Genomic DNA, 141,670 nt, shown 5'->3' on the forward strand with positions numbered 1-141,670 from the left:
ATTCTAATTGCAGCAAATAAATTTGTGTCACAAGACTTTTATCTTCACGACTTCTTCAATGCTTCAATTAAGTTGTCTTCAGATTATACTGCTGGAGTTGTTGTTGCTTTCCATGTGAATAATCTTCCCAAAATTCTTAATTTCTTTTTATTTATAAAATAATAATAATAAAAACAATTCATTTTCTCTTCCCAGCAATCAAAATCAATTTTTTCCTTTGGCTTTGTAGGTCTATTGCTTAAAAGTTCACATTTTTCAGCAAGATTTCTCTTTCTCTGATTGATTTATAGACTTATCTATAATACCCAATGGATTATCCTGTAATTTTTTTTGTTTTTCTTGACAAAGTTTTAAACTTTTGTGCAAATGTAAAATTGTAACATATTTGAGAAAAACCATGATGATATAGACTTTGAGTTAAATTTATGGATATTTTAATTATCAATTCAATATAAAATTAACTTCAATACAGAAATTATATACTTAAAACCAATGTTTTTAAAACCGACCAGGGGTGAAACCCGATAAAGTAACCGGGTCTCGGGTCGACCGGTTTAACTAGTTGGTTCAACTGGTGATATCATTATGCTGACATCAGCATGATGACCCCCCAAAAAAAAAATTTCAAAGACTAAAAAAAGGCTAGCTTTCTCTACACACTTTCGCATGTCAGCATGATGACACCCAAAAAGAATTTCTCGAAAAATCACAAACAAAAAAAAAAGTAAAAAGAAAAATGTATCCTAAGCTTTCTCTACACACTTCCACAACACCCCAAGAAACAAAGAAAGAGAGCCAGAGAGATGACAAGACTCTCACAATAACACCATTTCTCTCTTCATCGCCCAAGTAAGTCTTTTTCTTCTCCTTTTTCATGCTTTCTTATCTGGGTATTTGCTCTTTTTCTTGTTCTTGTGTTTTTTTTTTTTTTTTTGATGTGTGTTGTTTGTTTGACTTGAACAATCATCTTCTATGGGAGAGAGAATCACTCCTGAAAGTAACTGTCATCGAAGATGAGATAAAATGAAGATAACGAAGATGAAACAAAGCTGCCGTTGAAGTGGAAATGAAAAAATTAAGAGATAGAAACGAAAAATCGATGAAGAAATTTAGAAATAGACTAATGGAAGAGGGCAAATATGGGTTAGGGCTTGAAAGAATGAAAAACTGAGGAAAAATGTAAAAAAATAAAATCACATTTAGGAGGGGGTTAGAGTTGACCCGGTTTTTTTCCAAAACCGATTGGACTAGCGGGTTGCTACAGCATCTCCGGTCAACCGTGGGTCATACCAGGTGAATTATATAATCCGGGTTTTATGCTAATCTGGCCCGGCTTAGTGGCCGGGTCTCGGTTGAACCGGCCGGATCGGGCCGGGTTTTAAAACATTACTTAAAACATAAAAAACCTAATAATAATGTAAAAAATATATATAACAAACATACATGTGTAACGCGCGAGCTTTCCATTTGGTTACTTATATAATTCCGGGACTTCTTGAATCTTGATCCCATCTTTTTTCAAAAAATATATCACTATTGTTGGTTTGGTTTATGTTAATCCATGTAAAATGTAAATGGTACAAAATCAATTTCATACGATAAATTAACGTTCACAATATTCTTTCCATTTAAGAAGAAAAAAAAAAATCCTCAAAATTTTAGAATGAAACTCAAATTGTATAAGCTCTTGAATTTTAAAATTATAAGATGCATACCCAAAAAAAAAAAAAATTACTTCGTAGGAAAATAAAGAAAAAGGGAAAATTTTGAATTTCTTTTCATAATTATCATCCAAGGGGTACAGTTTTTCTAAAATAAATTAGGAGATTATTTTTCTTCATGACCAGTAGTTTAATTACAAACTTTTACAATGAATTATATTCTGATAATAATAGTGCTATCCTTCTTAAAGAGAAAAAGAAAAAATCTCAAAATTTCCCCTTTCATTTTCTATATGATGTTGAAGTTTTAAGATATCTTCTGGGATGAGTGACTTATAAAATAAATGAGAGAATTAATTTCTTTTAATGTTATGTAACATTTATTTTTTACAATTTTATCCTTTAAGCGAGTTTGTGGTGTTTGTTTTAGTATTCTGAGTAGTAATTTTGAAAGGTTATCGATAAGTAGAGTTGGGTGATTATTACGAGGTAGAATTTATAAAAATAAAAAAAAAAAAAATCCCTTGGTTTGCTAATTTAACTAAACACTCCAATATATAAATTTGTTATAAAATGACAAAAACACCCCCACCCACCCACAGTTGTCAGATTCCGGTCACCACCATCGAATCTAGTCAGAATTTAGCATTACGGTGCATGACTGGTTGGATCTGGCCATTCGTGGGCCGATCTAGCCTCTTCCGGCCAGATTTGGCCGTCAGCCACGACCAAAGATATGGCCATCATTGATCGTCAACGATGACCAACTTAACAACGACCATCTTTTGGCCGTCAGATCTAGCCTTTTCTGGTCATATCCCCTCAGAATCTGGTCGGAAAAGGCCAAATCGATGCATTATCGGCGAGTAGTGCACCGTTGTCATAGATTTCGGCCATCACCGATGGTGGTTGTCGGAATCTGGCAACTATGGGTGGGTGGGGGTATTTTTGTTAATTTATAATTTTTTGTTGGGGGTGTTTTTGTTAATTAACAAATCTAAAGGATTTAAAAAATTTCTTAATTTAGGATATGATTTTGAAAATAGGAAAACAAACAAGCATTTGTATTTGGAATAAGGATAGGATAGTGGTGAAATAATGAAACAAAACCAGCTGAGTTTACAGGGTATTAACAATCTTACAAAAGTAAACTCTTTGCCTAAGCCCACAATATTGAACTTGAGTTGGGCTGACCCGATTAAAGCTCTATTTACGCCCTTAAGCATCTATTTTAGAAAACTCAGTAGAGTGGTGTTTTTCAATTATCCAATAACAGGTTCTTGTAATGTAAAGCCCAAATGATTATTAAAAATTAAATGCTTCAAGAATAGGCATTTTAATATGATTAGCATGAGTATAATATTACTTTAGATCACTTAATTTATTTATTACAAGTCAATCATCAAATTAAATTATAATATGATTCTTATACAATTTATATCATAGATTTAGTATTTATAGGACTATTAAATCACCTGTTATAATTTTATTTTTTATATGACACACAATGACAATTAGATTGACCAAAATTTTGTATTAATATCAATTATTATACTTGCTAGGGTTTATTTGTCCTGCAGTTTCTGGGCAATTCTGTGACACTCTCATTTTAACTTTTATGTTATGTTCTTTTTACAGGACCCTAAGAAAAATTGCATAAATCAGCAAATGCATTTTACACTAAACGATTCTACACGATTATTCTCAAACTGTTAAATGTCATTTCATTTGGAGGAAAACAGAATTGCAGTTTTGTTTGGACCGTCCAAGTATTAATTTCAGGCCCAAAAACAGAGCTATAAGGGTTATATCCTGAAGGTCTTTGATAGCCAAACGTAGAACCAATGAGCCCATAATTTAAATATAATCCTTAAAATAAAATCATTTTAATATTGTTATTTTAAAAGTCATTTTTAATTAAGTGGGGAATTACTTGGTTAGTCAGGTAATGACAAACATGGTGGTTGTGATTTGTAAATATAAAAATCATGGGATGTCAGTTCAGTTCTGTGTCTGCATGTGCTTCTTTTCTAACGCTTATCACCAACCAAACTGTTTATTATTATAAAACTATAAACCACGTGGCAACTTTGCTTAGACTGGTTGACTATTTTGAAAATTCGCTTACTGTTAGGTTTCCTGGTTGAATTTTGTAGAAAAAAAATTCAGGCATCACATGCATATAAATATTTTTCATGTTTTCTACCCTAAATTTCTCCTCCTTTTTTCAGCAAAAATTAGTATGACTTTTTCATTGCTTACCGACTAAATAAAAAAATAATTCATATATTTCTAGAAAATTCTAGAATTCTTTTACTGGTTTTTATAAATAAATTGTTCAAATAAATTCATGAACTAATCCAAAGATTAATGATCAGCACAACCAAGAGTAAATAAAGTTTTGTCATTTGGTCAAATCAAACCACATTTAATATATTCTCTTGATCTCTTCTGTTAAATATATTTTAACCAATGTTCTGAAAACTGGACCTGATCGGTTGGATCGGAACCGACAACCTCTCCGGTCCGGTTCAGATTTTAGGGGATTTTTGTTATATTTTAAACCTATAGGGGTTAATTGTAATTTTCTAAGGGTGTTTTAAATATCTCAAAGGGAAATGCTAGAGGTACAAAGATTCTTATAAAGAATTTTTGTACAAAGTGATGTGGCAATTGCCACACCACTAGTTTCACATCAATCTTCTCTTTCTTTTCACAAACTAGTGGTGTGGCAGTTATCACATCACTTTGTACAAAGACTCTTTGTACATTAGCATTTCTCTATTTCAAAACCTTTAGGGACTAATTGATAAATTTTTGGGTTTTTTTGAAATATATTAATTTTTAGGGACTACTTAAAATTGTTTAGGAGTATTTTTGTAACATACTAAAATTTAAAGGACTAATTTGGAAATTTTAAAATCTTATTTATTGCTGTCACTGATCCAAGCAATCGATTAAACCGGTCAAATCGTGAACAAGGCCCTTGATTGGGTCAAGACCCGATCCAGTTTTCTAAACATTGATGTTAACTGTACGAGTGTAAAAAATCATATTTTATAGATGCCCCTTGCAGTATTTTATAAATACTATTTAACCAAAAAAAAAAAAAAAAAAGGCAATGGCCATAACCCATAAGACTCTAATATATTCTATTGTATACAGACTTTATAATACGTATCTGTTAGAGGTCGATATTTAAAATTCAAAGTAATTTGAACTTTGATATACACTAATGTTTTAAACATGCATTTATATTTTACTTGTAAATTTCAACAGTTGAAGCTGTTTTCCAAAGCAGTTTGACTAGGGAAAATTCTTCAATGGTTCTAGACGTCGTACAAAAAACTAATCCAAAATGAAGAAGTCCATGCATGCATGGTTAGAAAAAAGCATTTTATACAAACCTTTAGTCATTATATAAGGCAAAACAGCTAGCCAACTTTGATGCATATCCTCTTGATTAGTCTCCTTGAAAATATTAATTAATTGCTAATTGATTTACCATAATGTTATTTTGATAATTCTACAACGAATCGTCCAAATTGCATGGCCAACTTTATTTGTTTTACATTCAAATGCAATAGCAAAGACTTGAAATTACCACAAAAAAATAAACAGTCACGGCCATGGATGGCGGCTGATTTAGATTAGACCATGGCGGCGCCCGCCGCAAGATAAAACAAAAACTCAACAAATGTAGATTGACTATAAGGATGATAATTTAAAGTTTTTGCTCCCTCTGGAACGCTCTGGTCTTATTTATGGATTCATACTTACATTTTTTTTTTTTTTTTCTTTGTAAGTAAACTTTTCTTTTGGGTTAGTACCCACAAAAAATAGCCTATACAAGGTTATGTAAATACACAAAAAGCTCTTCCTATTTGTTTTACATTCAAATGCAAAAGCCCAGACTTGAAATTACCACAAAAAAAAGAAAAAAAAGAAAAAAAAAAAAGCAGTTACAGCCATGGATGTCGGCTGATTTTGTTTAGACCATGGTTGCGGCCGCCGCAAGATAAAACAAAAACTCAACAAATGAAGATTGACTATAGCCTTAGCTATGACGGTGATAATTCAAAGTTTTTGCTCCCTCTGAAAGTTCGGGTCATATTTAGAGCATCTTTAATAATGCTCTTTATTTTTTAGAGTATCTTTTATATAAATAAAAAGTATTTTGATTAATTTTTAAATATAAAAAACATAATTTTTATTCAAATCTAATAGACTCTTTAAATTTAATAAAGATATTTTTTATTTTTAAGAAAAAAACTTAATGGGAGAGATGATTAATAAATAAAATACATAAGAACTTATAGTTTATTAATTAAAATTATGATAGAAAGTGAAATTGGACTCTCTAAATGTAAAAAGTTAAACTCACTCTCTAATTTATATTTTAAAGATAAAGAGTTTGTTGAATTTTTGTTTTTATGAATAAACTCTTTATAATAAATAATTTGGGTCATATAAAAAGTCATTTAGAGACGCTCTTATAGATTCACTTACAAATTTGTTTTTTTTTTTTTTTTTTTTTCCCTTTTGTAGGTACCCACAAAAAATAGTTACAAGATTATATAAATATACAAAAAGCTTTTTTTATCTCAGGACATACCAGGGGCTAGGAACAAAACCAAGAGAGTTAAAAGACAATGTCTAAATAGACGACAAAATTACAACAACCACCTCCCCTCGAACCACAAAAGGCAAAGACTCCACACGCAAAGCCAAAAGCCCAAGGGATGGAACAATTTTTTTTTTTTTTTTTTTAAATTATTTGACTTGCATATTAAAGAACATGATTAACGAATCATTAGTTTCTAATATTTTTCAGTTGATCTATTTACTGAAACTTAGACCTCAAACATATCGATCCCAGTTATGGACCCAAAACAATATAATAAAAGTATGCCATAAAAAACTGAAAATTACGTAATCAACTATCTTTTAATCTGCTTATAGTCATCCTTTCACATACATATCTTGTTTTATTTCAGTAAAAACAGGATTCCATCAATCAGAATTCAATGAGTTTCATTAGTTAATGCACAAACTCATGACTTTGTGCTTTGTTCATCATATAAATATAAAAGCAGAACCCACTTCGTCAACTTTAGAGACCCTGTCACATAAATGGGGCTGCCAACGACTGCCAATTAAAGCTTGGAAAAGCAATATATATATATTGTTTCCGATGACTGATCCCGTTGGTTGCAGTGAGAAAACAAGAATTAAACATCAGAAGACCGCGTTACAATAAATTTTTATTTAATTTATGAGCAAATGGTTTTGTACGATTCCGCGGCAAATTCTAACAAAAAGCATTAAAATTAATGGTGCAGCCTGAGATTAAAAGAGCATTAAAGAGTGTTTCCAACTTTTCGTTTTCTTTACTTTTCAAAAACAATGTCTTGCTTTCTCATTGAAAAGAAACCTCTAAAATAAGTTTTCGTGATTTAAATTCGACAGACAAAAACATTTATGAGAAATCAAATCACATTCCTTCAACAATGACTCCATTGTCATTTGGTCAACAATGGTGAAAAAGAGAGATTTCAGACTGAAATTAACGGGAATCAGATCTATTAAATTCCTTGAATCTACAGTAGAAAAGTTTTATTTAATTTTGACACTTTTTACAGCGTCTTATCGTAGTTGCGATTTAGGTTAGATATTTTTCAAACTGCACTATATAGACAATAATTAAGGGAACAATTAAGATTACTTGTTAATTAATTAAGCTAGAAATAATGAGTAATTGTCTTGTTCATTCATTTATACTTATCTAATCATGGGTTTCCATCATCTAGTCCTATCTTGATACTATATTAATCTAGAAATTAAATTAAATTATTTAGGTTAGGTAAGTGGTAACCTCTTATTTTAAGTTTAACCTAACGCCCTAATGGCCAATAGTACGTTCTTCAAATCTATTACTACTGAGATTAGCACCTATTGCTAATCTTGACTAACGGATTGTACTGTACTAAGATGTACAGCTTCATCATTTATAAGAAGATCACAAAACTTGTACATATGAATGATACATATCTTTTTTTTTTTTTTATCGAAAATGTCCGAAATAGTTTGTACGCATCTCAACTAATCCTTCGGGTCCTGAAGTGAACAGTTGAGTAAATCCCCTCAATGATCACCTCTATTAGTGTCTGGGAGGATTCGAATTCGGAAACTCATGTTGAACCCCTTTGCTCTTTTATCATTAGATCATCTAGCGGTGGTTAATGATACATATATTTGGCTTCTGTAGCCATCGATATAATTTTCAATTCCTATGATTAATCATTTAGGAAAAGAAATTAATGTGGGGGATGACTATCATAATATAGGCTGTTCCATGCATGTTATGTGTTGTAATTATTTGGCAGAATGTGGAACTTATGGTATATATATTTTAATTAATTAATTAATTTAGACAAAGCTTGTGATATATATCTTGTTCAGAGAAAAAAGGTCATGAGAACCTGTAATCAAGTTTAATGTATATGTTTAAATTATAACTCTATAAAAAGGCCAAAAAAAAAAAAAAAATATGAAAAAAATACAAGTAATAAATCTAAAATAATAGCGTATGGACTTGTACCAAACATGAAAAACGTATATAAAACGATCAAATCACATCAGTAATACTAGTGAAATTATTACAGTGATCACTTATTTTTTTAATAATTAAATTTGGTCAATCAAGTACTATATCGTATTAGAATTTTGCAGATTATGGTTGGCCTTTTGGTTCAATAAGTTAGGTATATTTTCCACAAGAGAGTTGTACTCTTTATAAGTCAAAAGTGTTTCAAATAGTAAATAAATTAATATTTTTATATTATTTTTACTGTTTGATCATTGAAATTATGCACTATTCAAGCACAAACAATTAAGTTTCAAATTCTTTTATTGAAAAAATTGCTATTCTTCAAAATAATAATAAAGGAAAAACCTTGATATAACGAGGAAGCCAATCTGAAAACAAAATGTCCCAATAATACGTGCATTTATGGCCCCATTTAATCTCATATTTTGATCAAAATTATCACCTTCCATATAATTTAGTTTGTCTTCCTCTCTTTAAATCCATGTAGAGGAATATGAACACATACACTGAGACGGCATGCATCATTTTATCAAAACTGTCATCATTTCATCACCTCCTCCACCAAAAGGAGTCAACCATTTTAAATCACTTCTGAAAGCTCCACTCTGCTTCCTAGTCTTGTAACCAATGGCAATAATGTTCTTACTGCCACGTCTATTTCACATGCACCTCTCCTTTAATTCTAACATTTTTCTACACATTTACTATTTCCTTTTTTTTTTTTAAAGTCATTATACTATGCCACCTAATCCGCCAATATCTTGGGGGAAAACAAAGGGATATTTATACAATACTATCTCGTGTCTCATGTACAAAATAAGTGGAAGAAGGCATATATATATATAGTATGGTTTATTTATTCCTTTTTCCATGGACTACTGCATTTTATACTATGGTTTCTCCATGTGAAGACGTATGCTTTACCTCATTTGATGTTAGATCATAGATAATGTAGAAGCATTTATTATTTGATTAATTCCTTTAATAATAATTACCAGAAATAGTTAAGTTATTATGTAGAAGAATATGTATATATTTGGTATCATTATCAACGCCAAACTTCAAATCAAGTTATTAATATTGACTTAAGAAATAATATAATAATGGGGTTTGGTTAATATGATTCCTTATAGGTAGAAATTTGAGTCAAAAAGAACACAATTTATGTTCCCCTTTCCAAGCATAGAAAATCATGGCTTTGTTTGTTGGGTGAGCGATGGAGATTTTGTCTCTTAATATAAACTTTCAAGTCACGTGCCTTGCAGATGACTTGAATTTTATTACCCTCCTCAAAAAAAAAAACGGAAAACGCGTTCAAGATAAGGGGGGAGACATTTGTCATCATCACTTCCAGAGAAGGTTTTATAAAAGATCAACATGAACACGTGCAATGTTTATGCCGTAAATTATCTCAATTTATATTCCACGTAGAATTTAGCTTTTCAAGTGTGGGTCACTTAATTAATCAACTCTTTTTTCTCTGTAGAAATGACAAAAGATTGATGACTGATTAGTACGACTTATGTAATCAAGGTAAAAAGTTAATCCACGATTGCATAAAAACCAATATAATATATTAATAGAGAAATTAAAAATAAAACTATGATAATTAATTAATCCAAGATTATATTTGTCAGAATAAAACTAGGCGATCGTGTGTTAATCTAGCCGTTTTTAATCAGATTTATTCAAACTGTTTTCGACCAAATATATTACTGATAGCGGTGGCAAGATCTATTGTGATCTTAGATAATTTGGTTGAAGTAAAATGATATTACTAGATAACCCAATATAGTAATGTAAGTAATATAAGATGATATTACTGATGAGCTAATCCTCTGATTAAGAAATTAAATACTAAAATTAGTTACGGGTGCATTAATCAAGTATTGCTCAATTACTGCGAGGTGACACATTGATTAAGTAGGCACTGTTAATTAAAGATTGAGAAAGGAAGAGATGGTCAAAAGTCCAATTGACAAGGATCAATTGCAAGTAATGATAGTAGGTGACCAAAAAGTAGTTTCAGATTCAATAATAATTAACCTTACAAATGGACTTTAATAATTAAAAATAGAAACCGCTTTCTCTCCAAACAACAGCATATTTTCTTGGAGGAAAATGACCAATAACATTAATCTACTTCGCCCTAGGCCTAGCTTTAAACAAAGAGATTAACTAGATCCTATTTTACAATATATATTATTTTTCCTCCAAATTCTCTCCACACATATTACATAATATAATTTCATATATTCCCTACAGATTAAGTCAAATTTATTAATATATATCTAGCTAGCTAGTTTTCCTTCAACTTCATCTCCTTCTCAAATGAGTTAGGAGAATTTTTCATGGAAGGATTGATAATCTAAATACAGTATATAACAAATAATAATAATAATATTGGTTCATGTCCAGAGAGGCTCCCACAGTGCTGCTAAGTTTTCGTCAAGGAAGCATGGATTGCCCTGGGAGCTTTCCGGGCTTGTAATGAAGTTGTCGACCGATTGTGGAGAATTGGGCTGTGGTTCGGATTTCGCCATTTCCACGCAGAGTAAAGCTACAAGATTCGTTTGTTGGCATTGCATGTTGACAAGTTCAGCTTGTGCTTTAGCCAGTTGAGCCTGGAGCTCACTAACTTGTTTCTGAAGCTGACAAATCGCCCCCGCACACCCGTAAACAGGGTCCCGAATTCTCGCACTGGCTTCATAAACCATGCTGCTGACGGCATCGGCCCTTTGAGACTCTGGAAGTTCCTGAAAAATATCAAGAAAATCTCATTAAGGAATTTGACTGAAGAAAATATGAAAAAGACAGGATAAAAGAATCCTAATGAACCCAAACTAGCAAGAGAAGATCAGTTTGATCACATGACGATGATCAGTAGGCTCCACGTTTATCCTCATATCTAAAATTGACAGTAGTAGCAGAAGATATTCAATAATCTTGACAAAGTAGGGGTTTTGTTTGATTGTGGACTTTCAGGAACATGATATGTTTCCACTGTGTGAACACTTAACGTTTCTGAATTCCGAAATCTATCATACTTATTCAAAATTCAACTGAAATGAAAGCAAAACAAAACAAAGCATGCTAGAACTAGCAACGAGCGGTCTGAGATGCCTATGCATTTAAACTGGTCTTTTTCTTTTCTTAATTAGCCAGCAACCCACGGCACCTCTCTCATTTCACATCCCCCATGCCCATATCTTGGATAATAATTCTGATAAGTTTTCTGATTCCAGCACTATCGATCTTTGTAGTCCACTTGATCAGTGAGTGCTATACAACCCGACCCCACGTTTATCTAACACTTTGCATGTTATTGCTCCCTAGTCTTTTCAGAATCAACTTGACCTTTCAATTTTTTATCAGTTGGGTTTCTCATAGATTTATACTTTAATTTAAGACTCCACTATATAGTTTTTTCAACGATTAGATAAAAGACAATGACACTTGTTTAATTTTTTAAGATGAAAAAGTTAGTTTGTGATAAGAAAGAATAACTAATACGAGATATATATGTTTATTAATGAACATATTTGAACTAGTCAAAACTTGAGAACAGGAAGCTAATACTTGTTGAGATTATTTTGTGAATCTCATGTAATTAATTAAGTACCTGCAGAAACTTGATGATATTGCTGGCGCCAAAAACTCGATGAGCAATGGTAAACTTTGTGGGTTCAGTAGGGGGGAAATAAGGTGCTAAAACACATTTATCAGCACATCTTCGTCTAAGAATTTTGCATGCAGCACAAGGGCTAATAACCACAGGTGGGTTGTTTTGAGAAGGAGTAGGAGGAGAAGGTGCAGGTGAAGATGATGAAGGAGAAGATGAACCAGCACTAGAGTTTGTTGCAGTCTCAATACCCTCCATGCTTTCTCTTCTTTTTTTTTCTTTAATTAAGATTAGATGTAGAGAGAGAGAAAAGAGAAAGCGAGAGAGAGAGAGAGCGCGAAAGAGTAGAGTTGGGTGGTGTTTTAAGAAAGGGGGAAGCAGTATATATAGAGAAAAGAGAAGAAAAGGGGAACGTCAGAAAGATAAAAAGTAACGTCATCAAGAGTTGAAAATGGTTATGGTTAAGGTTGCGTGGCTGCTGGAGTGTTCAATATTTTCTTTAGTTCCGTTAGGTTTTGCTTTTTTGGATTTTATCGTGAGAAAAATCTTCTACTTTGAAATGCATTTATTTTTTTGGCCGTATATTTTATTTTTCTTCTACTTTGAAACTGTCCAATAATATAACCACATGTATCTTAATATAACCACATGTATCTTAACGTATTATCATTCGAGGTAATTTTGAAAATTAATCGTATTTATTAGATCATTTGCTATGTCGTTCAAGTGATGAGGTGAACTTGTCTCGTATCAATTTAAAAATAATTAAAATAATAAATTATCATAATGTTTAGGAAAAAAAAAATTAATTGAATTTGGATTAGTAAGATAAAAATGTTAATTAGAAGATAATTAAGTTTTAATGGTAGATTAATACTAGTCAAAATAATCATCACTGGGTGTCCTGATGATGAAAAAGCAAAATGAACCTTCATGAACTCTAGAATTTAAGTCCCCCTAGGCTCTATTTTAAAATTCAAACCGGACCAGCCAGTTCGACAGAGACTCAATAGCCTCTCCGGTCTAGGTTACCATTTTCTACTATTCACAAAATCCCTAGGGTTTTGTAGAGTAGAGGCCGGTGCTTCAAGGGGTGGTGTCAGATTGAATTCTGGACATTAAAATCAGTTGAAATTTGGTCGAAAAATTCTAACCAACGTTAGTCTTATATAGGCAAACAGCTAGCCAACTTTGATGCATACCTCTTGATTAGTCTCCTTGAAAATATTAATTAATTGCTAATTGATTTACCATAATGCTATTTTGAAATTCTACAACGAATCGTCCAATTGCATGGCCAACTTTATTTGTTTTAACATTCAAATGCATAGCAAAGACTTGAAATTACACAAAAAAATAAACAGTTACGGCCATGGTTGTCGGCTGATTTAGATTAGACCATGGCGCCCGCCGCAAGATAAAACAAAAACTAACAAAATGTAGATTGACTATAAGATGATGATTCAAAGTTTTTGCTCCCTCTGGAACGTTCTGGTCTTATTTATGGATTCATACTTACATTTTTTTTTTTTTTCTTTGTAGTAACTTTTCTTTGGGTTAGTACCCACAAAAATAGCCTATACAAGGTTATGTAAATACACAAAAGCTCTCCTATTTGTTTTACATTCAAATGAATAGCCAGACTTGAAATTACCACAAAAAAATAAACAGTTACAGCCAGGATGTCGCGCTGATTTGATTTAGACCATGGTTGCGCCGCCGCAAGTAAAACAAAAACTCAACAAATGAAGAGTTGACTATACGGGTGTGTAATTCAAAGTTTTTGCTCCCTCTGAACGTTCTGGCCTATTTATGGTTCATACTCCATTTTTTTTTTCTTTGTAAGTAAACCTTTTCTTCTGGGTTAGACCCACAAAAAATGTATACAAGATTATGTAAATATAAAAAAAGCTTTTATCTCAGGAACTACCTCGTTTAGGAACAAAACCAAGAAATTAAAACATGTCAAATAGCGACAAAATCACAACCACACCTCCCCTCAAACCAAAAAGGCAATCACCCATCACGACCAAAGCCAAGTAACAACATTTTTTTTTTTTTTTTTTAATTATTTGACTTGCAGATTAAAGAACATGATTAACGAATCATTAGTTGCTAATTTTTCAGTTGATCTATTACTGAACTTAGACCTCAAACATATCGATCCCAGTTATGGACCCAACAGTATAATAAAAGATGCCATAAAAAACTGAAAATTACGTAATCAACTATCTTTTAATCTGCTTATGTCATCCTTTCACATACATATTTTGTTTTATTTCAGTTAAAACACGATTCCATCAGAATTCAATGAGTTTCATTAGTTAATGCACAAACTCATGACTTTTGCTTTGTTCATCATATAAATATAAAAGCAAACCCACTTCGTCAACTTTAGAGACCCTGTCCATAAATGGGGCTGCCACGCTGCCAATTAAGCTTGGAAAAGCAATATATATATTTTCTGATACGATCCCGTTGTTGCAGTGAGAAAACAAGAATTAAACATCAGAAAACCGCGTTACAATAATTTTTATTTAATTATAAGCAAATGGTTTTGTACATTCCGCGGCAAATCTAACAAAAGCTTAAAATTAATGGTGCAGCCTGAGATTAAAGAGCATTAAGATGTCCATTGTCATAAGGTGAGTAGATTAGAGCATTAAGAGTGTTCCAACTTTTCGTTTTCTTTACTTTTCAAAAACAATGTCTTGCTTTCTCTTGAAAAGAAACCTCTAAATAAGTTTTCTTGATTTAATTCGACAGACAAAAACATTTATGGAAATCAAATCACATTCCTTCAACAATGACTCCATTGTCATTTGGTCAACAATGGTGAAAAAGAGAGATTTCAGATTGAAATTAACGGAACAGATTCATTAAATTCCTCGATTCTGAAAAGTTTATTTATTTGACACTTTTCCAGCGTCTATCGTAGTTGGATTTAGGTAGATATTTTTCAAACTCACTATATAGACAATAATTAAGGGAACATTAAGATTACTTGTTAATTAATTAAGCTAAAATGATGTAATTGTCTTGTTCATTCATTTACTTATCTAATCATGGGTTTCCATCATCTAGTCCTATCTTGATACTATATTAATCTAGAAATTAATTAATTATTTAGGTTAGGTAAGTGGTAACCTCTTATTTTAAGTTTAACCTAACGCCCTAATGGCCAATAGTACGTTCTCAAATCTATTATTATTGAGATTAGCACCTTTGCTAATCTTGACTAACGGATTGTTACTAATTGTACCATTCTTATCACAAACTGTACATATGAATGATACATATCTTTTTTTTTTTTTTATCGAATGTCCGATAGTTTGACGCATCCTCAACTAATCTTCGGGCCTGAAGTAAAGTTGAGTAAATCCCCTCAATGTCACTCTATTAGTGTCTGGGAGGATTCGAATTCGAAACTCATGTTGAACCCCTTTCTCTTTTATCATTAGATCATCTAGCGTGGTTATGATACATATTGGCTTCGTAGCCATCGATATAATTTTCAATTCCTATGATTAATCATTTAGGAAAAGAAATTAATGTGGGGGATGACTATCATAATATAGGCTGTTCTATGCATGTTATGTGTTGAAATTTTTGGCAGAATGTGGACTTTGATATATATATTTAATTAATTAATTAATTTAGACAAAGCTTGTGATATATCTTGTTCAGAGAAAAAAAGTCATGAGAACCTGTAATCAAGTTTAATGTATATGTTTAAATTATAACTCTAAAAGCCAAAAAAAAAAAAAAGAAAAAATCAAGTAATAAATCAAATAATAGCGTATGGACTTGTACCAAACATGAAAAACGTATATAAAACGATCAAATCACATCAGTAATCTAGTGAAATTATTACAGTGATCACTTATTTTTTTAATAATTAATTTGGTCAATCAAGTACTATATCGTATTAGAATTTTGCAGATTATGGTTGGCCTTTGGTTCAATAGTTAGGTATATTTTCCACAAGAGAGTTGTCCTCTTTATAGTCAAAAGTGTTTCAAATAGTAAATAAATTAATATTTTTATATTATTTTTACTGTTTATCATTGAAATTATGCACTATTCAAGCACAAACAATTAAGTTTCAAATTCTTTTATGAAAATTGTATTCTTCAAATAATAATAAAGGAAAAACCTTGATATAACGAGGAAGCCAATCTGAACAAAATGTCCCAATAATACGTGCATTTATGGCCCCATTTAATCTCATATTTTGATCAAAATTATCACCTTCCATATAATTTAGTTGTCTTCCTCTCTTTAAATCCATGTAGAGGAATATGAACACATATCACACTGAGACGGCATGCATCATTTATCAAAACTGTCTCATTTCATCACCCCCTCCACCAAAAGGAGTCAACCATTTTAAATCACTTCTGAAAGCTCCACTCTGCTTCCTAGTCTTGTACCAATGGCAATAAGTGCTTACTGCCACCTCTATTTCACATGCACCTCTCCTTTAATTCTAACATTTTTCTACACATTCACTATTTCCTTTTTTTTTTTTAAAGTCTTACTCTATGCCACCTAATCCGCCAATATCTTGGGGGAAAACAAAGGGATATTTATACATATCCGTCTCATGTACAAATGTGGAAAGAAGGCATATAATATATATTATGGTTTATTTATTCCTTTTTCCATGAACTACTGCATTTATACTATGGTTTCTCCATGTGAAGACGTTGCTTTACCTCATTTGATGTTAGATCATAGATAATGTAGAACATTTATTATTGATAATTCCTTTAATAATATTACCAGAAATAGTTAAGTTTTATGTAGAAGAATATGTATATATTTGGTATCATATCAACGCCAAACTTCAAATCAAGTTATTAATAGGACTTAAGAAATAATATAATAATGGGGTTTGGTTAATATGATTCCTTATAGGTAGAAATTTGAGTCAAAAAGAACACCATTTATGTTCCCTTTCAAGCATAGAAAATCATGGCTTGTTTTTTGGTGAGCGATGGAGATTTTGTCTCTTAATATACTTTCAAGTCACGTGCCTTGCAATGACTTGAATTTTATTACCCTCTTCAAAAAAAAACGGAAAACGCGTTCAAGATAAGGGGGGAGACATTTGTCATCATCCCTTCCAGAAAGGTTTTATAAAATACAACATGAACACTTGCAATGTTTATGCCGTAAATTATCCATATATTCCACGTAGAATTTAGCTTTTCAAGTGTGGGTCACTTAATTAATAACTCTTTTTTTCTCTGTAAAGAAATGACAAAGATTGATGACTGATATTACGACTTATGTAATCAAGGTAAAAGTTGATCCACGATTGCATAAAAACAATAATATATTAATAGAGAAATTAAAATAAAACTATGATAATTAATTAATCCAAGATTATATGTTCAGAATAAAACTAGGCATCGTGTGTTAATCTAGCCGTTTTTAATCAGATTTATTCAAACTGTTTTCGACCAAATATATTACTGAACGGTGGCAATGATCTATTGTGATCTTAGATAATTTGGTTGAAGTAAAATGATATTACTAGATAACCCAATATAGTAATGTAAGTAATATAAGATGAATTCTGATGAGCTAATCCTCTCATTAAGAAATTAAATACTAAAATTAGTTAGGGTGCATTAATCAAGTATGCTCATTACTGCGAGGTGACACATTGATTAAGTAGCATGTTAATTAAAGATTGAGAAGGAAGAGATGGTCAAAAGTCCAATTGACAAGGATCAATTGCAAGTAGATAGTAGGTGACCAAAAGTAGTTTCAGATTCAATAATAATTAACCTTACAAATGGACTTTAATAATTAAAATAGAAACCGCTTTCTCTCCAACACCAGCATATTTTCTTGGAGGAAAATGACCAATAACATTAATCTACTTCGCCCTAGGCCTAGCTTTAAACAAAGAGATTAACTATCCTATTTTACAATATATATTATTTTTCCTCCAAATTCTCTCCACACATATTACATAATATAATTTCATATTTCCCTACAGATTAAGTCAAATTTATTAATATATATATCCAAAAACAGAGCTATAAAGGTTATATCCTGAAGGTCTTTGATAACCAAACGTAGAACCAATGAGCCCATAATTTAAATATAATCCTTAAGGTGCGTTTGGTTCAGAGAATGTTATATTACTTAGGAATATTGTATTACTGGAAAGATAGATTACTAGAGAATCTTTATAAAAATGTTTTTGGTCGGTTGAAATAAATTGGTAGGTATGTTATGATAATATGTTTGGTTGGGAGGATAAATGAGTGAGTATGTTATGTAGATTATTAAATTGCCCTCCTTTTTAAATAATAATATAATATTATTTTTATTATCATTTTATTCTATTATTTTTAAATTATTTCTTTTAACCCCCCTATATTTGAAATTTTACTAAAACACCCCAACCATATACAACTTTAATTTATAGCAAAATCACCCCCACTCACCCCAAGCCATAGCTGGCAGCCAGCCACCACCACCGACAGCCGCCATAATGGTGTACGACTGGTCGGATCTAACTGGTTGTGTACCGATAAGGCCTAATCCGACCAGATTTGACTGTGAATATGGCTGCTTCATGGCTAGATCTGGCTGTGAATACGACCATTTCACAGACAAAGATCTGGCCTTTTCACGGCCAGATCTGGTCGTTTTCGGCCATGGATCACAAATCCATGGCCAGAAACGTCCTTATTAGCACACGACCAACAAGATCCTGTCGGTCTTGTGCCGATATGATGACTTTCGTCGGCGGCCAGCGGTGGTCTTGGGTCGTTAGGGTATTTTGTTAACTTTTATATTTTTTGTGACGGGGTGTTTTAGCTAAATTCTCAAATGTAGAGGGTCTAGGTAATTGTTATTTGGTTGACATATGAGGATAAATGTGTCCGAAATGATAAAAGATTAAGGACAAAATAAGGTCAAAATTAAGATTACCTCGGTAATCTTATATTAACACCCCTTGGAAAGGTAATCTGATTACTCCTAATATTACCAATAGTAAACACTATTTACAATAAAAGATTACATAATCTTTTATTACTTGACAACCAAACGAGAAAATCTTGAAAATTAAATAAAGATTATAGGATTAATCTTATATCACCGTAAACCAAACTCTACCTTAAAATAAAATCATTTAATATTTAACACATGTTAATATTTAAAATAAAATTGTTATTTTAAAAGTCAGTTTTAATTAAGTGGGGAACTACTCGGTTAGTCAGGTAATGACAAACATGGTGGTTGTGATTTGTAAATATAAAAATCATGGGATGTCAGTTCAGTTCTGTGTCTGAATGTGCTTCTTTTCTAACACTTATCACCAACCAAACTGTTTATCATTATAAAACTATAAACCACATGGCAACTTTGCTTAGACTGGTTGACTATTTTGAAAATTCGCTTACTGTTAGGTTTCCTGGTTGAATTTTGTAGAAAAAATTTCGGGCATCACATGCATATAAATATTTTTCATGTTTTCTACCCTAAATTTCTCCTCCTTTTTTCAGCAAAAATTAGTATGACTTTTTCATTGCTTACCGACTAAATAAAAAAATAATTCATATATTTCGAGAATATTCTAGAATTCTTCTACTGGTTTTTATTAATAAATTGTTCAAATAAATTCAGGAACTAATCCAAAGAGTAATGATCAGTACAACCAAGAGTAAATAAAGTTTTGTCATTTGGTCAAATCAGACCACATTTAATATATTCTCTTGATCTCTTCTGTTAAATATATTTTAACCAATGTTTTGAAAACCAAACCTAACCATTCAGATCGAGAACCGACAACCTCTACGATCTGGTTTAGATTTAAGGGGTTTTTGTTATATTTTAAACTTGTTAAGGGTTATTGTAATTTTCTAGGGGTGTTTTATAATATTTCAAAACCTTTAGGGATTAATTATGATTTTTTGGGTATTTTTTGAAATATATTAATTTTTAGGGACTACTTTGCAATTGTTTAGGAGTATTTTTGTAACAGACTAAAATTTAAACGACTAATTTGCAAATTTTAAATTCTTATTTATTGCTGTCATTGATCCGACCAATCGATCGAACCAGTTAAATCGTGAACAGGGCCCTTGACTGGGTCAAGACCCGATCCAGTTTTCTAAACATCGATTTTAACTGTATGAGTGTAAAAAATCATATTTTATAGACGTCCCGTCAGTATTTTATAAATACTATTTAACCACAAAAAAAAAAAAAAAAAAAAGGCAATGGCCATAACCCATAAGACTCTAATATATTCTATTGTATACAGACTTTATAATACGTATCTGTTAGAGGTCGATATTTAAAATTCAAAGTAATTTGAACTTTGATATACACTAATGTTTTAAACATGCATTTATATTTTACTTGTAAATTTCAACAGTTGAAGCTGTTTTCCAAAGCAGTTTGACTAGGGAAAATTCTTCAATGGTTCTAGACGTCGTACAAAAAACTAATCCAAAATGAAGAAGTCCATGCATGCATGGTTAGAAAAAAGCATTTTATACAAACCGTTAGTCATTATATAAGGCAAAACAGCTAGCCAACTTTGATGCATATCCTCTTGATTAGTCTCCTTGAAAATATTAATTAATTGCTAATTGATTTACCATAATGCTATTTTGAAAATTCTACAACGAATCGTCCAAATTGCATGGCCAACTTTATTTGTTTTACATTCAAATGCAATAGCAAAGACTTGAAATTACCACAAAAAAATAAACAGTTACGGCCATGGTTGTCTGCTGATTTAGATTAGACCATATTGGCGCCCGCCGCAAGATAAAACAAAAACTCAACAAAAGGAGATTGACTATAACGATGATGATTCAAAGTTTTTGCTCCCTCTGGAACGTTCTGGTCTTATTTATGGATTCATACTTACATTTTTTTTTTTCTTTGTAAGTAAACTTTTCTTTTGGGTTAGTACCCACGAAAAATAGCCTATACAAGGTTATGTAAATACACAAAAAGCTCTACCTATTTGTTTTACATTCAAATGTAATAGCCCAGACTTGAAATTACCACAAAAAAATAAACAGTTACAGCCATGGATGTCGGCTGATTTTGATTTAGACCATGGTTGCGCCCGCCGCAAGATAAAACAAAAACTCAACAAATGAAGATTGACTATAACGGTGATAATTCAAAGTTTTTGCTCCCTCTGGAACGTTCTGGCCTTATTTATGGATTCATACTTACATTTTTTTTTCTTTGTAAGTAAACTTTTCTTCTGGGTTAGTACCCACAAAAAATAGCCTATACAAGATTATGTAAATATACAAAAAGCTCTTCTTATCTCAGGACATACCTCGGGTTAGGAACAAAACCAAAGAAAGTTAAAAACAATGTCCAAATAGGCGACAAAATCACAACCACCACCTCCCCTCAAACCAAAAAAGGCAAATACTCCACATGCAACGACAAAAGCCCAAGGGACCGAACCATTTTTTTTTTTTTTTTTAAATTATTTGACTTGCAGATTAAAGAACATGATTAACGAATCATTAGTTGCTAATATTTTTCAGTTGATCTATTTACTGAAACTTAGACCTCAAACATATCGATCCCAGTTATGGACCCAAAACAGTATAATAAAAGCATGCCATAAAAAACTGAAAATTACGTAATCAACTATCTTTTAATCTGCTTATAGTCATCCTTTCACATACATATTTTGTTTTATTTCATTAAAAACACGATTCCATCAATCAGAATTCAATGAGTTTCATTAGTTAATGCACAAACTCATGACTTTATGCTTTGTTCATCATATAAATATAAAAGCAAAACCCACTTCGTCAACTTTAGAGACCCTGTCTCATAAATGGGGCTGTCCACGGCTGCCAATTAAAGCTTGGAAAAGCAATATATATATTGTTTCTGATAACCGATCCCGTTGATTGCAGTGAGAAAACAAGAATTAAACATCAGAAGACCGCGTTACAATAAATTTTTATTTAATTTATAAGCAAATGGTTTTGTACAATTCCGCGGCAAAATCTAACAAAAAGCCTTAAAATTAATGGTGCAGCCTGAGATTAAAAGAGCATTAAAGAGTGTTTCCAACTTTTTTTGTTCTTTACCTTTCAAAATTAATGGTGCAGCCTGAGATTAAAAGAGCATTAAAGAGTGTTTCCAACTTTTCGTTTTCTTTACTTTTCAAAAACAATGTCTTGCTTCTCATTGAAAAGAAACCTCTAAATAAGTTTTCTGATTAAATTCGACAGACAAAAACATTTATGAGAAATCAAATACATTCCTTCAACAATGACTCCATTGTCATTTGGTCAACAATGGTGAAAAAGAGAGATTTCAGATGAAATTAACGGAATCAGATATTAAATTCCTGATTCTGAAAAGTTTATTTAATTTGACACTTTTTACAGCGTCATCGTAGTGTGATTTAGGGTAGATATTTTTCAAAATCACTATATAGACATAATTAAGGGAACAATTAAGATTACTTGTTAATTAATTAAGCTAGAAATATGAGTAATGTCTTGTTCATTCATTTATATATCTAATCATGGGTTTCCATCATCTAGTCCTATCTTGATACTTATTAATCTAGAAATTAAATTAAATTATTAGGTTAGGTAAGTGGTAACCTCTTATTTTAAGTTTAACCTAACGCCCTAATGGCCAATAGTACGTTCTTCAATCTATTATATGAGATTAGCACCTATTGCTAATCTTGACTAACGGATTGTACTATACTTAGACCAAAACTGTACATATGAATGATACATATCTTTTTTTTTTTTTATCGAAAATGTCCGAATAGTTTGTACGATCTCAACTAATCCTTGGGTCCTGAAGTAACAGTTGAGTAAATCCCTCAATGATCACCTATTAGTGTCTGGGAGGATTCGAATCGGAAACTCATGTTGACACCCTTTGCTTTTTATCATTAGATCATCTAGCGGTGGTTAATGATACATATATTTGCTTCCGTAGCCATCGATATAATTTTCAAATCCTATGATTAATCATTTAGGAAAAGAAATAATGTGGGGGATGACTATCTAATATAGGCTGTTCTATGCATGTTATGTGTTGAAATTTTGGCAGAATGTGGAACTTATGAGATATATTTTAAAATTAATTAATTTAGACAAAGCTTGTGATATATACTTGTTCAGAGAAAAAAGTCATGAGAACCGTAATCAAGTTTAATGTAATGTTTAAATTATAACTCTATAAAAAGGCCAAAAAAAAAAAAATGAAAAAAAAAAAATACAAGTAATAAATCTAAAATAATAGCGTATGGACTTGTACAAACAATGAAAAACGTATATAAACGATCAAACACATCAGTAATACTAGTGAAATTATTACAGTGATCACTTATTTTTTTAATAATTAAATTTGGTCAATCAAGTACTATATCGTATTAGAATTTTGCAGATTATGGTTGGCCTTTGGTTCAATAAGTTAGGTATATTTTCCACAAGAGAGTGTACTCTTTATAAGTCAAAAGTGTTTCAAATAGTAAATAAATTAATATTTTTTATTATTTTTACTGTTTGATCATTGAAATTATGCACTATTCAAGCACAAACAATTAAGTTTCAAATTCTTTTATTGAAAAAATTGTATTCTTCAAAAATAATAAAAAGGAAAAACCTTGATATAACGAGGAAGCCAATCTGAAAACAAAATGTCCCAATAATACGTGCATTTATGGCCCCATTTAATCTCATATTTTGATCAAAATTATCACCTTCCATATAATTTAGTTTGTCTCTCTCTTTAAATCCATGTAGAGGAATATGAAAACATACACACTGAGACGGCATGCATCATTTTATCAAAACTGTCTCATTTCATCACTCCTCCACCAAAAGGAGTCAACCATTTTAAATCACTTCTGAAAGCTCCACTTGCTCCTAGTCTTGTTACCAATGGCAATAATGTTCTACTCCACCTCTATTTCACATGCACCTCTCCTTTAATTCTAACATTTTTCTACACATTTACTATTTCCTTTTTTTTTTTTATAAGTCATTATACTATGCCACCTAATCCGCCAATACTTGGGGGAAAACAAAGGGATATTTATACATACTATCTCGTGTTCATGTACAAAATAAGTGGAAGAAGGCATATATATATATATATGGTTTATTTATTCCTTTTCCATGGACTATGCATTTTATACTATGGTTTCTCCGTGAAGACGTGCTTTACCTCATTTGATGTTGATCATAGATAATGTAGAACATTTATTATTTGATTAATTCTTTAATAATAATTACCAGAAATAGTTAAGTTTTTATGTAGAAGAATATGTATATATTTGGTATCATATCAACGCCAAACTTCAAATCAAGTTATTAATATTGACTTAAGAAATAATATAATAATGGGGTTTGGTTAATATGATTCCTTATAGGTAGAAATTTGAGTCAAAAAGAACACATTTATGTTCCCCTTTCAAGCATAGAAAATCATGGCTTGTTTGTTGGGTGAGCGATGGAGATTTTGTCTCTTATATATACTTTCAAGTCACGTGCCTTGCACAGACTTGAATTTTATTACCCTCTCAAAAAAAAACGGAAAACGCGTTAAGATAAGGGGGGAGACATTTGTCATCATCACTTCCAGAGAAGGTTTTATAAAAGATCAACATGAACACGTGCAATGTTTATGCCGTAAATTATCCAATTTATATTCCACGTAGAATTTAGCTTTTCAAGTGTGGGTCACTTAATTAATAACTTTTTTTCTCGTTGATAGAAATGACAAAAGATTGATGACTGATTAGTACGACTTATGTAATCAAGGTTAAAAGTTGATCCACGATTGCATAAAACCAATATAATATATTAATAGAGAAATTAAAAATAAAAACTATGATATTAATTAATCCAAGATATATTTGTCAGATAAAATAGGCGATCGGGTGTATCTAGCGTTTTAATCAATTATTCAAACTGTTTTCGACCAAATATATTACATAGCGGTGGCAAGATTCTATTGTGTCTTAGATAATTTGGTTGAAGGAAAATGATATTACTAGATAACCCATATAGTAATGTAAGTAAATAAGATGATATTACTGATGAGCTAATCCTCTGATTAAGAAATTAAATACTAAAATTAGTTAGGGTGCATTAATCAAGTATTGCTCAATTACTGCGAGGTGACATTGATTAGTAGCACTGTTAATAAAGATTGAGAAAGGAAGAGATGGTCAAAAGTCCAATTGACAAGGATCAATTGCAAGAATGATAGTAGGTGACCAAAAAGTAGTTTCAGATTCAATAATAATTAACCTTACAAATGGACTTTAATAATTAAAAATAGAAACCGCTTTCTCTCCAAACAACAGCATATTTTCTTGGAGGAAAATGACCAATAACATAATCTACTTCGCCCTAGGCCTAGCTTAAACAAAGAGATTAACTAGATCCTATTTTACAATATATATATTTTCCTCCAAATTCTCTCCACACATTTACATAATATAATTCTATATCCTACAGATTAAGTCAAATTTATTATATATATATATCTAGCTAGCTAGTTTTCCTTCAACTTCATCTCCTTCTCAAATGAGTTAGGAGAATTTTCATGGAAGGATTGAAATCTAAATACAGTATATAACAAAATAATAATAATATTGGTTCATGTCCAGAGAGGCTCCACAGTGCTCTAAGTTTTCGTAAGGAAGCAGGATGCCCTGGGAGCTTTCCGGCTTGTAATGAAGTTGTCGACCGATTGTGGAGAATTGGGCTGTGGTTCGGATTCGCCATTTCCACGCAGAGTAAAGCTACAAGATTCGTTTGTTGGCATTGCATGTTGACAAGGTCAGCTTGTGCTTTAGCCAGTTGGCCTGGAGCTCACTAACTTGTTTCTGAAGCTGACAAATCGCCCCCGCACACCCGTAAAAAGGGTCCCGAATTCTCGCACTGGCTTCATAAACCATGCTGCTGACGGCATCGGCCCTTTGAGACTCTGGAAGTTCCTGAAAAATATCAAGAAAATCTCATTAAGGAATTGACTGAAGAAAATATGAAAAAGACAGGATAAAGAACCTAATGAACCAAACTAGCAAGAGAAGATCAGATGATCACATGACGATGATCAGTAGGCTCCACGTTTATCTCATATCTTAATTACAGTAGTAGCAGAAGAATCAATAATCTTGACAAAGTAGGGGTTTTGTTTGATTGTGGACTTTCAGGAACATGATGTTTCCACTGTGTGAACACTTAACGTTTCTGAATTCGAAACTATACTTTTCAAAATTCAACTGAAATGAAAAAAAACAAAACAAAGCATGCTAGAACTGCAACGGGGTCTGAGATGCCTATGCATTTAAACTGGTCTTTTCTTCTTAATTACCGCACCCACGGCACCTCTCTCATTTCACATCCCATGCCCAATATGGATAATAATTCTGATAAGTTTTCTGATTCCAGCACTATCGATCTTTGTAGTCCACTTGATCAGTGAGTGCTATACAACCCGACCCACGTTTATCTAACACTTGCCTGTTATTGCTCCCTAGTCTTTTAGAATCAACTTGACCTTTCAATTTTTTATCAGTGGGTTTTCACAGATTTATACTTTAATTTAAGACTCCATATATAGTTTTTTCAACGATTAGATAAAAGACAATGACACTTGTTTAATTTTTTAAGATGAAAAAGTTAGTTTGTGATAAGAAAGAATAACTAATACGAGATATATATGTATTAATGAACATATTTGAACTAGTCAAAACTTGGTAACAGGAAGCTAATACTGTGTGAGATTATTTTGTGAATCTCATGTAATTAATTAAGTACCTGCAGAAACTTGATGATATGCTGGCGCCAAAAACTCGATGAGCAATGGTAAACTTTGTGGGTTCGTAGGGGGGAAATAAGGTGCTAAAACACATTTATCAGCACATCTTCGTCTAAGAATTTTGCATGCAGCACAAGGGCTAATAACCACAGGTGGGTTGTTTTGAGAAGGAGTAGGAGGAGAAGGTGAGGTGAAGATGATGAAGGAGAGAAGATGAACCAGCACTAGAGTTTGTTGCAGTCTCAATACCCTCCATGCTTTCTCTTCTTTTTTTTTCTTTAATTAAGATTAGATTAAGAGAGAGAAAGAGAGGAAGAGAGAGAGAGCGCGAAAGAGTAGAGTGGTGGTGTGTTTAAGAAAGGGGAAGCAGTATATATAGAGAAAGAGAAGAAAAGGGGAACGTCAGAAAGATGAAAAGTAACGTCATCAAGAGTTAAAATGGTTATGGTTAAGGTTGCGTGGTGCTGGAGTGTCAATTTTCTTTAGTTCGTTAGGTTTTGCTTTTTTGGATTTTATCGTGAGAAAAATCTCTACTTGAAATGCATTTATTTTTTGGCCGTAATTTTTATTTTTTCTACTTTGAAACTCTCCAAATATAACAACCATGTATCTTAACGTATTACATCGAGGTAATTTTGAAATTAATCGTATTTATAGATCATTTGCTATGTCGTTCAAGTGATGAGGTGAACTTGTCTCGTACAATTTAAAAATAATTAAAATAATAAATTATGTAATGTTTGGAAAAAAAAAAAATAATTGAATTGGATTAGTAAGATAAAAATGTTAATTAGAAGATAATTAAGTTTTATGGTAGATTAATACTAGTCAAAATAATCATCATGGGTGTCTGATGATAAAAAGCAAAATGAACTTCATGAACTCAGAATTAAGTTCCCTAGGCTCTATTTTAAAATTCAAAAGACCAGCCAGTTCGACGAGGACTCAAACCTTCCGGTCTAGGTTACCATTTTTACTATTCACAAAATCCCTAGGGTTTTGTAAGTAGAGGTCGATGCTTCAAGGGGTGGTGGCAGATGAATTGGACTTAAAATCAGTTGAAATTTGGCGAAAAATTCAAGCAATACGCGAGTCACTCCAAGAACGGGGGCTACAAATTGTTGGGGTTAAAAGGGTTTTGTAGAGCGGAGAACGTGGTTCAAGTGGTGGTGTCAGATTGAATTTTGCAGCCAAAATCAACCATAATTGGGTCGGAAAAATCAAAACCCAAAGATTTAGGGGTGTATTTGCTATATCTCAAACCTGTAGGAATGATGTTATTTTTTAGGGGTGTTTTGAAGGTTTCAAACTTTTTGATTACTGATCAAAATGTCGGTTTAACTAGTCGGACCAGTCAGCATGCGTATTTTCAGGGGTGTGTTTACAAGATTCAAATTTGGATCAACGTGAGACCGCCAGTTTAACCGGGGACCAGTCAACCGAGACTTGGTGGCCTTAGGGTTTTAATAGGTTGAGTTTTAAAACAATGCCCAGACACATAATAAGGTAGTCACTACGGCTCTCATCCAATCACATTCTAAAGTTCAGGAGATTAGTTGAAATGCTACAAGCTGGCTAAAACCTAATTAAAAAAAAAAAAAAAAAAAGTACTAGTCAAAATATATAAGAAAATAATATAGTTGAACATGGTGAGGAAATCCAAGTATATAACAAATAAGACACGTTGTTAAAGAGAAATATTAAGGTCGGATTCATAATTATTGAATGAAAAATTTGTTTTGGATGAAAAAATTCTTGTGGGGTGCGCTAACTTTTTCAAATGAGAAACTTCAATTATCATTCTTCTATTCTCTCTCTCCAACTTTCTTGGACTCAAGTCAGTGTGTAATTTCAACTTGAAACAAAAAGTCAAACTGTAATTAGCATATGCTTAGAAATGTTAATATATCTATCTATTCTCAAGCAGATTTGGTGTGAATAAGAGTTGTTGCTACCGTTGATTTGACATGTTGATATTAACTTAACTTCAAAAAACGCGTTACTTTATAATAAGAATTTTACAAAGTAGAAAAAAAAAAAAAAAAAAAAAAGTTAATTTATCAAAAGCGCTTTTATAAAAGCATTTGAGTAGTTAATACCCTTTTTAAAAAAGGGTATACAATCAAACTTCTTCTGTTCTAAAGCATCTTGTTAACTTGGTTTAAATAACAATGTGGTATATACAAATATTATTGTATAATTAATACATAATTATCACATCATTATTCCGTTTTCTTTATTTTTTTTTAATCTTATGATTTTTTCTTTTTATAATCGAGGTGTTACGTCAGTTTACGTGCATTTGACTAATCTCCCAAAAACTTAAAACTATCCTATTTGTAATTGAAGAGGAACTCAAATTCAAAACGTCTTGTGTAACATACTCAAGTCTCAATCTTATAAAGAATTTATTTAGTAAAATATGATAAATTAAAAATTTCTATGTTGTTTTTTAACTAAGAGAAGAAACTAATTTGATGATGAATAGAATGATAGGCCCCAAAATGGTATAAATAAATATAAATTTGGTAATTAATTGATTACTAAGTAGAAAAAGTTTCAACAATGTGGGGATGCTGGTCCACACACACTTAACAACCAACAGTACTAGCCTGTCCAAGAATGGCACGTGTTGCCAAATCAGTGAGAAAGTTATTCAAAATTTCGGTTTTACAATTGCAATTGCTGCCCTGCCACCACTACTAAGACAAACTTAAAGACAACGCTATGTTTCTACTCCCTTAACCACCACCTAAATCACCTGCCCACGTAATGAGAACGACGTCGCATCGCTACCGCACCCACGCCCCCCACAATCGGGCCAATTGTCACTAAAATTTGTTTTGTGGGTCAAGGTTGGTGAAGAGCCGGTTCCCTCGTTCTCCACATGACACCAAAATTTATAATTACTCTTAATTAATACTATTTCACATTATAAATCATAATAAATATTTAAATTAATTAGAAAATAAGTAAAAAAAAAAATTTGTGTTGTTCATGAAAAGGAAATGTCACTAGAATATTTTGTCTGATAGTGATTTAAAAAATGAATTAAGTTATAATCTAAAGTAACCAAATTTTCCAAGTGTTGGAAAAAACTAAACTCTAACTCCGCGGTGGAAGTAGTTGGACTTGAAAAATTCTTCCTTTTTATTTATTTTATTTAATTTATTTATAATCTTCCACCTCTCTAACTCCACTATAGTCTTATGCGTGTGGACCTTTTTGTCAAAGAAAAGATAAACATAAGCAAAGAGTAAGACAGCTCTACTTTTTGGGTTATTCCTTTTTATCATTTCATATTATTATTAAAATGTAAACACAGTTGTATCTTCAATTGGCGCCCAAATGTGACAACGACTCACCCAAGCTCGGCTGCTTCAAATATTTGTTTATATGAAATCAAGTAATATTGGTCAAACGATGGGATTAAATTTAATTACTGATCATATTTAATAAATAGTTAGACGTCATTTTTCTCGTAGAATTTTCTTATTCTTATATCATCATTATATATGTCATCATTCTCATAGTATATGCTTATTAAATCATATTACTGGATAGTCTAATAGTAAAAGAGTAAAAGAAGGTTTCATAAACTTCTGAGTTCGAGTCCCCCTAGACACTAATAGAGGTGGCAATTGGGCCTCTTATCCGGTCGGTCATTTTAAGGTTTTAAAAGATTAGTTGAGATACGTACAAATTGGTTCAAACACCCCCAGTGATAAAATAAAAAAAAATAAAAAAAAAAAAAGTAAAATTCGGCTTTGCTTCAAGTCATATGTACAACAATTAATTTCCTTAATTACTTATTATGGGTCCTAATTATCTTAGTTATGAGTCGTAATTACTTAATTTGGGTAGACTAAGAAACTTTTAGTAACCTTTGATACTATGATAAGAGTTTATTTCATTCACCCTAACTAATTACTTAATAAGTCAAAAACAAATACATTAATTATTGGAATCTCTCAAATGGGTTTTTTTTAATAGTTTAAACAATTGTTTGATCGTTTTGACTTCATTACTCAAAGGACGAATGAAATTAACTCGCACCTCAATATCATATTATTTAAAGAAAAACTCGTTCCGTTAATGAATTATATCAATATTTTTTGTGTAAGACTTTATCAAATAACAGTAATTCAACGACTTTCAAAAGTCGATAATATTATTGAATCAAAATCTAACTATCGGTAAAAGTCAATAACGTTATCAATCCAATATTATAGCGTAAATCTCTTTTAAACGTTGGAAAAGAAGAAGCAATAATAAGGGATTCATTTCATTCCCACAGTAGAGAGTTGAATTCTAGAATCTAGAGAATTCCATTGTAAATAAGAGAAACGTTTTTATTGTTTTTAATTTTTATAATCTGTTTTGGTCTTCGAGAGGGAGCCAATAAGACAAGAATGGACTATGCATTGGCAATTGCAAATTTGCAAATGCAGAGGATTTGGCAGTGAAACAAAAACCAGTCAAATTTCAAAACTATAAGTTTCCAGTTAATGTTAAATGATTTGAAGTAATGGTCCAACTTAATTAGGAGTTTATTTAGAAGATTCAGTGGTGCAATTAAGAAAAGTCATAATCATAATCAGACCTGTAATTAAGAGTACATAATTTATACGGCATCGGTACTTTTAACTTATTGAGTCATCAGTCAATCTTCCTTACCCTCTACCATCGCATTAACTCAACACTTATTATATCATTCATTGCCGCCTATATTACCAAAAACGTTTCGGAAACAAAAAAAAAAAAGCGTTTTTGTTCAACCGAAAATTAGACAAATAATCAAAAGTTGGACTTGTTGTATCATCATTGTAATATTTGACTGTATAGTAATTACGTAGGTATTTGAAATACGTATTCTCAACTGTATTTTAAATGTTTTCTTATACGAAAAACGTTTTCTACAAAACAAATTTAATTACTTCATGGATGACGCTAACCAATGGAATGATTTTTTTTTTTTTTTTTTTTTAAGTTGCCTAGTCATCAAGGTGGTGAACAAGAAGAAGAACCAGCCCATTGATAATTAATATAACAAGTTATGTGACAGAGACCATGACCAAAATTCTTGAAAATTGACCAAGAATTTTCAAATGCCATCCACATTTATGATATAAAACTATAAAGTTGTAAACCAAATAAATGTGCATGTGACATTACATAGTAAGCTGAAGAATCCAATTGACAAAGTAAAAGCAAAAAAAAAAAAACTCAGTGGAAGCTGAACTAAATTGTTGAAGAATTTAGAGGCAAAAAATGCAATAATAATGATAAAAAGGGTGTTACAACATATACCGAGTTGTCATTGCTCTATTATTGCCTACAGCTTCTAGTGTCTTCATTGAAAAACTTGGCATAATCTTCTGCAAAAATTTCTGAAAACCAAGTGACGACTGACGACTGCAGAATTTCATGTAACAAAGGCCCACGCGTTTTTGGCAGAAAACATTTTGTTTGATTCCAGAACCCAATTAGTTTCCCACTTAGACCGTTAGCAAAAAAACATACAGCTAAGAAGTATGAATTCTTAAACGCAAATAAAATTTCTCCATCGAAGACTACTTGAGTGGAAGATTGAACCCACACGTTTATGTACGAAAAATGGGAAGGGTAATATAGTCCTCTGTGACAGCGTTAATAGTCAAGAGCACTATGCTCTCGTCCTGTCTGTCAGTATAAGAATGAGAAAAGAGGAACATGTCATGTCTTAATCCAGACTGACGGACACGTCTGCTTATTAAATCTATAAAGTTTAGTGTATGTACTGATAAGAGTCAGCATTGGTTAGAATCCTTAATCCTTATCCAAACCCAGAGGGGAAAGTATCTGTATAATGGCAACATTTTAGAGGTTACAACTAATTGAGACTTTCGGCCCTAGTATCTCATTTTTATTTGGAATTAGTTAAGATATTAAGAGATTGAAAAATAATACAGTCATCGACGATAATGTATCAAATTTATATATCAAATAATGTGATAAAATTTTGATAATTGATTAATTTTAACTTAATATTAATCAATAATCAAGATTTTACTACGTCATTCGATATACAAATTCGATATATTATTATCAATGGCCGTAACATTACTTTAAAAGATATGTCATATTCTCTTAAATTCAATTTTGAGGACTCAGTTTTAAATCAACTTCAAATAAACTTTTTCTTAGTTACTTTTTATTGGTTATGAGCGCCAAACACCCTACCGTGAGTCTGTGACACAGGTCACGGGGTCGAATCACTTCAAACCCTAAACATAAAGCTAATGGTTTGTTAACATAATAGCATTTAGCTTGTGGTAAGCGCTTAATCTCTTGGGGTGGGCAGCTTGGGTATCCGCCCAAATTCAAAAGAATCAGAATTACAACTAGAACCCGAACCCTAAACATCAGTTCCAATTCCGAGTACCTGAGTTAATTAATTACCCTTTATTTTTTAAAAAATGACAAATAAACCCTCCAAAAATTACTAATACACCCCTAATAGTTTACAAAAATTACAATTCAATCTCGATTCTTATCAAGATCTCGATTCTTGTTCCTGATTCCTACGAGGTGGAACCAAAAAAAGAACCAAAACCGACTAGTTCTTGATTTCTAGAATCGAAACCTATCATTTGAAGGCCAATTCCTAGTAGTAATCGGAATCGAAACCTCGAGTACTCGTCGGTACTGGTTCCAACCGGTTCTTTTGCACACCCTTACTTAATGTCTTAATTCTAACACTTTGCTTGTCACTCATGTGCCCTGTTTATCGATAGATAAATTGGGTTCGAAAGTTGGTAAATGGAAACGGATGATAGCTACTAAGCTATATGCTTCGAAGCTACTGGAAAAAAAAAAAAGTCATAATAATTGTTCATAACTTAATGTGAAAAACGACTTCTTCAGTTTCCATATAGATTATGCTTTTAATAATTACATTGTGATAGCACAAGGTCAATGATTCTGCAATGTGATATTATTAATGACTCACTTGTCAATACTGGTCACAAGAAAGTCTACATTCCCAAGTTGAGTTAGGTTTAGCTTCACCACTTTCTATTAAATATAATTTTAGATGTTAAGTTAGAGCTTTCATAGTGGTAGAAGTCTTATGTGCTTTGTATAATTTTGTATTTGTTATTCATTTGATTTAATCTTTTATTCAAGCAATTAGGTCTTCAATATTGTTTATTAAATATATAGTCCTTATCAACAATCCAACTGAATCAAGACAATACTTTAAGCAAGAGGCCACAACCAAGGAGAAGCCAACTAATAAGCTACAAAGAACAGTACCTCACCAAACTCTGGGCAGCAAAATCTTTCTTCTTTTTTTTTTTCTGGAAAAAAAATGCCCTCTTTTTTCAACTAATGCAATTTTACCTGAAAGAAACAATGTGCATATAATTTTCAAGGAATTCGTTAGTATGCACAAGTTGAAGGTTATTGAGTACCCATCAAAATCTTAAGTGGTATTTCACATTTGATAGGTGTGCCTAAGATATATACTAAAATACAGCAATGTTAGACAGCAATATACTAATCTCTGATAACATTTAGCTTAAAATGCTTCACAGAGATTGTAAGAGAATTATTTGCTTGTCTGGAACTACGTTCCTCAGCTTAAACCCTGTTACAAAACAGTTCACCAAAACAGAATTTCCACGGATGGCAACAGTATCATAAGCATACTAGATATATACATTACATTCCTTGACACTCAAAATTCCCTAAATTACAAATGTCATAATTAGATTTTATCAGCTCACATTAATAGGTGCGGGGGACAACACAGCCGAAAATTGATAAAAGAACAAATAACTTAAGATGTCTCGAACAAACACATTCAAAAGACAACAAATAGAGAAATAAATACAAATGCTTACCAGAAATGCCTACTCAAGTCAGATCGAAGAAGAGGCTGACTGCAAGTTTGTACTAATCCCTGCTGTTACCTCAACATCAAAGAAGTCCTGAAGAGCAGTCATCTTGAGGGTATTTGACTTCAAGCTTTTTATTGCATCTGCATTGGCCAAAGCTCCAGAAACCGTAGTTATTACAGGAACCTTGTAAGCAAGAGCCATCCTCCTCAGGTTTAGGCCATCTATCTGATCAGGTTCATCACCAGAGCTTGTGATCACCATCATCTGTATTTGCCCATTAGCAACCATATCACCTGCATGCGGCCGCCCCTCATGTATCTTCAGCACTCGTTCCACAGCGATACCTTTTAATTCAAGGAAGTGTGCCGTCCCAGAAGTTGAAACAATCTTGAATCCTAGCTCCAAGAAGGCTTTTGCAATTTTCTCAAGATGGGGCTTTGTCAAGTCATTCAAGCTGATGAACACGGTTCCAGAAAGTGGTAGCTTCTGTCCGGCAGCAATTTGAGCCTTGGCAAATGCAATAGCATAGTAAGAATCAATGCCCATTACTTCACCGGTGCTTCTCATCTCCGGCCCTAACAAAACATCACAGCCTTGAAACTTCTCAAATGGCAGAACAGCTTCCTTAACTGAAACATGTTTGGGGATCACCTCTTCAGTGAAACCTAAGTCATGAAGTGACTTGCCAGACATAACAAGGGCCGCATATTTTGCTAATGGGTGCCCAATAGCTTTGGAAACAAATGGGACAGTCCGGGAAGCGCGAGGATTTGCCTCAAGTATGTAAACATCTCCTGATGTCGTAATGGCATACTGACAATTCATGAGCCCACACACATTTAATCTCTTTGCTAATTTCATAGTCCATGTCCTTATAATGTCCAAGCAAGAAGATGAAATAGTTTTAGTTGGAATCACGCAAGCAGAGTCACCAGAATGGACCCCAGCCTGCTCAATGTGCTCCATTATGCCACCAATCATCACGTTACCATGTGAATCAGCAAGTGCATCTACATCAATCTCGATGGCATCAGATAAATACTTGTCAATCAATACAGGACGCTCTGGGTCTACCTTAACAGCATTTTCCAAGTAAGTCACCAGCTTGTCATCAGTATATACAATCTCCATTGCACGGCCACCAAGCACATACGAAGGCCGGACAACAACCGGGTAACCGATGTCAGTCGCTATAGCAAGAGCATCAGCTTCACTCTTGGCAATGCCTCCTTTTGGCTGTTCAATTCTCAACTCATTAAGGATTTCATTGAATCTCTCTCTATCCTCAGCTGCATCTATGGAGTCAGGTGATGTACCCCAAATACGTACATGCCCAGCCCCACTGGCAGATTTAGGCCTGTTTTCATCTAAGTACTGCTGGATGGGCAGAGCCAGCTTCAGGGGTGTTTGACCTCCAAACTGCACAATGATGCCATCTGGCCTTTCCAAATCAATAATGTTAAAAACATCTTCATCTGTCAGGGGTTCAAAGTAGAGACGATCACTTGTATCATAATCTGTGGATACTGTCTCAGGGTTTGAATTCATCATGATTGTTTCATATCCTGCATCCTGTAAAGGGGTAAAAAAAAAAAAAAAAAAAAAAAAAAATCATAACGAAGCAGGATATGTTATAATAAAAAATAAAAGCGTGACAGCAACAATGCCAAATAGAAGCAGGTTTCAAGAAATATTCTCCACTAATATCAAAGATCACGTATTAGACTCGTTTTAACATTACATCATTCAATTAAAACAGTATACAATGTTGAGTTAGAACAAAAACCAAAAATTGGGTTAAGACGGAAATATCTCTGATTGCAGCCTTGGCACATTTACAATTAAAGTTAAGAAATGATTACGTTCATATAATCTATAATTTCCTCTTCCAGGGATTTAATAAAGGTTTATTCCTTCGCTAGGAGTACGAAATATTATAATCATATTCATCTAAGAAGCAAAACTGATTTCGTCAGCATTACCCATCATTCCCAGGTAAATGAGCACTTGAAAACAAAAACTATATTTTCCAGGTATATAAGTGGCACAGTTCTCCAGATTGCTGATCATTTTCAGCCTCTATAGATGTTAAACCAATTCACAAACCCTCAGAGATAAAAATCTATTAGGCATGCAATTAGGATACAGTAATCCTTGCAGGTTCAAATCTTTAAAACAAGCATGGCTACTTTTCTTTCTTCATTTTCGTTTTTAAATTTATATAACTATTAAAAGAGAAATAATAAAAAAGGTGGTGAATAGAAAGCACACAAACCTGAAGGGAGAAAGATGTATGGCAACAGCAGTAGTCAAATTCAATTCCCTGACCAATACGATTCGGTCCTCCACCTAAAATCAAAACCTTCTTCCTTTGTGTAGGGGCTGATTCACACTCAAAATCATAGGACGAGTACATATAAGGAGTATTAGCCTCAAACTCTGCAGCACAAGTATCTACACGCTTGTATGTTGGTGTAACTCCAAAAGAGAGCCGCTTTGCCCGAACTTCTTTCTCAGAAGAATTAGTTGCAAAGGCAATCTGCTTGTCACTGAAACCTCTTCGTTTAACTTCGTAAAAGTCATCCTTTGTAAGATTAGACAAGCTTCGAGTCAGAAGATATTGTTCCACATCTATCAGTTCTTTGAGCTGAGTGAGGAACCATTTGTCAATGTAGCTCAGCTCATGAACCTCATCTACTTTCATCCCCTTCTTCATTGCAGCATATACGGCATGAATGCGATCAGGGCTAGGGACTCGGAGGCTGTATTTCAGTTGGTCCCAATCCCAGTCAAGTTCCTTCAGCCGTGCACAACCCCAACCAGAGTAGCCACTCTCTAAGGACCGAACTGCTTTCTGGAAGGATTCCTGGAATGTGCGGCCTAAGGCCATGGCTTCTCCAACAGATTTCATTTGGGTTGTTAGTAATGGCTGAGAACCAGGGAATTTCTCAAAAGCAAAGCGAGGGATCTGCAAGATTTGAGTAGACAGGACTCAATAATGAGATGATATCTCCAAGTATCAAAAACATGGGTTGACGACACACATTAGTGGTAATTACAGAATGGTCAGCAGAAGTAAAAACTCCCAACAAATAGCCGTTTCAGTGACATCAGAATTATACATGGCTTCAAAAAGTATACTAGAATATAGAATAAGATTGAAGAAGGGCAATTACATTCAACAACTTAAAAAAGACGGGTTTTAGATGGAAAGATACAGGTTGATATTCAATTAAACTATCAGAGATGAACACTCCTCCACCCAAAGTTTATATAATTCTGCAAATGCTTGAGTAATAGCATGCCATGTTATAGCCCATTAATAAAAGTCCAAAGATAACAAAACCAAGAAAAAATGTTTTGAACTTACTACCAACACAAATTGAGTAACTTCACAACTAGGCTAATCTTTTTTAAAGCAAACAGTAACTAGAATGACATTAATTAAGGAACAATCAGCCAAATGAAAGCAACATTTTCTTACCTTTGTCACCACGTAATCAATAGAAGGTTCAAAACTAGCGGGCGTTTTCTTAGTAATATCATTGGGAATCTGGTCCAAAGAGTATCCAACTGACAACTTAGCAGCCATTTTTGCTATAGGAAAACCAGTAGCCTTAGATGCCAACGCAGAAGACCTCGACACCCTCGGGTTCATCTCAATAACCATAACCTCTCCATCAACCGGATTCACTGCAAACTGTACATTCGAACCTCCACACTCCACTCCAATCTCCCTAATTATAGCTATCGAATAGTCTCTCAGTCTCTGATACTCCTTATCCGTCAGAGTCTGAGCTGGCGCCACCGTAATTGAGTCCCCAGTGTGCACACCCATAGGATCAATATTTTCAATAGAACATATAATGACAACATTGTCAGCCAAATCACGCATTACTTCAAGCTCATATTCTTTCCATCCCAACAACGATTTCTCCACCAAAACTTGTGAAGTCAAACTTGCAGCTAACCCTGCCTTACATATAGACTCAAATTCCTCTTTATTATAAGCAATTCCGCCTCCCGTACCACCCAACGTGAAAGCCGGGCGAATAATCAATGGAAATTCGCCAATTTCATTAGCAATTGCAATACATTCATCCAGCGTTTTACCAATACCAGACGGTGGCGTATTGACGCCAATGTTTTTCATTGCTTGCTTGAACAAATCTCTGTCTTCAGCTTTTTTAATCGCCTCAAGTTTCGCTCCGATCAATTCGATGCCGTATTTTTCAAGCGCACCACTCTCGGCCAAAGCCACAGCGAGGTTTAACGCGGTCTGGCCGCCCATGGTGGGCAACAGAGCGTCGGGGCGCTCCTTTTCAAGAACTTGCTCAACCAACTCCGGAGTCATTGGAGTAATGTACGTCCGGTCAGCCAAATCGGGATCAGTCATAATAGTGGCCGGGTTTGAATTTATCAAAACGACTTCGTATCCTTCTTCCTTCAACGCCTTGCACGCTTGCGTACCGGAGTAGTCGAACTCACACGCTTGCCCAATCACGATGGGACCAGCACCAAGGATTAAAATTTTCTTAATATCAGTTCTCTTCCCGAGCTTTGGAGCTTTAACCGCCGTTCCGTTGTTCAAGTCGGCAGAGTTGGCTCGAATACGTGACTTTGAGTTGGAGTAGCGAGTGAGCTGAGCTGGCCATGAGCGAAGGCTTAAAGGAGAAGAGAATTTCTTGTTTTTGGTGGTTGTTTTGTTGTTAGAGTAGAAGAATAGCTGGAAATTGTTGTTTTTGGATAAAGGAAACGAAGGTTTGTGTGAAAAAAATGAAGCTGAAGACAGATTTTCACAGTGATTCAAGCAATAGCTCATTCTTGTTTTCTTGGATATAGGTTTGAATCGTACACAAAGAAAGGTGAGGCCTTTAATCGTACAGCAGAAGCAGCAGTGAAAGTGTTAACGGTTAGGAAGAAAGAATTAGGGTTTTTGAGAATCGAAGAGGGAGGTTCAGGTTCTTTGTCTGCTTGGATATTCGGATGGTTATTGATTGCTGACGAGGGAGATTTTGTCCACTTACAGTAATCACAAAGATTAGGGTTTTTGAATATTAGGGCCTCTGTCAGACTGTCACATCAGGCATGGAGCTCTTGCTCCGTCCGTGTTTTGGCAATGAGTTTCATTGGGCTCTTTCAAAAACCTTGGGCCTTTATTTTAAATATGTCGGATAACTTTGATTTTGGGTTAGTATTTTACGGCCTCATACATTAAAAATGTTGATGGGTTCTTACTATCGAGCTGTTTTGACTCGTATCTGGGCCCCTTTCTTAATCCATCTTTAAATACAACAGAAATTGATTAATTAGATAATATTAATTAAAGTATACTGCATATTAAATAAATAATATTAGTTAACATAACAATGCAGTCTAGTTAATAGATTCAATTTAATATATACATAAATGAAAATCAAATGAGTTTGATTTTGGGTTAGTATTTTACGGCCTCATATATTAAAAATGTTGATGGGTTTTTAATATTGAACTGTTTTATTTTTTTCGTTTTTTATGCCCGAGATGTTCAGATCAATTTACGTGCACTTCAATTAATCACATGGGATCCTGAAATTATCGACTAGGTCTCCCGTGACTACCTTTATTAGCAACCGATGAGAAATTCAAACTCGAAACCTAAGTAATACACCCAAGAGTTTTTATCGAAAACTATTTTCATCCATATTTGAGTCTCTTCTTAATTCATCTTTAAATACAATAGCAATTGATTAAAATATGCTGAAATATCTTTAGAGAATATTAATTAAAATATACCCATATTAAATAAATAACACACTCTCTCTCTCTCGTTTTATGTCCCCTATCTCCTCTCTTTTACTTTTTCTCGAGTCCCTTGTCTCCTCTCTTTCTCTAGCCCTCGTCTCCTCTATCTCTTTCTCTTTCAAACGCCATTTAACTCTTACATTTTTCTCTAGTTTCTGATATAGGACACTACTGGTCAGTAGAGGTTAAGAGTTGTTACTTTTGCTTACTATAGAGATGTTGTTGGTGCACTCATTGTTTATGACATGTTGAAACTGACTGATGTCAATTTGAAGACGCTTGCACCCGCAATTGAGTGGCTTTTTGCTAGACACGTTAGTGTTATAATCCAATACTTCATTTTCTTTTCCCCGTTGCTAAATGCGTTGGACTGTACGCATACAAACTTAAAATAATTAAGCCACCTCAAATGTAGTGTTTTTCTTCAATTGTCCATTTACACTTTGCTTCAACAGAAAATAACTTGCCTTGGTTCATTTGTGATGTTTTTCCAGCTCACATGCATATTAATTTCCTCAGCTATGTCATCAACTTCATTCGTAGCTTCTAATGTTGGAAGAACATTCAAATTGATTTCCCCAAACTCATATCTTCTACTATGACATTATTCAATCATGGTAAGTAGTGAAAAAACAGAGATGGAAGAGTAATATATTTTAACACTTTTACATAGACGGGAAACCAAAAATTTTCCAAGGAAGAGTAAATAAGAGATGGAGTAGAAAGAAAGAATTTGTTTACATTAAAAAAAAAAAAAAAAAAGTGCAATTTTCTAAAATGAAAGTGTTATGAAGCCAAACGACATCGTTCGCATTTAAGTTAAGTGAGTGAATCCTGAACGTCAGATCAAGACAGATCCTATGGCTCATACTTTCTAATATTCTTTGATATAAAAGAGGGCAAAAATCAGTGTATAGTCATCGGGGTTTTTTAGTCTGTAATTGTGAGGGTTCTATTGAGTTGAATGAGCAATTGATTTAGGGTTTTTTGCTGGGGTCTTTCTCGTTGTAATCTGGGCAAGATTGTGAGAGGTTGCGTTTCCTTCTTGAGGCTAGGTTAGTTCTTTGATTTCTTGCAGGTTATAGAGAGTTTTTGGGTGATTAGGCCTCGGTTAAAGTATTGCTCTGATTCGGCAGATTGAGTGTGTAATTCTTGGTGTAATTGTTGGATAATTCTAGTGTAGTGAGTCTCCATATTTCAGAGCTCAACGTGGATGTAATCTATCCGTTATTGGATAGGTGAACCACGGTAAATCTTGCCTTGTGTGTGTGTTTGATTTTTTCTTTAAATCTTGTTTGTGTTGGATTGAGTTGTGTATTGATTAGTTTAGACTCAGGTTATAACAGTGGTATCAGAGCTAAAGTCCTAAGGTGTATCTAGGTTTAGAGATCGATTAATTCATGACAAATTGGAGATTTAGGGTTTGTCAGAATTGGGGGTTTTTTGATTTAAAGTTTTCTAGATCATTAGGACTTCGAATCTTGTTGAGTCGTGAGTCAATTCGTGAGTCTAGGTCACAAACACAAGAGATCGATTAATTTGTGACAAATTGGAGATTTATGGTTCGTCAGAATTTGGGGTTTTTTTTCAATTTAAAGGTGTCTAGATCATCAGGACTTCAAATCTTGCTGAGTTTGGGTAAATTTGAGAGTTTGGTTCACAAACGCAAGTCAGAGAGTAAAATCTTGAAATTTTTGGCTAGGGTTACTAGTACAGTTACAGAGTTATGAGTGCTACTCGTATGGAGATCTCCCAATACGATGGGAAGATCGATTTCAACACATGAAAGAAGAAGATGAAGGCCCTCATTTCCCACAACAAAGTAAGGCTTGCTCTGGAGAAAGACACCACCAATTGGTCTGAAGAGAAACTGAAAAAGAAGTCTGAAGTTGACGAGGAGGCCTATAATCTGATCATAATGAACTTGTCTGATGCTGTTCTGCGGAAGGTAGACGACATGGAAACACCGCTCACACTTTGGGGTAAACTCGAATCCCTATATTCTTTACAGTCTGCACCTAATTTAGCATTTCTTAAAGGTGCTTTGTTCTCTTATAAGATGGATGTAACTAAGTCTGTAGAAGAAAATCTTGATGAATTTCTTAAGATGACATTAGTGTTGAAAGGTACAGATCAAGAGTTAGGAGACTCTAGTTTAGCAATGATACTATTGAATTCATTGCCTGATGAGTATTTAGTGGTGAAAAATGCTTTATAATACATTGGGACAGTTCCCAATGTTGACTTGATTATAGCTGGCCTGAAATCTAGAGAATTAGAGTTGAAAATCCAGAAAAGAAACATAAATAATTTGTTTGTCAAAGGTAGAACAGAGTCAGTACAATTAGGAAGGGATAATGGTAAAAACGTTCAACAACACATGAGCTCTAAACCTAAGAAGAAATGGAAGAATATTAAGACTAAGGGACAAACCAGAAAGTGCTTTCACTGTAATAAACCAGGTCATCTTAAGAAAAACTGTTATGACTGGATAAAGAAACAAAAACAACACAGTACAGAGAGTAATTTAGCCAGCACTAGTACTGATATTGAAATTTTAGAAGCTCTCACAATCTCAAACCAAGCTAGCAGTAAGGAATGGGTCCTAGATTCAGGATGCACCTTTCATATGAGCCCAAACATTCAATGGTTCCAAAACTTTAGGAAATGAGAGTTAGAAACTGTGTTCATGGGTAACAATCTCTCTTGTAAGGTTCAAGGTATAGGAAACATAACCATTACATTAAATAATGATAAAATCATAATGTTAACCAGAGTAAGGTACATACTTGACCTTAAACGAAACCTGATTTCGTTAGGAACATTAGATGAAGCTGGATGTAGTTACAAGGCAGAAAAAGGGTCCATAGTAGTTTATAAAAATAATGACATATTGCTTGAAGGAGTCAAACAAAATGGACTGTACATTCTGTGTGGCCAATATTTTGCATCTGCTGTTAATTCCGCTTTATTATCTACTAACCTTTCTGCTACAGAGAAATGGCACTTGAGACTTGGCCACATAGGCCAGAAAAGTATGACTGTTTTAAGCCAGCAAGGCTACTTTAGTAAGGAGTTAATATTTGAGTTGAGTTTTTGTGAAACTTGTGTATTGGGTAAGCAACAAAGAATGAGTTTCCAAAAGGGAACTCATTTAGCTGAAAAAAGTCTGGATTATTTGCATGCGGATCTTTGGGGTCTTGAAAGGGTTAGGACACATGGAGGGAACTGCTATTTCCTCTCCATTGTGGATGACTTTAGCAGCAAGGTATGTGTATACCTCCTTAAGTCCAAGGATGAAGCCTTAACTAAGTTTAAAGGCTGGAAAAACCTGGTTGAAAACCAAGTTAATATGAAGGTAAAAGCCCTTAGGATAGATAACGGGTTAGAATTCTGCAACCTGGAGTTTGACTCTTACTGTGTAGGAGAGGGAATTTTAAGGCATAGGATTGTTAGGGGAACCCCTCAGCAAAATGGGGTTGCTGAGAGAATGAACAGAACCCTACTAGAGAGGGTTAGATGCCTTTTATTCACTGCTTGTCTACCAAAAACTTTTTGGAGGGAAGTATTAGGTACAGCAGCCTACCTGATTAATAGAAGCCCTTCTAGCTCCATAGATTTTAAGTGCCTTGAAGAGAAGTGGTCTGGGAGGAGACCATCTCTTGAACACTTGAGAGTATTTGGATGTGATGCATATGCACACACCCGGGATGGTAAGCTAGAACCAAGATCTCTTAAGTGTGTTTTTCTAGGGTATCAAGAAGGAACCAAAGACTATAGGCTTTGGGAAAAGGCTACCCCAGGGGTTAGAGTAATTGTTAATCGAGATGTGATTTTCAATGAATCTGTTTTCCCTTGCAAATCTGGTACTAACAATGCAGGTAGCTCACAAGAAGATTCTGAAAATTCTGGACAGACTAGGATAACTCAGTTTGAGGTGGAGCGGAGCCTATAACTTACTCCAATCAACATATCCAAACAGATGAGACTGGTCCACTTGAAGACCAGCCACAGCAAACCCAAGAGCAAGAGGATGAAGAAGACCCTCCTGTAAATACTGAAATGGATCAACATAGTGATCTGGCCCAATATCAGTTAGCCAGAGATAGAGTCAGGAGGAAAATTAGACCTCCCATAAGGTACAGCTATGCTGACCTGATTTATACAACACTCCTGGTTGGTTAAAAGGTACACGGATTAGAACCTGACACTTATGCTGAGACAGTGAGATCAAGGGACAGCAAAGAATGGGTGGTTGCAATGGAAGAGGAGATGGAGACACTGCACTTGAACAACACCTGGACACTTGTCCCAAAGCCAAAAAATCAGAAGTTGGTAGAATGCAGGTGGCTTTACAAACTGAAAGAAGGGATAGATAAATCTGATCCACCAAGATTTAAAGCCAGGTTAGTGACTAAGGGCTACACTCAGAGGGTAGGTATTGATTTCATTGAAATTTTTTCACCAGTAGTTAAATTTAAAACTATTAGACTCATGCTAGCAATTGTTGTACAATATGACTTTGAGATAGAACAATTGGATGTTAAAACTGCTTTTTTGCATGGTGAGTTGGATGAAAAGATATTCATAAGTCAACCCATAGGATTTAAGGATAAAAAACTGTATGATTATGTATGCTTACTGAATAAATCTCTGTATGGACTTAAACAGTCTCCTAGGCAGTGTTATAAGAGGTTTGAGGCATTCATAGTAGGAAGTGGATTCACTAGAAACATGTATGACAATTGTTTCTATTTTGCATGTATCAATAACATGCTAATATATCTTCTGTTATATGTAGACGACATGTTACTAATTAGTAAGTCCATGTTTCAGATTAATGAACTAAAAGCCAAGTTAAATACTGAGTTTGACATGACGGACTTAGGTAGAGCAAATAGAATCCTAGGAATGATGATTGATAGAGATAGAAGTGCAAATACCCTTAAACTTCATCAATCCTCATACTTATAGAAACTGGTTTCCAAATTTGGCATGGCTGACTCCAAAGTGGTAACAATGCCCTTTGCAAACCATTTCATACTTAGTAAGTCACAATCCCCAAAAACAGAATCTGATATGTTAAAAATGGAAAATGTCCCTTATTAGAATGCCATAGGTTCTGTAATGTATTCCATGATAAGCACCAAACCAGATTTAGCATATGCAATATCACTGTTGAGTAGATTTATGTCAAATCCTGGAAATGAACATTGGAATGCTCTAAAGTGGCTACTTAGATATATATAAATTGCACTGTTCAGATTGGTTTGGTTTTCTGTAAAAGAAATGCATCACTTGATCTGGTTGGGTATGTAGATGCTGACTTTGCAGGTGACAGAGATTCCAGGAAGTCCACTACTGCATACTATTTCACATTAGGAGGCAACTGTGTTAGCTGGAAAGCACAGTTGCAACCACTGGTTGCACTTTCAACTACTGAAGCAGAGTACGTAGCAGTTTCAGATGCATTCAAGGAAGCAACATGGTTACAGGGAATTCTGAAAGAAGCAAATTTGTTGAATGACATAGCAATAGTTTACTCAGACAGTCAAAGTGTCATCCACCTTAGTAAGAACCCAGTGTACCACAAAAGAACTAAACATGTGGATGTCAGGCATCACTTCGTCAGAGACCTGATTGCAAATGGAAGAATTAATCTCCTAAAGGTACCTACTGAAGAGAATCCAGCAGACATGGGAACCAAAGTGGTGACCACAGCCAAGTTCAAGCACTGCTTGAACTTACTTCACATCAGTTAGATACTTTCTGGAGCTGAGAAGAAATATGGAAATGACTTACTGCACTGAAGGAGGTCCAGCAAGGAAAAGAGAGAAAAGAAAAAAAAAATGGGGAAGGCAGAATGTTGGCTTCAAGGTAGAGACTGAAAGTGTTATGAAGCCAAATGACGTCGTTCGCATTTAAGTTAAGTGAGTGAATCTTGAACGTCAGATCAAGACAGATCCTATGGCTCATAATAACTAAAAATCTAAAATATAAAAGAGGGCAAAAATCAGTGTATAGTCATTGGGGTTTTTTAGTCTGTAATTGTGAGGGTTCTATTGAGTTGAATGAGCAATTGATTTAGGGTTTTTTGCTGGGGTCTTTCTCGTTGTAATCTGGGCAAGATTGTGAGAGGTTGCGTTTCCTTCTTGAGGCTAGGTTAGTTCTCTGATTTCTTGCAGGTTATAGAGAGTTTTTGGGTGATTAGGCCTGGGTTAAAGTATTGCTCTGATTCGGCAGATTGGGTGTGTAATTCTTGGTGTAATTGCTGGATAATTCTAGTGTAGTGAGTCTCCATATTTCGGAGCTCAACGTGGATATAATCTATCCGTTATTGGATAGGTGAACCACGGTAAACCATGTCTTGTGTGTGTGTTTGATTTTTTCTTTGAATTTGGTTTGTGTTGGATTGAGTTGTGTATTGATTACTTTAGACTCAGGTTATAACATAAAATGACACATATTTTGTAACGGAAGGAGTATTAATTAACATAACAATGCAACCAAATAAATAAAAATCAAATGAAAATGAAAATCAAATGTGCTTTAATAGAGTATCAAATCATAGGAGTATTTTAACATTTTTCTTGGCACTAAAGAAAAATTTCAGGCCGACCAGAGCGGCAATAGTCGGCAGTCTAGCGCGTTACGTTATTGCTTGTATTATACGACATCGTTTCTAACGTAAAGAATCTAACAGGTCCACGTCCTTCTTCTAGAAAAGTCAATCGATGAACACGTTCACGATATAAACAACACTCTTATAAAGACTTCAACGTGTAATCTCTAAAGTCCTACGCATCGTTTTGACTGTCTTGTCATGTCATGTCATGATTCTGCCCATAACGCTACGCTAAATTGCGCTGTTCTTCCATTAATATTATTCCGAAATCCGAAGCTCTCATTCACTTCATTTCTCCATTTGGCAAACTTTAAGCTTTAATCTCTTCCATCTCATCTTCCGTCTCTTTCCTTTTTGCTCTCACTTGGCCTCGTTTTCAGCTCGCAACTCTTCGCTCTGCACAGCTCAGGAATTTGCTTGAAAAATGGTTCAAATTAAAGAATTGTATCCTCATTTGTCTATTGTGTTTGGATTCATAGATTATTTTCAAGTTTAAATTTACTATTCTTTTACTTTCAGGTCTGCTTTGAGCTTAAAATTTGTACCTCTAACTGATTTCTTTTCTTGAATTTTTCGTAGTTATTTTTAGTCTTCTGTTTGACTTAGTATATTTCCTTAACTTTTCAATGTGGGATTTGCTTGTGAAGTCGAATTGTGATGCCCATGTTGTTAGAAGAGGTAAAGCAAGTCGACTGAATTTAAAATGTTTGTGATTTGGTTATTGTCTAGATATTAGTTTATATTAACAGAGTTTTTGCATCGTGTTTGCTCCAATGGACTTTTGGGTTTCAGTATCACATAGCTCAGATGTACATGGTCATGAAGATGCAGCAGCAAAATTCAAATGGTGATGAAGGTGTTGAAGTCTTGGAGAACAGGCCCTTTGAAAATGATGTATATGGAAGAGGTCAATTCACATCTAAAATTTATCGCTTACAAAGGTAATGCACTAAAATAGTACTGATAATCAGTTTGTTTTTTGTAAATTTGAAGTGTTTTCTTGAGCCGGCTGCTGAGAATTTGAACTGTATTGACAGGACTGTTTGTATATGTGTTGTTAATTGGCTGAATTGATATGTGTATTGCAGTATGAACATAGTATAAGCTATTTGAGACTTCGTTTATAAGGTTTTTATATTGATCTTCCACGAAGTTAAAAGAGCACATACTACTGCCTGCTGTATCTTAAATGATGTAATTTTGGGTTGCAGCAAGGTTAATGGTTAACATGGCAGCTCGGAGTACTTTCTGCTTTAAGGAAATAAGAGATGTTATGTATTTGTAGATTAAAAATTCCAAATGCTTGTAGGACAAGAGCTGATTGTATGTGTCATTTGTAAGTGAAGGGTAATAATTAGTTAACTTAACTAGTATTTGAATTATTTGAAGTCGAAGTTATATTTTAATGCAGCGATGTTTGCATTTCACTTTGTTGTCTTCTTATTATATGCCAGTTCTTAGTCTCTGGGAGGTCATTGATATGTGTTATGAGGCTTTATGCTTGCAAGATTCTTGCGACTTGTGATTGGACCATTTTTTTTTTTTTTTTTTTTTGAGAGATCACTTGTATCATAATCTGTGGATACGTGTCTCAGGGTTTGAATTCATCATGATTGTTTCATATCCTGCATCCTGTAGGGTAAAAAAAAAAAAAAAAAAAAAAAAAATCATAAAGCAGCAGGATATGTTATAATAAAAATAAAAGCGTGACGCAACAATGCCAAATGAAGCAGGTTTCAAGAAATTTCTCACTAATATCAAGATCACGTATTAGACTCGTTTTAACATTACATCTTCAATTAAAACAGTATACAATGTTGAGTTAGAACAAAAACCAAAATTGGGTTAAGACGGAAATATCTCTGATTGCAGCCTTGGCACATTTACAATTAAAGTTAAGAAATGATTACTTCATATAATCTATAATTTCCTCTTCCAGGGATTTAATAAAGGTTTATTCCTTCGCTAGGAGTACGAAATATTATAATCTATTCATCTAAGAGCAAACTGATTTCGTCAGCATTACCCATCATTCCCGGTAAATGAGCACTTGAAACAAAAACTATATTTTCCAGTATATAAGTGGCACAGTTCTCCGATTGCTGATCATTTTCGCCTCTATAAAACCATTCACAACCCTCAGAGATAAAAATTTTAGGCATGCAATTAGGATACATAATCCTTGCAGGTTCAAATCTTTAAACAAGCATGGCTATTTCTTTCTTCATTTTCGTTTTTAATTTATATACTATTAAAAGAGAATAATAAAAAAGTGGTGAATAGAAAGCACACAAACCTGAGGGAGAAAGATGTATGGCAACAGCAGTAGTCAATTCAATTCCCTGACCAATACGATTCGTCCTCCACCTAAAATCAAAACCTTCTTCCTTGTGTAGGGGCTGATTCACACTCAAAATCATAGGACGATACATATAAGGAGTATTAGCCTCAAACTCTGCAGCACAAGTATCTACACGCTTGTATGTTGGTGTAACTCCAAAAGAGAGCCGCTTTGCCCGAACTCTTTCCAGAGAATTAGTTGCAAAGGCAATCTGCTTGTCACTGAAACCTCTTCGTTTAACTTCGTAAAATTCATCCTTTGAAGATAGACAAGCTTCGAGTCAGAAGATATTGTTCCACATCTATCAGTTCTTTGAGCTGAGTGAGGAACCATTTGTCAATGTAGCTCAGCTCATGAACCTCATCTACTTTCATCCCCTTCTTCATTGCAGCATATACGCATGAATGCGATCAGGGCTAGGACTCGAGGCTGTATTTCAGTTGGTCCCAATCCCGTCAAGTTCCTTCAGCCGTGCACAACCCCAACCAGAGTAGCCACTCTCTAAGGACCGAACTGCTTTCGGAAGGATTCCTGAATGTGCGGCCTAAGGCCATGGCTTCTCCAACAGATTTCATTTGGTTGTTAGTAATGGCTGAGAACCAGGAATTTCTCAAAAGCAAAGCGAGGGATCTGCAGATTTGAGTAGACAGGACTCAATAATGGATGATTATCTCCATTATCAAAAACATGGGTTGACGACACATTAGTGGTAATTACAGAATTGTCAGCAGAAGTAAAAACTCCCAACAAATAGCCGTTTCAGTGACATCAGAATTATACATGGCTCAAAAAGTATACTAGAATATAGAATAAGATTGAAGAAGGGCAATTACATTCAACAACTTAAAAAAGACGGGTTTTAGATGGAAAGATACAGGTTGATATTCAATTAAACTATCAGAGATGAACACTCCTCACCCAAAGTTATATAATTCTGCAAATGCTGAGTAATAGCAGCCATGTTAAGCCCATTAATAAAGTCCAAAGATAACAAAACCAAGAAAAAATGTTTTGAACTTACTACCAACACAAATTGAGTAACTTCACAACTAGGCTAATCTTTTTTAAAGCAAACAGTAACTAGAAATTATGAACATACGCCAAATGAAAGCAACATTTTCTTACCTTTGTCACCACTAATCAATAGAAGGTTCAAAACTAGCGGCGTTTTTTAGTAATATCATGGGAATCTGGTCCAAGAGAATCCAACTGACACTTAGCAGCCATTTTTGCTATAGGAAAACCAGTACCTTAGATGCCAACGCAGAAAACCTCGACACCCTCGGGTTCATCTCAATAACCATAACCTCTCCATCAACCGGATTCACTGCAAACGGTACATTCGAACCTCCACACTCCACTCCAATCTCCCTAATTATAGCTATCGAATAGTCTCTCAGCCTCTGATACTCCTTATCCCAGAGTCTGAGCTGGCGCCACCGTAATTGAGTCCCCATGTGCACACCCATAGGATCAATATTTTCAATAGAACATATAATGACAACATTGTCAGCCAAATCACGCATTACTTCAAGCTCATATTCTTTCCATCCCAACACGATTTCTCCACCAAAACTTGTGAAGTCAAACTTGCAGCTAACCCTGCCTTACTATAGACTCAATTCCTCTTTATTATAAGCAATTCCGCCTCCGTACCACCAAACGTGAAAGCCGGGCGAATAATCAATGGAAATTCGCCATTTCATTAGCAATTGCAATACATTCATCCAGCGTTTACCAATACCAGACGTGGCGTATTGACGCATGTTTTTCATTGCTGCTTGAACAAATCTCTGTCTTCACTTTTTAATCGCCTCAAGTTTCGCTCCGATCAATTCGATGCCGTATTTTCAAGCGCACCACTCTCGGCCAAGCCACGCGAGGTTTAACGCGGTCTGGCCGCCCATGGTGGGCAACAGAGCGTCGGGGCGCTCCTTTTCAAGAACTTGCTCAACCAACTCCGGAGTCATTGGATTAATGTACGTCCGTCAGCCAATCGGGCAGTCATAATAGTGGCCGGGTTTGAATTTATCAAAACGACTTCGTATCCTTCTTCCTCTCACGCCTTGCACGCTTGCGTACGGAGTAGTCGAACTCACACCTTGCCCAATCACGATGGGACCAGCACCAAGGATAAAATTTTCTTAATATCAGTTCTCTTCCCGAGCTTTGGAGCTTTAACCCGCCGTTCCGTTGTTCAGTCGCAGAGTTGGCTCGAATACGTGACTTTGAGTTGGAGTAGCGAGTGAGCTGAGCTGGCCATGAGCGAAGGCTTAAAGAGAAGAGAATTTCTTGTTTTTGGTGGTTGTTTTGTTGTTAGAGTAGAAGAATAGCTGGAAATTGTTGTTTTTGGATAAAGGAAACGAAGGTTTGTGTGAAAAAAATGAAGCTGAAGACATTTTTTCCGGTGATTCAAGCAATAGCTCATTCTTGTTTTCTTGGATATAGGTTTGAATCGTACACAAAGAGGTGAGCTTTAATCGTACAGCAGAAGCAGCAGTGAAAGTGTTAAGGTTGGAAGAAAGAATTGGGTTTTTGAGAATCGAAGAGGGGGTTCAGGTTCTTTGTCTGCTTGGATATTCGGATGGTTATTGATTGCTGACGAGGAGATTTTGTCCACTTACAGTACACACAAATAGGGTTTTTGAATATTAGGGCCTCTGTCAGACTGTCACATCAGGCATGGAGCTCTTCTCTGTCCGGTGTTTGGGCAATGATTTTCATTGGGCTTTTCAAAAACTTGGCCTTTATTTATATTTCGGATAACATTTTGGGTTAGTATTTTACGGCCTCATACTTAAAAATGTTGATGGGTTTCTTACTATCGACTGTTTTACTCATATCTGGGCCCCTTTCTTAATCATCTTTAAATACAACAGAAATTGATTAATTAGATAATATTATTAAAGTATACTGATATTAAATAATAATATTATAATAACAATGCAGTCTATATAGATTCAATTAATATATACATAAATAAAATCAAATGAGTTTGATTTTGGGTTAGTATTTTACGGCCTCATATATTAAAATGTTGATGGGCTTTTAATATTAAGCTGTTTTTTTTTTTTTTTTTTATGCCGAGTTTTTAGTCAATTTACGTGCACCTTCAATTAATCATGGATTGAATTATCGACTAGGTCTCCCGTGACTACCTTTATTAGCAACGATGAAAAATTCAAACTCGAAACTAATAATACACCCAAAGTTTTTATCGAAAACTATTTTCATCCATATCTGACTCTTCTAATATATTTAAATCAATAGAATTGATTAAATATCTGAAATATCTTTAGAAATATTAATTAAAATATACCCATATTAAATAAATAACACCCTCTCTCTCTCTTCAGTTTTATGTTTCCCCTATCTCCTCTCTTTTACTTTTTCTCTGAGTCCCTTTCTCCCTTCTTTCTCCTATCCCTCGTCTCCTCTCTCTTTCCTCTTTCAAACGCCTTTAACTCTACTTTTTCTCTAGTTTCTGATTATGACAATGGTCAAGAGAGGTTCAAAGTTGTTACTTTTGCTTACTATAGAGTGTTGTTGGTGCACTCTGTTTATGACATGTGAATGACTGATGTCAATTTGAAGACCTTGCACCCTAATTGAGTGGCTTTTTGCTAGACACTTTAGTTATAATCCATACTTCATTTTCTTCTCCCCGTTGCTAAATGCGTTGGATTAGCATAAAATAAAAAATTAAGCCACCTAAATGTAGTTTTTTTTCTTCAATTGTCCATACACTTTGCTTCAACAAGAAAATAACTTGCCTTGGTTCATTTGTGATGTTTTTCCAGCTCACATGCATATTATTTTCCTCAGCTATGTCTCAACTTCATTCGTAGCTTCTATGTTGGAAGAACATTCAAATTGATTTCCCCAAACTCATATCTTCTACTAGACATTATTCAATCATGGTAAGTAGTGAAAAAACAAGATGGGCAAGTATATTTTAACACTTTTACATAACGGGAAACCAAAAATTTCCAGGAAGAGTAAATAAGAGATGAGTAGAAGAAAGAATTTGTTTACATTAAAAAAAAAAAAAAAGTGCAATTTTCTAAAATGAAAGTGTTTGAAGCCAAACGACATCGTTCGCATTTAAGTTAGTGAGTGAATCCTGAACGTCAGATCAAGACAGATCCTATGTCTCATACTTCTAATATCTTTGATAAAAAGAGGGCAAAAATCAGTGTATAGTCATCGGGGTTTTTTAGTCTGTAATTGTGAGGGTTCTATGAGTTGAATAGCAATTGATTAGGGTTTTTGTGTGCGGGTCTTTCTCGTTGTAATCTGGCAATTGTGAGAGGTTGCGTTCCTTCTTGAGGCTAGTTGTTCTTGATTTCTTGCAGGTTAATAGAGTTTTTGGGTGATTAGCCTCGGTAAAGTATTGCTCTGATTCGCAGATTGAGTGTGTATTCTTGGTGTAATTGTGTATAATTTAGTGTAGTGAGTCTCCATATTTCAGAGCTCAACGTGGATGTAATCTATCCGTTATTGGATAGGTGAACCACGGTAAATCTTGCCTTGTGTGTGGTGTTTGATTTTTTCTTAAATCTTTGTGTTGGATTGAGTTGTGTATTGATTAGTTTAGACTCAGGTTAAACAGTGGTATCAGAGCTAAAGTCCTAAGGTGTATCTAGGTTTAAGATCGATTAATTCATGACAAATTGGAGATTTAGGGTTTTCAGAATTGGGGGTTTTTTGATTTAAAGTTTTCTAGATCATTAGGACTTCGATCTTGTTGAGTCGTAGTCAATTCGTGAGTCTAGTCACAAACACAGAGATCGATTATTTGTGACAAATTGGAGATTTATGGTTCGTCAGAATTTGGGTTTTTTTTTCAATTTAAAGGTGTCTAGATCATCAGGACTTCAAATCTTGCTGAGTTTGGGTAAATTTGAGAGTTTGGTTCACAAACGCAAGTCAGAGTAAAATCTTGAAATTTTTGGCTAGGGTTACTAGTACAGTTACAGAGTTATGAGTGCTACTCGTATGGAGATCTCCCAATACGATGGGAAGATCGATTCAACACATGAAAAGAAGATGAAGGCCCTCATTTCCCACAACAAATAGGCTTGCTCTGGGAAAGACACCACCAATTGGTCTGAAGAGAAACTGAAAAAAGTCTGAAGTTGACGAGGAGGCCTATAATCTGATCATAATGAACTTGTCTGATGCTGTTCTGCGGAAGGTAGACGACATGGAAACACCGCCACACTTTGGGGTAAACTCGAATCCCTATATTCTTTACAGTCTGCACCTAATTTAGCATTTCTTAAGGTGCTTTGTTCTCTTATAAGATGGATGTAACTAAGTCTGTGAAGAAAATCTTGATGAATTTCTTAAGATGACATTAGTGTTGAAGGTACAGATCAAGAGTTAGGAGACTCTAGTTTAGCAATGAACTATTGAATTCATTGCCTGATGAGTATTTTTGGTGAAAAATGCTTTATAATACATTGTACAGTTCCCAATGTTGACTTGATTATAGCTGGCCTGAAATCTAGAGAATTAGATTGAAAATCCAGAAAGAAACATAAATAATTTGTTTGTCAAAGGTAGAACAGAGTCAGTACAATTAGGAAGGGTAATGTGTAAAACGTTCAACAACACATGAGCCTAAACCTAAGAAGAAATGGAAATAATATTAAGACTAAGGGACAAACCAGAAAGTGCTTTCACTGTAATAAACCAGGTCATCTTAAAGAAAAACTGTTTGACTGGATAAGAAACAAAAACACAACATTACAGAGAGTAATTTAGCCAGCACTAGTACTGATATTGAAATTTTGAAGCTCTCACAATCTCAAACCAAGCTAGCAGTAAGGAAGGGTCCTAGATTCAGGATGCCCCTTTCATATGAGCCCAAACATTCAATGGTTCCAAAACTTTAGGAAATGGAGTTAGAAACTGTGTTCATGGGTAACAATCTCTCTTGTAAGGTTCAAGGTATAGAAACATAACCATTACATTAAATATGATAAAATCATAATGTTAACCAGAGTAGGTACTACTTGACCTAAACAAACCTGATTTCGTTAGGAACATTAGATGAAGCTGGATGTAGTTACAAGGCAGAAAAAGGTCCATAGTAGTTTATAAAATAATGACATATGCTTGAAGGAGTCAAACAAAATGGACTGTACATTCTGTGTGGCCAATATTTTGCATCTGCTGTTAATTCCGCTTTATTATCTACTAACCTTTCTGCTACAGAGAAATGGCACTTGAGACTTGGCCACATAGGCCAGAAAAGTATGACTGTTTTAAGCCAGCAAGGCTACTTTAGTAAGGAGTTAATATTGAGTTGAGTTTTGTGAAACTTGTGTTTTGGGTAAGCAACAAAGAATGAGTTTCCAAAAGGAACTCATTTAGCTGAAAAAAGTCTGGATTATTGCATGCGGATCTTTGGGGTCTTGAAAGGTTAGGACACATGGAGGGAACTGCTATTTCCTCTCCATTGTGGATGACTTTAGCGCAAGGTATGTGTATACCTCCTTAAGTCCAAGGATGAAGCCTTAACTAAGTTTAAGGCTGGAAAAACCTGGTTGAAAACCAAGTTATATTAAGGTAAAAGCCCTTAGGATAGATAACGGGTTAGAATTCTGCAACCTGGAGTTTGACTCTTACTGTGTAGGAGAGGGAATTTTAGGCATAGGATTGTTAGGGGAACCCCTCAGCAAAATGGGTTGCTGAGAGAATGAACAGAACCCTACTAGAGAGGGTTAGATGCCTTTTATTCACTGCTTGTCTACCAAAAACTTTTTGGAGGGAAGTATTAGGTAACAGCCTACCTGATTAATAAAGCCCTTCTAGCTCCATAGATTTTAAGTGCCTTGAAAGAAGTGGTCTGGGAGGAGACCATCTCTTGAACACTTGAGAGTATTTGGATGTGATGCATATGCACACACCCGGGATGGTAAGCTAGAACCAAGATCTCTTAAGTGTGTTTTTCTAGGTATCAAGAAGGAACCAAAGCATAGGCTTTGGAAAAGGCTACCCCAGGGGTTAGAGTAATTGTTAATCGAGATGTGATTTTCAATGACTGTTTTTTCCTTGCAAATCTGGTACTAACAATGCAGGTAGCTCACAAGAAGATTCTGAAAATTCTGGACAGACTAGGATAACTCATTTGAGGTGGAGCGGAGCCTAACTTACTCCAATCAACATATCCAAACAGATGAGACTGGTCCACTTGAAGACCACCACAGCAAACACCAAGAGCAAGAGGATGAGAAGACCCTCCTGTAAATCTGAAGTGGATCAACATAGTGATCTGGCCCAATATCAGTTAGCCAAGATAGAGTCAGAGGAAAATTAGACCTCCCATAAGGTACAGCTATGCTGACCTGATTTATACAACACTCCTGGTTGGTTAAAAGGTACACGGATTAGAACCTGACACTTATGCTGAACAGTGAGATCAAGGGACAGCAAGATGGGTGGTTGCAATGGAAGAGGAGATGAGACACTGCACTTGAACACACCTGGACACTTGTCCCAAAGCCAAAAATCAGAAGTTGGTAGAATGCAGGTGGCTTTACAAACTGAAAGAAGGGATAGATAAATCTGATCCACCAAGATTTAAAGCCAGGTTAGTGACTAGGGCTACACTCAGAGGGTAGGTATTGATTTCATTGAAATTTTTTCACCAGTAGTTAAATTTAAAACTATTAGACTCATGCTAGCAATTGTTGTACAATATGACTTTGAGATAGACAATTGGATGTTAAAACTGCTTTTTGCATGGTGAGTTGGATGAAAAGATATTCATAAGTCAACCCATAGGATTTAAGGATAAAAACTGTATGATTATTATGCTTACTGAATAAATCTCTGTATGGACTTAAACAGTCTCCTAGGCAGTGTTATAAGAGGTTTGAGGCATTCATATTAAGGGATTCACTAGAAACATGTATGACAATTGTTTCTATTTTGCATGTATCAATAACATGCTAATATATCTTCTGTTATATGTAGACGACATGTTACTAATTAGTAAGTCCATGTTTCAGATTAATGAACTAAAAGCCAAGTTAAATACTGAGTTTGACATGACGGACTTAGGTAGAGCAATAGAATCCTAGGAATGATGATTGATAGAGATAGAAGTGCAAATACCCTTAAACTTCATCAATCCTCATACTTATAGAACTGGTTTCCAATTTTGGCATGGCTGACTCCAAAGTGGTACACAATGCCTTTGCAAACCATTTCATACTTAGTAATCACAATCCCCAAAACAGAATCTGATATGTTAAAATGGAAAATGTCCCTTATTAGAATGCCATAGGTTCTGTAATGTATTCCATGATAAGCACCAAACCGATTTAGCATATGCAATATCACTGTTGAGTAGATTTATGTCAAATCCTGGAATGAACATGGGAATGCTCTAAAGTGGCTACTTAGATATATATAAATTGCACTGTTCAGATTGGTTTGGTTTTCTGTAAAGAATGCATCACTTGATCTGGTTGGGTATGTAGATGCTGACTTTGCAGTTGACAGAGATTCCAGGAAGTCCACTACTGCATACTATTTCACATTAGAGGCAACTGTGTTAGCTGGAAAGCCAGTTGCACCACTGGTTGCACTTTCAACTACTGAAGCAAGATACGTACAGTTTCAAATGCATTCAGGAAACAACATGGTTACAAGGAATTCTGAAAGAACAGATTTGTTGAATGGCACAACAATAGTTTACTCAGACAGTCAAGTGTCATCCACCTTAGTAGAACCCAGTGTACCACAAAGAACTAAACATGTGATGTCAGGCATCACTTCGTCAGAGACCTGTTTGCAAAGGAATTATCTCCTGAAGTACCTACTGAAGAGAATCCAGCAGACATGGGAACCAAATGTGTGACCACCCAATTCACGCCATAACTTAATGTGAAAAACGACTTCTTCAATTTCCATATAGATTATGCTTTTAATAATTACATTGTGATAGCACAAGGTCAATGATTCTGCAATGTGATATTATTAATGACTCACTTGTCAATCCTGGTCACAAGAAAGTCTACATTCCCAAGTTGAGTTAGGTTTGGCTGCACCACTTTCTACTAAGTATAATTTTAGATGTTAAGTTAAAGCTTTTATAGTGGTAGAAGTCTTATGTGCTTTGTATAATTTTGTATTTGTTATTCATTTGATTTAATCTTTTATTCAAGCAATTCGGCCTTCAATATTGTTTATTAAATATATAGTCCTTATCAACAATCCAACTGAATCAAGACAATACTTTAAGCAAGAGGCCACAACCAAGGAGAAGCCAACTAATAAGCTACAGAGAACAGTACCTCACCAAACTCTGGGCAGCAAAATCTTTCTTCTTTTTTTTTTTCTGGAAAAAAAATGCCCTCTTTTTTCAACTAATGCAATTTTACCTGAAAGAAACAACGTGCATATAATTTTCAAGGAATTCGTTAGTATGCACAAGTTGAAGGTTATTGAGTACCCATCAAAATCTTAAGTGGTATTTCACATTTGATAGGTGTGCCTAAGATATATACTAAAATACAGCAATGTTAGACAGCAATATACTAATCTCTGATAACATTTAGCTTAAAATGCTTCACAGAGATTGTAAGAGAATTATTTGCTTGTCTGGAACTACGTTCCTCAGCTTAAACCCTGTTACAAAACAGTTCACCAAAACAGAATTTCCACGGATGGCAACAGTATCATAAGCATACTAGATATATACATTACATTCCTTGACACTCAAAATTCCCTAAATTACAAATGTCATAATTAGATTTTATCAGCTCACATTAATAGGTGCGGGGGACAACACAGCCGAAAATTGATAAAAGAACAAATAACTTAAGATGTCTCGAACAAACACATTCAAAAGACAACAAATAGAGAAATAAATACAAATGCTTACCAGAAATGCCTACTCAAGTCAGATCGAAGAAGAGGCTGACTGCAAGTTTGTACTAATCCCTGCTGTTACCTCAACATCAAAGAAGTCCTGAAGAGCAGTCATCTTGAGGGTATTTGACTTCAAGCTTTTTATTGCATCTGCATTGGCCAAAGCTCCAGAAACCGTAGTTATTACAGGAACCTTGTAAGCAAGAGCCATCCTCCTCAGGTTTAGGCCATCTATCTGATCAGGTTCATCACCAGAGCTTGTGATCACCATCATCTGTATTTGCCCATTAGCAACCATATCACCTGCATGCGGCCGCCCCTCATGTATCTTCAGCACTCGTTCCACAGCGATACCTTTTAATTCAAGGAAGTGTGCCGTCCCAGAAGTTGAAACAATCTTGAATCCTAGCTCCAAGAAGGCTTTTGCAATTTTCTCAAGATGGGGCTTTGTCAAGTCATTCAAGCTGATGAACACGGTTCCAGAAAGTGGTAGCTTCTGTCCGGCAGCAATTTGAGCCTTGGCAAATGCAATAGCATAGTAAGAATCAATGCCCATTACTTCACCGGTGCTTCTCATCTCCGGCCCTAACAAAACATCACAGCCTTGAAACTTCTCAAATGGCAGAACAGCTTCCTTAACTGAAACATGTTTGGGGATCACCTCTTCAGTGAAACCTAAGTCATGAAGTGACTTGCCAGACATAACAAGGGCCGCATATTTTGCTAATGGGTGCCCAATAGCTTTGGAAACAAATGGGACAGTCCGGGAAGCGCGAGGATTTGCCTCAAGTATGTAAACATCTCCTGATGTCGTAATGGCATACTGACAATTCATGAGCCCACACACATTTAATCTCTTTGCTAATTTCATAGTCCATGTCCTTATAATGTCCAAGCAAGAAGATGAAATAGTTTTAGTTGGAATCACGCAAGCAGAGTCACCAGAATGGACCCCAGCCTGCTCAATGTGCTCCATTATGCCACCAATCATCACGTTACCATGTGAATCAGCAAGTGCATCTACATCAATCTCGATGGCATCAGATAAATACTTGTCAATCAATACAGGACGCTCTGGGTCTACCTTAACAGCATTTTCCAAGTAAGTCACCAGCTTGTCATCAGTATATACAATCTCCATTGCACGGCCACCAAGCACATACGAAGGCCGGACAACAACCGGGTAACCGATGTCAGTCGCTATAGCAAGAGCATCAGCTTCACTCTTGGCAATGCCTCCTTTTGGCTGTTCAATTCTCAACTCATTAAGGATTTCATTGAATCTCTCTCTATCCTCAGCTGCATCTATGGAGTCAGGTGATGTACCCCAAATACGTACATGCCCAGCCCCACTGGCAGATTTAGGCCTGTTTTCATCTAAGTACTGCTGGATGGGCAGAGCCAGCTTCAGGGGTGTTTGACCTCCAAACTGCACAATGATGCCATCTGGCCTTTCCAAATCAATAATGTTAAAAACATCTTCATCTGTCAGGGGTTCAAAGTAGAGACGATCACTTGTATCATAATCTGTGGATACTGTCTCAGGGTTTGAATTCATCATGATTGTTTCATATCCTGCATCCTGTAAAGGGGTAAAAAAAAAAAAAAAAAAAAAAAAAAATCATAACGAAGCAGGATATGTTATAATAAAAAATAAAAGCGTGACAGCAACAATGCCAAATAGAAGCAGGTTTCAAGAAATATTCTCCACTAATATCAAAGATCACGTATTAGACTCGTTTTAACATTACATCATTCAATTAAAACAGTATACAATGTTGAGTTAGAACAAAAACCAAAAATTGGGTTAAGACGGAAATATCTCTGATTGCAGCCTTGGCACATTTACAATTAAAGTTAAGAAATGATTACGTTCATATAATCTATAATTTCCTCTTCCAGGGATTTAATAAAGGTTTATTCCTTCGCTAGGAGTACGAAATATTATAATCATATTCATCTAAGAAGCAAAACTGATTTCGTCAGCATTACCCATCATTCCCAGGTAAATGAGCACTTGAAAACAAAAACTATATTTTCCAGGTATATAAGTGGCACAGTTCTCCAGATTGCTGATCATTTTCAGCCTCTATAGATGTTAAACCAATTCACAAACCCTCAGAGATAAAAATCTATTAGGCATGCAATTAGGATACAGTAATCCTTGCAGGTTCAAATCTTTAAAACAAGCATGGCTACTTTTCTTTCTTCATTTTCGTTTTTAAATTTATATAACTATTAAAAGAGAAATAATAAAAAAGGTGGTGAATAGAAAGCACACAAACCTGAAGGGAGAAAGATGTATGGCAACAGCAGTAGTCAAATTCAATTCCCTGACCAATACGATTCGGTCCTCCACCTAAAATCAAAACCTTCTTCCTTTGTGTAGGGGCTGATTCACACTCAAAATCATAGGACGAGTACATATAAGGAGTATTAGCCTCAAACTCTGCAGCACAAGTATCTACACGCTTGTATGTTGGTGTAACTCCAAAAGAGAGCCGCTTTGCCCGAACTTCTTTCTCAGAAGAATTAGTTGCAAAGGCAATCTGCTTGTCACTGAAACCTCTTCGTTTAACTTCGTAAAAGTCATCCTTTGTAAGATTAGACAAGCTTCGAGTCAGAAGATATTGTTCCACATCTATCAGTTCTTTGAGCTGAGTGAGGAACCATTTGTCAATGTAGCTCAGCTCATGAACCTCATCTACTTTCATCCCCTTCTTCATTGCAGCATATACGGCATGAATGCGATCAGGGCTAGGGACTCGGAGGCTGTATTTCAGTTGGTCCCAATCCCAGTCAAGTTCCTTCAGCCGTGCACAACCCCAACCAGAGTAGCCACTCTCTAAGGACCGAACTGCTTTCTGGAAGGATTCCTGGAATGTGCGGCCTAAGGCCATGGCTTCTCCAACAGATTTCATTTGGGTTGTTAGTAATGGCTGAGAACCAGGGAATTTCTCAAAAGCAAAGCGAGGGATCTGCAAGATTTGAGTAGACAGGACTCAATAATGAGATGATATCTCCAAGTATCAAAAACATGGGTTGACGACACACATTAGTGGTAATTACAGAATGGTCAGCAGAAGTAAAAACTCCCAACAAATAGCCGTTTCAGTGACATCAGAATTATACATGGCTTCAAAAAGTATACTAGAATATAGAATAAGATTGAAGAAGGGCAATTACATTCAACAACTTAAAAAAGACGGGTTTTAGATGGAAAGATACAGGTTGATATTCAATTAAACTATCAGAGATGAACACTCCTCCACCCAAAGTTTATATAATTCTGCAAATGCTTGAGTAATAGCATGCCATGTTATAGCCCATTAATAAAAGTCCAAAGATAACAAAACCAAGAAAAAATGTTTTGAACTTACTACCAACACAAATTGAGTAACTTCACAACTAGGCTAATCTTTTTTAAAGCAAACAGTAACTAGAATGACATTAATTAAGGAACAATCAGCCAAATGAAAGCAACATTTTCTTACCTTTGTCACCACGTAATCAATAGAAGGTTCAAAACTAGCGGGCGTTTTCTTAGTAATATCATTGGGAATCTGGTCCAAAGAGTATCCAACTGACAACTTAGCAGCCATTTTTGCTATAGGAAAACCAGTAGCCTTAGATGCCAACGCAGAAGACCTCGACACCCTCGGGTTCATCTCAATAACCATAACCTCTCCATCAACCGGATTCACTGCAAACTGTACATTCGAACCTCCACACTCCACTCCAATCTCCCTAATTATAGCTATCGAATAGTCTCTCAGTCTCTGATACTCCTTATCCGTCAGAGTCTGAGCTGGCGCCACCGTAATTGAGTCCCCAGTGTGCACACCCATAGGATCAATATTTTCAATAGAACATATAATGACAACATTGTCAGCCAAATCACGCATTACTTCAAGCTCATATTCTTTCCATCCCAACAACGATTTCTCCACCAAAACTTGTGAAGTCAAACTTGCAGCTAACCCTGCCTTACATATAGACTCAAATTCCTCTTTATTATAAGCAATTCCGCCTCCCGTACCACCCAACGTGAAAGCCGGGCGAATAATCAATGGAAATTCGCCAATTTCATTAGCAATTGCAATACATTCATCCAGCGTTTTACCAATACCAGACGGTGGCGTATTGACGCCAATGTTTTTCATTGCTTGCTTGAACAAATCTCTGTCTTCAGCTTTTTTAATCGCCTCAAGTTTCGCTCCGATCAATTCGATGCCGTATTTTTCAAGCGCACCACTCTCGGCCAAAGCCACAGCGAGGTTTAACGCGGTCTGGCCGCCCATGGTGGGCAACAGAGCGTCGGGGCGCTCCTTTTCAAGAACTTGCTCAACCAACTCCGGAGTCATTGGAGTAATGTACGTCCGGTCAGCCAAATCGGGATCAGTCATAATAGTGGCCGGGTTTGAATTTATCAAAACGACTTCGTATCCTTCTTCCTTCAACGCCTTGCACGCTTGCGTACCGGAGTAGTCGAACTCACACGCTTGCCCAATCACGATGGGACCAGCACCAAGGATTAAAATTTTCTTAATATCAGTTCTCTTCCCGAGCTTTGGAGCTTTAACCGCCGTTCCGTTGTTCAAGTCGGCAGAGTTGGCTCGAATACGTGACTTTGAGTTGGAGTAGCGAGTGAGCTGAGCTGGCCATGAGCGAAGGCTTAAAGGAGAAGAGAATTTCTTGTTTTTGGTGGTTGTTTTGTTGTTAGAGTAGAAGAATAGCTGGAAATTGTTGTTTTTGGATAAAGGAAACGAAGGTTTGTGTGAAAAAAATGAAGCTGAAGACAGATTTTCACAGTGATTCAAGCAATAGCTCATTCTTGTTTTCTTGGATATAGGTTTGAATCGTACACAAAGAAAGGTGAGGCCTTTAATCGTACAGCAGAAGCAGCAGTGAAAGTGTTAACGGTTAGGAAGAAAGAATTAGGGTTTTTGAGAATCGAAGAGGGAGGTTCAGGTTCTTTGTCTGCTTGGATATTCGGATGGTTATTGATTGCTGACGAGGGAGATTTTGTCCACTTACAGTAATCACAAAGATTAGGGTTTTTGAATATTAGGGCCTCTGTCAGACTGTCACATCAGGCATGGAGCTCTTGCTCCGTCCGTGTTTTGGCAATGAGTTTCATTGGGCTCTTTCAAAAACCTTGGGCCTTTATTTTAAATATGTCGGATAACTTTGATTTTGGGTTAGTATTTTACGGCCTCATACATTAAAAATGTTGATGGGTTCTTACTATCGAGCTGTTTTGACTCGTATCTGGGCCCCTTTCTTAATCCATCTTTAAATACAACAGAAATTGATTAATTAGATAATATTAATTAAAGTATACTGTATATTAAATAAATAATATTAGTTAACATAACAATGCAGTCTAATTAATAGATTCAATTTTATATATACATAAATAAAAATCAAATGAGTTTGATTTTGGGTTAGTATTTTACGGCCTCATATATTAAAAGTGTTGATGGGCTTTTAATATTAAGCTGTTTTTTTTTTTTTTTTTTTTTTTTTGGATATCCAGGGTGTTTGGATCAATTTACGTGCACCTCAATTAATCTTATGAGATTTTGAAATCATCGATTGGATCTCCTGTAGTTACCCTTATTCTACCTTTATTAGCAACTGATGAAAAATTCGAACTCAGACATAAATAATACACCCAAGAGTTCTTATCGAAAACTATTTTCATTCATATCTAAGCCTCTTCTTAATTCATATTTAAATACAATAGAAATTGATTAAAATACACTGAAATATCTTTAGACAATATTAATTAAAATATAACCATATTAAATAAATAACACTCTCTATTTTCAAATAAATGTCGTTTTAAACTTACTATTTTTTTCTAAAATAAATGTCATTTGACCAGAAAGTTGAGCAACACTCTCTCTCTTCCTCGTTTTATGGCCCCTATCTCGTCTCTTTTGTTTTTTCTCTAGTCCCTCGTCTCCTCTTTCTTTCTCTTTCTCTGAACCCTCGTCTCTCTCTCTCTCTCTCTTTCAAACGTCATTCTCTCTAGTTTCTGATTTAGGACAATGTTGGTCAAGAGAGGTTCAAAGTTGTTACTTTTGCTTACGATAGAGGTGTTGTTGGTGCACTCGTTGTTTATGACATGTCGAAATTGACTGATGTCAATTTGAAGACACTTGCACCCTAATTGAGTGGCTTTTTGCTAGACACGTTAGTGTTATAATCCAATGCTTCATTTTCTTCTCCCCGTTGCTAAATGCGTTGGATTATATGCATATTAAATAAAAAAAATTAAGCCACCTTAAATGTAGTGTTTTTCTTCAATTGTCCATCGACACTTTGCTTCAATACAAATTGAAAAATAACTTGCCTTTGTTTATTTGTAATGTTTTTTCAGTTCACACGCGTATTACATTGAAAAAAAATTAGTATATTAAAAAGTGTGTAATTTTCTAAAATGAGACATATTTTGTAACGGAAGGAGTATTAATTAACATAACAATGCAATAAAATTAATAAAAATCAAATGAAAATAAAAATCAAATGTGCTTTAATAGAGTATCAAATCATATTTTAACATTTCTCTTAGCACTGAAAGAAAAATTTTAGGGCCGACCAGAGCGGCAATAGTCGGCAGTCTAGCGCGTTACGTTATTACTTGTATTATACGACATCGTTTCTATCGTAAAGAATCCAACAGGTCCACGTCCTTCTTCTAGAAAAGTCAATCGATGAACACGTTCACGATATTGGACAACACTCTTATAAAGACTTAAACGTGTAATCTCTAACGTCCTACGCATCGTTTTGACTGTCTTGTCATGTCATGTCATGATTCTGCCCATAACGCTACGCTAAATTGCGCTGTTCTTCCATTAATATTATTCCGAAATCCGAAGCTCTCATTCACTTCATTTCTCCATTTGGCAAACTTTAAGCTTTAATCTCTTCCATCTCATCTTCTGTCTCTTTCCTTTTTGCTCTCACTTTGCCTCGTTTTCAGCTCGCAACTCTTCGCTCTGCACAGCTCAGGAATTTGCTTGAAAAATGGTTCAAATTAAAGAATTGTATCCTCATTTGTCTATTGTGTTTGGATTCATAGATTATTTTCAAGTTTAAATTTACTATTCTTTTACTTTCAGGTCTGCTTTGAGCTTAAAATTTGTACCTCTAACTGATTTCTTTTCTTGAATTTTTCGTAGTTATTTTTAGTCTTCTGTTTGACTTAGTATATTTCCTTAACTTTTCAATGTGGGATTTGCTTGTGAAGTCGAATTGTGATGCCCATGTTGTTAGAAGAGGTAAAGCAAGTCGACTGAATTTAAAATGTTTGTGATTTGGTTATTGTCTAGATATTAGTTTATATTAACAGAGTTTTTGCATCGTGTTTGCTCCAATGGACTTTTGGGTTTCAGTATCACATAGCTCAGATGTACATGGTCATGAAGATGCAGCAGCAAAATTCAAATGGTGATGAAGGTGTTGAAGTCTTGGAGAACAGGCCCTTTGAAAATGATGTATATGGAAGAGGTCAATTCACATCTAAAATTTATCGCTTACAAAGGTAATGCACTAAAATAGTACTGATAATCAGTTTGTTTTTTGTAAATTTGAAGTGTTTTCTTGAGCCGGCTGCTGAGAATTTGAACTGTATTGACAGGACTGTTTGTATATGTGTTGTTAATTGGCTGAATTGATATGTGTATTGCAGTATGAACATAGTATAAGCTATTTGAGACTTCGTTTATAAGGTTTTTATATTGATCTTCCACGAAGTTATAAGAGCACATACTACTGCCTGCTGTATCTTAAATGATGTAATTTTGGGTTGCAGCAAGCTTAATGGTTAACATGGCAGCTCGGAGTACTTTCTGCTTTAAGGAAATAAGAGATGTTATGTATTTTTAGATTAAAAATTCCAAATGATTGTAGGACAAGAGCTGATTGTATGTGTCATTTATAAGTGAAGGGTAATAATTAGTTAACTTAACTAGTATTTGAATTATTTGAAGTCGAAGTTATATTTTAATGCACTGATGTTTGCATTTCACTTTGTTGTCTTCTTATTATATGCCAGTTCTTAGTCTCTGGGAGGTCATTGATATGTGTTATGAGGCTTTATGCTTGCAAGATTCTTGCGACTTGTGATTGGACCATTTTTTTTTTTTTTTTTTTAATCGTATAAGTTTTGGAAGAATTTTTTTGCTGATTGTATACAATTAGATGATTACAATATATAAAACAATTCTTTGACTTTGAGAGTTTGAGTGCACATGGTTCAGTCAGCTCTGTTAAAATATTATAGACCATGGCAGCATTGCCCTAGTCTTACTGACTTTGTATAGTAGAGAGCTCGCTTCAACTGCAGTTTCTTTTTCTCCATTTATCTTCTGGCAGTTCTTTCTATTTTCAGTTACTTAGGATAGCATCTATTTTTATTGATTCCAGAGGCTAAACATATAACTTTTCGGTATGGCTCTTGCTACTGCAATATTCATTTATCATTGCTTTCCCTAATATCTTGGGAGCCATTTTACCATTTAGTTTTCCTTTATCTTCAGTGAGATGGATCATTGTTCATCTTGTGGACAGAATTTTTAAATTTTAGGCCTATTATTATTATTTATTTTTTTACTTCTTTTTGCAGCAAAGCACCTGCTTGGCTTACAACTTTTGCACCGGCAGATGCTCTTGTCATGCAAGAGGAAGCCTGGAATGCATACCCAAGATGCAAAACAGGTATCATATTCTCATACCGCTTTTCTGCATATTCTTTATGTTTCTTCTAGAAATTGTATTGATGTTTTCTTTTGTCTGCAATTGGACGCCATGTTCCACAGTTATAAAGGTAATAATCTCGTCATTTAGTAACAATCTTTATAGCTGATGGATGTAATCATCTCATCCTTCAGTCAACTGCATGTTCACTGATTTTTTATTTCTGCAGTGTCCATATTTTACCAAGTTCTGTCTCACCATTGAAACTGTTCATAAAGCTGACAGTGGGCAGTCAGAAAATGTAAGCTTCTTATAATTTTAATGTTGCTTTTGATCAAGTTTCACTGAAATCGATACTTCTATTGAGATATTAGTGATGTAATGGAATTGTTATAATTTATCAATAGTGAGAAGTTGCACCATGTCCTGTTGTCTCTTTCTTGTAAGTTTTTGGCGCATCTTAACTGTGAATCTAACAAACAGGTGCATAACTTAAGCAAGGAACAACTGGCAGCTAGGCAGGTAGAAGTTCTTGACATAGCTTCAACTGAAAGGGATTATTGGAGTTATGCTATTGGAACTAATAGTACAGACTTTTCTACATTTAAATCAAAGAGAACTGGACGTGGTCCGCTTTTGGAGGGCTGGCAGGTTTGTTTCTTTCTCACCAGTAATAGTAATTTTTCATGTTTGTAAATGCTGATACAATTTCTTTGAGAATCTCTTTTGCTTTCACTTAATGTGTTTTACTTCTTGTATGTAATTGTAGTTTATGAAATGATCTTAACATTTGCAGGATAGCTGCAATCCTGTTATGACAGCATATAAATTGGTGACTATTGATGCACCATACTGGGGATTTGGTTATCGACTTGAACAAGCTTTATTGGCGGTAATATCTCTTGGATTGATGCATTTTATCAATATTGCACTTCTATTACAGATTACATAATGAAGACAATTTCCTTAATGCTTCTGCTTGTGTTGCCTAACAAATATCATATCACTGGCCTAGGAAGAAAACAATTACACTTTTACATCAATGATCTTACAGGTCTGAGAATTCTTATAACTGAATTTACAATTTGTTAGTCAAACATCTGATGTTGATGCTCATTTTATAACTTGTGAGCATTATTGACTAATTTGTGAACAATGCCAACCAGAAGAAATTAATGTATCAAGAGGAGGAAAAGACAATGCTATAAATCCTTTTTTACCTCTGTTGGTGCGTTTAGGAAGTACAGTCTCGTTGTGTAGATATTAAAGAAATTTATTGCTTAGCCTTGTAATTTGAGTGTCCTGGTGGCAAGATATAGTTTTAATTCATATTACTATCAGAAGTAGTTTGTGTCAATGTTATTGTGATTCAATGACATATCTTTGGTCACCATTCTATTTAAAAGAAGGCCTTTCCAGTGCTCGCCTACCACCTTCTGGCACAGGGGGCTGATGCATAATGTGCAAGTGAAAAAAAACCAGATTATTTATTTTTAATGCCATACAACTTTCATTCTGTAAATGGTGGAATTACTCAAGTGGTTGGAGAAAGTATGTTACCAATTGCCTGAATAAAGGTGTATGACTTGATAATAAAATTCAAAAGCTGGAAAGTCTAAAATGCCAAAAGGAGAGTAAAAAATAGCAGAGGAATGGGTAATTGAAAGGAGAATGATCGCCCAAACTCATTTCTATACTGAATTACAGCAGTCTTCCTTTCATACATTCCTTTGTCTTGAAGTTCTGAGGCTCTGGAACGGGCACAGAACTGAATTAACTCATATGGAGACTAATTGCAAAACAAGCTTAATATCAGCTTGGATGTACCTTTCTTCCTGGTTTCTCAATTTTGGTTGAATGTCTACTCTCCTATTGGTTTATGTGCTTGAAAAATTGACCAAATGTTAGTTCCTCGTCTATTTTTTATTTTTTGACAGGGTGAAAGGGCTCTTTTTCTGGAAAGTCATCGGAATTGTTTTGGCTGGATCGATCAATGGTTTGGCATGACAATGCAGCAAATACGTCAACTTGAAAGACAAAGCGAATCCTCATTAAATGAGGTAAGACAATTCCAAATTCTCTATTGTTAACATTTACATTACAATTATTTCATAGTAAATAAGGAGCAATGCTCATTTATTCTGAAAAAGCTTGCTTCTTTGAAAAAGTGAACTTTTATTTCTAAGATTCTGTAGTTATAGCATCAAAACTATAACCGAGTGTTTCAAATCAATTGCAGAGTGTTTTCTGAGTCTGTTAGATTTCACCATCTTTATCAGCAGGAATTCTCCTGAGAGCTTACCACTTTTTATCATAATCAATTTGTACTGACTTGTATTTTCTTCTTTGAAACAGAGAATTGGCAAGACAACTTCAAAAACAACTTCAGAAGATTTTGAGCAAAGATTTTCCTATGATGAAGAAATTTATAGCAAGAGCCAAGAGGTCACCACTTAGTTCTGAAGAGGATTACGTTTACATTCATCGGCTCGACTCGACTCGAATGTCACAAGTTTAATTCTCCTGAAAATCTATATGGTGGCATTAAATTTTACAAGATTGATAGATAGCAAACTGAAATTCATTGTAGTAGTTATTTATTTTTCTAGTAACACCAGAGCACTGTACATCATGTTTCAGCAGAAATTCCATGATCCACTGTTTTATTTGAGATCATTCATTGAATTGAATTGCCACAAACACATAATAATTGCTGGTTACTATAAAATTTGCATTAAAAGTGGACAGGTATGCTTCTAAATTTTAAGGGAATTGAATGACTCTACTGAAGTTTGGTAAAAAGAATATATTTATATTTGTATATATATACGGGTTTTTAAAAAATAACCATACAGAATTTTGAAATGTTTAACAGTTAACATTAACCAACTGAATTAGAGAACCCTTATAAAGACTTTCAAATGGGATTATTTATGAGATTCTTATTCTTACAAAATTAATTGTTTTAGTTAGGACTCTCTTTTACAGATTCTTGATTTTCGAAGGGACTTGATACGTTGATTTCAGAAACCCTACTAAAAGAGGACGAGCCTTACTCTTACATTCGAGACTGAGGAGAGGAGCTCTTTAAGTTAGAATCAAAGAAACTGGTTTTCTGGGTACCTCACTTTCTCAATTTTATTATTGCTAAATTTTCTCTATACTTTTCTAGTTTAAACAACTCTAAGAAAATCAAAGATAATTTTTATAGACTCGTTGCCGTTCTTGAGTGAATTAGAAACGAAAAAGTTTACATTTTGATACTCTGGACTGCATTAGACATGAGTTAAATTTTCTAACCTGTATACGGTGTGCATCCAAGGTGTTCGAAGAAATGTTCAAGTTGTTAATTAAGCATGATTCTAAGTTTCATAGCTGTTCATAAACCTGCTGGCTTGAATTTGTTTTAGAAAGAATAGAGTAGAGTCTGAATTATTTCAATTGTTTGATATATTGAAGTTCTAGATGTTGCCAAGATGGAAAGGAAAGGCAGCAAAAGCCAAAGCTTTTGCCGATCCCATGTCGAAAATCGTCTCAGAGCTTCAGTCTTCTCTTGTCCAATCAGAGGCTCATGCGTTGCTCTCCGGGTGCAGTGCACTTCTTGCAGTGGAATCAGAACAAACTGATCTTCTCAATCGAGCTTGTTTTGGTCGAGCCATTGCTACAACTGAGAAAGAGAAGCAGTGGTTTCAGTTGAGTATGGAGGAAGCTTTTTATTTGTGTCATTCTTTAAAATGCCTGAAGATTAAGGTTGGTGAAGATAATTGTCCGAAGAATGATGAAGAGCTATGGGATTATATGAAATCCAAGAAGGAAAAGTTTCCTTTATTTTACAAGGCTTATTCACATCTTCGAAACAAAAATTGGGTTGTGAGGTCAGGATCACAGTATGGTGTGGATTTTGTTGCTTACTCTCACCATCCTTCTCTGGTTCATTCGCAATATGCAGTGCTTGTTTTATCAGAAGGAGACGATGGTGAAAATGCAAATCAGAGATTAAGGGAGTGGTCTGATATTCATTGCATGATTCGACTTTGTGGCAGTGTTGCAAAAACATTGTTGGTTCTTAACATCAATAAAAATGGTCAAGTTACTGTCTCCCCATCATGTTTGGAGGGTTATGCTGTTGAAGAGCGAACAATCATGAGATGGAGCCCACAGCAGTGCCGAGAAGATCAAACAGTAGTTGAAAATGGAATCAAGTAAGGAAGAGTTTTGATATTTTTTTTTCCTTTTTCACAAGAAGAATATATTTCGCATGGGGTAAAATTACTTGATCAGGAGAAGGCTTTATGCCTTCTTAATCTATTTCTCATCATCTCGTAGTTTGTTTGTTGTTTGCCTGCCAAATTGACTATTCACATGGAAACACCTGAGTGGATCTGTGGATGTTGTATTCAATTACTTAAACTATATAACCAAGTCTCTTGGATTAAAATTTGTTTTGACTTATTTTTCCTTTACACCTTGATATGTCAAGAGATAGTGGCTCAATGCCTCATCTGTAATCTTTAGTGACAATTGCCCTTCTAGGTTTGGTGTTTGGAATCTGAGCAATAAAGGGATGTGTCTTTGCCAAAGGATAAAGTTTGTGTGAAGTTTATAAGTTGAAGTTTCATGCTTGTGAATGTGGCAAATATTTTATTTGATGGCAACTATGTTGATCAGACGTAATAATGATGTTAATTAAATCAAGATAGCCTTATAAATATTTGTCATTACTTCTAAGTGGAAAATCTAGATTTTGGTAGGGACGTTTGCGTTTTGCGTATAATTTCATCACGTACCCTTTCTACATATTTATATAAACATTATAGCTATCTAGAATGAACTAAAAATTGTGCTTCTTCTTCTTTTCCTCTCTGGGTGAATGCTTAAAACGAACTCTGTTGATTCATAAGACCAGATTTAGCTACACATAACTTGTTTCAAGTTCCCATAACAATTCCTGAATACCAAAGTGGCCAGGTAGGGGACCTGGACATAGAAAGTGCATCTGTAAAAAATAAGTTATTCTGATAATGTAGTTAATCCCGGGAGAGCTAGAAATCATATATAGATTTATATCAAATGAATGGCATTCTCTAAAGAAATGTTATGTCAAGTCTGAGGTAACAAAGACTATACGTCGAGATATCAATTCTTTCTCATAGTAGTACATAAGGTGGAGTAGCCTTTTTACTGTTTTGGTCAGACATCTCAAAGATGTGATTTCCTGAAATTTGTGGGAAAATTTTTACCTATTAATAAATCTTGATTCGAAGGACCTGCTTCAGTCGCAGTGTGTAAAAAATTATCAGTGGTGATAGAGTACCTGAACACAAACTTCAACTCCCCAAACCACCGACTAACTGTTCTCCTTGTCTTAACAAATTTGTGCAAATTTATGTGCAAGATATGGCGTCATCTTGTGCATCTCTTTGCATGTCCATTTCTTCATTTTATTCTTTATGTGCATTGTTCGTGCATAAATCATGTTATTTTATATTAGAGTTTACTATATCAATGCTGCTCATTTTTGCTTGCATCTTCTGTGTCAGTTTCAGTTTTAATGTGTGCAGATGAGGTTGGAACGTGCAACCATAGCTGCATCAAATATTTAAATGCAGATCTTATGGATAATCAAGAGAATATTAACTCGAGTTTGATGTATAACTTTTCATGTGCTTTTTGTCTCTGTTTTTTAATAGACATTTGGTTCTCCTTCCACGACATTGTTCAGAATTCACAGAAGCCAGAATCTCTCAATTGAAAATGAACTCAAAACAACCAAGTGATAGTTTGTAGAGATCTCTTAAAATGGTGGGTTTTTTCTGTAATTTATTTTCAATTTTAAAAGCATCATATCTTCGTTCATTTTACTTGCTTGATCAATGCTGCTCATGCATTATACATATACAAAATCCTAATTCATTGAAGGAAAATCAGTATGCATTCCTTTTGTCTTTAATACATTGATATGTTTTTGTTCTTTTTCTGAATATTGACAAAAGAAAAAAAGATAACCATGAACATGACATTTACAGCCAACATTTCAAATGTTAAAACCAAAAATGCCAGCTCCTTGTTTAAAACAAACCCAGTCCTAATAATACAATACCAAAACCCTGAATTACAATCTTGACAAACTAACACTACCCATGTCCGTCTTATTTAAAGCTGGATCCTACTGGGTTGTGACTTTGTCATCCTGGCTTCACCATAGGGTTCATCATTATCAATCCGACGATTGTTCCTGAAAGCTGCATAGGCAATCACATAAAAGATCACTAGGATTACCATTACAACGATGTTGATCACCGAGACCTTCCTCCAGCTCTTCTTGAGGCTGGCCAGAACACCGGCTTTGCAAGAGTTGCATTGATAGCAAAGTTGCTGTTGATCATTGCTCCACTGGGTGCAGTCCGAATTTGTCCCCGACGACCCTCCTCCAGGGTTCCAAAATGTCTCATTCACATACGTATAGCCACACTCTGTTGGGGGCTTGCAGCAGCCAGACTGCACACACCATATAGCAAATTTTTGTTACAATTTTTCATCAAAATTTAGGATTATTTCTGGTAGATTTTGAAGACTTATACTGGATAAGGAAGGTCTCATGAGAATCAAAATATTGAGGACATGAATTAACATTTTATTTTAATTCAAACTGTTGATTGATCTATAAATGACAAGATATCACTGATAAACATGCTATCGAGTCAATTATTATATGCAAGAACTAGTATGTTAGCTACACTAAAAGACAATTTAATGACAGTACTGAACAACTCCTGAAAATTAAAAAACTTCAAAGGGGAATGATAACCCACTACATTAAAATTACCTTTTCTTTTCTAATTTCCGGATTGGGTGAATAAAACTTCATTATTGAGATCAATAAAAGGACCTAGAGGCTAGATCTCTCAAAATAATATTTAAAACAAGTCTAATTTCATCAAGCATGTGAAGAATAATTGAACATGGCACCGGCATGGTACCTAAAGTTTTGGTTTCTTGTCTAAGTTGTCTTATTACCCATCTACAACATGGTGAAGAAAAATGGTCATATATGTTTGGTAGCTGAGAAAATACGACAGAAAGGAGTGGAAAAAAGATATTATATAAAGTGGGAATAGGATTCCAACTTTCTTTTATCTTTAAACATGCTTTTTAGTTCAAACTTCAAATCAAGTAAGCAAACCAGACAAAAGAGAGAGAGAGAAAAAAAAAAAAAGCCTATTCTACCAAAAAGGAATCATAACGGATAAAAAGTAGAACATTCTTTCGTTAATTATTTTGGGTCCACGTTAGTTTAAAAGAGCAAAAGCCAAAAGGGGTATAAGCCATTTGCCAACCTCAAATAATAAAGAAAAAAAAATAATGTTGTTTTCCTAGATTGCCTAATTAAGAAACGACACCGTCGAGTCTCTGGAAGCGATGCCCCTTCCAGTTGGGCACCTATGAAACATGATTATTGTTTGGGTTTAGAAAATCACAAATTAAGCCACCGTCCAGCGTGGTCCACTGACCGTTGAAAAAAAAAGCTAGAATCTATTTTTGAATATACCCGAGCGATAATCTTTATAAAGTCTAATTAAATTTCCAGGACCTTTTAGAAATTAAGACATAAATTAGTGGATTAATTCACTTAATTAAACTTTACAGCTGAACACGAACAGGATATACTAGATCTACTTCCTTAAACTTCACCTTTTTCAATCCTTTATTCCAAATAATTAACACGCATAAAAATATTTATACCCAAAAAGTTTTCAAGGTCTTGCAACATGAAGAACAAAAAATATTTAACAAAATATAAATCAAGAATAGATAATGAAAATTTTCATACCTCAACAGAGTTAAGCTTCCTTGAATAAAACATATCAGCAGTCTCAGGAACTCCACTAACAGTTCTTCCCATCTTGCTACAAACCTTGGAGTCTCTAATACAAGAACTAATCTTACCCCAGTAGCTATCACTAGCAACTCGTTTCTCGAGCCACCCAGAATAATCCTGCAAATAATAATCCAAATAATTCCGGTTCATGACGGGCCGACCCGATCCTTTGTCAGTCACAGCATAAGCAAAGATGATAAAGCCAATAAGAGCTGCAATGATGAAGAACATGACAAAGAGATAGAACCACATGAGGAAGGTGTTGCGGTAACAGGCGCCGGCGAAACCGGCTAAAGAAACCACCATGATGGCCACGCCAATGATGATCAACGGCCACTGTAAGAACTTGAGACAGTCGGTGTTGTTGGCCCGGCTGCTCAGCCATATCCCGCCGCCCAAGATTGGTATTGAGAGCAGAAAGGTTAAGAAATTTAGTAAACCGATCAAATGGTTGCTGTTTCTCATCTTGTTTGTTTGATTTTTTTTTCTTTTCTGGGTTTTCTGAAGCTTTCTCTTTCAGATTCTTCGATTTTGGTGAAGTAAGTTAGATATTTATTTATTTGAATTCTTGTTTTCAAAGCTACATGGAAAGATCCAGGTGGCACGTCGTAATTTGTAGTATTACTATTTATAAAAGGGTGGTGAGGTTTGAGTTTGATGGGTTCTTTTTGTAATTTCCTTGTAGAGTAGAAGAAGAAGAAGCGTTATGTACAGTTTACTCGTTCTGCATTTAAGACACGTAGCATATAATATTGTATTTAAAATATAAATCGTTTATTATAAATTTGTCATAATTAAAAAGAATAATACTGTATATTATAATATAATAATTAAAAAACCCCTAAAAATATTTATAATATCCACTTAAAAATATTAAATACCTTCCTGTAAAAATATTATTATAGAAAATATTTAATATTTTTTAAATTAAAATGAATGTATCTCAGATTTAACAGTTTTAGAGGACTAAATGAAATGAAAGTTACAGGAAATTACCAAATATTTTCTCAGTTAGACTTACTGGTAGTTTGAATTCTCTTCTCTGCCATGTGGCGGACGGTCTATGGCCATGATTGTATTTAAGAAGGCAGAGTATGGAAATGTGGATGCAGATATTTATGAAGTTGCTTTCAGCCTGAGATCCACTTTATCTGATTGGACTCCTCCTGTCAAACAATTATTATTTTTAAGACAATTTTACTTAAGGACAAAATCTGTCAAGCCACGTGCCCGCAAATAAATATAAATTCAATCATCATAAAAATTCTAGATAAGTTTATAACTTAGTATTTTGTATATCGTATATTTTATATAAACATGATTGGATATCTTTTTCCATTACAAAATTTCAGGCACAATTAAAGGGTTCCACCGATTGATAGAGACAAGTTTGTCCTTCCTACCATGAGATTACCTAAGACAAGAAATACTGTTGGCTTATGAACTTTACGATACGATATTCGTATTAATAAATATAGAAACCTAAGCCCAAATAAAAATGGGTCCCAGAAAATATGGGCTAGTTGATGGGAGCCTAACTTTAACCATGCGTCGTTCGTGGATTCGTGATCCTTGTTTCCTGCCTCCCATTTATTTTTATTTTTTTAAAAAAAGACAATTAAAAAGAAAATTTATTATTTATTCATATAAATTTATCAATAATGTCATATAGTTTAAATAAGTATCATAATTTAGTATGCAGATGATTTGATAGTGCTAGATAAATTATAGAATAACATGACTTAAAATGTAAAATTAAAATACTTACCTTGGAAGTGGAGTAGGAGTACTACATAAATTATGGAATATTGTGATTAAAGTTTATAATATTATCTAAAATACAAAATTAAAATACTTAACTTGCAAGTGTAATATTAGAATTACCTAAAATTAATATATTATGGGTGATCGAGTGGTTCAATAAAGACTTTTGAATATATTATTTAAGAGATCCTAAGTTTGACTAAGTTGAATTTTTCTGTGCATAAACTCTAGACACTCCGATCGTTAAAAAAAAAAAAAAAACCTAAATATTGAAACAATTTTTTTTTATAATTGCTTAATATTTAAGATTCAATTAAAAAAATGTAAATAATTAAATAGTAAAGAAATGATAATTTTTTTATTTTTTATTTTTATAACCCGAGTGTCCGTGCAAGATATGATGATTTTTTATTACATAATCATCTAATTCAAATTTTAGATATACAGAGGATTTTAATCATTGAAAAAAAAAAGTAAATTTAAATGGGAGGAAATTAATAATGTAGTGCAATTTGTATGGTTTTAGTTATACAACCGGTTAGTTATCAGTTACTATTGCTGAGATGGCACCTTTTTGGATAAACAAAGTTTTCATTGGTAAAATATAATTTTTGACGGTTAAGATCTCTTGCTAATTACTGACCACTGTACTTCTTCTAATCCTTGCACACACGAAGTAAACCCAAAAGGTCGATGTGATGTGATGTTAATCTAACCGTCCATTTTCATTAGTGGACCCCGTTTGCTGGCTCAGGAAGATATTGATTTAACCTGCCGAAAGAAGTTGTCGGTGGTGCTTTTTTCGTCAAACTAATCAGAACACGATTATTTTATTACAGTATAGAAAATTTGTGCCTTGATTTGATAAATGGTAACGTGATGGTTTGATTGTAACTTGCTTGTTACGTGGTTATGGGCTTATGGCACTAGCGTGTTTGTGTAGATAAAAAATGGAAAAGCTTCATGCTTCATTATTATCTATGGTGCTATTACATTCAACCCTCATATGTTTGACGAGCTCACAAAGAACACCTACTAGTATGAAAACCTAGAGATAAACCCTATTTTGATTTCGTCACATATTTAAAAAAAAAAAAAAAATTAGAGTTTATAACAATTTCCCCATCGAGGTATCATCCCTAATCCCTTATAATTATTGTTCAGTATTTTACACTAATTTAAACAATAAAATGGGTAAACTGTTATTTATTATAGCTAACGGGGAATTTGTTATTTCTCAGCCTTATTTCTTCTCTGAGCCGTTAATAAAGACTCCCATCAATTTCTTCACCTAAGTCCTTCATGGTGCTGTGTGTGATTCAAACTCCTCTCTATATTCAGTCACGGTGGAGTGTTGTTTTAACGCCACCAGTGCCTCATGCGCAGAGCCTTGGAAATGGCCGGAATCTGGCGATTAGAGCAACTTTGAACTCATCCCGATTTGAAAGGTTCTCTCCCTCCCTCCACTGGTACCAGTTCAATGCCTTACCCTCCATCAGATTGCCGCGGCCTCAACCATTTCTGATGACCCAAACTGTTGTATAGCAAAGTAGCGTCAGCGCGAAAAGTCCATCCAAGGGGTCTTCTCCACTGAAAATAGGGAGTTCCAGTTTTCGGCCCTTCTTCTCTTCTTTCCCACCTTCCCTATTTGTTTCTTGTCCCTTTTCTAGATCATTCCCAGATTCTGTATTTTCGGAATTTGAGTGAGATTTTTCATGGTATCGTTTCTCATCCCTCTCCTCTCTTAATCTCATTAATTCCCTCATCTCTGTCAAATATTCCTTGAGGCTTCCATATCTGTTTTTACTGAACTCATATCCTCTTGTACCGACTTCATCTCCTTTTCCATATTTTCCATCCTACCCTCCATCTTCGATTTGACCATTCCCTGTGTGATCGTTTGTGGTGTGTCTTTCGAACCTGCTCTGATACCAATCTGTTGGAAACCTCCTGCAATCCAAAAGTTCCACAACCAACAACAAAACACAGAGCAAACAGTATGCGCAAAAGAAACAAAAGCAGGTTGTATGATAGATACTAACAAAATGAAAACAGAACAATTGAAATAACTGATAGACCCAGCAGTTCGAGGAGCTGGGGACCTCCCAACAATTCCAGAGAAAAAATTACTTCTCCCTACTCTCCCACATACTCCCATTTATAAACTACTTCTTCCAATCTTACCCTTTATGACAGCCAGGTGTACAACCTCCTAACAAACTCATCATCAATCCTAACAACCCTTAATGCCCACCTCACCATTTTGTAACAAACCCATATTCACGTGTCCCTTTTCTATTCCTTCCCCTACCCTTAGATTTATAGACCTTATGTATGGGGGGTCTAACATACTATATAATCAAGTCTCTTGGATTAAAATTTGTTTGACTTATTTTTCCTTTACACCTTGATATGTCAAGAGATAGTGGCTCAATGCCTCATCTGTAATCTTTAGACAATTGCCCTTCTAGGTTTGGTGTTTGGAATCTGAGCAATAAAGGGATGTGCTTGCCAAAGGATAAAGTTTGTGTGAAGTTTATAAGTTGAAGTTTCATGCTTGTGAATGTGGCAAATATTATTTGATGGCAACTATGTTGATCAGACCTAATAATGATGTTATTAAATCAAGATAGCCTTATAAATATTTGTCTTTACTCAAGTGGAAAATCTAGATTTTGGTAGGGACGTTTGCGTTTGCGTATAATTTCATCACGTACCCTTTCCACATATTTATAAACAATTCTAGCTAGAATGAACTAAAATTGTGCTTCTCTTTTTTTCCTCTCTGGTGAATGCTTAAACGAACTCTGTTGATTCATAACTAGATTTGGCTACACATAACTAGTTAAGTTCCCATAAAAATTCCTGAATACCAAAGTGGCCAGGTAGGGGACCTGGACATAGAAAGTGCATCTGTAAAAAATAATTATTCTGATAATGTAGTTAATCCCGGGAGAGCTAGAAATCATATATAGATTTATGTCAAATGAATGGCATTCTCTAAAGAAATGTTATGTCAAGTCTGAGGTAACAAAGACTATACGTCGAGTACCAATTCTTTCTCATAGTAGTACAAAGGTGGAGTAGCCTTTTACTGTTTTGGTCAGACATCTCAAAGATGTGATTTCCTGAAATTTGTGGGAATTTTTTACCTATTAATAAATTTTGATTTGAAGGACCTGCTTCAGTCGCAGTGTGTAAAAAATTACAGTGGTGATAGAGTACCTGAACACACTTCAACTCCCAAACACCACTAACTGTTCTCCTCGTCTAAATTTGTGCAAGATATGGCGTCATCTTGTGCATCTCTTTGCATGTCCATTTCTTCATTTTATTCTTTATGTGCATTGTTCGTGCATAAATCATGTTATTTTATATTAGTTTACTATATCAATGCTGCTCATTTTGCTTGCATCTTCTGTGTCAGTTTCAGTTTTAATGTGTGCAGGAGGTTGGAACGTGCAACCATAGCTGCATCAAATATTTAAATGCAGATCTTATGGATATCAAGAGAATATTAACTCGAGTTTGATGTATAACTTTTCATGTGCTTTTTGTCTCGTTTTTTAATAGACATTTGGTTCTCCTTCCACGACATTGTTCAGAATTCACAGAAGCCAGAATCTCTCAATTGAAAATGAACTCAAACAACAAGTGATAGTTTGAGAGATCTCTAAAATGGTGGGTTTTTTCTGTAATTTATTTTCAATTTTAAAAGCATCATCTTTCGTTCATTTTACTTGCTTGATCAATGCTGCTCATGCATTATACATATACAAAATCCTAATTCATTGAAGGAAAATCAGTATGCATTCCTTTTGTCTTTAATACTGATATGTTTTTGTTCTTTTTCTGAATATTGACAAAAGAAAAAAAGATAACCATGAACATGACATTTACAGCCAACATTTCAAATGTTAAAACCAAAAATGCCAGCTCCTTGTTTAAAACAAACCCAGTCCTAATACAATACCAAAACCCTGAATTACAATCTTGACAAACTAGCACTACCCATGTCCGTCTATTTAAAGCTGGATCCTACTGGGTTGTGACTTTGTCATCCTGGCTTCACCATAGGGTTCTCATTATCAATCCGACGATTGTTCCGAAAGCTGCATAGGCAATCATAAAAGATCACTAGGATTACATTACAACGATGTTGATCACCGAGACCTTCCTCCAGCTCTTCTTGAGGCTGGCCAGAACACCGGCTTTGCAAGAGTTGCATTGATAGCACAGTTCTGTTGATCATTGCTCCACTGGGTGCAGTCCGAATTTTCCCCACGACACCTCCTCCAGGGTTCCAAAATGTCTCATTCACATACGTATAGCCACACTCTGTTGGGGGCTTGCAGCAGCCAGACTGCACACACCATATCAAATTTTGTTACAATTTTCATCAAAATTTAGGATTATTTCTGGTAGATTTTGAAGACTTTACTGGATAGGAAGGTCTCATGAGAATCAAAATATGGAGGACATGAATTAACATTTTATTTTAATTCAAACTGTTGATTGATCTATAAATGACAATATACTGATAAACATGCTATCGAGTCAATTATTTATGCAAGACTAGTATGTTGCTACACTAAAAGACAATTTAATGACAGTACACACTCCTGAAAATTAAAAAACTTCAAAGGGGAATGATAACCCACTACTTAAAATTACCTTTTCTTCTAATTTCCGGATTGGGTGAATAAAACTTCATTATTGAGATCAATAAAAGGACCTAGAGGATAGATCTCTCAAAATATATTTAAAAAAGTTCTAATTTCATCAAGCAGTGAAGAATAATTGAACATGGCACCGGCATGGTACCTAAAGTTTTGGTTCCTTGTCTAAGTTGTCTTATTACCCATCTACAACATGGTGAAGAAAAATGGTCATATATGTTTGGTAGCTGAGAAAATACGATAGAAAGGAGTGGAAAAAAGATATTATATTAAGTGGGAATGATTCCAACTTTCTTTATCTTTACATATGCTTTTTAGTTCAAACTTCAAATCAAGTAAGCAAACCAGACAAAAGAGAGAGCAAAAAAAGCCTATTCCACCCAAAAAAATCATAAGGATAAAAAGTAGAACATTCTTTCGTTAATTATTTTGGTCCACGTTAGTTTAAAGAGCAAAAGCCAAAAGGGGACAAGCCATTTGCCAACCTCAATAATAAAGAGATAAAAAAAAAAAAAGAAGGAAAATAATGTTGTTTCCTTAGAATGCCTAATTAAGAAACGACACCGTCGAGTCTCTGGAACGATGCCCCTCCAGTTGGGCGCCTATGAAACATGATTATTGTTTGGGTTTAGAAAATCACAAATTAAGCCACCGTCCAGCGTGGTCCACTGACCGTTGAAAAAAAAAGCTAGAACTATTTTTGAATATACCCGAGCGATAATCTTTATAAAGTCTAATTAATTCCAACCTTTTAGAAATTAGACATAAATTAGTGGATTAATTAACATAATTAAACTTTACAGCTGAACAAGAACAGGATATCTAGATCTGCTTCCTTAAACTTCACACTTTTTCAATCCTTTATTCCAAATAATTAACACGCATAAAAATATTTAACCCAAAAAGTGTTCAAGGTATTGCAACATGAAGAACAAAAAATATTTAACAAAATATAATCAAGAATAGATAATGAAAATTTCATACCTCAACAGAGTTAAGCTTCCTTGAATAAAACATCAGCAGTCTCAGGAACTCCACTAACAGTTCTTCCATCTTGCTACAAACCTTGGAGTCTCTAATACAAGAACTAATCTTACCCCAGTAGCTATCACTAGCAACTCGTTCTTGAGCCACCCAGAATAATCCTGCAAATATAGTCCAATAATTCCGGTTCGTGAGGGCCGACCCGATCCTTTATCAGTCACAGCATAAGCAAAGATGATGAAGCCAATAGAGCTGCAATGATGAAGAACATGACAAAAGATAGAACCACATGAGGAAGGTTTTGCGGTACACCGCCGGCGAAACCGGCTAAAGAAACCACCATGATGGCCACGCCAATGATGATCAACGGCCACTGTAAGAACTTGAGACAGTCGGTGTTGTTGGCCCGGCTGCTCAGCCATACCCGCCGCCCAAGATTGGTATTGAGAGCAAAAGGTTAGAATTTAGTAAACCGATCAAATGGTTGCTGTTTCTCATCTTGTCTGTTTGAATTTTTTTTCTTTTCTGGGTTTTCGAGTTTTCATTTTTTTGAAAATAGGGATACCTATAGGGTCGGATGTTAGGGGCTGGTGCGCCTTCTTTCAGGTTTATGGCGTGGTCATGGGTACGGTGCGGAGGAAGTTTGGACGGTTGGTCAAAAAGGTGTTGATATTGATCAAGTAATGCCTGAATTTGTGGACTGGTTGTTGGCATTGGGTTTATGAATTTTTCTTCCAGTGAGCAACATTCTACCAGAAACCCTCCCCCGTTGTTGTTGATGGTCCGTAACATTGACTTTAATGAGATACCCGACTTTACCAGAGACGGATCCCCCTGTGACTCTGCTGCCATTCAGCTCAAAGCTCATCGTTAATTTTTTCCAGTTTGCACAGACATCCCCTAAGGAACTCAACCACGTTATACCCAGGACAATATCAGCTCCACCTAGCTCAAAAGGAAAGAAGTCTTGCCTGATTTTAATTCCTTGTACCTCCAGTATGACCTGTCGACACACCCCTTGCCCTTTCACAGTGACTCCGTTTCCCACCATCACCCCAAACATTTTTCCCTGTTCCACCGTAATACCACTCCTTTTGACCAACTCCAAGGAGATGAAATTATGTGACGCGCCGCTGTCTACTAACACCACGACGTCAGCACCCATAATCTGACCTTTGACCTTTAGCGTTTTGTCGGACGATATGCCCACGATGGAATTCATGGACAGAGCTAGTTCGTTTCCCTCTTGGCTGTGATTTTCGTCAACCTCTGGTGGGCTTTCACTCTTCTCGGTTTCGTCTTCATCCAACACCAACAGGATCTGTAAGGATTTGCTCCGACAGCGGTGATTTGGACCGAACTTTTCATCACATCGGAAGCAAAGTCCTCTTTCTCTCTTGTATTGTAGGTCAGCTTCGGACAGTCGCCGGAAATTTCCACCAGATCCCCCTTGAAAACTCGCGTAAGTGTTTTCCGGTGTCCTCTCTTTCCTGTCGGGTGTGCGTGACGACGCGTTCTGGCTTGGATCTGGAGGTTTTGAAGAGTTGGGCCACCAGACGGGTCGGGTCGGGTCAAGGTTGCTGATTGACTTTGCTGGGTTGGACCCCCATATGGGCCGACTAGATTCTGGGCTACTAGAGACTCTGGAGTAGCTTTCCTTAGTTCCCTGGGCTTTAAACGATTTGGGCCGACATTTATCTATGACCCAGTTTTTTTCTTCAACACAATGGGCCTGTTCAATTAGTTCTTGCAAAGAGTTGGGCCTTAACACCCCGAATTCAGCCCTTATTTCTTCTCTGAGCCCGTTAATAAAGACTCCATCAATATTTCTTCACCTAAGTCCTTCAATGGTGCTGTGTGTGATTCAAACTCCTCTCTATATTCAGTCACGGTGGAGTGTGTTTTAACGCCACCAGTGCCCATGCGCAGAGCCTTGGAAGGATGGCCGGAATCTGGCGATTAGAGCAACTTTGAACTCATCCCACGATTTGAAAGGTTCTCTCCCTCCCTCCATGGTACCAGTTCAAGCCTAACCTCCATGCAGATTGCGCGGCCTAACCATTTCTGATGACCCAAACTTGTTGATAGCAAAGTAGCGGTCAGGCGAAAAGTCCATCCGAAGGGGTCTCTCTCCATGAAAATAGGGAGTTCCAGTTTTCGGCCCTTCTTCTTCTCTTTCCCACCTTCCCTATTGTTTTTGTCCTGTTCTAGATCATTCCCAGATTCTGTATTTTCGGAATTTGAGTGAGATTTTTCATGGTATCGTTTCTCATCCCTCTCCTCTCTTATCTCATTAATCCCTCATCTCTGTCAAAAATTCCTTGAGGCTTCCATATCTGTTTTTACTGAACTCATATCCTTTGTACCGACTTCATCTCCTTTTCCATATTTTCCATCCTACCCTCCATCTTCGATTTGACCATTCCGTGTGTGATCGTTTGTGTGTTGTCTTTGAACTGCTCTCTGATACCAATCTGTTGGAAACCTCCTGCAATCCAAAAGTTCCACAACCAACAACACAAAACAGAGCAAACAGTATGCGCAAAAGAAACAAAAGCAGGTTGTATGATAGATACTGAACAAAATGAAAACAGAAATGAAATAACTGATAGACCCAGCAGTTCGAGGAGCTGGGGACCTCCCAAACAATTCCAGAGAAAAATATTACTTGCTCCCTACTCTCCCACATACTCTCCATTTTAAAACTACTTCTCCAATCTGTACCCCTTTATGACAGCCAGGTGTACAACCTCCTAACAAACTCATCATCAATCCTAACAACCCTTAATGCCCACCTCACCATTTTGTAACAAACCCATATTCACGTGTCCCTTTTCTTACCTTCCCACCCTTAGATTTATAGACCTTATGTATGGGGGTTCAACATACTATATAATCAAGTCTCTTGGATTAAAATTTGTTTTGACTTATTTTTCCTTTACACCTTGATATGTCAAGAGATAGTGGCTCAATGCTCATCTGTAATTTTAGTGACAATTGCCCTTCTAGGTTTGGTGTTTGGAATCTGAGCAAAAAGGGATGTGTCTTTGCCAAAGGATAAAGTTTGTGTGAAGTTTATAAGTTGAAGTTTCATGCTTGTGAATGTGGCAAAATATTATTTGATGGCAACTATGTTGATCAGACCTAATAATGATGTTAATTAATCAAGATAGCCTTATAATATTTGTCTTTACTTCTAAGTGGAAAATCTAGATTTTGGTAGGGACGTTTGCGTTGCGTATAATTTCATCACGTACCCTTTCACATATTTTAAAAATTATGGCTAGCTAGAATGAACTAAAATTGTGCTTTTTCTTTTTTCCCTCTTGGGTGAATGCTTAAAACGAACTCTGTTGATTCATAAGACTAGATTTGGCTACACATAAACTAGTTCAAGTTCCCATAACAATTCCTGAATACCAAGTGGCCAGGTAGGGGACCTGGACATAGAAAGTGCATCTGTAAAAATAAGTTATTCTGATAATGTAGTAATCCGGGAGAGCTAGAAATCATATATAGATTTATGTCAAATGAATGGCATTCTCTAAAGAAAGTATGTCAAGTCTGAGGTAACAAAGCTATACGCGAGATACCAATTCTTTCTCATAGTTACATAAGGTGAGTAGTTTTACTGTTTGGTCAGACATCTCAAAGATGTGATTCCTGAAATTTGTGGGAATTTTTTTACCTATTAATAAATTTGATTGAAGGACCTGCTTCAGTCGCAGTGTGTAAAAAATTATCAGTGGTGATAGAGTACCTGAACACAAACTTCAACTCCCCAAACCACCGACTAACTGTTCTCCTGTCTTAAATTTGTGCAAGATATGGCGTCATCTTGTGCATCTCTTGCATGTCCATTTCTTCATTTTATTCTTTATGTGCATTGTTCGTGCATAAATCATGTTATTTTAATTAGAGTTTACATATCAATGCTGTCATTTTGCTTGCATCTTCTGTGTCAGTTTCAGTTTTAATGTGTGCAGATGAGGTTGGAACGTGCAACCATAGCTGCATCAAATATTTAAATGCAGATCTTATGGATATAAAGAGAATTTAACTCGAGTTTGATGTATAACTTTTCATGTGCTTTTTGTCTCTGTTTTTTAATAGACATTTGGTTCTCCTTCCACGACATTGTTCAGAATTCACAGACAGAATCTTCAATTGAAAATGAACTCAAAACAACCAAGTGATAGTTTGTAGAGATCTCTTAAAATGGTGGGTTTTTCTGTAATTTATTTTCAATTTTAAAAGCATCATATCTTCGTTCTTTACATTGCTTGATCAAAGCTGCTCATGCATTATACATATACAAATCCTAATTCATTGAAGGAAAATCAGTATGCATTCCTTTTGTCTTTAATACATTGATATGTTTGTTGCTTTTTCTGAATATTGACAAAAGAAAAAAAGATAACCATGAACATGACATTTACAGCCAACATTTCAAATGTTAAAACACAAAATGCCAGCTCCTTGTTTAAAAAAAACCCAGTCCTAATAATACAATACCAAAACCCTGATTACAATCTTGACAAAAAATAGCCTACCCATGTCCGTCTTATTTAAAGCTGGATCCGGGTGTGACTTTGTCATCTGGCTTCACCATAGGGTTCATCATTATCAATCCGACGATTGTCCTGAAAGCTGCATAGGCAATCACATAAAAGATCACTAGGATTACCATTACAACGATGTTGATCACCGAGACTTCCTCCAGCTCTTCTTGAGGCTGGCCAGAACACCGGCTTTGCAAGAGTTGCATTGATAGCACAGTTGCTGTTGATCATTGCTCACTGGGTGCAGTCCGAATTTGTCCCCACGAACCCTCCTCCAGGGGTCCAAAATGTCTCATTCACATACGTATAGCCACACTCTGTTGGGGTTGCAGCAGCCAGACTGCACACACCATATAGCAAATTTTGTTACAATTTTCATCAAAATTTAGGATTATTTCTGGTAGATTTTGAAGACTTATACTGGATAAGGAAGGTCTCATGAGAATCAAAATATTGAGGACATGAATTAACATTTTATTTTATTCAAACTGTTGATTGATATATAATGACAAGATATCACTGATAAACATGCTATCGAGTCAATTATTATATGCAAGAACTAGATGTTAGCTACACTAAAAGACAATTTAATGACAGTACTGAACAAATCCTGAAAATTAAAAAACTTCAAAGGGGATGATAACCCACTACATTAAAATTACCTTTTCTTTCTAATTTCCGGATTGGGTGAATAAAACTTCATTATTGAGATCAATAAAAGGACCTAGAGGATAGATCTCTCAAATAATATTTAAAAGAAGTCTAATTTCAAGCATGTGAAGAATAATTGAACATGGCACCGGCATGGTACCTAAAGTTTTGGTTCCTTGTCTAAGTTGTCTTATTACCCATCTACAACATGGTGAAGAAAAATGGTTATATATGTTTGGTAGCTGAGAAAAACGATAGAAGGAGTGGAAAAAAGATATTATATTAAGTGGGAATAGGATTCCAACTTTCTTTTATCTTACATATGTTTTTAGTTCAAACTTCAAATCAAGTAAGCAAACAACAAAGAGAGAGCAAAAAAGCTATTCCACCCAAAAAAAATCATAATGGATAAAAAGTAGAACCTTCTTTCGTTAATATTTTGGGTCCACGTTAGTTTAAAAGAGCAAAAGCCAAAAGGGGGACAAGCCATTTGCCAACCTCAAAATAAAGAGATTAAAAAAAAAAAAAGAAGAAAAAATGTTGTTCCTTAGAATGCCTAATTAAGAAAAGACACCGTCGAGTCTCTGGAAGCGATGCCCCTACCAGTTGGGCGCCTATGAAACATGATATTGTTTGGGTTTAGAAAATCACAAATTAAGCCACCGTCCAGCGTGGTCCACTGACCGTTGAAAAAAAAGCTAGAATCTATTTTGAATATACCCGAGCGATAATCTTTATAAAGTCTAATTAAATTTCCAGGACCTTTTAGAAATTAAGACATAAATTAGTGGATTAATTAACAATTAAAACTTTACCGCTGAACAAGAAAAGGATATACTAGATCTGCTTCCTTAAACTTCACCTTTTTCAATCCTTTATTCCAAATAATTAACACGCAAAAATATTTATACCCAAAAAGTGTTCAAGGTATTGCAACATGAAGAAAAAAATATTTAACAAAATATAAATCAAGAATAGATAATAAAATTTTATACCTAACAGAGTTAAGCTTCCTTGAATAAAACATATCAGCAGTCTCAGGAACTCCCAACAGTTCTCCCATCTTGCTACAAAACTTGGAGTCTCTAATACAAGAACTAATTTACCCCAGTAGCTATCACTAGCAACTCGTTTCTTGAGCCACCCAGAATAATCCTGCAAATATAGTCAAATAATTCCGGTTCGTGAGGGGCCGACCCGATCCTTTATCAGTCACAGCATAAGCAAAGATGATGAAGCCAATAAGAGCTGCAATGATGAAGAACATGACAAAGAGATAGAACCACATGAGGAAGGTGTTGCGGTAACAGGCGCCGGCGAAACCGGCTAAGAAACGAACCACATGAGGCCACGCCATGATGATCAACGGCACTGTAAGAAATTGAGACAGTCGGTGTTGTTGGCCCGGCTGCTCAGCCATATCCCGCCGCCAAGATTGGTATTGAGAGCAGAAAGGTTAAGAAATTTAGTAAACCGATCAAATGGTTGCTGTTTCTCATCTTGTCTGTTTGAATTTTTTTTCTTTTCTGGGTTTTCTGAAGCTTTCTCTTTCAGATTCTTCGATTTTGGTGAAGTAAGTTAGATATTTATTTATTTGAATTCGCTTTCAAAGCTACATGGAAAGATCAGGTGGCACGTCGTAATTTGTAATATTACTATTTATACAAGGGTGGTGAGGTTGAGTTAGATGGGTTCTTTTTGTAATTTGCTTGTAGAGTAGAAGGAGAAGAAGTGTATGTACAGTTTACTGGTTTTGCATTTAAGACACGTAGCATATAATTGTATTAAAATATAAATCGTTTATTTAAATTTGTCATAATTAAAAAGAATAATACTGTATATTTAATAAATAATTAAAAAGCCCCTAAAATATTTAATATCCACTTAAAAATATCAAAAAATCCTATTATAGAAAATATTTAATATTTTTTAAATAAATGAATGTATATCAAATTTAACAGTTTTAGAGGGCTAAATGAAATGAAAGTACAGGAAATTCCAAATATTTTCTCAGTTAGGCTTAGGTAGTTGAATTCTTTCTTGCCATGTGGCGGACGGTCTATGGCATGTTGTATTTAAGAAGGCAGAGTATGGAAATGTGGATGCAGATATTTATGAAGTTGCTTCAGCCTGAGATCTACTTTATCTGATTGGATCCTCCTGTCAAACAATTATTATTTTTAAGACAATTTACTTAAGGACAAAATCTGTCAAGCCACGTGCCCGCAAATAAATATAAATTCAACCATCATAGAAATTCTAGATAAGTATCTATCTCATTAGATTTTGTATTCGTATATTTATATAAACATGATTGGATATCTTTTTCCATTACAAAATTTCAGGCACAATAAAGGGTTCCACTATTGATAGAGACAAAGTTGTGCCTTCCTACCATGAACTTTACTTTACGATAATCGTATCAACAATATAGAAACCTAAGCCCAAATGAAAAGGGTCCCAGAAAATATGGCCTAGTTGATGGGAGCCTAAATTTAACCGTGCATTTTTTTGTGGATCGTGGTCCTTGTTTCCTGCCTCCCATTTATTTTTAAAAAAAGGAAGATAATTAAAAGAATATTATTATTATTCATATAAATTTATCATAATGTCATATAGTTTAAATAAGTATCATAATTTAGTATGCAGATGATTGGTAGTGTAGATAAATTATGGAATAACATAACTTAAAATTAAAATTAAAATACTTACCTGGAAGGGGATAGGAGTACTACATAATTTATGGAATATTGTAATTAAAGTTTTTAATTTATGTAAAATACAAAATTAAAATACTTAACTTGCAAGTAATATTAGAATACCTAAAATTAATATATTATGGGTGATGAGTGGTTCAATAAAGACTTTTGAATATTTATTAAGAGATCCTAAGTTTGAAAGTTGAATTTTTCTGTGCATAAACTTAGACACTCCGATCGTAAAAAAAAAAAAAAAAACCTAAATATTGAAACAATTTTTTTTTATATTGCTTAATATTTAAGATTAATTAAAAAAATGTAAATAATTAAATAGTAAAGAAATGATAATTTTTTTATTTTTATTTTTATAACCCGAGTGTCCGTGCAAGATATGATGATTTTATTACATAATCACATAATTCAAATTTTAGATATACAGAGGATTTTAATCATTGAAAAAAAAAAGTAAATTTAAAGGGAGGAAATTAATAATGTAGTGCAATTTGTATGGTTTTAGTTATACAACCGGTTAGTTATCAGTTACTATTGCTGAGATGGCACCTTTTGGATAAACAAAGTTTTCATGGTAAATATAATTTTTGACGGTTAAGATCTCTGCTAATTACTGACCACTGTACTTCTTCAATCCTTGCACACAAGAAGTAAACCAAAAGGTCGATGTGATGTGATGTTAATCTAACCGTCCATTTCATTAGTGGACCCCGTTTGCGGCTATGGAAGATATTGATTTAACCTGCCGAAAGAAGTTGTCGGTGGTGCTTTTTGGTCAAACTAATCAGAACACGATTATTTTATTATTATTACTTTGTAATATAGAAAATTTGTGCCTTGATTTGATAAATGGTAACGTGATGGTTGATTGTAACTTGCTTGTTACGTGGTTAGGGCTTATGGCACTAGCGTGTTTGTGTAGATAAAAAATGGAAAAGCTTCGGGCTTTATTATTTTGTATGGCGTTATTACATGCAACCCTCATATGTTTGACGAGCTCACAAGACACTACTAGTATGAAAACCTAGAGATAAACCCTATTTTGATTTCGTCACATATTTAAAAACAAAAATAGAGTTTATAACAATTTCCCCATCCAGGTATCATCCTTATAATTATTGTTCAGTATTTTACACTAATTTAAACAATAAAATGGGTAAATTGTTATTTATTATAGCTAAGGGGGAATTTGTTATTTCCAGATACTCAAATAATTATGGAAATAATGGTTTTACCTTAAAAGTTTTTAATCAAAGCCCTGAATTATAAATTATTAGTCAAACAAAAGGATGTAGAAATTCCTTCATTAATCAAATCAATCATGTGAACTGTATTGATTAATCAACTCAATGGTGTCAAATTCCATCCATATAATCAACAAATATCTACCAAAATTGTTTACTGTAAAAAAAATGAAATAAGTTAAGGATTCTTCAACCGTCCAATATTTTTTTAAAGTAGATTTAAGCTACCGAAAAAAACTAAAATGATGATTTTATGAGTGGTCATGTATATGTTCTCAATTTTTTATTGTAGTACTACCATATTGCATGCTAAAGTGCTGTGGTTTTTTTTTTATTTTATTGCAAAAGATGGGCTCGTTTTAGCAAAAAACAGCTCATATTAGCAACGTTCGAGTCAGTGGTTTTAAGTTTTTTTCGACCAATTTGAAGTCTAAAAACATTTATGAGAATATTGGGACTCTCCACAACCTCGTTTACAAAACTCATACCTTCATTTCTGACCTCAGTCACCGTTTGTGACCACTTTCAATAGTAATTAACAATGTTTTTAGAGTAAGAATCTAGAATAAATACAACTAGAATTCAGGGGTATCGACTTAGGATTTCGCTAAACTCGTGTGGGAATAGTCGATTACTCATTAATCAACCAATCGTGTCAAATTCACCATATATCAACAAAATATCTACCAAAATTGTTTACTGTGAAAAAAATGAAATAAGTTAGGGATTCCTCAACCGTTCAGTATTTCTTTCAAGATAAGATTTAAGCTTCGAAAAAAAACTAAAATGATGATTTCATGAGTGGTCATTGCATATGTTCTCAGTTTTTTATTGCAGTACGACGCATATTTGCATGCTAAAGTGCGTTGGTGCTTTTTTTTTTTTTAATTGCAAAAGATGGGCTCGTTTTAGCAAAAAATGGCTCAATTAGCAATGTTCAAGTCAATGGTTTTTAGATTTTTTGGGCCAATTCTGAATTTCAAAATCATTTCCAAGATCATTGTTGGAATCCCACAACCTCCCTGCAAAACTCATACCTCAATTAGCTGACCTCACTCACTGTTTGTGACTACCTCAATAGTAATTACTAATTAATGGTGTTATTTTAAGGGTGAGAATCAGAAATAAATACAATCAGGTCTAGGGATATCAACTTGAGATTTCCTAAACTTCGAGTGGGAATATGTCGGGTACTCATGAATCAACTCAATGTGTCAAATTCATCCATCTAATCAACAAAATATCTACAAAAACTGTTTACTGTGACAAAAATGAAATAAGTGAGAGATTCCTCAACCATATGTTATTTTTTTCAAGATACATATGCGCGTTAAAGCAACTAATGTGAGCCATGGGAATATCTTGTGATGGTGATTTCAGGAGCGGTCACTTGGAATCATGCAATCTACGGTTGTGGAAAGAATAGAGAAATTTAGACCACGCAAAAGCATTGACATAATTTATATAGAATCTTAGTTTATTATATAAATACTTATATAAGAAAATGAAAATACAAATATTCTTTACATTTATTAACAACTCTGTCCCTGAATGATGTCGACGTATGGAAGCCATAATAAGTTGCTGACAGTCCCCATAAGTTTAGCGTGAATACGCTTTATGAAGAGGAGCAGGATCTGTACTCACAACCATGACTTAAGGCAATTATTTATCGCATCTATGATCTATCTTCTTTAGAAATGGTAATAGACCCAATATTTCTGGATATCCGGCCCATCTGTCCCGAAAAGACCGAGGCTTGGACATGGACTTGTGAATGATTTTTAGACCCGTCTTCGGGTACGGGCTGAACATCGGTATATTTTCAAGCTTGGCCCGATATTTTATTATTAATTTTATTAAATTACTCTTATACTATATATCTAATTACAAAATTATCTTTTATATATATATATAATTGAAATTTATTAATATTTGGTGTATATTTAAAAATAAATTAATATTTAAAAATTGTTTTTAGAATTAAAAATATAAAAAAATTAAAATTCACATTATAAAAATGGACGAGCTTGAGTCGGGACTGAGATTAAAAAAAACCCCATCGGGCCGGGCTTGGGCTTTACTCGTCATCCTTGTGCTAGGCCTGGGCTTTTGTCATGGGATCGGGCTTGGGCCTGGGCCAAGGGGTACCCGCCCTGGCCCGGCCCATTGCCATCTCTATTTCTTTGTTTATGAATCTGGTTCACTTATGGCATGTCTATACTGTAGCATAAGGCTAATTTAACCAAATAGTGGATCCGATATTGGTTCATGCTTAGCCCTCGCATTAAGTGGCCACTCGAACCAAGAAAAGTAGGCCTCTGGTAGTTGATTAAGAAAGCCCAAATCGTTGATTATTAAAACAGCTTTGGATAATAATATATAATCAGCTCACTTCAAATCAAACATATTCCAACTCCAAACGCAGACGTCTTGGGTTTGGCTTAAAGTTGAGTATGTTCTAAAATACTCAAACCTTAATTTGATGGGTTCGAGTTCAATGCAGAGTGATATAAATAAATTTTCATTACAAATAAACACAAGCAAAATATCAATTGATGACATGAACAGTAACCATTGGTCTTCAGTTAGTGCTCCTCATGCACGCCGCCACGCCGTATTATTTTTCAATTGTCTTTTCCCCTAATTTTCTCCGGTTTTGCTCGCCTTGTGTTATTTTGGTGTACTATTTTGGGGTTCATTTTAAGTATTTATCATTCCGTAAGTTTCTATTGTTAATAGTGAATATTCTAAAATGAAATTAATAGTGAGATTTTTGAATGGTAGGCTCTGTTTTAAAAAGGGGATAGGATCAGCCAGGACCTGACAGTTTCCCCGGTCCGGTTCAGATCTTAGGGGTTTTTGTAATATTTCAAAATTATAAAGGTTAATTTTAATTGTATGGGGGGTTTTGCAGATATGTCAAAAGTTTAGGGATTAATTGGTAATTTTTGGGGGGTATTTTGGAAATAAATAAAAAATTTAGGGACTAATAAACTTTTTCAAGGGAATTTTTGTAATATATTAAAATTTGAGGGATTAATATATATATTTTTTTAAAATAAAATTGTCGCTGATGTTATTGGTTAGATCGGTTGACCCGTGACCTAGGTAGCAAACGGGTTACCCTCGGGTCTTGGTTTTAAAACTATATATAGAGTAGCATGTGGAATACAAAGCTAGGGCCGTGCCTAACTGCAAACCGCAAACAACCACAAAATAACCCAACCAATTCATACACAATATGGTCCACGATCAATGCTACATATTTTTGAAAAATATATCATCATTTATTACGCTAGGCTTGAAGGTACAGCCTCCTAATATTCCATTGAATTGAATGTTCATTTCTACCAAATTGTAGAATTATTTTTCTGAGGCATATGTTCAATTAATGCTTTATATTACTTTTTTAGGTAATTCACTAAGAGGGATATCATGATTCACCCTTTTTAGTCTGAGTTTAAGGTCTATAGGTAAATCTTAGATATGTAATTGTAAATATAAAACCCAAATACTATTGTTAGGCATTGCATTTTTCAAACCACAATTTATCATTTGTTACCTCCTTGGATCATGTTTCAAGGGGGCTCATATCGTATGGTCAATCTTGGACCATGATTATGGAAGTTTCCATTAATGTACATCCCTTTCAATAACTTTGCAATCCCCATATATATATCATAACTACTTTTATTTCCTTTGTATTTATATATATGATTGTTATATGAATTCAAGATATGCCCTACATTTGGCAAACTACTTTCCCACTATCATGTTCCACTATCCTATCATAAAAAACAAAAAAATGTATTTGTTTAAATATTTTTCAAAATTCAATTATATGTTATTCAACTCAAAACATTAACACTTATCTTTTTCAATAAAAGTTTTAAAATTAACAAAAACACCCCCCACCCACCCACCCAAGCCACTATCACTCGTCAACAGCCACCGCCGTCGCTGTAAAGATGCCACCACTGTTGAAAGCTTGTCGGAAAAGGTCAGATCTACGACCAAAGATCTGGCCGTTGGCCATAGACAGTCGTCAATGACGACCAAGATATGGTCGTCAACAACGTCTAAGATATGGTCGTCGTTGACCATCAACAACGGCTAAGATATGGTCGTCGTTGACCATCAACGACGGTCGTATCTTTGGCCGTCGTTGACGACCAAATGCGACCAGATCTAGCCGGCAAGATCAAACCGGTCATAAGTCGATACGACAACTCCGGCCACCCTCAGGCGGTGGTGGCCGACTGTCCGTATTTATGAGTAGATTAGGAGTGTTTTTGTTAATTTTGAATATTTTATTATAGGGGTGTTTAGTAAATAAATAAACATAAAGGGTATTTATGTTAATTTTTAAAATTCTACATCGTAATACCCACTCAATTTAACTTTTTTCAAAAGATTATTCTAAAAACTACCTAATAATAAACCAAACGAAGTCTAAATAAAGGGAACCACGTGGTTTTTCATAAAAACTTATAATACCACCATCAAAATTCATGAAGAAATAAGAGCAATGACAACCAGCTCTATTTATGAGTTGTCACGTTTCAATACACATAATTAAGTACATAACAAGGAGAAATACTATGTGAAAACAAGTGTTACTAATTCATCCCACATATTGTGAAGCTCTTAAAGGGGGCATTATGATTATGATAATATAGAGACCACATCAAGCCATTGCAAGAGTTGGTGAATTGAATCTTTGACTTATTGTCTCATGCCACCACCCCACTGCCCTACAAGTCTTCAGCATGTGAACAAAGTTTATTTAAACCTTTGATTAGATGGTCCAATTTAATAAAACTTGGAGTAGGTTTTGAAAACATAAGATATACTATATGATGTATTTCTTAATAATCTTGCCGCCCCATTGACCCGTCTGGCCTCAATCAATCATTATTCCCACTGCTTGTCTGTTTTTGTTTCCCTTTTTGTTTTTTTTATTCNATCAAAATTCATGAAGAAATAAGAGCAATGACAACCATCTCTATTTATGAGTTGTCACTTTTCAATACACATAATTAAGTACATAACAAGGAGAAATACTATGTGAAAGCAAGCGTTATTAATTCATCCCACATATTGTGAAGCTCTTAAAGGGGGCATTATGATTACGATAATATAGAGACCACATCAAGCCATTGCAAGAGTTGGTGAATTGAATCTTTGACTTATTGTCTCATACCACCACCCCACTGCCCTACAAGTCTTCAGCATGTGAACAAAGTTTATTTAAACCTTTGATTAGATGGTCCAATTTAATAAAACTTGGAGTAGGTTTTGAAAACATAAGATATACTATATGATGTATTTCTTAATAATCTTGCCCCCATTGACCCGTCTGGCCTCAATCAATCATTATTCCCACTGCCTGTCTGTTTTTGTTCCCCTTTTTTTTTTTTTTTCTTCATCGAGTGTAAAATATTAAATATGGTTGGTTTACGTTTTTGTTTTTTCTTTTCATAAAATGAATATTTATTCATTAATTTTTTTTAAGAAAAATGATTCAGCTCCGTTTGGTACAATCTTTAAAATACTATTCTGATTTTCCTAATAAAGTTAAAGAGAAAATTAGTCTTTGGTTCTCTTATTCTCAAAATATTATTCTATATTATTCAATTTTTTTTAAACCCCCTAAATTTGTTAATTTAAGAAACACTCCCAATTTTTTATAAAAAAATTAACAAAAATACCCCAGCAACCGACATTTACCGGATTCCGACTATCACTGTCGAAAGCTGACCTATAGTGCACTGATCTAGTCTTTTCCGACCAGATCTACTGCCAAAGATATGGCCGTCAACAGCCAGATCTTTGGCCGTAGTCAGTCATCAATGACGGCCGTATCTTTGATCGTTGTTGACGACCAAATGCGGCAAGCCAGATCTTTGGCCGTAGATCTGGCCGGAAAGGGTCATATCGATGCACGATTGGTTAGATCCAGCTGGTCGTGCATCGATACAGGTCCAGCCACCCTTCGACGGTGGTGGCCGGCTGTTCGTATTTAATGGGTGGATTGGGAGTGTTTTTGTTAATTTTTAATATTTTATTATAGGGGTGTTTAGTAAATAAACAAACATAAGGGAGTATTTTTGTTAATTTTTAAATCTTACATCGTAATACCCATCTAATTTTACTTTTTTCAAACTATTATTCTAAAAAGTATTATAATAATGAACCAAACAGAGCCGAAAATATTCTACATTTTATCTCTTAAAACACTTACATAAAACTTAAAATTTAATTTATTTGTCGCACTAGATTATTTTATTGGATTTACATTATGTTGTATACCATTCTTTTTGTAGGTCAAATTAATTAAGATCCATTCTAACTATATTCTACTGTCAAATGTGATTTTAACTAATAATATTGTAATTTTTAAAATATTATTTTCAGATAAATACGTGAAAAAATGTATATATATTTTAAAATACTCTTTTATAATAAACATGTTAAATATAGTCTCATTTCTGTATATGTTGATATGCGACATATTCTCATTCTCATTATATTTTAGATATTATTCTATTTTACTTACTGCAGATATTATATCATTATTATAATATTTTTTATCTTTTATCACACTTTGCAGTGATGGATCTAGAAATTTATGTTAGAATAGATCAAAATAAAAATTAATTGTATATTAATATTTTGTTAGGATGGGCCAAAATTCAGAATTTGTACATATTAGTATTTAAAAACAAAAATTTGAGGGTGGGCCAAAACTAGGTTGGATCCGCCTCTATACTTTTGTGTATTTACCTACCATTCATAATAACTTAATACAATTAAATTAAATTTATTTCAGATATCTATCCGATATATTCCAACCCTTTAAGTTGTTTCTCTTGTCATTTCAAAAATATTTTTCGAACATATTACGATTCTCTTCTATTATCTCTTTTACCCTTTCAATTATAACATGGTATCAAAAATTTTATCTCAATTCTAACGGGATAAATTAATCCTTTGTTACATTTAAAAAAAAAAAAAAAACACAAAACAAATTTATAATCGAAAACCTCCTTTTTGTATGTTCATCATGTTTCTTGAGGTTCATTCGTTAGAATTAGATAATATAATCATAAATCGGCTCTGCTCAGCTTTAATATTTCATTACAGACAAACGTGGTTCTCCTGTCTCTGTCACATCTCTCTTCTACTGGTCAGTAAAATATACTGTTCAAAAACAAACAAACCATACCAAACCAACCAGAACCCAAAAAGATAAAAGATAGAACTCTCTTGGTAACTGCTCGTATTTGTATTTTTACAACTTCACTCTCTGCTGTTCGGCTCTCATTTCTAATCTTGTCTTCTTCCTCTCATTTCTTCTTACGATAAAATTCTGAATCAAACAAAGCTCATCACCACACTCATTCTTACCCATTCGCAGTAAGAATCTACCGAATGCCACTCGCTTTTTTGTTTTGTTTAAATTAAGCATTTTCTATGCATTGTTCATGTATTGGCTTTCGTTTGTTCTACCCCTTTTGTTCATGGTAATGATGCTTCTTTTGAAACCCTTTTTTCTGTTGAACTCTGTTTTACTGAAAAGGGTTACCGTGTGTTGGAGTTGGAGCTCATAAAGCTTAAAAAAATTCTGTCTTTTTTTTTGTAGAATTGTGGAAAAAAGAATCTCTAAAAGGTTGGTTGTACGTTTCACTTTGTCTCTTCACTTTTGGTTCCTTTTCAATTGAGTGATATCTTATCTTTGTTGAATTTGTAAGCTGCATTTACTTTGCTTCTTCTTTTCACGGCTACTCCAGCTTCTGCTTGGTTTAGATCTTGTTCGGAGGTTTTCTGAAGTTTATCTTTCCTTTTATCGAAAGTTTCTCAGAAAATATTTTCCATGAAAACAAACAGATTCCTGGTGTTCTCTACTTTTGAGTAGACAAGATAAGCAGGTTTGAGCGTTTCTTTAAAATTCTTTTTGCGTCCTTGACCTCAAATTGATAGCCCCACCCGCATAAACTATAATAACACTGCTTATTGCCCTCATTTCTCGGCCACAATGGAGGGGGAAGCTTGACATCATAAATTATAATAATGCCCTCTCAGGAGCCTAAATTTGCCTTTTTTGTCCTGTTTCTAGTAGGGGCATTTATTTCAATTTTTTGACTTTATGTAGGTCCCCATGGGACCCCAGTAGTATGAGTCATGAGCATGATATAACTGTGATACGCTTTTACTGTCTGGTTCAAGAAATTGATTGTGTTGTGTTGACCATTTATTTTTTTTGCTCTTGCTGTTGATTACTTTTGGTTTGGGTAAGTTTCATTTTGGTTAATGAATCTTTTGCTTTTATGGCTTTTGGTATTGTGATGATAAGAGTAGTTATCCTTCACGAAGCTATTTAATTTGTTCATGAACATCTGCATTGGATTCTTTTGTCTCAGCTTGTGATATTTTCATCTCTCTTAAATTTTAGGTCTAGTGGGTCAGGGGAGCATTGAATTGGTGAAGCTAAAATTACTCCATTTATTTTCACTTTTCTGCCTAGAAGGTTTATCATTCACATTATGCAGACTCCCAAAACAAGGTAACCCTTGACGCCTTTATGAAGGCTCTCTCTCTTCTTTGTTGTTATGTTGAATAAGGCAAGTTGTGAATTATTATCTTATCTTCCTATATATGGTAATTTGGTTCCATGAATGTGAAAGGTGTACAGTAAAGTTCTCTGCTGGAAATTGATGGCTGTTCATATCTGTTTGTATTCTGGTTGCTTGAGCCTCTCCTTGATACTCTTCACCCCTTTATAATTGATTTAGTTTTTTCTCTGGAATTATCCAAACATGCATCATGCTTTTCCTGAGTGGTGAAATATAAGTTTCACAATTTAACCTTCACTATCAAGCTACCACTAGCATAGTCGGTTTAAAGAGTCATGAACTGCAATTTTTTTTGGTTTCAGCATCAAAACAAAGATTATGATATACCCTTGTCTCTTGCATTAACTTGAGGGTGTGCAGGACCACATTGGTGGGACTCGTAGATGGAGTTATGGTAACATGAAGGGCTGCATACTATGATAAAACTAATTAAATTTGTGTCTGTTTGTATGATGGCTAATTATTATTATTATATATATATATATATATTTTTTTGTAATCATGTCTTATCAAATTATCCTGTTGAAACATTCTCAGATTTGAACTTGGGATCAAAAGTTGTCATTTGAGTTTTCTTGCTGCAATTGTAATGCTTTTGTTTTACCTGAACTTTGAGATCTTGTTTTTTTCTTTATCTTTTTGGGATCTGTGATATTGATTGACTAAAAACCATTTATTAAGTTACACTCAGTTGTATGACTTATATGTAACAAATGGCTATTGTAAACTGTATGAGAGAGAATTGATTTTCATGGGAATAGTGGAATATTTGGATTATAATGAGTTAAGGTGACTGGATGAACGGGCATCCTCTGTTTTCAAGAGAATTATAATTTGCGTACCAATTTCATGCCAAACGATAGACTCTTAGCTGATCCCATTGTTCATAAATGGATGGTATCTGACTTGTTTATGTGAATCCTGTTCTCTTTTTGTGTGTTCCTGATTGTTGCCATATGGTTTTGTTTGTAGAAGTGGCTCTTCAGAAGTCCCACTGAAGGTCTCTCCTCGAGCTGCACGGCAACTGAATACAACTGCATTAGAGTCCAAGTCTGCGTCTTCATCAAGTCAAACTTGTAGGACACCAAAAGAGAGAAGCCCTAAGGTTGTTGAACGCAGGACACCCAGAAGCCCAGTGGCTGAGGTACTTGATTTAATGAAATTAACAAATGTTGCTATTATTACATAATTTGACAGCATTGCTGAATCTTGGAGATCAGTTTGTAATAGTATAATAGCCCAAACATTAAAGTTTTTGCAACTTAAAGGTAACACTCAATGTTGCTTTCTTGGTGAAAAATTTAGGTCTTCAGAAAATGACATTTTAAGTTTCTAAATCTAGTTTCTGGTTGAAAGTTTTAACTGAATTGAATGTGTTGCATTCATTTTCTTTCAAAGAACGTGAGAAGTCAGTTAGCTAGGATGGTCCTTTCCATGAGAGGCCTTATGGATTTTCTTTAGATTAGGTGAAATATTTAATTCAGGTATTTGAAAGAGGTTGGGAAAGTGAAATGGTTTATTACTTCCTAATATAGTCTCATTTCTGTATATGTTGATATGCGACATATTCTCATTCTCATTATATTTTAGATATTATTCTATTTTACTTACTGCAGATATTATATCATTATTATAATATTTTTTATCTTTTATCACACTTTGCAGTGATGGATCTAGAAATTTATGTTAGAATAGATCAAAATAAAAATTAATTGTATATTAATATTTTGTTAGGATGGGCCAAAATTCAGAATTTGTACATATTAGTATTTAAAAACAAAAATTTGAGGGTGGGCCAAAACTAGGTTGGATCCGCCTCTATACTTTTGTGTATTTACCTACCATTCATAATAACTTAATACAATTAAATTAAATTTATTTCAGATATCTATCCGATATATTCCAACCCTTTAAGTTGTTTCTCTTGTCATTTCAAAAATATTTTTCGAACATATTACGATTCTCTTCTATTATCTCTTTTACCCTTTCAATTATAACATGGTATCAAAAATTTTATCTCAATTCTAACGGGATAAATTAATCCTTTGTTACATTTAAAAAAAAAAAAAAAACACAAAACAAATTTATAATCGAAAACCTCCTTTTTGTATGTTCATCATGTTTCTTGAGGTTCATTCGTTAGAATTAGATAATATAATCATAAATCGGCTCTGCTCAGCTTTAATATTTCATTACAGACAAACGTGGTTCTCCTGTCTCTGTCACATCTCTCTTCTACTGGTCAGTAAAATATACTGTTCAAAAACAAACAAACCATACCAAACCAACCAGAACCCAAAAAGATAAAAGATAGAACTCTCTTGGTAACTGCTCGTATTTGTATTTTTACAACTTCACTCTCTGCTGTTCGGCTCTCATTTCTAATCTTGTCTTCTTCCTCTCATTTCTTCTTACGATAAAATTCTGAATCAAACAAAGCTCATCACCACACTCATTCTTACCCATTCGCAGTAAGAATCTACCGAATGCCACTCGCTTTTTTGTTTTGTTTAAATTAAGCATTTTCTATGCATTGTTCATGTATTGGCTTTCGTTTGTTCTACCCCTTTTGTTCATGGTAATGATGCTTCTTTTGAAACCCTTTTTTCTGTTGAACTCTGTTTTACTGAAAAGGGTTACCGTGTGTTGGAGTTGGAGCTCATAAAGCTTAAAAAAATTCTGTCTTTTTTTTTGTAGAATTGTGGAAAAAAGAATCTCTAAAAGGTTGGTTGTACGTTTCACTTTGTCTCTTCACTTTTGGTTCCTTTTCAATTGAGTGATATCTTATCTTTGTTGAATTTGTAAGCTGCATTTACTTTGCTTCTTCTTTTCACGGCTACTCCAGCTTCTGCTTGGTTTAGATCTTGTTCGGAGGTTTTCTGAAGTTTATCTTTCCTTTTATCGAAAGTTTCTCAGAAAATATTTTCCATGAAAACAAACAGATTCCTGGTGTTCTCTACTTTTGAGTAGACAAGATAAGCAGGTTTGAGCGTTTCTTTAAAATTCTTTTTGCGTCCTTGACCTCAAATTGATAGCCCCACCCGCATAAACTATAATAACACTGCTTATTGCCCTCATTTCTCGGCCACAATGGAGGGGGAAGCTTGACATCATAAATTATAATAATGCCCTCTCAGGAGCCTAAATTTGCCTTTTTTGTCCTGTTTCTAGTAGGGGCATTTATTTCAATTTTTTGACTTTATGTAGGTCCCCATGGGACCCCAGTAGTATGAGTCATGAGCATGATATAACTGTGATACGCTTTTACTGTCTGGTTCAAGAAATTGATTGTGTTGTGTTGACCATTTATTTTTTTTGCTCTTGCTGTTGATTACTTTTGGTTTGGGTAAGTTTCATTTTGGTTAATGAATCTTTTGCTTTTATGGCTTTTGGTATTGTGATGATAAGAGTAGTTATCCTTCACGAAGCTATTTAATTTGTTCATGAACATCTGCATTGGATTCTTTTGTCTCAGCTTGTGATATTTTCATCTCTCTTAAATTTTAGGTCTAGTGGGTCAGGGGAGCATTGAATTGGTGAAGCTAAAATTACTCCATTTATTTTCACTTTTCTGCCTAGAAGGTTTATCATTCACATTATGCAGACTCCCAAAACAAGGTAACCCTTGACGCCTTTATGAAGGCTCTCTCTCTTCTTTGTTGTTATGTTGAATAAGGCAAGTTGTGAATTATTATCTTATCTTCCTATATATGGTAATTTGGTTCCATGAATGTGAAAGGTGTACAGTAAAGTTCTCTGCTGGAAATTGATGGCTGTTCATATCTGTTTGTATTCTGGTTGCTTGAGCCTCTCCTTGATACTCTTCACCCCTTTATAATTGATTTAGTTTTTTCTCTGGAATTATCCAAACATGCATCATGCTTTTCCTGAGTGGTGAAATATAAGTTTCACAATTTAACCTTCACTATCAAGCTACCACTAGCATAGTCGGTTTAAAGAGTCATGAACTGCAATTTTTTTTGGTTTCAGCATCAAAACAAAGATTATGATATACCCTTGTCTCTTGCATTAACTTGAGGGTGTGCAGGACCACATTGGTGGGACTCGTAGATGGAGTTATGGTAACATGAAGGGCTGCATACTATGATAAAACTAATTAAATTTGTGTCTGTTTGTATGATGGCTAATTATTATTATTATATATATATATATATATTTTTTTGTAATCATGTCTTATCAAATTATCCTGTTGAAACATTCTCAGATTTGAACTTGGGATCAAAAGTTGTCATTTGAGTTTTCTTGCTGCAATTGTAATGCTTTTGTTTTACCTGAACTTTGAGATCTTGTTTTTTTCTTTATCTTTTTGGGATCTGTGATATTGATTGACTAAAAACCATTTATTAAGTTACACTCAGTTGTATGACTTATATGTAACAAATGGCTATTGTAAACTGTATGAGAGAGAATTGATTTTCATGGGAATAGTGGAATATTTGGATTATAATGAGTTAAGGTGACTGGATGAACGGGCATCCTCTGTTTTCAAGAGAATTATAATTTGCGTACCAATTTCATGCCAAACGATAGACTCTTAGCTGATCCCATTGTTCATAAATGGATGGTATCTGACTTGTTTATGTGAATCCTGTTCTCTTTTTGTGTGTTCCTGATTGTTGCCATATGGTTTTGTTTGTAGAAGTGGCTCTTCAGAAGTCCCACTGAAGGTCTCTCCTCGAGCTGCACGGCAACTGAATACAACTGCATTAGAGTCCAAGTCTGCGTCTTCATCAAGTCAAACTTGTAGGACACCAAAAGAGAGAAGCCCTAAGGTTGTTGAACGCAGGACACCCAGAAGCCCAGTGGCTGAGGTACTTGATTTAATGAAATTAACAAATGTTGCTATTATTACATAATTTGACAGCATTGCTGAATCTTGGAGATCAGTTTGTAATAGTATAATAGCCCAAACATTAAAGTTTTTGCAACTTAAAGGTAACACTCAATGTTGCTTTCTTGGTGAAAAATTTAGGTCTTCAGAAAATGACATTTTAAGTTTCTAAATCTAGTTTCTGGTTGAAAGTTTTAACTGAATTGAATGTGTTGCATTCATTTTCTTTCAAAGAACGTGAGAAGTCAGTTAGCTAGGATGGTCCTTTCCATGAGAGGCCTTATGGATTTTCTTTAGATTAGGTGAAATATTTAATTCAGGTATTTGAAAGAGGTTGGGAAAGTGAAATGGTTTATTACTTCCTCTGATAGTGATCTTTCCCCGTTGTTTTATGCAGATTTAGAATAGTTTTAGGCCATGTAAACTTTTTGTTCTTTTCACATATGTTTCTGCTGTTATATGATTTGATTGATGGGATTTGGTTTTACTGTCTTCCTTATATTATGAATTATATTTTGCATCACTAAAGATCTAAGCTACGGTTCTTTTTCTTTTCTCTCATCTGCATGGAACTTCAATGCCATAGTTTTAGACTTTGAGGTCGATATGTTTGCGCTACTTGTTATATCACTTTATTAAGCTGGTTCCATTGGAATTTGCTGAATAATTCAAAGCCTTCATCATTTTTCTTGCTCCAGAAGAAGCGACCAAGCAGAATATCTGAATTGGAATCTCAGATATCTCAACTTCAGGAGGATTTGAAGAAGGCAAAGGATCAGTTGAGTTCATCTGAGTCATGCAAGAATCAAGCGCAGCAAGATGCGGAGGATTCCAAGAAGCAACTGTTGGCCATGTCTTCAAAGCTAGAGGAATCCCAGAAGCAGCTTCTGGAGCTATCTGCTTCTGAGGAAGCTAGCCATAGTGAACTTCAGAAGACATCCCAAGAGCAGGATCAATCATGGCAGTCTGAGCTTGAGGGTGTGCAGAAGCAGCACTTGACCGACTCGGCTGCCTTGGCATCTGCCTTGAATGAGATTCAGCAGCTTAAGGCTCAGCTTGAAATGGTAGCTGAATCTGAGGCTGCACAGAGCAAGCACACAGAATCTGCACCTGTGGAACTCCAGAGCTTGAAAGGAAATCTGATAGAAACTCTTTCACTCGTGGAGAACATGAAAAACCAGCTAAGGGAAAGCAAAGAGTCAGAAACTCAGGCCCATGCAATGGCCAGTGAAACTCTGGTGCAACTTGAAACTGCTAAAAAATTGGTAGAGGCTCTCAAGTCAGATGGTATGAAAGCCAATGAAGCGTACAACTCCATTGCTTCAGAATTAGACCAGTCAAGAGCCCGTGTAAACTTGTTAGAAGGGCTTGTTAGCAAACTTGAAGCAGACCTGAATAATGCTAGCAGAAACCTTTCTCAAAATTTTGCTGCTGATCATGATCCAAAGCAAGAAATAGAAGAAAACCAAAAGACAAAGGAATCAAAACAGCTTGAAGAGGAGCTTCATACTTTAAAGTCAGAGGTTGAACGGTTAAGAACTGCTCTAGAAATTAGTGAGACCAAATTCCATGAAGAACAAATCCAGAGCACAGTGCAGATAAAAAGTGCTTATGAGCTGGTGGATCAGATAAAATCTAGGACAGGCCTAAGAGAGGCTGAACTGGAAGCCGAGCTGGAGAAAACAAAATCTGACATTGAAGAATTGAAAGCAAACCTGATGGATAAGGAAACTGAATTGCAAGGAATTTCTGAGGAGAATGAGGGCCTGCATATGAAACTCGACAAAAACGTATCGTGCCAGAGAACATCTGAACTGGAGAATGATCTCAGGAAACATAAGCAAGCTGTGGCAGATTTGAAGGCAAATCTAATGGATAAGGAGACAGAACTGCAGAATATTTCTGAGGAGAATGAGAAGCTAAAGTTGGAAGTTAGCAAAAGGGAAACGGACACACATAAAGTGAATATTGATGTGGATGCCGAAGTAGCGGTAGCTAGGGCTGCAGAGCGAGAGGCTCTGATTAAGCTTGGGCTCACGATGGAGGAGGCAGATAAGAGTAACAGGAGGACTGCAAGAGTAACCGAGCAGCTTGAGGCAGCACAGGCGGCAAATGCTGAAGCAGAGGCAGAGTTGAGAAGGCTAAAAGTGCAGTCTGATCAATGGAGGAAGGCTGCAGAGGCAGCAGCTGCTATGCTTTCCGGAGCAAACAACGGGAAATTTATGGACAGAAGTGGCTCATTGGACAGCAATTATAACCATGTCACCGGAAAAATAAGCCCACCGTTTTCTGAAGATATTGATGATGATTTGCTGAAGAAGAAGAACGGAAATGTGCTAAAGAAAATCGGAGTGTTGTGGAAGAAACCTCAGAAATAGAAACAATACAACAGGTGAGAATATGTTTCCTAAATTGTATGAGCCACTCTTGCAGCCTTGCATTTCCTTTCTCCAACCCTATCTAATTGATTCATTTTTGCTTCTTTTGACAGATACTTCCGTCCATCCAAACGGCTAATTTATTTTGTGATGAAGTGAAAATGAGCACTCTCCCAATATTTGTATTAGTAATGTGGTGACAGTACTTACTAAAAGCTTATTCTGGTTAACTTTTTGCAGCCATGGATGTTTTATATTGTAGCAGTGCATAATGTATTAATATGCAAAAACTGGAGTCTCACATGCTTGGGATTATAAAAAATATGTATGTTTTTAGTAATCACAGCATCAAACCTTTATAATCACTTGTTAATGCGGGATTAAAATTGAACTTTTGTGTACAAATAACATGGATATTCCTCAGGAAAGAGCTATTTTATCTTATACCAAAATGCAAGCTAATATGAATATGGGTCGATATTATGTTTACATTAGAGCAAAGGCGAAGTTGCAGACATTGATTTATGATATCAAATTTTCCGAACCCAGAGATCTATAAACAAGTTCATGTTTGGTTAGTAGATGCTGAACCAATGAGCAATAATAACGATAATGCGGGTTAATAAATAAAAAGAGTTGACAAAAAGAATTTTCAAGTGGTTTGAATGTAAGATGTAAATCCTACGTTTATTGTCATTTTATTTACAAAAAGATATTTGCTCTCAAGACAAATAATTGCTCTTTTGTTATGGAAAAAATGAAATTTTAGGATACCTTATGTGGGTTGAGACCCCTATTTATATTGTTGTATGGGTGGTCTTACTCATAAAGTAATCCCCTCATCGCGTGACATGACAAACCGCCTTTCTTAGAGACTTATTAGTGAAGTAGTCCTCTCTCACATGAATGACAGCTTAGCTCCAAACTTTACTGTTGAAACAACTCATGGCAACCTTACAAATGAAATAACCCTTTATTAGTGTCACATGCGACCTGAACAGATGCATGGTCACAAAGCACGTGACAAAGGCTCATGCCTGTATTTGCATAGTCATAAGACACGTGACACAGATTTATGCTTCCCGAATTTACCATATAACAGTAATAACAGTAGGAAAAGTGGATATTATATTAATGATTTAAACGATAAAAAGGTAATAAAATATAACACGGTATTTAAAATGAATATGATTCATAGTATGAAATCACAACCGTTACATACTTGTATCATAAAAAACACAAAACGGGTTTTTCATGCTGGGCTGGAAGAGGCCCAAATAAATGGTCAGTCTGCAAACAAATGAACAAGGCCGAGGCGACTTGAGGGCTTTTTATAAATCCAAAAATTAGGGTTTTTTAACATAGCGCTCACGGCTTTAGTAGTATTTTCTTCTTGCAGCTCCCAACCTTCCAAGTTTTTTTGTCACAGTCGCATAGCCTTCTTCGTACCGCAACCATGGGGTAAAGATTTTTCGCTCAATCCGTTTTCAACTTAATTATTTTTTCTGTGATATCTTAGTTTATGGAACATAGAGAGTCTGGGAAATTTGGGTCTATTATAACATGTTTTTGTGTTTTGATACTATGCTTGTTTGACGAGTGTGTGAATAGAAACATGAAATTACTATGACGGGTTAACAATGGCCAGTGATGTGAGATTAATATTTGCTACTCTTGATGGGGTGCTGTTAACTCCATTTGATGATTCTTATCCACCGAGATCTCTGAGGCCGCTTGATAGTTTGAAGTTTTATTTTATTTTACTTTTTTTAATGCGTGTCGAAATTCAGAATTATGGACAAGATTTATGTAGATTAGGTCATTATTTGTGTGTGGTTGTTAATGGCAGTGTTTCAAAATTTTCATGTATGTTATATTAAGGATAGAATAACTTAAGATGATTCAAATTGGACTTGATTTGTTCTTTTGTTTGAATAATTAAAAAAAAAAAAAATTTATGTTTTGTTGTGGATGGATAAATTATTTGCAGGAAGACACGTGGGATGGGAGCTGGTCGCAAGTTGAAGACCCACCGTAGAAACCAAAGGTGGGCTGATAAGGCATATAAAAAGTCCAACCTCGGCAATGAGTGGAAGAAGCCATTTGCTGGCTCCTCTCATGCAAAAGGCATTGTTCTTGAGAAAATGTATGACATTTTAAGTTTCTAAATCTAGTTTCTGTTGAAAGTTTAACTGAATTGAATGTGTTGCATTCATTTTCTTTCAAAGAACGTGAGAAGTCAGTTAGCTAGGTGGTCTTTCCATGAGAGGCCTATGGATTTTCTTAGATTAGGTGAAATATTTAATTCAGGTATTTGAAAGAGGTTGGGAAAGTGAAATGGTTATTACTTCCTCTGATAGTGATCTTTCCCCGTTGTTTTATGCAGATTTAGAATAGTTTTAGGCCATGTAAACTTTTTGTTCTTTTCACATATGTTTCTGCTGTTATATGATTTGATTGATGGGATTTGGTTTTACGTCTTCCTTATATTATGAATTATTTTGCATCACTAAAGATCTAAGCTACGTTCTTTTTCTTTTCTCTCATCTGCATGGAACTTCAATGCCATAGTTTTAGACTTTGAGGTCGATATGTTTCTCTACTGTTTATCACTTTATTAAGCTGGTTCCATTGGAATTTGCTGAATAATTCAAAGCCTTCATCATTTTCTTGCTCCAGAAGAAGCGACCAAGCAGAATATCTGAATTGGAATCTCAGATTCTCAACTTCAGGAGGATTTGAAGAAGGCAAAGGATCAGTTAGTTCATCTGAGTCATGCAAGAATCAAGCGCAGCAAGATGCGGAGGATTCCAAGAAGCACTGTTGCCATGTCTTCAAAAGCGAGGATCCCAGAAGCAGCTCTGGAGCTATCTGCTTCTGAGGAAGCTAGCCATAGTGAACTTCAGAAGATATCCCAAGAGCAGGATCAATCATGGCAGTCTGAGCTTGAGGGTGTGCAGAAGCAGCACTTGACCGACTCGGCTGCCTTGGCATCTGCCTTGAATGAGATTCAGCGCTTAAGGCTCAGCTTGAAATGGTAGCTGAATCTGAGGCTGCACAGAGCAAGCACACAGAATCTGCACCTGTGGAACTCCAGAGCTTGAAAGGAAATCTGAAGAAACTCTTTCACTGGTGAGAACATGAAAAACCAGCTAAGGGAAAGCAAAGAGTCAGAAACTCAGGCCCATGCATGGCCAGTGAAACTCTGGTGCAACTTGAAACTGCTAAAAAATTGGTAGAGGCTCTCAAGTCAGATGGTATGAAACCAATGAAGCTACAACTCCATTGCTTCAGAATTAGACCAGTCAAGAGCCGTGTAAACTTGTTAGAAGGGCTTGTTAGCAAACTTGAAGCAGACCTGAATAATGCTAGCAGAAACCTTTCTCAAAATTTCTGCTGATCATGATCCAAAGCAAGAAATAGAAGAAAACCAAAAGACAAAGGAATCAAAACAGCTTGAAGAGGAGCTTCATACTTTAAAGTCAGAGGTTGAACGGTTAAGAACTGCTCTAGAAATTAGTGAGACCAAATTCCATGAAGAACAAATCCAGAGCACAGTGCAGATAAAAAGTGCTTATGAGCTGGTGGATCAGATAAATCTAGGACAGGCCTAAGAGAGGCTGAACTGGAAGCCGAGCTGGAGAAAACAAAACTGACATTGAAGAATTGAAAGCAAACCTGATGGATAAGGAAACTGAATTGCAGGAATTTCTGAGGAGAATGAGGGCCTGCTATGAAACTCGACAAAAATATCTGCCAGAGAACATCTGAACTGGAGAATGATCTCAGGAAACATAAGCAAGCTGTGGCAGATTTGAAGGCAAATCTAATGGATAAGGAGACAGAACTGCAGAATATTTCTGAGGAGAATGAGAAGCTAAAGTTGGAAGTTAGCAAAAGGGAAACGGACACACATAAAGTGAATATTGATGTGGATCCGAAGTAGCGGTAGCTAGGGCTGCAGAGCGAGAGGCTCTGATTAAGTTTGTTTAAATTAAGCATTTTCTATGCATTGTTCATGTATTGGCTTTCGTTTGTTCTACCCCTTTTGTTCATGGTAATGATGCTTCTTTTGAAACCCTTTTTTCTGTTGAACTCTGTTTTACTGAAAAGGGTTACCGTGTGTTGGAGTTGGAGCTCATAAAGCTTAAAAAAATTCTGTCTTTTTTTTTGTAGAATTGTGGAAAAAAGAATCTCTAAAAGGTTGGTTGTACGTTTCACTTTGTCTCTTCACTTTTGGTTCCTTTTCAATTGAGTGATATCTTATCTTTGTTGAATTTGTAAGCTGCATTTACTTTGCTTCTTCTTTTCACGGCTACTCCAGCTTCTGCTTGGTTTAGATCTTGTTCGGAGGTTTTCTGAAGTTTATCTTTCCTTTTATCGAAAGTTTCTCAGAAAATATTTTCCATGAAAACAAACAGATTCCTGGTGTTCTCTACTTTTGAGTAGACAAGATAAGCAGGTTTGAGCGTTTCTTTAAAATTCTTTTTGCGTCCTTGACCTCAAATTGATAGCCCCACCCGCATAAACTATAATAACACTGCTTATTGCCCTCATTTCTCGGCCACAATGGAGGGGGAAGCTTGACATCATAAATTATAATAATGCCCTCTCAGGAGCCTAAATTTGCCTTTTTTGTCCTGTTTCTAGTAGGGGCATTTATTTCAATTTTTTGACTTTATGTAGGTCCCCATGGGACCCCAGTAGTATGAGTCATGAGCATGATATAACTGTGATACGCTTTTACTGTCTGGTTCAAGAAATTGATTGTGTTGTGTTGACCATTTATTTTTTTTGCTCTTGCTGTTGATTACTTTTGGTTTGGGTAAGTTTCATTTTGGTTAATGAATCTTTTGCTTTTATGGCTTTTGGTATTGTGATGATAAGAGTAGTTATCCTTCACGAAGCTATTTAATTTGTTCATGAACATCTGCATTGGATTCTTTTGTCTCAGCTTGTGATATTTTCATCTCTCTTAAATTTTAGGTCTAGTGGGTCAGGGGAGCATTGAATTGGTGAAGCTAAAATTACTCCATTTATTTTCACTTTTCTGCCTAGAAGGTTTATCATTCACATTATGCAGACTCCCAAAACAAGGTAACCCTTGACGCCTTTATGAAGGCTCTCTCTCTTCTTTGTTGTTATGTTGAATAAGGCAAGTTGTGAATTATTATCTTATCTTCCTATATATGGTAATTTGGTTCCATGAATGTGAAAGGTGTACAGTAAAGTTCTCTGCTGGAAATTGATGGCTGTTCATATCTGTTTGTATTCTGGTTGCTTGAGCCTCTCCTTGATACTCTTCACCCCTTTATAATTGATTTAGTTTTTTCTCTGGAATTATCCAAACATGCATCATGCTTTTCCTGAGTGGTGAAATATAAGTTTCACAATTTAACCTTCACTATCAAGCTACCACTAGCATAGTCGGTTTAAAGAGTCATGAACTGCAATTTTTTTTGGTTTCAGCATCAAAACAAAGATTATGATATACCCTTGTCTCTTGCATTAACTTGAGGGTGTGCAGGACCACATTGGTGGGACTCGTAGATGGAGTTATGGTAACATGAAGGGCTGCATACTATGATAAAACTAATTAAATTTGTGTCTGTTTGTATGATGGCTAATTATTATTATTATATATATATATATATATTTTTTTGTAATCATGTCTTATCAAATTATCCTGTTGAAACATTCTCAGATTTGAACTTGGGATCAAAAGTTGTCATTTGAGTTTTCTTGCTGCAATTGTAATGCTTTTGTTTTACCTGAACTTTGAGATCTTGTTTTTTTCTTTATCTTTTTGGGATCTGTGATATTGATTGACTAAAAACCATTTATTAAGTTACACTCAGTTGTATGACTTATATGTAACAAATGGCTATTGTAAACTGTATGAGAGAGAATTGATTTTCATGGGAATAGTGGAATATTTGGATTATAATGAGTTAAGGTGACTGGATGAACGGGCATCCTCTGTTTTCAAGAGAATTATAATTTGCGTACCAATTTCATGCCAAACGATAGACTCTTAGCTGATCCCATTGTTCATAAATGGATGGTATCTGACTTGTTTATGTGAATCCTGTTCTCTTTTTGTGTGTTCCTGATTGTTGCCATATGGTTTTGTTTGTAGAAGTGGCTCTTCAGAAGTCCCACTGAAGGTCTCTCCTCGAGCTGCACGGCAACTGAATACAACTGCATTAGAGTCCAAGTCTGCGTCTTCATCAAGTCAAACTTGTAGGACACCAAAAGAGAGAAGCCCTAAGGTTGTTGAACGCAGGACACCCAGAAGCCCAGTGGCTGAGGTACTTGATTTAATGAAATTAACAAATGTTGCTATTATTACATAATTTGACAGCATTGCTGAATCTTGGAGATCAGTTTGTAATAGTATAATAGCCCAAACATTAAAGTTTTTGCAACTTAAAGGTAACACTCAATGTTGCTTTCTTGGTGAAAAATTTAGGTCTTCAGAAAATGACATTTTAAGTTTCTAAATCTAGTTTCTGGTTGAAAGTTTTAACTGAATTGAATGTGTTGCATTCATTTTCTTTCAAAGAACGTGAGAAGTCAGTTAGCTAGGATGGTCCTTTCCATGAGAGGCCTTATGGATTTTCTTTAGATTAGGTGAAATATTTAATTCAGGTATTTGAAAGAGGTTGGGAAAGTGAAATGGTTTATTACTTCCTCTGATAGTGATCTTTCCCCGTTGTTTTATGCAGATTTAGAATAGTTTTAGGCCATGTAAACTTTTTGTTCTTTTCACATATGTTTCTGCTGTTATATGATTTGATTGATGGGATTTGGTTTTACTGTCTTCCTTATATTATGAATTATATTTTGCATCACTAAAGATCTAAGCTACGGTTCTTTTTCTTTTCTCTCATCTGCATGGAACTTCAATGCCATAGTTTTAGACTTTGAGGTCGATATGTTTGCGCTACTTGTTATATCACTTTATTAAGCTGGTTCCATTGGAATTTGCTGAATAATTCAAAGCCTTCATCATTTTTCTTGCTCCAGAAGAAGCGACCAAGCAGAATATCTGAATTGGAATCTCAGATATCTCAACTTCAGGAGGATTTGAAGAAGGCAAAGGATCAGTTGAGTTCATCTGAGTCATGCAAGAATCAAGCGCAGCAAGATGCGGAGGATTCCAAGAAGCAACTGTTGGCCATGTCTTCAAAGCTAGAGGAATCCCAGAAGCAGCTTCTGGAGCTATCTGCTTCTGAGGAAGCTAGCCATAGTGAACTTCAGAAGACATCCCAAGAGCAGGATCAATCATGGCAGTCTGAGCTTGAGGGTGTGCAGAAGCAGCACTTGACCGACTCGGCTGCCTTGGCATCTGCCTTGAATGAGATTCAGCAGCTTAAGGCTCAGCTTGAAATGGTAGCTGAATCTGAGGCTGCACAGAGCAAGCACACAGAATCTGCACCTGTGGAACTCCAGAGCTTGAAAGGAAATCTGATAGAAACTCTTTCACTCGTGGAGAACATGAAAAACCAGCTAAGGGAAAGCAAAGAGTCAGAAACTCAGGCCCATGCAATGGCCAGTGAAACTCTGGTGCAACTTGAAACTGCTAAAAAATTGGTAGAGGCTCTCAAGTCAGATGGTATGAAAGCCAATGAAGCGTACAACTCCATTGCTTCAGAATTAGACCAGTCAAGAGCCCGTGTAAACTTGTTAGAAGGGCTTGTTAGCAAACTTGAAGCAGACCTGAATAATGCTAGCAGAAACCTTTCTCAAAATTTTGCTGCTGATCATGATCCAAAGCAAGAAATAGAAGAAAACCAAAAGACAAAGGAATCAAAACAGCTTGAAGAGGAGCTTCATACTTTAAAGTCAGAGGTTGAACGGTTAAGAACTGCTCTAGAAATTAGTGAGACCAAATTCCATGAAGAACAAATCCAGAGCACAGTGCAGATAAAAAGTGCTTATGAGCTGGTGGATCAGATAAAATCTAGGACAGGCCTAAGAGAGGCTGAACTGGAAGCCGAGCTGGAGAAAACAAAATCTGACATTGAAGAATTGAAAGCAAACCTGATGGATAAGGAAACTGAATTGCAAGGAATTTCTGAGGAGAATGAGGGCCTGCATATGAAACTCGACAAAAACGTATCGTGCCAGAGAACATCTGAACTGGAGAATGATCTCAGGAAACATAAGCAAGCTGTGGCAGATTTGAAGGCAAATCTAATGGATAAGGAGACAGAACTGCAGAATATTTCTGAGGAGAATGAGAAGCTAAAGTTGGAAGTTAGCAAAAGGGAAACGGACACACATAAAGTGAATATTGATGTGGATGCCGAAGTAGCGGTAGCTAGGGCTGCAGAGCGAGAGGCTCTGATTAAGCTTGGGCTCACGATGGAGGAGGCAGATAAGAGTAACAGGAGGACTGCAAGAGTAACCGAGCAGCTTGAGGCAGCACAGGCGGCAAATGCTGAAGCAGAGGCAGAGTTGAGAAGGCTAAAAGTGCAGTCTGATCAATGGAGGAAGGCTGCAGAGGCAGCAGCTGCTATGCTTTCCGGAGCAAACAACGGGAAATTTATGGACAGAAGTGGCTCATTGGACAGCAATTATAACCATGTCACCGGAAAAATAAGCCCACCGTTTTCTGAAGATATTGATGATGATTTGCTGAAGAAGAAGAACGGAAATGTGCTAAAGAAAATCGGAGTGTTGTGGAAGAAACCTCAGAAATAGAAACAATACAACAGGTGAGAATATGTTTCCTAAATTGTATGAGCCACTCTTGCAGCCTTGCATTTCCTTTCTCCAACCCTATCTAATTGATTCATTTTTGCTTCTTTTGACAGATACTTCCGTCCATCCAAACGGCTAATTTATTTTGTGATGAAGTGAAAATGAGCACTCTCCCAATATTTGTATTAGTAATGTGGTGACAGTACTTACTAAAAGCTTATTCTGGTTAACTTTTTGCAGCCATGGATGTTTTATATTGTAGCAGTGCATAATGTATTAATATGCAAAAACTGGAGTTTCACATGCTTGGGATTATAAAAAATATGTATGTTTTTAGTAATCACAGCATCAAACCTTTATAATCACTTGTTAATGCGGGATTAAAATTGGACTTTTGTCTACAAATAACATGGATATTCCTCAGGAAAGAGCTATTTTATCTTGTACCAAAATGCAAGCTAATATGAATATGGATCGATATTATGTTTACATTAGAGCAAAGGTGAAGTTGCAGACATTGATTTATGATATCAAATTTTCCGAACCCAGAGATCTATAAACAAGTTCATGATTGGTTAGTAGATGCTAAACGAATGAGCGATAATAACGATAATGCGGGTTAATAAATAAAAAGAGTCGATAAAAAGAATTTTTAAAGTGGTTTGAATATAAGATGTAAATCCTACGTCTATTGTTATCTTATTGATATATTTACAAAAGATATTTGCTTTTAAGAGAGACAATTGCTCTTTTGTTATGGAGAAAATGGAATTTTCGGTACCTTATTTGAGTTGAGACCCCTATTTATATTATTGTATAGGTGGTCTTGCTTACAAAGTAATCCCCTCATCACGTGACACATGGCTTGACAAACCACCATTCTTAAAGACTTATTAGTGAAATAGTCCTCTCATGAGGTGACACGACATGGACGACAATTTAACTCCAAACCTCACTGTTGAAGCAATTTATGACAGTCTTACAAATGAAATAACCCTTTATTGATGTAACACGCGACCTAAACAGATGCATAATCATAGTGCAAATGGCAAGGGCTCATGCCGGCGTTTGCATAGTCATGAGACACGTGACGCAAATTTATGCTTTCCGAATTTACCACATAACAGTAATAACAGTAGGAAAAGTGGATATTATATTAATTACTTAAACGATAAAAACGGTAATAAAATATAACACGGTATTTAAAATGAAAATGATTCATAGTATGAAATCACAACCGTTACATACTTGTATCATCAAAAACACAAAACGGGTTTTTCATGCTGGGCTGGAAGAGGCCCAAATAAAGGGTAAGTCTGCAAACAAATGAACAAGGCCGAGGCGACTTGAGGGCTTTTTATAAATTCAAAAATTAGGGTTTTTTAACATAGCGCTCACGGCTTTAGTAGTATTTTCTTCTTGCAGCTCCCAACCTTCCAAGTTTTTTTGTCACAGTCGCATAGCCTTCTTCGTACCGCAACCATGGGGTAAAGATTTTTCGCTCAATCCGTTTTCAACTTAATTATTTTTTCTGTGATATCTTAGTTTATGGAACATAGAGAGTCTGGGAAATTTGGGTCTATTATAACATGTTTTTGTGTTTTGATACTATGCTTGTTTGACGAGTGTGTGAATAGAAACATGAAATTACTATGACGGGTTAACAATGGCCAGTGATGTGAGATTAATATTTGCTACTCTTGATGGGGTGCTGTTAACTCCATTTGATGATTCTTATCCACCGAGATCTCTGAGGCCGCTTGATAGTTTGAAGTTTTATTTTATTTTACTTTTTTTAATGCGTGTCGAAATTCAGAATTATGGACAAGATTTATGTAGATTAGGTCATTATTTGTGTGTGGTTGTTAATGGCAGTGTTTCAAAATTTTCATGTATGTTATATTAAGGATAGAATAACTTAAGATGATTCAAATTGGACTTGATTTGTTCTTTTGTTTGAATAATTAAAAAAAAAAAAATTTATGTTTTGTTGTGGATGGATAAATTATTTGCAGGAAGACACGTGGGATGGGAGCTGGTCGCAAGTTGAAGACCCACCGTAGAAACCAAAGGTGGGCTGATAAGGCATATAAAAAGTCCAACCTCGGCAATGAGTGGAAGAAGCCATTTGCTGGCTCCTCTCATGCAAAAGGCATTGTTCTTGAGAAAATGTAGGGTGAAATCTATTGTTAACTTGGTATATCGTGCTTTAAAGTTAAGAATTTTTGTATAATCAGTGACAAGTGTTACTGGCTTAATATTACAGTGGTATCGAGGCAAAACAGCCAAATTCTGCTATTAGAAAATGTGCTCGAGTCCAGCTAATTAAGAATGGAAAGAAGATTGCAGCTTTCGTTCCCAATGATGGTTGTTTGAACTACATTGAAGAAAATGTAAGAATTTTGTTTGGGGGTTTAACAGTTAAAAATTAAGTTGTTTTCTTAAGTCGTATTTATGCATTCTCTTTTATGGTTGGTATGCAGGACGAAGTGCTGATTGCAGGATTTGGTCGTAAAGGGCATGCTGTTGGAGATATTCCTGGGGTCAGATTTAAGGTCGTAAAGGTTTCAGGTGTGTCTCTTCTGGCCCTCTTCAAGGAGAAGAAGGAGAAACCAAGGTCATGAACACTTGCCTCAAAACGCTTCTTTGTCTTTTTTGAGCAGTTTATTTCCCCGTATCCCTTTGCACTTCTCCTTTTATCTTTCCTGTTTACTGCTGTTAAGTGAATATTTTCCTCAGTTGAAAGTATTAGGAATTTATTCTTTTCTTCTGATGGACTGATTTCGTTAAAGTTTATTTTTGCTATTAGAAAATTTTGTTTAATGGGTATTCTTCAGTTTGAGATGACTAGTTAAAATGCCTATGGGGTTAGAAGCTCAACATCTATTGGAACTACTGTTTTGACCACCAAACGTCCAAATTACAGCTAGTTTGTTTTGCCAGTGGCATTTGTTTTCAGTACTGTAAATTATAATGCATTGTGCTAACAGAGTCCAGTCTAAGCCAGTCAATTAAATTTAGGGTAATGCTATACTTATTTATCTTACTAATCATTTTATTATCCTTAGTAAATATAACGTATAATACGGGTATCATACACATAGTATAGATATTATATATAATTTTAACAAAGGTAGTAAGAGAGTTAGTAAACTCGTGAGTAGACCTGGCAAAACGGGTGGGTGGGCCGGGTACGGTCCGGGTTATACGGGTATGGGTCATACGGGTGCGGGTCCTTATACGGATCGATATATACGGGTCCAATATTTTGGACCCGTGCCCTACCCTATACAAGTACGGGTGGACCCGTTTTCTCTCTCCAGGTTTCAGTTTTTACAGTTTCACCCCTAATAGTTTTTAATTATAACAATTACACCCCCAAAATTCTTGCAGTTATGAAAATTGTACAGAACATTGGAAATAATTCATTACAGAATTCTAAATTTGGACCATGGCTCCAATTTTGTAGCATATGCATAACACATTTATAGAATTCTACTTGTGAAAATAGGCAAACAGCTTCATTTCAAAACCATATTTACAGGGACAGCCGGACAACTATTATTCTAAAAACAGTGCTTGCAAATCTGCAATTCACTAACTCTAAGCACAAAAATCCTCATCATTTACTGTTCATACTTCATACAGACAGAGATTTCACGAATAAGCTAAATTATACAAATCTTGAAACCCAACTCACGAATCTTAAAAACAGATCTTGAAACCCAAACATCAAACAAGCTGCAGCTTTTCTGGAAGATACAATAAAAGCAGATCTTGAAACCCAGCTCACGGATCTTGAAAACAGATCTTGAAACCCAAACATCAAACAAGCTACAGCTTTTCTGGAAGATATAATAAAAACAGATCTTGAAACCCAACTCACGGATCTACTACAATGGTGGGGAGAAGAGTCGCGAGTCTTGTGATGGAGAGAGAGAGGAGATGACGAGCCGACGCCTAAGTCCCGATGACGTGAGAGAGAGGAGATGACCAGAGTGAGGGCTACCTGCGACGGTGGTACTAGGAATGGGAATCATAGACTGGATGAGAGATTAAGAGTTTACAGAATGAATAAATAAGGTTCAAGTGAGGACCGTGAGGTATACTAATGATGAATGAGTGATGAGTGATGCAGTGATGAGAGATCGAGAGGCGGGACTACGAGAAATAATTGTTATGTTGAAGATGAAGATTTGCTTTAAAGTCTGAGTTAGGGACTTAGCCACTTTAGGGATTTGCAAAAACGGGTACCCGCGGGTGCCCGCGGGTTTACCCATATAACCCCTCAACTATACGGGTTGGGCCGGGTACGGGTAAAAACGAAACGGGTCTAATAAATTGGACCCATACCCTATATTTTCTACCCGGGTACGGACTGACTCGCGGGTCTGGACCCGTTTTATCAGGTCTACTCGTGAGTAAGCATAGCATTATTGTTAAATTTAATACCATAAGGATGGTGTTTTAACAAAGCTGTAAATGTTGCATCCTGCTATCATTCAGCAAATAAAACTTAGAATCCTATCATATTTTTTTAATAATACTAGATTTACAAACCCTTTTATTACGCAAAAGTGAATGGATCATGGATGAGTCCATACATATAAAAAAATATTTGTTATACGTCTCTAACCCATTGCATTAACTATTACATTAAAATGAATATTTCTTAGAATATTCTCTTTCTTTTTCTTTTATTGTAATAACTAATAATTAATTTATTTCACTCTTTTTTTGTATATATTAATTAAATATTAAGAATAATATTTTTATTAAATAATAATTACTTTAAAAATTATACTAATTTAATAAAATTAAACATTTATTTAATCAAATAAACATTATATTTAATATAAAAAAACATTACATCTAATATAAAATAATACAAAAAAAAAAAAAAAACACAACACAAAAGTAAAATTTCATATTGATAGTAATTTAATTTTTCGAATTAGTATATTCTTCCTACAAATGATCAATTAATGCATTTCGAAGAGCATTGAGAGCCTTTATATCCTTAATTTGTCCATGTCGAGCAAGAAAATTTTGAAATTGAATATTTTCATCTACGACAATTTCAACTTTTAGAGTTGGCGCTTCCATCTGATTCTCAATTGATTCATCAACATTACGATTATCCTCGATTATCATGTTGTGCATAATAATACACGCAGTCCTTATATCATGTAATACATTTTTAGTTTATGTTGTATTTTTTATTAATTTTAGTGTTTTTAAATTAGTGTTAATTTTTATTTTGAGTTATTGTGGTTTAATATTTGCATTGAATAAAGTTTTGTTTTTAATTTTTCATCATTTTTTGAATCATATCATTATTATGAATTTATTATTATAAATATTAATATAAATAATAATCAAATTAATAAATGCAAATAACAAAAAAAAAAAAATTGGCTGTATGACCAGTACCATGCCAATTTAGTGTGGATAAACAGTATTACACCAAATTGGTGCAGCAAACGGTGCTGCATTGGAGCAGCATTTCACGCTATTTTTGTGTTTTTCACACCAAAATATTGTGGGTTGGAGATGTCCTATGAGGTTACATATATAATTTGTACTTGTTGACCCAGTGTGTCACCCGGACAAGGGGTTGGGTCTTGGGTTGACCAGTCCGACTAATTTAAATTGGTGGTTCACCAGTGATCCAGCAAATTTGAAATCTTGTAAACACACCCCTAAAAATAACTAGTAGTTCCTAAAGGTTTGAAATCTAACAAATACGCCCTTCCAATTTGACCCTAAATTGATATTTTTTGGCCAAATTCGGGCTGATTCTAGCTTCCAAAATTCAATTCGACACCACTATCCTCCCCTCTACAAAACCCCTTTAACCCCAAAACTTGGTAGCCTCTCGTTTGTCGACTGCGACTTGCAGACACCACCATAATTGGGTTGATTTTTCCGGCTGATTTCAGGATCCAAAATTCAATTCGATACCAACACCTGAACCATTGGCCTCTACTCTACAAAACTCATCTAACCTCGACACTTGGTGGCCCTCTGTTCGCTAGTCATGACTTGCATATTGGGTTGATTTTTTCGGCCAAATTTTGGCTTATTCTGACATCCAATATTCAATCCGACACCCCCCGTTGAACCACCGTCCTCCACTCAACAAAACACCTTGAACCCTAGCACTTGATATAGCCCCTCGTTTGTCGGCAATCAGATTAGGGATCTTGTGAACAGTTAATAATGGTAATACGAACCAGAGAGGACGTCGGTCACCGGTCGGACCAGTCACACTACTTGTAAAATCAAGTTTCGTAGTAAAAATTTTGATACTATCAAAAGCTTGTTTAGAAAACATTCAAGATATTTTTAAACTTGAATAAATATCTGTTCATTTGTTTCAGTTAAATATTCAAATACCCAACAACAAAGAAATGCTTTTTCAGTGACAAGCACTTCCAAAATGTACTTATAATGAAATGAGGTGGAAAGTTTGATGCTTTGTGTATTGGTGGTGCCAAACAGGTAATAACTAAACTGAGATGTTCTTAAACTTGGAATCGATATAATACTGAAGTGGCAATCATTAAATCCCTATCGAGATGTATCAATCCGAGAACGGCCCGAATTGGACTTTAATTCAACAACCCGGTGGCCCACCTTACAAGGGAAGAATTGTCCTTTAAGTACACAGGTTCCTGACCCTGACCCTGACCCGGACCCTCCGTTTGTTAAGCAGGTCCTAACTGCCTTGAAACAATCAAGAGTTGGAAATTATTGGCCATTTGTTTTCATTCTGTCATTGAAATTTCAAACTTCACTGCCATGTGAAATCTAAAACCATATTCCAATATACGAACCCCACTTTCAATTAAGAATTTTAGAATCTTGTGACTAAGTGAATTTTATATAACTATATTTAACTTGGAAAATTTCATCAAAGATTTGGTCTAATCATACATAGATCTTCTAAAACATTCAATGATGTCTCAATTAATTTATCAAAAAAGCAAGTTTCGGTGAATAAAATTCATCCTGATTTTAGTATTATAATATGCCTTGATTTATGATTTTTCTATCATGAAATCGCTGTTTCACATCATGATGAACCAATTTTTCCTCTGCTTATACGACCTTTTTTTTATTGACTATGTTTAGTTCTAATATATTAAATACTGTTTACTGAACAATTAGTCACGCCCAAATCTTTTATTTGGATTCGGTGTTAGGAGAGAGGCAAAAATCCATCCCGAAATTGGTGCTCATGCCTCACTGAAATTCTAATACTGTACTTGGATAGAAGAAAATCCCAACGAACCCATTATCATACAATTATTTGTATTATTAAATCCTAAGAATCTAGACCAAAATACGAAGCAATCATGGTAGAATATATTGAAAAGAAAAAAAAAAATACCAAATTTCACTGCAAATAATAACAAACCCAACAGTTTTGAGAATTTCAGAGAGTTTCAGAATGCATAAAACGATGAACACATCACGCTCAGTCATTCACTCTTTTCTCAAAGATAGTACTACATACGATGTTATATCACTTCACTTTGTTAGCTAAACAAATCTCATATCTCCTATATAAGCCTATGGTTTATACTAGAAAACAAAAACAAAAAAAAAGAAAAGAAAACAAATGGGAAATAGAATTGGAGTGGAGATGCATGATGATTTCAGTAAATCACATCTCTTAATACAAAAACTCAAGGGATTTTGATTGAAACTGAGATTTTTTTTAGTCTGATCAAACAAGAAATTATATGCCTTGTTTTGTTTTACATTAAAGGGCTGTTAACCAGTCCATGCCATGATGAATTGAGTCCATTCCAGCTCTCTTTTGCTGAATCAATTTCACCACCCATGTTCCCATGATGATGATGATGATGATCTCCATTAAGCTGCCATGGAAATCCCCACAAAACCCTAGAATTCTCGCTTTCTCTATTGTTGCAAAACTCTTGCTTCATTGTTGTGACTGTCACGGCTGTTGTTGTTGCATTAGTACTCGCCATTTCTCCATATGGCAGCAACATTTCTCCACTGACGCCAACACCACCAACATTGTTATTATCTACATCTCCCATACTGTGCCCATTTCCAAACCCATAATACAAATTCTGATAGTTGTTCTGGGTATCGAGATATCCACTCCTGAGAGCATCAAGAAAGACTGGAGTTGAACCACAAGTGTTGTTAATATTAGGGTTTCCAAGAATACTATCACCACAATGGGGGTTGCTGGGGTTTCCCAAAATAGAAAAATCATGCTCATCAAACCCTAATTGCCCACTGGCCTGTTTTTGAAGCCGAGCAAATGCAAGAGAGAGGTCGTTTGAGTCATAACTCATGGCGGGGAGATTGGTGAGGGGGTTGGTATTTGGAGAAGTTAGAGATTGATCTTGGGATCTCTTTGATGATGATGAAGATGACGATCTTTTGTTCTTCCTGCAGCCTCCACCTACTGGAACATTCCTCAGAGTGCCGCCTTTTGTCCAGTACCTTCTGCAAGATTTGCAGAAGTATCTGGGTTGAGTGAGACTGTAGTTGTTGTAGTAGCAGAACTTGGTGTTGGTTGAATCACATCTTGGACATTTCAGAGCTTGTTCGGGTTGAGGCCTTGGCTTCCTGTCTTGTTGTGCTTTTGAACAAGCCAACATGTTCTCCAGTGAATGAGAAGGCATTTCCTGAATCAATCAAGAACAATTTCAACTTTTATGAGATTAAAGAAATGCCCAAATTAATTTCATTGTATGGTTTATTTGATACGATATATGTTATATATGTATAGTTTCAGACCAAAGGAAGCTCATAGGTTAAGAAATGAAATTGACTATGAAAAATGGTTACTGTATGATCTTCAATTCCTCATCCACCATTTTCTTGACAAGGAAACGGAGTATGTGGAGGTAATTTAAACAGTTTTTTCTGGAATTCAAGATCTTTGGATATTAAAAACCCCATAACAGGAAGTATAAAAACAAAGACTATCGCTTAGAATCAAGAACAATTAAAGCTATCTTTGTTTTTTTCGGGATCAATTAAGAAACAATGCTATATGTTGACTTGAAACTTGAAAAGGGAAACATGGAATTATGAAATTAACATGCATGAAACAAAAATTTCAAATACAAAGCTCCAAAATCTTTTCCCTTTGTTTTGTTTTTCTGTTAATCTTTACTTCCTTTAGAGACACCAAAGTAACTAATAATAATAATAACACCATTATAACAACAGAACTCATCTTTCCCAATTAAACCCAGAATCCCAAACCAGAAGTAGGTTAAAAAGAACCATAAAAGGAAAAAAAACAAAAACAAAAACAAAAAAATAAAAAAAAAGAGAGAGAGAAAGAAAGAAGAAGCAAAAGGTAAAGTAGTTAACAAACAAATGAAAACTAGGTACTGTCATATATATTTCCTACCTGGTGTTGTCCACTTGAAGAATCCATCCATGCAACGATTACTTTCAAACTTAGAATTTAAAGCTGATATAAACTGATATAGCGAGAGAAAAGAAGAAGAATTAGTGAGCTAGAAGAGAAATATTGGTTGAAGATTCATGCAAGAAGAAAGTGAAGAAAAATAAGGGGAGGGCCGTGAATATATATAAAGCAGGCAAAGGGGAGGGGGGAAGTAGTAGTGAATATGTTATGTAGAGAGAGAAAAAAAAGAAAAAGAAAAAAAGGGAGTGTGTAATGATGAGATTTCGTACGAGTTGATCGATGTGATTATCTTGCACGCAGAGAATGCTTTTTTCTCATCAGAAATTTCCAGTGTTTCTCTCTCTCTCTTTCTCTGCAACCAAACGAAACGGATTCATATCATATGATATTAGCCACCCCACCTCCATAGCTTAGCCCCCTCTATGTGGGTCCCTTTCTCGCGTGGATGCAACTATACCGTGGGGCCCCCTTTCTCTGTGGTCCCCACCACCCCCATTACTACACCTCCCTATGTTCTACAAATCGCCAAAAACTCTGCGACTTGTTAACCAAGAAACTCAAAAACAGCGCCAAAAACGTGTTTCTTAAATTAAATTAATGTTGAGATAATTTATATATAAAATTAAATAAAATTGATTAATAATATGACAAATAGAATTTTATAACCTAGGAAAAGTGTACCTTAATATTTAATACATGGCCATATATGTACTGATGTACAACTAAAGATTCTTACTGTTATAAGTTTAATTAATTTAATAATTAAATGGAAGGAATAATAATAAAAAGAAGAGTTGTCCATATTACAAATAAAAAAACAAATGGAGAAACAGAGATTTGGTGTACATATGTAGGTGTGTACAAAGATTGCGATATTGGGGTTAAGATGGGGCCCAATCCATTTTCAAACTAGACTACAGTAGGGATTTGATTTGATTTGGATTTAAATTGGTAGGTTCTGTTCTATGATGTGGACATATAATATTAAATAATAATCAATAATAATAATAATAATAATGATGTTAGGGACATCAGCTGGGCAGAGGGGACAGTGGTGACAGTGACATAGGATCTTCATCTTCATCGCATATGTATTGGAGAATATCATATACGACCCTTTCAATGTTTTTACTTTCTTACTAGGATGATAACTTTTGCCTAGCTCCACATAAACCTTCAAAATTTGAAAATATGCCACTGATGTTTCTTTACCTTATATTGTCATTAGGTTTACAAAACACTTTCTTACAAAGTCAAGTTTACCATTTTACCCTAACACTTTCTTATAAAAGTAAAGTTAACGTTTCACCCATTTACCACAAATAGCAACATAATAGAGTTAAGGCAAGGGGTGCAATCGAGCCGAGTCGAACCGAGCTTTGGGTTTATCGAGCTAACCTCTGTTGCTACAATGTCGAGCTCGAGCTTGGCGAGCTTAGGGTGATCGAGCTCGACACTATAAATCGTGTGACGTCATGGAACACTTTCAGCTTTTAGGGTTTTTTCTAATTGCAAAAGCCCCAAATTGGTTTTTACACATTTAGGGTTTGTAGGGATTTGTCAATTTTAAAACTGTAAAATTACATGTCACCCCATGATAGTTTCAAAACTATCACACAAACACTTGAGGTCGACTCACCAAGCTAGTATTTGTCAAGCGGCTCGGCTCAGCTAACACCATTTGGCAACGAATATCCATGATACAATTTTCAAAATTGTTAGGGTCTATTTAATAAAAAAATGTGAAAGTTGTTATCCAAATATAAATTTAGAAAGTTTAAGGGTATTATGTGATATTCTTCCGGTATGGAATGTATTATATTATTAGTCAGGCCACCGCTATGGATTTTGCTTTCATGTTTTGCTTTGCGTCACTCATTTCCCACTCCCCTTGTGGTCCATTCGGGAACATTTTTTCTCACCGGTTAATGTCACCAACCATCTTTTTTATATTTTGATGTTCAATCAGAATAATTTTTGGATTTTTTTATAAATTCATCAGAACATTCATTATTCAGGATATTTTCTTCAAACAATTTTAAAACACTTTTGGATTTCTTAATTTTTTACCAAACAAATAAGGAACATTCAACAAGCCTTTTAAAACTAGTTAAAAGAATTTATATCCATTTTAATTTGTATGGAAATGGAAGTGGATAGATAATTTTTTTTTTTTTTTTTATGAATGGAGGTGTCCGGTCAACTTGCGCACACCTCAACTAATCTTCTGAGATTTTAGTTGAGTAAGAGCTTAATAATCACATCTATTAGCAGTTGTAAGGACTCTTATTTTACTCTTTTACTATTAATAAACTCTAACTTGTGAGATCATATTAGATTCTCCTATTTAGGAGACTATTTTACATTATTCTCTTATTTTTTTATCATCAGTAAAACTCAATCATTTTTTTTTTTTCTTTTTATTACCAGGCCACCTACGATAGCTAATTTGGTACAAAGAGTAGAATTTCTTAAAGAGAAAAAGAATGTGGTTGGTGATATGGGTAGGGTATCTAAATGGTCACATCATGGATGAAGCTGTATATTGACTCATAGATCCATCGATGTCTACGTCTGTCTTGGTTTGGGACATCAATTTGTTTGCTTTTATTATTATATGTTCATAGTTTGAACGCGTTCACTGCCAAAGCTTCACATCACAAGTCTATTTGACCAACTTTGACTGAAAAAAAAAAAAAAAAAAAACTAATCTCCGTTGGATAATTACATAAAAACTGATTGAAACCTTTTTATAAGTTCGTAAATTGCATGAGAAATGGAACTGTATTATCTTTTAATCACCTTCATTTTCAGGGAATAATTAATTATAAATAGTGGGCTATGCCCATATGTAATAATAAATATTATCTTTTTCTAAACATACTGGAGTACAGAACACCATTGATTGTTTAATATATGATTCAGTCAGTCTTCCAAGAGTCATTCTTTTGAGTTAAAAAAACATAAGAAAATTATTAAAGCGCATCTGTGTACGTTAGTATATTCATATTGTTATTCACACATGGCGCGATCAAAAGAGAAGTAATCAAGCAAACTAGCAATCCACATGCGATCCACTCATATTATGATCACCCAATAATCAAATGTAAGATGGGATCAAAGGGTTTTGATATTTTCTTTTCTTATCTTTCTTTCTTTTTTTCTCGAGAAAATTGCCATTTATGGACCAAGATTCTTGGAATTGGCGAGAAAATCAATGTTTCCAACCAGAATTCTACCCTGTCATCATCTGTCAGAAGTGGGAAAATAATAAACAAACAATCATTGAACCCACTTTGATTGCCTTTGGATTCTGCGGAATTTGCTTTGGCTACGTCTATCTCTAGCTCCTTCCCCTTCCCTATTTTCAAAAAACAGAATATAAAAATGTTTTTTAGAAGCACGCAAAAATTATTCTTTTAAGAAGTTTCCTTCGTTCGTCATAGATTTGTTTTCAGTAATGAAGATATAGCTTCGAGTTTTTGCACACATTTTTAATATAATCCATTGAAAGCATGAAACAGAAAAACAATATTCTTCACACTACTTTTTAAAATAATGTTCAGAAATTCATTAAATTTTTATTGTTAAATTAGGAGAATTTGATGATCACAAGAAGCACCGCAAATTTGGTTGAACATAAACATGAAGGTGGGACCGGGGGGAGAGTCAAGAAAGTTGACCGGTCAAATTGAGATGAGTCAAAGAAAACACTGAATAATTAAAAAAGTAAAAGTGAAATATGTAGAAAACTGTGCCCGGAAACGTACGTTGTTAAGACAAGCATCTTCTGTTAAGAAAAGAATCAGACATTCCCACTTCCAGAGAGAATTTCGATGGCTGACTCAATTCTATTTCTTCTGCTGCTTCATGAATGGCCATTCACGACAGTTTATAAAATCCTGCATCACTTTTTAGGCAACTATTCGTTAACTACTTCTATAGAATAACGCTAATAATAATAAAAAACAATATGGTTGTGATTATGGACAACAATTATTACTTTTATATACTTAAAAATATCAAATTATTTCATTATTATATGTGGTAAAGAACAAGAGAAGGTTCTATGCGTTTTAGATTTAAATTTTTTCAATTTTAATAAGGTTGGTTACTAAGACTCTTAGTCGAGTCAACAGTTTCAGATTTCAAAAGTTTAATTGAAATATGAGTAAACTAATCTGAAAAACCTGATGATAAAAAAAATTTATCTAATTGTTTATGTATATAGATTTTAATTATGGATTTATATGATATTGCCTAAAATTAAATTTATGTACCTTGTTAAGAAAATATAGAATGCCCATATTAGGGGTTTTTTCAAATAATTTTGTAATGGGATATTTGATATATTAAGTGATTTTTTAAAATAAATTTTGTATTTATTAGAGGTTTTAATATTTTCTAAACGAAATTGATAAATTAATTTTTAACAATTTTGTATGAAGGAAGGTGAGATTAATTATTTTAATTATTTGATTGTGAGGGTTGTTGAATTGATTGTTAGACCTTAATAAATGTAACGTACTTGAGAAAACGTTACTTTTTGACCGGAAAAAAACAACAAAAAAAAATTGTTTAAAAAAGAACGATAAAAGAAAATAAAAAAAGAAAGTATGAACAGATGAAAACGATAGATTTGAAATGTGGTAAGCGCAGACGAGGAGGGTGGCGAGGAGTCGGGGACAAGCAAACAACAAGAGACAGAGCTAAGTGAATGGTCGGTGGGGTGGGACCCACAGGAGAGATGCCAGATTATCTGACCGAACACGTGGCTATAAATTACGGCTAGGAGACGAATATTTCAGTTTACGAGGAACGAACATAACAGCAATTGTAGACCTGTAATAGGTTAGATTAGATTTAGATTTAGATTTAGATTTAGATTAGTCAGTCTCATTGGCAATTGTTATAACACTGTCAAAATCCCACAGCTAGGTGGGCTCCCCTTCTTCCCCTCAGTGGGCTATTTGTGGGCCCTCCGTCCGTCCCTCACCTCTTCTCCTCCCTTGTGAAGCAAAGCATAATCCATTTCCAAGTCTCTTCTTTTGTCGTTTTATTATCGATTACCACTTGCAAATGATACGGTACGGACGTTTCCATGGAGCTGTTGTGATCTCTCTTTCAATTTTTTTATTATTAATTTATAAATTTTCTATAAAAAAATCGATAGTTAAAACGTGATTTATGGGAGTATTTGTATTTGATAGCCCAATTCTCGAAGCAGGTGGATTCTTATGGGCGAAGATAACAGTGTTAATAACTTAGGGATAGAGGAATGTGTATATGGCACGTGGGAGAAACGATGGGTGTCACGCGAGGCACGAGAGTGGGCGAATGTCGACACAGACGTCATTGTCATTGGTTAGAGTGGAGTTTGGTAACGGATTAGTTTTGTTCTGGCATGAGAATAAGGACAGAAACTGGTGGTTTAAACAAAAACATCGGCCGTTATAATAATAGGATAACGCTCCAGTCCAACTATGAGTTCAGTAACGTATGCGTGGTGACCCCATGCCCAACGTGATGAATGCATGCATCTGTAGAGAGTTAGAATTTCCTTTTATTTTTCTTTTCGTGTTTAAAATTTTGAATACTCCGATATTTAATTAATAATATATTCGGGTCAGCTCTATAATTCTTCATGGTTTTCATTCTTTCATTTTCAAAGTAGTAATTCTCCGTGTTTGAATTGTCATTCTACTTGGCGTTATAGGTACTTTCAAACAAGTTTCACGATATTTACATTTTAATAAGAAAATTAGTCAACTCTATTTGATTTAATAAAGTTTTGTTTGATAAACCACTGTTGGATGCCCTAATAGTAAACGAACAAATTTTTTTTTATGAATTCTTGAATTTGAGTCCATTTAACCACTAATACGGATGGTCATTGGAGCTCTTACTCGATTGACAGTTTTAATATCCCGAGAGATTAATTGAATTTACACGCAAATTGATTCGAACACCTCGGTGATTAAAAAAAAAAAAAAAAGATATTTAAGGATGAGATCATACTAGTATTGGGTATTATTATATTTTGGGTGCTGGCCAGTTTGTAGATAGAATTGTTTGTTGGTCATTTCAATTGCAACTTTGATTATAAGACATGGGTTAATTGGTTTCGCTACCATTTTTTAATTGGAATTAGTTTCTGAAGATTGGATAAAATCAAGCCTAAACTATCATGGTCTAACCTAAAAATAGTGGGCGATAAGTAATATATAAAATTGACTTAACACAAGTAATATATAGTTTATATTACTCCAATCATGTTATAAATATCTCTCGCTTGACTCCATACATCTGGTGTACTATTACAAATAGTACATATTGTGACTTTACACAAGGCGACACGTCAAGTTCAACTTATGGGTATCGCAATTGGACGAGTGTGAAGTCCATGAGAATGAGAATATAGAATTCTTGGTCATTACGTTTTCTCCCACCACATTAACAGATTGGGAATATGTTGTAAGTACACAAATATAAGCTACATTTATATACTCAAATAGTCAAATTCAATAAGATTTGAAACAAAAAGTTATCAAGTACTGGACACAGTTTTCTTCTTAGACAAATTGAACGGGGTATTATGGATCTAAAATATAACTGGCGGCAGTTGACTGTCCTAGAGTTCGTGATAGGCATGAATATGATGTTGAAAGTGGCCCTGACCCAAACCTATAACATTAGGTCGGCTTTACCTGGTCTTAGCCCGGTCCAAAGCGAGCTGGATCTGGACCACCATCTCTTTGAGTCTCAGGTAGGCTTGGTATTCACAACCCATTTAAGATTGGTTATAGTCAAAGACTCCAAGGCCTTTAAGTGAGGTGATTTTTAGTTCCCATTATTTTTGTTTTTAACCTCCGTATTTAACTGAAGATGTAATTGTAATAACAAATATTTATTCATTTTCTTCTTTCATATTTTTATTTAAAAGTTTTGTATCTTCCATATTCTATTAGAAAATATAAAAGCAAACTTGTTTATTTTAATTAATATGCTTAAGCAAATATTGAAGATATAAAAGATGAAGTAAAAATATGGGTTTATTTTAATTAATATGCTTTATTATTAATTTATATTGATTTAAGTTTATTTTTCATTTTTTTTATAATTGTAAATATAAAGTTTTGAAGTAAAAAATCAAAATATGGAAGAAGAAGAATTTTATTATTATTATCATTATGATTATACATACCCTACTTAAATTAAGACGAGAGCTAAAGACAAAAATAAGGACTAACCATCCCGTCTATTAATGTTGTCAACGTCATGTTGAGACCGTTACTGTAAGTTACTAATCCAAACAATAATAAATGGACTTGGACAATCTTGGGCTATTTTTGGGCTCGGACCATAAAGGAACTATAACTATTTTGACCAGATTAGAAATATCGTAGTCTGAGGGCTCTGTCACTAGGGCTGAAAACGAGCTGAGCTGAGCTGAGCCAAGCTAAGCTTTTAGCTTATCGAGCCCGGCTCATTTACAACAGTGTCAAGCTTGAGTTCGAGCTCGAACCTGACGAGCCTCAAAATTGAAACTCGAACTTGAGCTCGGTCAAGTTCGATAAGTGTGTGTATATTTACCTCTTTTTCATTACATATAGGGATCTGAATCAGAACCATTGGAAAGAAACCTTTGTCGTCGGTTTCAAGATCTGGGGTGTCATCTTGTTTGGCTATAGGTTTAATTTTCTTAAACTTGATCCAGAAACAACCCAAACATAGAATAAGTCTATCCAAGCTCTGGACAAGAAACATAACAATGCACACATTGGCCAAAAACTGAAGAGGAGGAGCCAGATACTCCACGCGAATCAAAACCCATCGAGAATACAGTAAATCAAACAACCCCTTGATACCTAATGGGCTTGAAAATGTGTATTCAAGTTGTAGTTTTGGAGCACCAAAATGCGAGCCTTTAAAATATGCCGAAATTTCAAAAACCAACAAAACCACAGAGAGCCAAAGAAACAATTTTATGCAGGAATAAAACCTGCTCTTCAAAGCTCGATTCTCGTTCTCTCTGCCCCTCTCAGTGTCGGCGTCGGTGCGGTCGGAGGTGACACGGCAGCGAATGACAGAACCGAGAGAGAAGAATGTAGAGGTAATAGATGTTAAACAACCGGTGGCCTTGTGGGCTCGCGAGCTCGATTTGGGATTTGGGGGTCTTTGTTTGTGATTTGGGATTTAGGGCAACTGGGATTGAGAACTGAAATTGACTTTGTATTTTGGTATATCGTGTTATAAGAATTTGCACTTTGGGGGGAGGGTGGGGGGGGAATTGTTATTTTTTTAACTGTTTTCACTAGAAAATATCAGTTTAATACCTAATAGTTTAAAAAATCACCAAAGCACCCTGCGTAAGTGCACAGTGCTTATGCGAGCCCACGAGTCGAGCTTCACTATGTTCGAACTAGACTCGGTTAACAAACCGAGTTCGAGTCGAGTCGACTCAAGCCTTATCGAGCCGAGCTCTAAACGAACTTTTATCGAATCGAGCCGAGCTGATTTGGCTCGTTTACAGTCTTATCTGTCACAACCTAATTTAGGTAATTCTATTATATTTTCATGTTAGTAAGGTCGGGTCGGGTCCTCAGACCCAGAACTGACTCCTTGGGGGTTTAGCCATCATCACCCTATCCTCGGGATAAGGATGTTGGAGAATCCCCAACCCTGCCTCATGGGCATGGGGTGTTGTTTGTCCCCACCCCGCCCCAACCTAAAGGTCATGGAATTATGAGTTTTAATCCCCCATGGGGATTTTCCCTCGGGCAGGGGTATTCTCGTTGGGGAATTTTCCCTGTATAAAAAATATTTTAAACTTTTTTTAAAATTATTTGTTTTGTATAATTCTCCTAAAATCATCCCAAAGTTTAGATAATTTACTTAGAAGAGAAATTCATTTACCTTAGTTTATGTAATAGTGTAATAAATTTACAAATTGCAAATCTTTAAGGGATGAATTAATTACTTAATAAAATTGTAATTAATTACTTAATTACAATGTCATTAGATTATTTAGTAATTAAATTGTATTGAATTAATTGACTAAATTTAAAAATATTATATAGAATATCAAAATTAAATATCAAGATTGATATTTGATAACTCATAATCAATTATTTGATTCAATTATTATTATTTTTTTTTTAATGAAAAAGGTTTAAAGAATCATAAACTATTAATGTAATATATGACTAATTAATAAACATAAAAACCAAGATTGATGCATCATACATCATTGCATCAAGTCTTATTGAACAGCTGAATAAAGATAAAACAACGTTAATAAAGTTTGTGACTAATTAATTAATTACAAAGACATGATAATAGAATTTGTGTAAAATAAAACAATGTTAATAATTAATTAATTGATTGATTAGAAAGGTAACAAAATTTGTGCAATTTGATATTTATTTTTCTAACATAGATTTCTCCTAAAATGTTCCCAAAGTTTAGATAATTTGCTTAGAAGAGAAGCATAATTACCTTAGTTTATATAATAATGCAATAATTCAACATCATGGACATAGCAATATGCTTAAACAAGTCAATGTAATTTGTAAGCCATTAAACATAGTTAAAAAAAAAAATTAATATAACAATATGATTAAACCAAATTTTGATTTATTGCCCCACTTTGGATCTAATATGGTAAAATAAATTCTAAATTTAAGAAATTATATTACATAATCATTCATCTTATTTAAAATAAGTTGAATTGTATTTCTAATAATTTATAAAATTTTGAAATATATTATTCACATTTAGTGAAGATAAAAAATGACGTAATTTAATAATGTGAAGCATTGAAGAAGATACTTAGACTTTTTAGATCATATTGCTTTCATTCAAATTAATAATCAAATGATGAAATGATATCTAAATTATATAAACAGTCTTAGATTAATAATATTTATTAATCTAATATAAGATGAAATGACTAAATTGCGTAGATATGCACTGGAATACTTAATATAAGACATATTTTATATTTCATTTAGATATATAATAATATATACATTATTATATAAAAAAAGAGGTATTTAGATATATAATAATAACATTACATTATTGTATAAAAAAAGGGGTTGGGCTGCAATTTTTTGGGGCGAGTTAGGGATGGCACGGGGCGATACGGGTCAGGGTTTTATGGGGCTTTTGGGAACAAGATTGGGCAGTTCTCCATTGGGGGAAACTAACCCCTATACCTGCCCTGTCCCTAGATGCGGGGGATTTTTTCCTTGTCCATCCCCAACCGTCGCCCAAGTTATTCGAGGAATCCTGGTCCCAATTAGGCCGGGTTGGTGTGGATCCCCATCGGGGCGTATGAGACGGCCATCTTTGCATGTTAGAAAAATTGAAGTCGGAATCTGAGGCTCCATTTGGCACATTATTTTTACCTATATTTTCAATCCTATTCTCAAAATATTGTTTGTTTTGTTATTTGAGAAATATTAGTATATTTTTTTAATTATTTTTAGACCCTTTAAGTTTATTAATTTCATTAAATACCCCAAAAAAAAGTTTAAAAATTAACAAAAACACCCCCATCTACCCATACTTGCCAGATTTCAGCAACCAATGTCGGTGGTAGCTAGAATCTGTCACAACGGCTTATAAACGATCGGAACTGGCCTATAATTCTTGGACTTTTTCGACCGTCAACGGCCAGATCTGGCCTTTTTCGGCCAGATCCGTGGTGGATTTGGCTGGAAAAGGCCATATCGACACCTTACCCACTAGATCCAACCGATCTGCATCGTAACACCATTTTTCGGTCAGATTCTGACGATGGTGGCCGAAATCTGGCACTGTGGGTGGGTAGGGGTGTTTTTGTTATTTTATAAAATTTTTATATATTAAAATGTTTAATTAAATTAACAAACTTAGGGTTTTTTTTGTAAATTTTTAAATTTTACCTCGTAATACTTCTCTATTCAACTACACAATATTATTCCAAAAATCTTATCCAAAATAATAAACCAAACGGACTTTAACATTTTTTTTTTTTTCAAGTTTTAACTGAATTTGCTTGGTCTTTGTATAATATATAGTTTTAAAATTCAATTTAATAATTCCCATGTTATCAAAAGTCAAAACTCGACATTTATCATAAAAAAAAGATTTAGGGAGCAGCGAAAGATATTCTATACAAGATAAAGTCATAAACAGCCCACCAAAAGCCCACCAAGCGCACCGCCGGCGCTCAGTAATACACAAAAGTACGACAATAGTAACTGATACCAAACAAATTACTTGCCACGTTTCGAAATTTTGAATCTCCTATTCATTGGTTTCATTCCTCCGAAATCCGAAGAAGAGAAAACCAGAATTTGATTCACTTGTTCCTCTAATGAAGCCGCGCCTAACGCACCCGTCAATGGAGGCTTCCCTTGCAGGTTCGCCGGTAACTCCACTTCCTGCTCGGATCACCAGTAATTTTTCGCCCTCCGATCGAAAACTAAATATCGCCGTCAGATTCCGTGAACCTCGCATCAGATGGCGTAACGTCACCGTTTCAGCTTCCGCTGACAACGAAGGGAAAAACGGTGAGGCGCTTGAACTTCAGAGGATGCTGGACGACTTCCCCTACGACGTCTCGAAAGATTCGTCGCCTTTGCTTCCCAGTATGTGAAAATTGAAATATCTGTAATGACCTTCTGTACAGAATCTATATATTAATCTACTTCAGTAGTTATTTTAGAAAATAACGTGTTTTAGAAATGGCTGCGGTCATTTGCACTGGCTTGATATACTACGCATCCGTTTTTGTGCACTATATCTTCTATTTAATTAAATAGTAATTTATTAATTTTGATCTGGAAAATCAAAATATACGAAGTAAAAATCTATATTGGGATATTTATTAGGAAAATGGATGTTAAAAGTAGTATTTTAGTGAAGTGGTCTCGTTCTTTAGGAATTTACAATTTAGAGATTTTGTTACCTGTTTTAATTGAGATTTAGGTAAAGGGTATTCAGGACTTTTTAATTTCACCTAGTTTTTTGTTTTTTTAAAGGCGTGGCTTTGGCTTGATTTTGTTTAGGGTTTCTACACCACTATTGTGAATAACTCGTTTACTTGTGTTGGAAGTCAGAAATTGAGGGAAACTTTAATGGGTGAAATAAGTTTTAATACTTGGAAATCATTGATTAAGAGCGAGAATTTGATGGAAATTGGAAACTATGGCTTGTATGGTAAAGAAGAGCTTGAGCAACAGGTGATAAACTTTGGAAATAAGCTTCAAGAGCCACCTTCTTNTTTAAAATTCAATTTAATAATTCCCATGTTACTAAAAGTCAAAACTCGACATTTATCATAAAAAAAAGATTTAGGAAGCAGTGAAAGATATTCTATACAAGATAAAGTCATAAACAGCCCACCAAAAGCCCACCAAGCGCACCGCCGACGCTCAGTAATACATAAAAGTACGGGAATAGTAACTGACACAAAACAAATTACTTGCCACGTTTCAAAATTTTGAATCTCCTATTCATTGGTTTCATTCCTCCGAAATCCGAAGAAGAGAAAACCAGAATTTGATTCACTTGTTCCTCTAATGAAGCCGCGCCTAACGCACCCGTCAATGGAGGCTTCCCTTGCAGGTTCGCCGGTAACTCCACTTCCTGCTCGGATCACCAGTAATTTTTCGCCCTCCGATCGAAAACTAAATATCGCCGTCAGATTCCGTGAACCTCGCATCAGATGGCGTAACGTCACCGTTTCAGCTTCCGCTGACAACGAAGGGAAAAACGGTGAGGCGCTTGAACTTCAGAGGATGCTGGACGACTTCCCCTACGACGTCTCGAAAGATTCGTCGCCTTTGCTTCCCAGTATGTGAAAATTGAAATATCTGTAATGACCTTCTGTACAGAATCTATATATTAATCTACTTCAGTAGTTATTTTAGAAAATAACGTGTTTTAGAAATGGCTGCGGTCATTTGCACTGGCTTGATATACTACGCATCCGTTTTTGTGCACTATATCTTCTATTTAATTAAATAGTAATTTATTAATTTTGATCTGGAAAATCAAAATATACGAAGTAAAAATCTATATTGGGATATTTATTAGGAAAATGGATGTTAAAAGTAGTATTTTAGTGAAGTGGTCTCGTTCTTTAGGAATTTACAATTTAGAGATTTTGTTACCTGTTTTAATTGGGATTTAGGTAAAGGGTATTCAGGACTTTTTAATTTCACCTAGTTTTTTTTTTTTTTTTTTAAAGGCGTGGCTTTGGCTTGATTTTGTTTAGGGTTTCTACACCACTATTGTGAATAACTCGTTTACTTGTGTTGGAAGTCAGAAATTGAGGGAAACTTTAATGGGTGAAATAAGTTTTAATACTTGGAAATCATTGATTAAGAGCGAGAATTTGATGGAAATTGGAAACTATGGCTTGTATGGTAAAGAAGAGCTTGAGCAACAGGTGATAAACTTTGGAAATAAGCTTCAAGAGCCACCTTCTTCGGTTGTTGAACTCCTTCTTCTTCTTAACGGTCTTGAGTATTGTTTATCAAAGATGGGACAGAACCCAACTCGATCAATGCAAAAGGCACTAACTTTGCCAAAGAATGCATTGGTCACGGATAAATTTTGTAAGCATTTCAATCTTGATGTGCAAGTTTCTGTTGCTTCATGTATGATTGAGATAATGAGAATAACTGCGCCTGATGCTCCTTATGGTGATCAGCAAATGAAAGATGCCTTCCAGTTGATTGTATCATCGTTTGAAAATTTGACTGTTAAGTCCACCCGGTCATATGCTAAGACTGTTTCTATTCTTGAGACTCTTGCCAAGATCAGATTGTGTGCTCTTATGGTGGATCTTGAATGTGATGGTGTCATTATTGAGATGTTCAAATATTTTGTCAAGGCATTGAAGACTAATCACTCAAAGAAGGTTTTTTCACACATGGAGACGATAATGGTTTTTGTCGTGGAAGAAAGTGATGATATTTCTCTCGAGTTACTATCTCCAATCTTTGAGTGTGTAAGGAAAGACAATGTGGAAGTTCTGCCTATTGCTCGAAAGTTGGGAGGGAGAGTGCTTGCAGCTTGTTCTGCAAAGCTTAAACCATATCTATTACAAGCCTTAAAACTAAAATCTATCGGTATTTCTTTAGATGGTACAGTAGTTATTTTATATATGCCAAGAAGCATAAGTCCTCTGTCATCTTTCTTGTTTTTGGATTTTGTTTTCTGTTTCATGAATTTTTTTTAAAATTTTTTTGTCATATGTTTAGGGCCTTTGTCTTCGGCTCAGTTTTCAAATTCAATCTCTGATGGATCCCGCCTACGGGTTGCATACCAGGTATTTAGTTTACAATAAAATTAAATAATTTTTGACTTGGTTCATTTGTTAATAATTGATTGGTGATTGAAATTAAAGGGAGTTAGTGGAGCTTACAGTGAGTCTGCAGCAGAGAAAGCATACCCGAACTGTGAAGCCGTCCCATGCGAGCAATTTGACACTGCTTTTGAAGTAAATGCTTCAATTCTTTAATATTTTCATTTTTTTTAAGTTGCTTTAATTTTCCAATACTGGAAATGAGCCTATTCAATTGTAATAAGTAAATTAAAAGGTGTAAATTGTTATGTGAATTAATTAAGGCTCTTTTTGGTTTTTTTTGTCTCCAAATAGTTGAGATGTTTGGTTTGAATTGAAGTTATAGGCAAATAATGTTTGACAAGGTGAGCTCTTGAGTTGGCTTTTAGGGAAAAGACAAAATAGCAGTGAAGTTGGATTTTTGATACTTTCTACTAATTAATGACAATATCTAATTTTTGCTCAGTTGAGGGTGCAAATGTACAATAATTAGCTTTATGGTATTTGATTCTTTTCTGGTTGTAAGTTTCATAGAGAACAATGAACTTTTTACCGCTCTTGCTGTCCTAATCTTGATATGGTGTACTGGGACATTGATTTCAGCTTGAATGCGTGAGAATGTATATTGGTCACTGGCCAAGACCATGTATGAACTGTTGTTCTATTTCCATTTTGGTCTATACTGCAGGCTGTTGAACGGTGGCTTGTGGACAGAGCTGTTTTACCAATTGAGAATTCTTTAGGTGGGAGCATCCACAGAAATTATGATCTTTTACTCAGACACAGGTTGCACATAGTAGGGGAGGTTAAATTTACTGTTCGTCATTGCTTACTAGCCAATCAGGGTGTTAAACTTGAGGACTTAAAAAGGGTTCTAAGCCATCCACAGGTTGGT

At 34.9% G+C, this 141,670-nt stretch overlaps 12 protein-coding genes, 2 long non-coding RNA genes, 2 other non-coding genes and 5 pseudogenes across 36 annotated transcripts in view; 12 read left to right on the plus strand and 9 right to left on the minus strand.

Moving 5' to 3' along the window:
* Positions 1-10,280: 10,280 nt before the first annotated feature.
* Positions 10,281-12,196, minus strand: LOC116139206 (LOB domain-containing protein 11-like). The gene is made up of 2 exons (XM_031424886.1): positions 11,894-12,196; positions 10,281-11,027 (listed from the first exon to the last, which is right to left on the minus strand). Exons 1-2 carry the CDS (start codon positions 12,149-12,151, stop codon positions 10,680-10,682), a joined length of 606 nt encoding a protein of 201 aa, XP_031280746.1. The 5' UTR covers positions 12,152-12,196; the 3' UTR covers positions 10,281-10,679.
* Positions 12,197-25,444: 13,248 nt separating this feature from the next.
* LOC116139181 lies at positions 25,445-27,322 on the minus strand (annotated as a pseudogene).
* A 6,918-nt stretch (positions 27,323-34,240) lies between these two features.
* LOC116139188 (carbamoyl-phosphate synthase large chain, chloroplastic-like) lies at positions 34,241-39,612 on the minus strand. The gene is made up of 3 exons (XM_031424847.1): positions 38,084-39,612; positions 36,875-37,567; positions 34,241-36,171 (listed from the first exon to the last, which is right to left on the minus strand). Exons 1-3 carry the CDS (start codon positions 39,419-39,421, stop codon positions 34,621-34,623), a joined length of 3,582 nt encoding a protein of 1,193 aa, XP_031280707.1. The 5' UTR covers positions 39,422-39,612; the 3' UTR covers positions 34,241-34,620.
* A 7,576-nt stretch (positions 39,613-47,188) lies between these two features.
* On the plus strand, positions 47,189-48,533 carry LOC116139213. Its single transcript, XR_004129416.1, has 3 exons — positions 47,189-47,452; positions 47,656-47,686; positions 47,801-48,533. It is a non-coding gene; the product is annotated as an uncharacterized LOC116139213 (long non-coding RNA).
* Positions 48,534-48,567: 34 nt separating this feature from the next.
* LOC116139182 lies at positions 48,568-56,625 on the minus strand (annotated as a pseudogene).
* Positions 56,626-58,888: 2,263 nt separating this feature from the next.
* On the minus strand, positions 58,889-64,260 carry LOC116139189 (carbamoyl-phosphate synthase large chain, chloroplastic-like). Its single transcript, XM_031424848.1, has 3 exons — positions 62,732-64,260; positions 61,523-62,215; positions 58,889-60,819 (listed from the first exon to the last, which is right to left on the minus strand). The coding sequence occupies exons 1-3, from the start codon at positions 64,067-64,069 to the stop codon at positions 59,269-59,271; spliced, it is 3,582 nt and encodes a 1,193-aa protein (XP_031280708.1). The 5' UTR covers positions 64,070-64,260; the 3' UTR covers positions 58,889-59,268.
* Positions 64,261-66,031: 1,771 nt separating this feature from the next.
* On the plus strand, positions 66,032-70,617 carry LOC116139190 (phosphatidylinositol transfer protein 1-like). Its single transcript, XM_031424849.1, has 10 exons — positions 66,032-66,295; positions 66,499-66,529; positions 66,644-66,792; positions 67,876-67,967; positions 68,069-68,076; positions 68,176-68,247; positions 68,430-68,597; positions 68,743-68,838; positions 69,884-70,006; positions 70,302-70,617. The coding sequence occupies exons 1-10, from the start codon at positions 66,276-66,278 to the stop codon at positions 70,401-70,403; spliced, it is 861 nt and encodes a 286-aa protein (XP_031280709.1). The 5' UTR covers positions 66,032-66,275; the 3' UTR covers positions 70,404-70,617.
* A 201-nt stretch (positions 70,618-70,818) lies between these two features.
* Positions 70,819-73,807, plus strand: LOC116139192 (tRNA-splicing endonuclease subunit Sen2-1-like). Of its 3 annotated transcripts, none has more exons than XM_031424851.1 (3): positions 70,819-71,065; positions 71,406-72,148; positions 73,487-73,807. In XM_031424851.1, exons 2-3 carry the CDS (start codon positions 71,412-71,414, stop codon positions 73,509-73,511), a joined length of 762 nt encoding a protein of 253 aa, XP_031280711.1. In that variant the 5' UTR covers positions 70,819-71,065; positions 71,406-71,411; the 3' UTR covers positions 73,512-73,807. The 3 variants fall into 3 exon arrangements, with proteins under 3 accessions (XP_031280711.1, XP_031280713.1, XP_031280712.1); XM_031424853.1 differs by having other exon boundaries at positions 73,508-73,807; XM_031424852.1 differs by having other exon boundaries at positions 71,412-72,148.
* Positions 73,808-73,855: 48 nt separating this feature from the next.
* LOC116139191 (tetraspanin-3-like) lies at positions 73,856-76,393 on the minus strand. The gene is made up of 2 exons (XM_031424850.1): positions 75,778-76,393; positions 73,856-74,444 (listed from the first exon to the last, which is right to left on the minus strand). The coding sequence occupies exons 1-2, from the start codon at positions 76,288-76,290 to the stop codon at positions 74,100-74,102; spliced, it is 858 nt and encodes a 285-aa protein (XP_031280710.1). The 5' UTR covers positions 76,291-76,393; the 3' UTR covers positions 73,856-74,099.
* Positions 76,394-81,614: 5,221 nt separating this feature from the next.
* On the minus strand, positions 81,615-83,750 carry LOC116139212 (annotated as a pseudogene).
* Positions 83,751-87,847: 4,097 nt separating this feature from the next.
* On the minus strand, positions 87,848-90,059 carry LOC116139211 (annotated as a pseudogene).
* Positions 90,060-99,631: 9,572 nt separating this feature from the next.
* On the plus strand, positions 99,632-102,197 carry LOC116139214. Its single transcript, XR_004129417.1, has 3 exons — positions 99,632-99,842; positions 100,879-100,989; positions 102,032-102,197. It is a non-coding gene; the product is annotated as an uncharacterized LOC116139214 (long non-coding RNA).
* Positions 102,198-103,345: 1,148 nt separating this feature from the next.
* On the plus strand, positions 103,346-108,579 carry LOC116139201 (interactor of constitutive active ROPs 3-like). 10 transcript variants are annotated; one of them, XM_031424877.1, is made up of 5 exons: positions 103,346-103,530; positions 103,757-103,790; positions 104,567-104,677; positions 105,720-105,891; positions 106,610-108,579. In XM_031424877.1, exons 3-5 carry the CDS (start codon positions 104,658-104,660, stop codon positions 108,287-108,289), a joined length of 1,872 nt encoding a protein of 623 aa, XP_031280737.1. In that variant the 5' UTR covers positions 103,346-103,530; positions 103,757-103,790; positions 104,567-104,657; the 3' UTR covers positions 108,290-108,579. The 10 variants fall into 10 exon arrangements, with proteins under 10 accessions (XP_031280737.1, XP_031280742.1, XP_031280735.1 ...); XM_031424882.1 differs by having other exon boundaries at positions 105,723-105,891; XM_031424875.1 differs by having other exon boundaries at positions 103,757-103,783.
* A 1,352-nt stretch (positions 108,580-109,931) lies between these two features.
* On the plus strand, positions 109,932-110,021 carry LOC116139215. The gene has a single exon (XR_004129418.1). It is a non-coding gene; the product is annotated as a small nucleolar RNA SNORD24 (small nucleolar RNA).
* Positions 110,022-110,562: 541 nt separating this feature from the next.
* LOC116139183 lies at positions 110,563-112,235 on the plus strand (annotated as a pseudogene).
* Positions 112,236-112,378: 143 nt separating this feature from the next.
* LOC116139199 (interactor of constitutive active ROPs 3-like) lies at positions 112,379-117,305 on the plus strand. Of its 9 annotated transcripts, none has more exons than XM_031424867.1 (5): positions 113,061-113,114; positions 113,276-113,386; positions 114,429-114,600; positions 115,319-117,034; positions 117,112-117,305. In XM_031424867.1, the coding sequence occupies exons 2-4, from the start codon at positions 113,367-113,369 to the stop codon at positions 116,996-116,998; spliced, it is 1,872 nt and encodes a 623-aa protein (XP_031280727.1). In that variant the 5' UTR covers positions 113,061-113,114; positions 113,276-113,366; the 3' UTR covers positions 116,999-117,034; positions 117,112-117,305. The 9 variants fall into 9 exon arrangements, with proteins under 9 accessions (XP_031280730.1, XP_031280726.1, XP_031280732.1 ...); XM_031424868.1 differs by having other exon boundaries at positions 115,319-117,012; XM_031424870.1 differs by lacking the exon at positions 113,061-113,114 and adding an exon at positions 112,379-112,492 and having other exon boundaries at positions 114,432-114,600; positions 115,319-117,305.
* Positions 117,306-118,425: 1,120 nt separating this feature from the next.
* On the plus strand, positions 118,426-119,771 carry LOC116139204 (40S ribosomal protein S23). Its single transcript, XM_031424884.1, has 4 exons — positions 118,426-118,485; positions 119,014-119,169; positions 119,265-119,391; positions 119,482-119,771. The coding sequence occupies exons 1-4, from the start codon at positions 118,481-118,483 to the stop codon at positions 119,620-119,622; spliced, it is 429 nt and encodes a 142-aa protein (XP_031280744.1). The 5' UTR covers positions 118,426-118,480; the 3' UTR covers positions 119,623-119,771.
* Positions 118,667-118,756, plus strand: LOC116139216. Its single transcript, XR_004129419.1, has one exon. It is a non-coding gene; the product is annotated as a small nucleolar RNA SNORD24 (small nucleolar RNA).
* A 4,684-nt stretch (positions 119,772-124,455) lies between the features above and the next one.
* LOC116139203 (dof zinc finger protein DOF2.1-like) lies at positions 124,456-126,744 on the minus strand. The gene is made up of 2 exons (XM_031424883.1): positions 126,411-126,744; positions 124,456-125,673 (listed from the first exon to the last, which is right to left on the minus strand). Exons 1-2 carry the CDS (start codon positions 126,435-126,437, stop codon positions 124,765-124,767), a joined length of 936 nt encoding a protein of 311 aa, XP_031280743.1. The 5' UTR covers positions 126,438-126,744; the 3' UTR covers positions 124,456-124,764.
* A 10,835-nt stretch (positions 126,745-137,579) lies between these two features.
* LOC116139197 (arogenate dehydratase/prephenate dehydratase 2, chloroplastic-like) overlaps positions 137,580-141,670 on the plus strand; it is a 6,107-nt gene continuing 2,016 nt past the window's right edge. The window contains exons 1-4 of one of the 2 annotated variants that reach the window (XM_031424861.1): positions 137,580-138,070; positions 140,693-140,760; positions 140,839-140,931; positions 141,464-141,664. In XM_031424861.1, the coding sequence (XP_031280721.1) occupies positions 137,797-138,070; positions 140,693-140,760; positions 140,839-140,931; positions 141,464-141,664 (636 nt within the window). In that variant the 5' untranslated portion in view covers positions 137,580-137,796. Of the gene's footprint in view, positions 138,071-138,925; positions 139,278-140,692; positions 140,761-140,838; positions 140,932-141,463; positions 141,665-141,670 lie in introns of those variants that run through there. The other variant, XM_031424860.1, reaches the window with a different exon arrangement.
* Positions 139,680-140,654, plus strand: LOC116139198. The gene is made up of 2 exons (XM_031424862.1): positions 139,680-140,044; positions 140,140-140,654. The coding sequence occupies exons 1-2, from the start codon at positions 139,771-139,773 to the stop codon at positions 140,178-140,180; spliced, it is 315 nt and encodes a 104-aa protein (XP_031280722.1). The 5' UTR covers positions 139,680-139,770; the 3' UTR covers positions 140,181-140,654.

This window comes from Pistacia vera, unplaced genomic scaffold, assembly GCF_008641045.1.
Source record: "Pistacia vera cultivar Batoury unplaced genomic scaffold, PisVer_v2 Contig348, whole genome shotgun sequence".
NCBI lineage: Eukaryota > Viridiplantae > Streptophyta > Magnoliopsida > Sapindales > Anacardiaceae > Pistacia > Pistacia vera.

What these genes read in the sequence shown, in the direction of transcription:
- LOC116139191 (XM_031424850.1), bottom strand. Translation starts at nt 76,290, where the DNA reads ATGAGAAACAGCAACCATTTGATCGGTTTACTAAATTTCTTAACCTTT. An exon ending in GGAAGCTTAACTCTGTTGAG is followed by an intron (nt 74,445 to 75,777) that starts GTATGAAAATTT and finishes TGGTGTGTGCAG; the next exon opens with TCTGGCTGCTGCAAGCCCCC.
- LOC116139189 (XM_031424848.1), bottom strand. Translation starts at nt 64,069, where the DNA reads ATGAGCTATTGCTTGAATCACTGTGAAAATCTGTCTTCAGCTTCATTT. An exon ending in TTGATTACGTGGTGACAAAG is followed by an intron (nt 62,216 to 62,731) that starts GTAAGAAAATGT and finishes CAAATCTTGCAG; the next exon opens with ATCCCTCGCTTTGCTTTTGA. An exon ending in ATACATCTTTCTCCCTTCAG is followed by an intron (nt 60,820 to 61,522) that starts GTTTGTGTGCTT and finishes ACCCCTTTACAG; the next exon opens with GATGCAGGATATGAAACAAT.
- LOC116139203 (XM_031424883.1), bottom strand. Translation starts at nt 126,437, where the DNA reads ATGGATTCTTCAAGTGGACAACACCAG. An exon ending in CTTCAAGTGGACAACACCAG is followed by an intron (nt 125,674 to 126,410) that starts GTAGGAAATATA and finishes TGATTGATTCAG; the next exon opens with GAAATGCCTTCTCATTCACT.
- LOC116139199 (XM_031424866.1), top strand. Translation starts at nt 113,367, where the DNA reads ATGCAGACTCCCAAAACAAG. An exon ending in ATGCAGACTCCCAAAACAAG is followed by an intron (nt 113,387 to 114,428) that starts GTAACCCTTGAC and finishes TTTTGTTTGTAG; the next exon opens with AAGTGGCTCTTCAGAAGTCC. An exon ending in CCAGAAGCCCAGTGGCTGAG is followed by an intron (nt 114,601 to 115,318) that starts GTACTTGATTTA and finishes TTCTTGCTCCAG; the next exon opens with AAGAAGCGACCAAGCAGAAT.
- LOC116139188 (XM_031424847.1), bottom strand. Translation starts at nt 39,421, where the DNA reads ATGAGCTATTGCTTGAATCACTGTGAAAATCTGTCTTCAGCTTCATTT. An exon ending in TTGATTACGTGGTGACAAAG is followed by an intron (nt 37,568 to 38,083) that starts GTAAGAAAATGT and finishes CAAATCTTGCAG; the next exon opens with ATCCCTCGCTTTGCTTTTGA. An exon ending in ATACATCTTTCTCCCTTCAG is followed by an intron (nt 36,172 to 36,874) that starts GTTTGTGTGCTT and finishes ACCCCTTTACAG; the next exon opens with GATGCAGGATATGAAACAAT.
- LOC116139201 (XM_031424877.1), top strand. Translation starts at nt 104,658, where the DNA reads ATGCAGACTCCCAAAACAAG. An exon ending in ATGCAGACTCCCAAAACAAG is followed by an intron (nt 104,678 to 105,719) that starts GTAACCCTTGAC and finishes TTTTGTTTGTAG; the next exon opens with AAGTGGCTCTTCAGAAGTCC. An exon ending in CCAGAAGCCCAGTGGCTGAG is followed by an intron (nt 105,892 to 106,609) that starts GTACTTGATTTA and finishes TTCTTGCTCCAG; the next exon opens with AAGAAGCGACCAAGCAGAAT.
- LOC116139192 (XM_031424851.1), top strand. Translation starts at nt 71,412, where the DNA reads ATGTTGCCAAGATGGAAAGGAAAGGCAGCAAAAGCCAAAGCTTTTGCC. An exon ending in GTAGTTGAAAATGGAATCAA is followed by an intron (nt 72,149 to 73,486) that starts GTAAGGAAGAGT and finishes CTTCTGTGTCAG; the next exon opens with TTTCAGTTTTAATGTGTGCA.
- LOC116139190 (XM_031424849.1), top strand. Translation starts at nt 66,276, where the DNA reads ATGGTTCAAATTAAAGAATT. An exon ending in ATGGTTCAAATTAAAGAATT is followed by an intron (nt 66,296 to 66,498) that starts GTATCCTCATTT and finishes TTGCTTGTGAAG; the next exon opens with TCGAATTGTGATGCCCATGT. An exon ending in GCGAATCCTCATTAAATGAG is followed by an intron (nt 70,007 to 70,301) that starts GTAAGACAATTC and finishes TCTTTGAAACAG; the next exon opens with AGAATTGGCAAGACAACTTC.
- LOC116139206 (XM_031424886.1), bottom strand. Translation starts at nt 12,151, where the DNA reads ATGGAGGGTATTGAGACTGCAACAAACTCTAGTGCTGGTTCATCTTCT. An exon ending in ATATCATCAAGTTTCTGCAG is followed by an intron (nt 11,028 to 11,893) that starts GTACTTAATTAA and finishes GATATTTTTCAG; the next exon opens with GAACTTCCAGAGTCTCAAAG.
- LOC116139198 (XM_031424862.1), top strand. Translation starts at nt 139,771, where the DNA reads ATGGGTGAAATAAGTTTTAATACTTGGAAATCATTGATTAAGAGCGAG. An exon ending in ATTGGTCACGGATAAATTTT is followed by an intron (nt 140,045 to 140,139) that starts GTAAGCATTTCA and finishes TATGGTGATCAG; the next exon opens with CAAATGAAAGATGCCTTCCA.
- LOC116139204 (XM_031424884.1), top strand. An exon ending in GGCATTGTTCTTGAGAAAAT is followed by an intron (nt 119,170 to 119,264) that starts GTAGGGTGAAAT and finishes TTAATATTACAG; the next exon opens with TGGTATCGAGGCAAAACAGC. An exon ending in TGAACTACATTGAAGAAAAT is followed by an intron (nt 119,392 to 119,481) that starts GTAAGAATTTTG and finishes GTTGGTATGCAG; the next exon opens with GACGAAGTGCTGATTGCAGG.